The sequence below is a fragment of the Oncorhynchus keta genome, chromosome 26 (assembly GCF_023373465.1).
Source record: "Oncorhynchus keta strain PuntledgeMale-10-30-2019 chromosome 26, Oket_V2, whole genome shotgun sequence".
Lineage (NCBI taxonomy): Eukaryota > Metazoa > Chordata > Actinopteri > Salmoniformes > Salmonidae > Oncorhynchus > Oncorhynchus keta.
In genome coordinates, this window is record NC_068446.1 from 4796169 (window position 1) to 4936899 (window position 140731).

Consider the following 140731-nt stretch of genomic DNA (forward strand, 5'->3'; position numbering starts at 1 on the left):
ATTGTAACATTATTAAAGTGGCATTATTTAGAGTGGCATTGTATGAAGTGACTAGTGATGAATTTATTAGTGGCCAGTGATTGGGTCTCAATGTAGGCAGCAGCCTCTCTGAGTTTGTGATTGCTGGTTAGCAGTCTGATGGTCTTGAGATATAAGCTGTTTTTCAGTCTCTCAGTCCCAGCTTTGATGCACCTGTACTGACCTCACGTTTTGGATGGTAGCGGTGTGAACAGGCAGTGGCTCGGGTGGTTTATGTCCTTGATCTTTTTGGCCTTCCTGTGACATCGGGTGGTGTAGGTGTCATGGAGGGCAGGTAGTTTGCCCCTGGTGATGCGTTGTGCAGACAGCACCACCCTCTGGAGAGCCTTGCAGTTGATGGCGGTGCAGTTGCCGTACCAGGCTGTGATACAGCCCGACAGGATGCTATCGATTGTGCATCTTTTTCACCACACTGTCTGTGTGGGTGGACCATTTCAGTTTGTCTGTGATGTGTATGTAACAGTATAATTTTTAAACCGTCCCCTCGCCCATACCCGGGCGCAAACCAGGGACCTTCTGCACACATCAACAACAGTCACCCACGAAGCATCGTTACCCATCGCTCCACAAAAGCCGCAGCCCTTGCAGAGCAAGGGGAACTACTACTTCAAGGTCTCAGAGCAAGTGACGTAACCGATTGAAACGCTACTTAGCGCACACCGCTAACTAAGCTAGCCGTTTCACATCTGTTACATGTACGCCGAGGAACTTTCACATTGTCCACTGCTGTCCCTTCGATGTAGATAGGGGGCTGCTCCCTCTGCTGTTTCCTGTAGTCCACGATCATTTCCTTTGTATTGTTGACGTTGAGTGAGAGGTTATTTTCCTGACACCACACTCCGAGGGCCCTCACCTCCTCCCTGTAGGCCGTCTCGTCGTTGTTGGTAATCAAGCCTACCACTGTAGTGTCGTCTGCAAACTTGATGATTGAGTTGGAGGCGTGCATGGCCACTATGGTGTTGAATGCTGAGCTGGAGTCAATGAGCAGCATTCTTACATAGGTATTCCTTTTGTCCAGATGGGATTGTGCACTGTGATGGCGATTGCGTTGTCTGTGGACCTGTTGGGGTGGTATGCAAACTGAAGTGAGTCTAGGGTGGCCAGTAAGTTGGTGACAAAAGTGAGTGGTAGTCATTTAGTTCAGTTACCGTTGCCTTCTTGGGAACAGAAACAATGGTAGCCATCTTGAAGCATGTGGGGACAACAGACCGGGATACGGAGCGATTGAATATGTACATAAACGCACCCGCCAGCTGGTCTGCTCTGAGGATGTGGCTAGGGATGCCGTCTGGGCCAGCAACCTTGCAAGGTTTAACACGGTTAAATGTTGTACTCACATCAGCCACGGAGATGGAGAGAGAGGGGGGTGCGGTCCTTGTTAGAGGGCCAAGACGGTGGCACTGTATTATCCTCAAAGTGGTTAAAGGTGTTTAGTTTGTCTGGAAGCGGGTTTTCTTTCTGTAGTCTGGGATTTCCTGTAGACCCTGCCACATTCGTCTCGTGTCTGAGCCGTTGAATTGCGACTCCAGTTTGGCCCTCTAGCTTGGCCCTGTACTGGCATTTCGCTTGTTTGATTGCCTTGCGGAGGGAATAACTACACTGTTTATATTCAGTCATATTCCCAGACCATGGTTAAATGCAGTGGATCGCGCTTTCTGGAATTTGCTGGAATGAATGTGCCAAAATTTGCAACTGGAAAAAAAAGCAGCGACAGCAAAGCCATGGCAACATAACCAAAGATGAGGGAAATTGCATTGTCGTTAAAAACAATCGCATAATTATTTATTTTTTTGCACACCATTTACAATTATTTTTTTCCCCTCGCATTTCTGAGTAATTTCCTTACAATATTTTGTTTAGCTTTCAATACTTTTGGGTTTATGTTTTGTTTTCAATATCATTATTTTTGTTTACAATACTAATAATTTGGTTCTCGACTTTTCTCGACTCGGAAGTTTTGCTTGATTTCAATGGCAGAAAAATAACTCACTCACTAGAGCATTATGGGTATTCAGCTCTTACACTACAATGTCTGGAGTCTGCTGGTTTTCTGTTCTACCTGATAATACACTGCACAGACCTGGTGTCCCAGGTCTAAATCAGTCACTGATTAGAACAACAACAACAAAAAATGTATTGGAACTTCGAGGTCCAGAGTTTGAAGTAGTTTGGCACAAGAGGATTGCACCAGATTAAACACTATTACTCCAGAGTTTGAAGTAGTTTGAAGGCACAAGAGGATTGCACCAGATTAAACACTATTACTCTAGAGTTTGAAGTAGTTTGAAGGCACAAGAGGATTGCACCAGATTAAACACTATTACTCCAGAGTTTGAAGTAGTTTGGCACAAGAGGATTGCACCAGATTAAACACTATTACTCTAGAGTTTGAAGTAGTTTGAAGGCACAAGAGGATTGCACCAGATTAAACACTATTACTCCAGAGTTTGAAGTAGTTTGAAGGCACAAGAGGATTGCACCAGATTAAACACTATTACTCCAGAGTTTGAAGTAGTTTGGCACAAGAGGATTGCACCAGATTAAACACTATTACTCCAGGGTTTGAAGTAGTTTGAAGGCACAAGAGGATTGCACCAGATTAAACACTATTACTCCAGAGTTTGAAGTAGTTTGAAGGCACAAGAGGATTGCACCAGATTAAACACTATTACTCCAGAGTTTGAAGTAGTTTGGCACAAGAGGATTGTACCAGATTAAACACTATTACTCCAGAGTTTGAAGTAGTTTGGCACAAGAGGATTGCACCAGATTAAACACTATTACTCCAGAGTTTGAAGTAGTTTGAAGGCACAAGAGGATTGCACCAGATTACACACTATTACTCCAGAGTTTGAAGTAGTTTGAAGGCACAAGAGGATTGCACCAGATTAAACACTATTACTCCAGAGTTTGAAGTAGTTTGGCACAAGAGGATTGCACCAGATTAAACACTATTACTCCAGAGTTTGAAGTAGTTTGAAGGCACAAGAGGATTGCACCAGATTAAACACTATTACTCCAGAGTTTGAAGTAGTTTGGCACAAGAGGATTGCACCAGATTAAACACTATTACTCCAGAGTTTGAAGTAGTTTGAAGGCACAAGAGGATTGCACCAGATTAAACACTATTACTCCAGAGTTTGAAGTAGTTTGAAGGCACAAGAGGATTGCACCAGATTAAACACTATTACTCCAGAGTTTGAAGTAGTTTGAAGGCACAAGAGGATTGCACCAGATTAAACACTATTACTCCAGAGTTTGAAGTAGTTTGAAGGCACAAGAGGATTGCACCAGATTAAACACTATTACTCCAGAGTTTGAAGTAGTTTGAAGGCACAAGAGGATTGCACCAGATTAAACACTATTACTCCAGTACACTATTACTCCTGTACACTATTACTCCTGTACACTATTACTCCAGTACACTATTACTCCTGTACACTATTACTCCAGTACACTATTACTCCAGTACACTATTACTCCTGTACACTATTACTCCAGTACACTGTTACTCCTGTACACTATTACTCCAGTACACTATTACTCCAGTGCACTATTACACCAGTACACTATTACTCCAGTACACTATTACTCCTGTACACTATTACTCCAGTACACTATTACTCCAGTACACTATTACTCCAGTACACTATTAGGCCAGTACACTATTACTCCAGTACACTATTACTCCTGTACACTATTACTCCTGTACACTATTACTCCAGTACACTATTACTCCTGTACACTATTACTCCAGTACACTATTACTCCAGTACACTATTACTCCTGTACACTATTACTCCAGTACACTATTACTCCAGTGCACTATTACTCCAGTACACTATTACTCCAGTACACTATTACTCCAGTACACTATTACTCCAGTACACTATTACTCCAGTACACTATTACTCCCTGCCACAGTTTCATTTTTTTTTTAAAACCAAAGATATAAAATAAACAGTGCTACTGCAACCTGTTAACACCATCTTTTCACAAGTGAGGAGAATAATATTATTTCAACCACACATGTGAATCTGCAATTCCACATGTAAAAGTGATATTTTCAAGTAATTTTGTTTTACATTTACATTTACATTTAAGTCATTTAGCAGACGCTCTTATCCAGAGCGACTTACAAATTGTGCATACACCTTATGACAACCAGTGGAACAGCCACTTGCATCTAAATCTTGTTGGGGGAGAAGGGGGGTGAGAAGGATTACTTACCCTTACTTACCCTATCCTAGGTATTCCTTGAAGAGGTGGGGTTTCAGGTGTCTCCGGAAGGTGGTGATTGACTCCGCTGTCCTGGCGTCGTGAGGGAGTTTGTTCCACCATTGGGGGCCAGAGCAGCGAACAGTTTTGACTGGGCTGAGCGGGAACTGTACTTCCTCAGTGGTAGGGAGGCGAAGGCCAGAATGACAGTGCCCTTGTTTGGGTGTAGGGCCTGATCAGAGCCTGGAGGTACTGAGGTGCCGTTCCCCTCACAGCTCCGTAGCACCATGGTCTTGTAGCGGATGCGAGCTTCAACTGGAAGCCAGTGGAGAGAGCGGAGGAGCGGGGTGACGTGAGAGAACTTGGGAAGGTTGAACACCAGACGGGCTGCGGCGTTCTGGATGAGTTGTAGGGGTTTAATGGCACAGGCAGGAGCCCAGCCAACAGCGAGTTGCAGTAATCAAGACGGGAGATGACAAGTGCCTGGATTAGGACCTGCGCCGCTTCCTGTGTGAAGGGTCGTACTCTGCGGATGTTGTAGAGCATGAACCTACAGGAACGGGACACCGCCTTGATGTTAGTTGAGAACGTCAGGGTGTTGTCCAGGATCACGCCAAGGTTCTTAGCGCTCTGGGAGGAGGACACAATGGAGTTGTCAACCGTGATGGCGAGATCACCTCACTGCAAGTGAGCTCAACGTGTGAAAAAAATCACCTTAAATTCAATTTCTTTGAAATGTCATGAATCCATATATATTTTGAATTTGGATTTAGTGAATAATGAACATGAATCGAGGATGAGCTAAATAATCATATTTTTTATTTTAGGTATGGTGGGATTCGAAATGGTCGGTAATCTGTTTGTTGACTTGGCTTTCGAAGACCTTAGAAAGGCAGGGTAGGATAGATATAGGTCTGTAGCAGTTTGGGTCAAGAGTGTCCCCCCCCCTTTGAAGAGGGGGATGACCGCAGCTACTTTCCAATCTTTGGGAATCTCAGACGACACGACAGAGAAATTGAACAGGCTAGTAATAGGGGTGGCAACAATTTCGGCAGATAATTTTAGAAAGAAAGGGTCCAGATGGTCTAGCCCGGCTGATTTGTAGGGGTCCAGATTTTGCAGCTCTTTCTTTTTTTTCTCATATTGATCTCGTTGTTTTATGGTTGGACATATTGTTTGGTCTGAGCAAGGTGCTGTCACATTTCACACGCACACACACACACACACACACACACACACACACACACACACACACACACACACTCTGCTCACATGACCGCTGACAGCCCTGTGAGAAGATAGAGACAGAGACAGCCGGACCACTGTGACGCAGCCGGACAGAGGGCCTCTGTGTGTGTGTGTGTGTGTGTGATTGTCCTCAGGCCCAGTTAAGACACTACACACGTCTGCTTGGAACAGCGTATGACAGCCATGGAATGAGAGAAGCAGAGAGAAGGAAGGAGAGATGGAAGATGGACAGAAAGAGAGGAAGACTTGGTAGAGGGAGGAAGGGGGATGGGTATCAAGTGTGTAACATCTCCTAAGATGAACAGGAAAGAGATGTCAGTGTTCTGTGTGCGTGCGTGTGACTGAGTGTCACAAGGGCATGTTGTAGTGATTACTCCTCATGACTCTGTTCCCATGATCACTAACCCATTTAAGACTTGTGTACTGTGAGCTTTCACTGGATTGGAGCAGAAGAGAACAGGGAAGGTTGTACTAGCCCGTGCACACACACATACACGCACACAGTCTTGTACAGCTAACCTTATGGGGACACACAATTGAGTCCCATTCAAAATCCTATTTTCCCTAACCCTAAACCTAACCCGTAATCTTACCCTAACCCTAACCTTAACCCAAAAACCTAACCTTAACCCTAGCTCCTAACCTTAAAACGAACCCTAGCTCCTAACCCTTAACGTAATTCTAACCTTTTCGGACTTTTAGAATTTTCTGACTTTTAGAATTTTCGGACTTAACCCTAAACCCCCTAGAAATAGCTTTTGACCTCGTGGGGACTAACAAAATGTCCCAAGTTGGTCAAATTTTTGTTTGTTTACTATTCTTCTATACACACACACACACACGCACACGCACACGCACACACAAACACAGAGAGAGAATGGGAGAAATAGCACTAGTACACTGTAGCAGTGTGTGGTAGCCTGGTCTGAATGCAGATATTAATCTTAGTTCCATCACTAGAAATACCCTGTAGTCTGTACTACAGGCTTTATTGATTAATATAAATAGATGAGTCAAGTGAAGTGAATTCATATTATACTTCACTACACTCCCAAAGAAAATAATGTACTTTTTACTCCATACATTTTCCCTGACACTCAAAAGTACTTGTTGCATTTCGAATGCTTAGCAGGACAGGAAAATTGTCAAATTCAAGCTCTTATCAAGATAACATCCCTGGTCATCCCTACTGCCTCTGATCTGGCGGACTCACAAAACATAAATGCTTCATTTGTAAATTATGTCTGAGTGTTGGAGTATGCCCCTGGCTATCCGTAAAAATAAGAAAAACAAGAAAATTGTGCCATCTGGTTTGCTTAAAATAAGGACTCTTACTTTTAATACGTAAGTATATTTAAGACCAAATACTTTTAGCCTTTTACTCAAATAGTATTTTACTGGGTGACTTTTACTTGAGTCATTTTCTATTTAGGTATCTTTACTTTTACTCAAGTATGACAATTGGGTACTTTTTCCACCAGTGGACAGGACAGACATGCATCTTAATTCATTATATACAACACAACTTACCCCTCATTAGGCCAGCCGATTAGCCCTTGATGCTATGTCCTGGCATTGTGCACATGGGAATTCCCTCTAGCATCCGCTAGCATTGTTGCAGAGTCACGCACTTAAAGCATTAAAGGCTAAACGGTTTCTGAATGTGATGGCAAGATGTTAACGGAAGGGCTGGGAGACCCTTTCAAATCCCCTCGGTCTGTTGAGATGGTAGAAAGGACTCACCTCAGGCAATTACAGCAGGGCTCTGTGTGTGTGTGTGTGTGTGTGTGTGTGTGTGTGTGTGTGTGTGTGTGTGTGTGTGTGTGTGTGTGTGTGTGTGTGTGTGTGTGTGTGTGTGTGTGTGTGTGTGTGTGTGTGTGTGTGTGTGTGTGTGCGTGTGCGTGTGTGTGCGTGTGCGTGCGTGCGTGCGTGTGTGTGTGTGTGCGGTCATGTATCTAAATGTACAGTCTGTGTGTCTATACATAGGGCAGAAATCATATTATCCTTGCCAATCTCTCTGCTTTCCTTGTTAAACTGGCACACACTGGGAAGGAAGGTGAGAACTCTAACATTTGTTTTTTTTTTCACCTTTATTTAATTAGGCAAATCATATCGGGATTTCCAGGCCCTGTTGGACATGAAAACTGCCAAAGGCAGCATCCGTGCAAGCTCTGTCATACGCCCGCCCTGCAAGAAGTGACAGTCTCCTTCATCGGACACCACCGTTGAAGGACAGTCTTTCAGCATGGAGGCCGTGGACGGTGCTAGGGACGTGCTGGAGTCTATCGAAAAAGCTGGCGAAACTGGAGATGCTTGAGACAATCCAACAGAGTATCGCAGACAGCCAGCTTGGAGTTCAGCAAAAAGGAAATAGACAAACAGAACTAGAACAAATCTTTGAAAGGTGTCAGTAAACGGTGTCAGTAAATGGAGTCAGTAAACGGTGTCAGTAAACGGTGTCAGTAAACGGTGTCAGTAAACGGTGTCAGTAAACGGAGTCAGTAAACGGAGTCAGTAAACGGTGTCAGTAAACGGTGTCAGTAAATGGAGTCAGTAAATGGAGTCAGTAAATGGAGTCAGTAAACGGTGTCAGTAAACGGTGTCAGTAAACGGAGTCAGTAAACGGAGTCAGTAAACGGAGTCAGTAAACGGTGTCAGTAAACGGTGTCAGTAAACGGAGTCAGTAAACATAGACAAAAAAGTGTAATTACATTTTTTCCAGCGGCACAGTTACAGTAACCAACGATCTGGATAATATGAGAACAGCATAACCAGCCCTGCTAGGGTGAGTATAATGATCAGAGTTTGGGTGTGGGCGAAAGCTTAAGAGCTTTCTGAATGGGTATAGACAAAGAAGAGCTCTCCAGTAGCTACCAAAACATTCAAAGGCAATTTTCACAAAAAGTGACGTTACAAGTTTATCAACGTTCAAAGCAGAATTACTTTCCCATTGTTCCTCAAATGCAGTGTCTGATATACTATTTTGTAGCTCTGTGTCTCTTTTATCCAATGTAAAAAAAACACCCTTTCAAATGTTCCTGCATGAGACAGAATCAAGGCGGTCGGTCACATATAGGGAGTCAGGCAGTCAGTCTATTGAGGGAAGTGGAAGGAAATAATTAACAGCATATGATAAATGGGCTGCTTCCGTTTGGCCTCTCTATCTACTGAGGCAATACTCTAAAAGCAATCCCAAATCAGTCTGGAATACTGTTAAAGGCCTCCTGGGCACATCCAGTGCAGAAAATATAGAAAATAAGGTGAACAGTTTTAGGCAGGATATGAGTCATCCTGTCAATGAAAGGGACATTCTTTATTCTACTGATCGTGTCATCAAAATCCTGCAGTTTCACATTACCACAGATATCAACTGATGAAGTGATCAAATCACAAATGTGCTTACCTGAGGACAAGTCACCTGGGCTCGATCTAATTGACAACAAACAACTTTGACTAGCTGCACCCTACCCCATTCATAGATGTTGACTTCTTTAGTGCCTAATGACAATAGTATCTTCTGACCGCGGGAGTTTTGTTTAGAGCCCCGGCGCTTGCTGTACTGTTTTGGAAAAATAAGGACGCATCTTTCATATCAGCAAGATATGAAGATATATTATTTTCAAAAAACAAAAGGTACATTACTCCACACCGTTATAGGTTAGGGTTAGTCTTCCCACACGGCAATATCTCCATGTTAGAGAGCTTGTTTATGGAAGACAGAAGCAACCACTTGTGCTAATTAGCAATATGGCATGCTCTGAACACCTGTGGTGTGTGTGTATGCTAACTGGTGAGGAAGTGTAGTTTGTCAACTGGAAGCACACGCAGTCTGTGCAAACCTGCTTCAGTAAGTGTATATTTTTTAATTGAAAGATTATTTCTTGCTGACATGAAAGAAAAGGGGCATATCACATATGTTATGAAAACCATTTAGAAAGTTATGATTATTGACATTTCTAAGCATTAAAACACAGTGTTGGAATTGTAGTTTACACTTAGCCAAATGTGGGCAAATGTAATGGCTAAAAACCCCTACATACGGAGAAGAAGGGGTTTCGAGAGCTAGCAGCACCCTATATTGTAGTTACAATTCATTTTTTGTTACCTGTCATTACTCCAAGGAAAGTTTCCTAATGAATGGAAGCATGTCAAATTGTGTCCAATTCCAAAAGACAGAACATGACCTTTTATGGTATCAAACAGTCGACCAATTAGCCTACTGTCATCATTGAGTACAATTTTGAATCAATCAACCATATATGGGAGTATATAGAGCAAAATACAATTATCACAGCCTCCCAGAATGCATACAGTAAGGATCAGTCAACTGCAACAGCTCTGGTTGATTTAACAGATCAATGGCTCAGGTCACATGACCAAGGTTAACTTGTGGGTGTGCTGCTTCTTGATTTTAGTGCTGCTTTTGCCATTGTTGATCATGATATACTGTTGATGATATTGTGTCACTATGGATTTGATCACACCTCATTTTTGATGGTTACAGTCCTATCTTGTCAGCATGAAGCAGTTTGCGTTCATAAAGGGTTTCTATTCTGAACTTCATTCTGTAGACTGTGGTGTACCACAAGGCAGCTTCATAAGACCTCGTATGAACTTGCTGTAGACAACTGATCTCCCTCTGGTGCTCTCCAATTCTATGGCAACTATGTTTGCTGACGATACCACTGTCTATGTAACAGGCAACTCTGTAAGGCAGCTGAAAGAGGTTATTGTAGCTGACATGATATATATTTCAAATTGGATAACCCAAAACAAATTAGTAATAAATACAAACAAACCCAAAGTGATGCTAAGATATATCAAAAGGAGAAGGAAGAAACTACACTCCTTACAGCTGACAGTTGGCGGGACACCCTTGGGGCTTCAGAGGCTGGTGGTCTCTCTCAACAGTCTCTCTTGGTTATCACACATTACACAACTCACATAACACAACTCACATGACACAAAATCACCGGCAGCTCCTCTATGCTCAGAAGGATTGGGATTTATACGGTGCATTCGGAAAGTATTCAGACCCCTTGTATTTTTCCAGATTATGTTACGTTACAGCCTTATTCTAAAATGGATTCAGTTGTTTTTTCCCCCTCATCATTCTACACACAATAGCCCATAATGACAAACCAAAAACAAGTTTTTAGAAAGTTTTGCAAATTTATAAAAAATACAAAACTGAAATATGACATTTACATAAGTATTCAGACCCTTTACTCAGTACTTTGTTGAAGCACATTTGGCAGGGATTACAGCCTCAAGTCTTCTTGGGTATGACACTACAAGCATGGAATACCTGTATTTGGGGAGTTTCTCCCATTCTTCTCTGTAGATCCTCTCAAGCTCTGTCAGGATGGCTGGGGAGCATCACTGCACATATATTTTCAGGTCTCTCCAGAGATGTTCAATCGGGTTCAACCCCGGGCTCTAGCTGGGCCACTCAAGGACATTCAGAGACTTGTCACGAAGCCACTCATGCATTGTCTTGGCTGTGTGCTTAGGGTTGTTGTCCTGTTGGAAGGTGATCCGTCGTCCCAGTCTGAGGTCCTGAGCGCTCTGGAGCAGGTTTTCATCAAGGATCTCTCTGTACTTTGCTCCGTTCATCTTTCCCTCGATCTTGACTAGTCTCCCAGTCTTTGCCACTGAAAAATGTCCCCCCAACATGATGCTGCCACCACCATGCTTCACCGTTGGGATGGTGCCAAGTTTCCTCCAGACATGACATTTGGCATTTAGCCCAAAGAGTTCAATATTGTTTTCATCAGACCAGAGAATCTTGTTACTCATGGTCTGGGAGTCTTTAGGTGCCTTTTGGCAAACTACAAGCGGGCTGTCATGTGCCTTTTACAAAGGAGTGGCTTCTGTCTAGTCACTCTACCATAAAGGCCTTATTGGTGGAGTGTTGCAGAGATGGTTGTCCTTCTGGAAGGTTCTCCCATCTCCACAGTGACCATCTCTTGGTCACCTCTGTCCTTCTCCTCCGATTGCTCAGTTTGACCAAGAGTCTTGGGTTCTTGGTCCTTCAATGCTGCAGAATGCTGCAGCAATGTTTTGGTAACCTTCCCCAGATCTGTGCCTCGACACAATCCTGTTTCGGAGCTCTATAGACCATTCCTTAGACCTCATTGCTTGATTTTTGCTCTGACATGCACTGTCAACTGTGGGACCTTATAATGACAGGTGTGGGTCTTTCCAAATCATGTCCAATCTATTGAAACTGCCACCGGTGGAATCCAATGAAGTTGTAGAAACATCTCAAGGATGATTAATGGAAACAGGATGCACCTGAGCTCAATTTCGAGTCTCATAGCAAAGGGTCTGAATACTTATGTAAAAAGGTATTTCGTATTTCTGTAAGAATCTTTTTAATACATTTGCAAACATCTCTACAAACCTGTTTTCGCTATGGCGTTTTGTGTGTAGATTGATGACATTTAAAAAAAAAAAAATCATTTTTAGAACAAGGCTGAAACATAACAAAATGTGGAAAAGGGAAGGGGTCTGAATACTTTCTGAATGCACTGTCTGCCTGAGTAAATTCTAAAACAAATCTCACAAGCTCTCATTCATAGCTGACTACTGCTCTGTTGTCTGGAGTAATACAAGTGTTGGTGACCTAAAGAGACTACAGATAGCAAAAAATAAGGCAGCCAGAATGGTTGTACAATATGGCTACGAGTGGTCCTCCATAGAATTACATAATGCATTCGAATGTAGAAGGAAATGTAGAAAATAATCATCCCTTTTCATAAAAATCACCACTCTGAAAGACCAACCGCCATATATCGTATGAATCATTGGATATGATCAAAGACTCTCGTAACACACGGAGCAGAATCAAGGCCACATACTGTATAGATCACCAAAACCCAAATGAGAGCTGGGAAGAAAAACAGCTCCAGGGCAGTGAAGTCCTGGAACTCCTTTACAGAAAGTTTTTTTAAAAAACTTCCCAAATAGTTATTTTGAGAAATGAATTCATAGAATCTATTGAACGACTAAGAATTTACTGTAATATGTTATTTTGTATTTCAAATCACATGGGGTATGTGGGTGGTGGTGGGGTATGTGGGTGGTGGTGGGGTATGTGGGTGGTGGTGGGGTATGTGGGTGGTGGTGGAGGGGTATGTGGGTGGTGGAGGGTATGTGGGTGGTGGTGGTGGGGTATGTGGGTGGTGGTGGGGTATGTGGGTGGTGGAGGGGTATGTGGGTGGTGGTGGTGGGGTATGTGGGTGGTGGTGGGGTATGTGGGTGGTGGAGGGGTATGTGGGTGGTGGTGGTGGGGTATGTGGGTGGTGGTGGAGGGGTATGTGGGTGGTGGTGGTGGTGGGGTATGTGGGTGGTGGTGGAGGGGTATGTGGGTGGTGGAGGGTATGTGGGTGGTGGTGGGGTATGTGGGTGGTGGTGGGGTATGTGGGTGGTGGTGGGGTATGTGGGTGGTGGTGGGGTATGTGGGTGGTGGAGGGGTATGTGGGTGGTGGTGGTGGTGGTGGTGGTGGGGTATGTGGGTGGTGGTGGGGTATGTGGGTGGTGGTGGGGTATGTGGGTGGTGGAGGGGTATGTGGGTGGTGGTGGGGTATGTGGGTGGTGGTGGGGTATGTGGGTGGTGGTGGGGTATGTGGGTGGTGGTGGGGTATGTGGGTGGTGGTGGGGTATGTGGGTGGTGGTGGGGTATGTGGGTGGCGGTGGGGTATGTGGGTGGCGGTGGGGGTGGGTGGCGGTGGGGTATGTGGGTGGCGGTGGGGTATGTGGGTGGCGGAGGGTATGTGGGTGGTGGTGGAGGGTATGTGGGTGGCGGTGGTGTATGTGGGTGGCGGAGGGGTATGTGGGTGGCGGTGGGGTATGTGGGTGGCGGTGGGGTATGTGGGTGGCGGTGGGGTATGTGGGTGGGGGGGTATGTGGGTGGCGGTGGGGTATGTGGGTGGCGGTGGGGTATGTGGGTGGCGGTGGGGGTATGTGGGTGGCGGTGGGGTATGTGGGTGGCGGAGGGGTATGTGGGTGGTGGTGGAGGGTATGTGGGTGGCGGTGGTGTATGTGGGTGGCGGAGGGTATGTGGGTGGCGGTGGGGTATGTGGGTGGCGGTGGGGTATGTGGGTGGCGGTGGGGTATGTGGGTGGCGGTGGGGGTATGTGGGTGGCGGTGGGGTATGTGGGTGGCGGAGGGGTATGTGGGTGGTGGTGGAGGGGTATGTGGGTGGTGGAGGGGTATGTGGGTGGTGGTGGAGGGGTATGTGGGTGGTGGTGGGGTATGTGCGTGGTGGTGGGGTAATGTGGATCTTTGTTTGTGTTATTGTGCTTTTACTTTGCTTTTGTTCTATTTTAACCCCCTGGAGTCGATGTCAAACCAGTAGCCTAACTATATACAGGAAGGGTGGAAAAATAAATGGAAATTGTGTTTAAAATCAAAGCAGAGCTTTTGTTTGGTTTAAGACCGGATAATTAAACCAAAATATGGATGCCAGCATGTGTTTATTCTCCAGTATTCACTTGCATTTGTAGAGCGCTTTTCCTTTACAGAAATAAAACACAGAGCTCGAATATTATCTAATGTGTGTTTATTAGGGCAAGGGATTGCGGAAGGTAGGGCCCTGCACTGTGCACTGTGTAATGTTGCCAATGTTTACTCTTTCTTTTTGATTGTCTATTTCACTTGCTTTGGCAATGTAAACATATGTTTCCAATAAACCCCTTTGAATTGAATTGAGAGAAATGGAGATGGGGGCGAGAGAGCAAGAACCATGTACTGTAGGTAGAGGACTTGGTCAGAAGTGGGAGTGAGAGAGCGTGAAAGCGAAGGTGTTATATCACACTGGCTAACTGTCAGGTTAAATGCACGGCATCCCTTAGGTCATAAGTAAATGCCATGAGGCAATAGAGCTCTAATCAGCAGGCTGCAGCCATTGGGCTTGTCTCTGCCAATGTCTGGCTCTCTCAGTATGGCAGTCTGACTCTGAGACGCTCTGCTTTCCTTAAGCTAATACGTCTCAATACATACTCACACTCTTGTCGGTAACACACACTTGTAGGCACAGGGATTCAAATACACGGTCAGCCTGCATATGGTTCTTAGCACACAAACCACTTAAATGCATACTTTCACAGGCACAAACACACACACCGTCAGATCTGATATTACTCATCTTTGTGTTAAGCGAGGCGTGCTGAGAGGCTACACGATCCAGCCGCTATCATTCCAGGGAGAACGTTCGAGATAGATGTCGGAATTGGACGTCTATCCATGTCCTGAGGGGCTATGTGTTCAAACACCATGGCAACATTGAGCATTGTGGTCCTTCTGTGGCTCAGTTGGTAGAGCATGGCGCTTGTAACGCCAGGGTAGTGGGTTCGATTCCCGGGACCACCCATACGTGGAATGTATGCACACATGACTGTAAGTCGCTTTGGATAAAAGCGTCAGCTAAATGGCATATATATTATTATTATATATTATTGAGCGCTATTACCATCAAGTAGGCGTGGGTTTACTAGGGCATTGTGGACGGGGTCTTGGATGGGCATAATCCCATGACAAGGTTATGTGTTCGACCCCAGTCATGGACATTGGTTTCTTTTTAAAAATGTGTATGATATCCCAAACCTTAAACCTTTACCGTAACCATTTGGAATGACTACCTAAACTTAACCCTACACTTAGAAAGTTGACGTTTGGAGCAACTTAGAAATTTGACGTTTGGAGATTGTGGATGAACGTCTAATTCTGCATGTTGATCATTCGCTGTAACAACCAGCCCAAGCAGCATGACCTCCAGACATGACTCATCAAGCTCACATTGTTCCCACGAGAGCTCTCTCTCTCTCATATTTATACAAAGGGTGGGTCTAATCCTGGATGCTGATTGGTTAAAACCGCATACCAACTGGTGTCAATCCACCGGTTATAGCTATGATGTTGAAATGCTTATTTACTCTGCTCCATCTCACTGCGCAATCCACTGTCCCACCAACCCAGCCAGATCTCCACTATAAAAAGCATCTAGACATTATCTCCCATTTCTTTTAGAGTAGCATTTGGTTTTCAACAACAGAGATTTGTGTAAACCTTGCTGTCTGTCTCTCCGTCATTTTCAACATTGTTTCAATATTTAAAATTCTATCTCCAGCTTTCCCTTGGTATTGAACGTGTGGGAACGAGATAGACAGGCAGACAGCTTTTCTCAGCCAGTCAAAATCATGAATCAGTTGGCATCATTTTATGGATGTATAAAGAAATATCAATAGGAAACAGGTCAAAATATCAGGACTCAGACCTAAACCCAGATGCAGATACAGGAGGCAGGTAGTACGAGTCTCAGAGTTTATTATAGTACAAAGGGCACAAGGTAAGTTGAGGCAGGCAAAGAGTCATAATCCAAACCAGAGAAAAACCAAAACTAGAGCACAGGAAACGCGGGAACACACGGGACAAGGCGACAGACAAACAGAAAACACAGGTATAAAGGGGAGAATGGTGGGAGATGGGAGACACCTGGGGAGGGAGGTGGAGACAAGCACAAGACAGGTGAATCAGATCAGGGTGTGACAAAAACGAAACAAAATGCAACTAGTTTGCAGTCTTTCCAGCTTCAGTTTGAAGTGATTGTGTTAGCTGTGTTGTTGGCTGGCTCCTCTGAACAACAGTGTCCTGACGAGGGAGGTACATGTTCTATGCCAGGGCGAAATCCATCAATGTTATTGATGTATCCAAATAGATGTCAGTAGAAAACAGCTTAAACAAATGCAAACGCGGCTACGCTGCCGTTATTCTGTCTGCACTGTTTCATGAAAATATGTACATCATCATTTGAATACGCTGGTAACCTGTTTAAAATGACAATGCCCTTGACGCTGGTGTTCGGAGGATCTATTGACGCTGGTGTTCGGGGGATCTATTGACACTGGTGTTCGGAGGATCTATTGACGCTGGTGTTCGGGGGATCTATTGACGCTGGTGTTCGGAGGATCTATTGACGCTGGTGTTCGGGGATCTATTGACGCTGGTGTTCGGAGGATCTATTGACGCTGGTGTTCGGAGGATCTATTGACGCTGGTGTTCGGAGGATCTATTGACGCTGGTGTTCGGGGGATCTATTGACGCTGGTGTTCGGAGGATCTATTGACGCTGGTGTTCGGAGGATCTATTGACGCTGGTGTTCGGAGGATCTATTGACGCTGGTGTTCGGAGGATCTATTGACGCTGGTGTTCGGAGGATCTATTGACGCTGGTGTTCGGAGGATCTATTGACGCTGGTGTTCGGAGGATCTATTGACGCTGGTGTTCGGGGGATCTATTGACGCTGGTGTTCGGAGGATCTATTGACGCTGGTGTTCGGAGGATCTATTGACGCTGGAGTTCGGAGGATCTATTGGCACTGGTGTTCGGAGGATCTATTGGCACTGGTGTTCGGAGGATCTATTGGCACTGTTTGCGGGCCCTCAACTTCATCTCAGGCCTAACAAACACACATGCCAATATATCCTCCAAACACCGGCTTCTCGGGCATTATCACTTACATGATACAGGAAATGACACAATACACAAACACTTCAGCTCTCTATGGGAGATTTCCCCTCAGCTTTTCAGGAATCTGGATGTTTGGACTAGCATTCTGGTCCCCATTGCATCAATATTACGATAGCATGCAGCGCAGTGTCGTGCACTAACACAACAGGTGTTCCTCGTTCCCATTCTGGCAATTTTACTCTTGCTGAGCATTTGGAAGGATTCCTCTGCATCTCCGTCTCCATGTCTAAATAAAGGGATGTAAATCAAGCGTCATACGTATCGGCTGCCAAAGCACCAGAGCAGATCCACCATCACAAACACGAGGAATGCATTTATTTGAACACAAACACATTTATATGACAAGGACTCAGATGAGCTTTCCTTCAAGTCTCTCCACTGAATCCCTAGTCTTATTCACCAAAAAAACACTAAAGCTCCTGCATTCTACAAAGGTACATACCTTGCAGGCACGATTAAATCCGCCAAATGAAATGCAAAATATGTAGCTTACATGAAGATGTCTGAAACAAACACACCTGCTGCTACTGGCTTTTCCATCCCATTTCAATCTGTATGACTATCCCTCTGAGCAGTAGGGACTGACCCTAGGTCAGAGTTTAGTCTGTGAGACAACCAAAACCTTACATGAACTAACCCTACAGGCTCTATTCAATCAGATCCGCTTTAGCTCGACATTCGCATAGAGGTTGGTTGGGCAGTGTTTGCGTTAGAGCTATCAAATTCACAAGCACCTCCTGGCATTATATCTAAAGCAGAAATTGACATTGGCTGCACTGAGTCGCATTAGGAGAAATCCCATACAGCCTTTTTATACAAGGTCGAACACTGGAATGTGAGATGTAATTTATACCTCAATTAGGCTGGTAGAAATCCTCATTTTGTTTGAATGATTTTTCCATTTGAGTGTAATTACTTCTATACACTTTCTTGTTCTGGACTTCTAACTCGAGTGGGGCAGGTGTTGATTTGTTACAATGATCGCAAGAGCAGCTGCTCACCGAGTTGACGGCTCCAATGCAATTCCACCTCCAACACCGCCAGAACAGCCGTTATGCTGCTGTCTGCTATCTGTGAGGACAGACACTGGGAGACGAGAAGCAAGTACAGGGAGTGAATACTGAATAAATAACGGACATGAAAGAAAACAAGGACAGGGTCTGGACAAGGGGAATTAAACAAGGACAGGGTCTGGACAAGGGGAATTAAACAAGGACAGGGTCTGGACAAGGGGAATTAAACAAGGACAGGGTCTGGACAAGGGGAATTAAACAAGGACAGGGTCTGGACAAGGGGAATTAAACAAGGACAGGGTCTGGACAAGGGGAATTAAACAAGGACAGGGTCTGGACAAGGGGAATTAAACAAGGACAGGGTCTGGACAAGGGGAATTAAACAAGGACAGGGTCTGGACAAGGGGAATTAAACAAGGACAGGGTCTGGACAAGGGGAATTAAACAAGGACAGGGTCTGGACAAGGGGAATTAAACAAGGACAGGGTCTGGACAAGGGGAATTAAACAAGTGACAGATATAGGGGAGGCAATCAAAGACGTGATGGAGTCCCGGTGAGTCCCATGGAGCGCTGACTCGTGTAACGATGGTGACAGGCGTGCGTAATGATGGGCCGCCCGATTCACTAACCCTACAGGCCAGAGAGCGCCAGAGAGGGGGAGCGGGAGTACCTCCCCCCTCTAAGGGGCGCTACCCGGCGTCCCGCCTTGGCGAACCTGACGGGACGGCCGAGGCGTGGGAGCCAGACGAGCCTGCCGAAGCGGGGAAGCCCGACAAGCCTGCAGAGACGCGGGAGCCAGATGCGCCGGCTGAGGCATGACCTGAGATTGGAGTCTGATGAGCCTGCAGAGGGGTGGGAGCCCGAAGAGCCGGCTGGGGCATGACGTGGGTTGGGAGCCTGCCGAGGCAAGAAAACCTCTCGAGCCAGCTGAGGCACCACCAGTTCCTTTGGCAGCGGCACCCGGACACGGCATCATCAACCCTCAAACAAAAAAAACCTCCCTGATGCTTCCAATATTGGTGTCTGCAGTCTGAGGACAGACGCTGGGAGACGAGAAGCAAGTACAGGGAGTGAATATTTAATAAATAACGGACGTGAAACAAAACAAGGACAGGGTCTGGACAAGGGGAATTAAACAACATAAATTCAGACACGGGGAAGAAAATGAGGAAGTGACAGATATAGGGGAGGCAATCAAAGATGTGATGGGAGTCCAGGTGTATCGCATGAAGCTCTGATGCATGTAACGATGGTGAAAGGTGTGCGATATGATGGGCCATCTGGCGCCCTTGTGCGCCAGGGAGGGGTAGCGGGAGCAGGCATGACACTATCTCAGGTTAGTGCTTGATCTGATTGAATCTAGAACTAAGAGTCAACTGATCCCGGGTCTATCTATACAGGGCGGCTGAGAGGCTGCTTTGAGGCCTGGGTCCCTGGGTCTGTCTGAGTGACAGAGAGAGTCAACTGATCCCGGGTCTATCTATACAGGGCGGCTGAGAGGCTGCTTTGAGGCCTGGGTCCCTGGGTCTGTCTGAGTGACAGAGAGAGTGCTGGAGACACGGGGTGCATATCAATCCACTACTTTAAAATTCTGCCAGAGAAAGTCAAGAACTAGGAAGAGGATAGGACAGAAGTCTCACACTGGAATGTTGACACTTTACCTCGCCCATCACATTCCTGAGCATTTACACACACACACACACACATAAACATATCAACCAGATTGGAGTGTATGAGGGGTGTGTGTGTGTGTGTGTATGTGAGTGGAGTGGAGGGGACGGGGGCGAGGGGGTCTTCACTCATCAGCAGGCAATCTTGACACATCTCCATGGTGATGGGGGCATTCCCTCTGTGTGATGAGGTAGTTAGTCATGGTCACTCTGACCCGCTAGAGCAGGAACACAGCCCTACTCATTTACTTACACACAGACAGCCTGTGTGTGTGTGTGTGTGTGTGTGTGTGTGTGTGTGTGTGTGTGTGTGTGTGTGTGTGTGTGTGTGTGTGTGTGTGTGCACTCGGTGGACCGTGACAACAGGACAGGGACTAAGAGTCTAGGGTCACTGAGCCACAGGTAATCACAAAAGTCGTTCTAATGCATTTCTGACCTCTCTTCATCACTTCCGGTTGTTCTACTTCATTCTATCACTCCCTTACTCTCTCCCTCTCTCTCTTTCCCATCACCCACACCCCCCTCCCAACATCCCACACACACACACACACACACACACACACAGCATCACCTCCCCTCTATTTTTCTCTCTATGCCCATTCCCTCCTTTTCTCACTCGCCTTCTTCTGTCTCTTTATCAATCAATCAATCAATAATCAATCAATCAATCAAATGCATTCATGAAGCCTTTTGTACATCAGCAGTTATCACAAAGTGTTTATACTGAAACCGAGCCTAAAACCCCAGAGAGGAAGCAATGCTGATGTAGAAGAACGGTGGCCAGGAAAAATCCTTAGAAAAGGCAGGAACCTAGGAAGAAACCTAAAGAAGAACCATGCTCTTTCTCCATCCTTCTCTCTCTCTCCCCCCCCTCTTTCCCCTCTTACCTCTATGCCTGTCCTATCTCCATCGCTCCTCTCCCTCCTCTCCCCATCTCCTTTTCCCTCTCAGCCCTATAGCCAGGTAATCGCCATCTCTGTGGGTGTCATTACTGAGCCGTTTAGCTGTCCCTGCCTGTTCATTCACTCTCACCCACTGCTGTTCAATATATATTAAATGCATCCAGCTCGACAGGGGCAGTTTTAATGAATGAACAGGTGATCCGCTTTAATGAAGCTAACTGTTAGCCAAGCACGACCTGTCTTTAATGAAGCTAACCGTTAGCCAAGCACGACCTGTCTTTAATGAAGCTAACTGTTAGCCAAGCACGACCTGTCTTTAATGAAGCTAACCGTTAGCCAAGCACGACCTGTCTTTAATGAAGCTAACTGTTAGCCAAGCACGACCTGTCTTTAATGAAGCTAACCGTTAGCCAAGCACGACCTGTCTTTAATGAAGCTAACCGTTAGCCAAGCACGACCTGTCTTTAATGAAGCTAACTGTTAGCCAAGCACGACCTGTCTTTAATGAAGCTAACCGTTAGCCAAGCACGACCTGTCTTTAATGAAGCTAACCGTTAGCCAAGCACGACCTGTCTTTAATGAAGCTAACCGTTAGCCAAGCACGACCTGTCTTGCATTCGATTATCCCTCATGTATGTGAAGTACATACACACAGACATACACATAAGCATGTATGCGCAAACACCAACGCGTGCGTGCGTGTGTGCGCGCGCGCGCACACACACACACACACACACACGGAACCTCACATATGGAGGTTCAAGAGCAGTCTACTGTACATTGTAAACCACAACGGCTGTCATTACTCAAAACTTTTGAGGAAACCCGTTGCTCTTAATATATCTGAGTACAGTTACTTAAAGTGATTTTGAGGTCTTTACTCAAACTGATAAGAGTCACTGTGACCCTGTACGGGGTCCAGATTTGAGTGTCAGCTTGAATATGTTGAGTAACGCCCCCACTAAGCCATGCCTCCAATGTAAATTGGTCTTATTGAGTGAATTGTAGAGTTATTAGCACCCATGATTGTATTTGTTAGTGACAGGGACATGTTGAATTTGTATATGTTTTGTCCTTTGGCCTTCCCCAAGTGAGTTCCTAGGTTAATATTATCATTATAATTAAACTCTTTATGACAATACATTACATCATAAGGCCTTATTTCGAGGCCTAGCTTGATCCTAATACAGTGGCCTGAAACTCATGGTGTACAGGCCACATCAGGCCTGCAAGTAGGGCTACAAAATTCCAGCAACTGTCCCCCCCAAAAAAATATCCTGGTTCGAGGTTATTCAGGAATCTTCCAACCGAGATTTCTGGAAAACCTTGGAAATTTACCAGAATTTTGTAACCCTACCTTCAAGTCACATTATACTGGCTTGCAAAGTGATGTGTAATTCCTATTGGAATCCAGACAGCGAAAGGATATCCAACAGTTGGAATTGTTATTCACCCGCAACCTGCCTTCATAATGACTGCCAGGGTTAGTTAGGAACAGGGTGAGGAGATTACATAAGCCATTTAAATTGGAACAATCATTTCAGTAACAGATGCAAAAAAATACAAATTAATCATTGGATTTGTTTAGAAAAATGTATGTTATTTATATTTGTGTAGCAGAAGATTAATCAACCAATCACGCAATGCACATAAACCCACAGTCCAAAAAATGGACCTGCGGTAGAGAATGCTGGCTAAAATGTTCATTTGTTGTTATAAATGTAAAATATTTAGTTGATGTGTCTTCTCGTTTAGTTCAGCCAGTACCACCTAAACATTTGAACTAAAAATGACTTTTCATTGACTGAGTTCAACTTGCTGGAAGTATTTGAGTTAAAAAAATGCCTTGGTGTTCACAATGCAAACTTAGTTCTAAAGCTAAATCAATGTGGCCCAAAAACGAGTTTATTCACACTGTTTCTGCAAGTTCCCAGAATCAGATACGTCACGAAATCTGTTTTAAAACTCAAACAGCAAAGATGTTTAATACTTTGATAGGAGTTGGATGAAGAAGATTAAGTCGCCATCTTTTCCAGAGAGGTGAAGTTAGCACAACACACAAATGCCGCATACACACAAACATACACACACAAACATACAAACTAAGAGGTAGGGGGGTCCAATCGAAAATACATATTTTGACCAATAGGTAAAAAATAATATGTTAACTGTATAGATAACCCTCTACAAAAACCAATGGTCCAAACCTCATCCCAAAAACTGGTTGAATCAACATTGTTTCCAAATAATTTCAACAAATTAATTCATTGTGATCACATTGAATAAACGTGGAAAATTGATTCGATTTGCAAAAAGTCATCAATGTAAATGTCGACTTTTTTTTGTATCCAACTTTGAACCTAAATCCAATGACATGGTGAAATGTTTTGGTGATTTCACATTCAATTCACGTTAGTGGACAACTCAACCAAATGGAAATAAAAAAATACACGTCGAACTGATGTCTGTGCCCAGTGTCTCTATCACAATCCGTCCCAAACACTTCTCCCACAGTCCTCCCCTTCTCAGGGGTCTACCACAGCCTCCTGGTTTCCACCAATCAGAGTGCCTGCATGCACATTTGGCCTTTGACCCCTCCCACTCAGAGTGGCTATCATTGTTGGCTGATGAAGACACATGTTTGGCTGCCAACCAAGTTATCAGTGTGTTTAATCGGAAGATTGTGTGTGCATCCAAAAAGTGAGTTGAGGGTTTACTGTTGTGGGTTTTTTTTTTTGTTAGCAATGCTCAGTCACTTATATTTACTTTCTAACATTTGGAACTGCGTGTACAGTACTGTTTGTAACATGCAGCTAATGTTTGTGTATATTTCAGATACAACATCTGCATGTTGTTTATATTGTCTGTGCCAGCATTGCCTAAATTGCACGAGTATTTATGCATAATATGTTAGTTTAGAGATGGTTATTGTATAGCCTGTAATTCTTGCACATGCTACCACTGCATATTCATAGTTCACACTTGTGCTATGCCATGGCTAGTTTCTGGAACCTAATAGAAAGTTCACAGATGGTTCTTGGAGCTTGTGCATGCGCAGAGTAGTTTATGACCCTGGGCAGAACAGATAAGATCTCTGACAGTCACATAATAATAATATAATAATATATGCCATTCAGCAGACGCTTTTATCCAAAGCGACTTACAGTCATGTGTGCATACATTCTACGTATGGGTGGTCCCGGGAATCGAACCCACTACCCTGGCGTTACAAGCGCCATGCTCTACCAACTGAGCCACAGAAGGACCACATGTTTTGTTGATGTGTACAGTGCATAACGGAAAGTATTCAGACCCCTTGACTTTTTCAGTCACATGTTTTGTTGATGTGTACAGTGCATACGGAAAGTATTCAGACCCCTTGACTTTTTCCACATTTTGTTACGTCACAGCCATATTCAGCAACGAAAAAATCCTCATCAACCTATACACAAAACCCCAAAATGACAAAGCAAGAACAGGTTTTTATACATTTTAGAAAACGTATTAAAAACAAAAAACTGAAATATCACATTTACATAATTATTCAGACCCTTTACTCAGTACTTTGTTGAAGCACCTTTTGCAGTGATTACAGCCTTGAGTCTTCTTGGGTATGACGTTACAAGCTTGGCACACCTGTATTTGGGGAGTTTCCCCCATTCTTCTCTGCAAATCCTCTCAAGCTCTGTCAGGTTGGACGGGGAGCGTCGATGCACAGCTCTTTTCAGGTCTCTCTAGAGATGTTCGATAGGGTTCAAGTCCGGGCTCTGGTTGGGCCACTCAAGGACATTCAAAGACTTGTCCCGAAGCCACTCCTGCACTCCTGGCTGTGTGCTTAGGGTCGTTGTCCTGTTGGAAGGCGAATCTTCGCCCCAGTCTGAGGACCTGAGTGCTCTAGAGCAGGTTTTCATCAAGGATTTCTCTGTACTTTGCTCCATTGATCTTTCCCTCAATCCTGACCAGTCTCCCAGTTCCTGTCGCTGAAAAACATCCCCACAGCATGATTCTGCCACCACTATGCTTCACTGTAGGGTTGGTACCAGGATTCTTCCAAACGCTTGGCATTCAGGCCAAAGAGTTCAATCTTGGTTTCATCAGACCAGAGAATATTGTTTCTTATGGTCTAAAAGTCTTTTAGGTGCCTTTTGGCAAACACCAAGCAGGCTGCTATGTGCCTTTTACTGAGGAGTTGCTTCCATCTGGCCCCTCTACCATATAGGCCTGATTGGTGGAGTGCTGCAGAGATGGTTGTCCTTCTGGAAGGTTCTCCCATCTCCACAGAGAAACTCTGGAGCACTGGCAGAGTGACAATCGGGTTCTTGGTCAACTCCCTGACCAAGGCCCTTCACTATTGCTCAGTTTGGCTGGGTGCCCAGCACTATGAAGAGTCTTGGTGGTTCCAAACTTCTTCCATTTAAGAATGATGGAGGCCACTATGTTCTTGGGGACCTTCAATGCTGCAGAAATGTTTCGGTACCATTCCCCAGATCTGTGCCTCAACACAATCCTGTCTCTGAGCTCTATGGACAATTCCTTCGACCTCATGGCTTGGTTTTTGCTCTGACATGCACTGTCCACTGGGGGACCTTATATAGACAGGTGTGTGCCTTTCCTAATCATGTCCAATCAATTGAATTTACCACAGGTGGACTCCAATCAAGTTGTAGAAACATCTCAAGGATGATCAATGGAAACACGATGCACCTGAGCTCAATTTCAAGTCTCATAGCAAAGGGTCTGAATACTTATATAAATAATGTATCTGTTTTTTATTTGTAAAACATTTGCAAAAATATCTAAAAACCTGTTTTCACTTTGTCATTATGTGTGTAGATTGATGATGATTTTATATAATTAATCCATTTTAGAAGAAGGAATAAACGTGGAAAAGGTGAAGGGATCTGAATACTTTCTGAATGCACTCTATGCCATTTAGCAGACACTTTTATCCAAAGTAACTCAGTCATGTGTGCATACCTTTTTACGTATGGGTGGTCCCAATGGGAATCAAACTCACAGCCTGTGGTGTTGCAAGCGACCATGCTCTACCGACTGAGCGACACAGAGAAGGGAGATGTCCTTTCTAGCATTTCTAAAACTACTTCCCCAGCTCAGCCTACCTTACTTACTTCACCCAGAGAGACTACCCCTGTCTTCCCTACTTCCCCACTCTCCTCATCATCAGGAAGATCCTAAAGCACTTTACAACATTTAACCTGTGAAGCGGCTCCATTGGATTTTTAGGGGAGTTGCGGGACAGAGTTTCTGTAAGCTACATAGGCCAAACTGACTTCACCGTTTCTCTTCCCTCTCAGCGATGATCTGTTCTTGTTCTGTGTGAAAGAGATTTAATGTCATCCATCCATGGTCGCTGTGTTACTAAGAGAGAAAGAGAGGAAGAGATAGGACTCTAATCGCAAACTACTATCCATCACCTTGTTAAAATATAGAAAAATAAGACAAGTTATAGATTAAAACGATTTATTGAGAGATGTTATGTTCTCATCTATGTTGATTGTTGATCACTGCATGAATGGCTTATAACATGATAGTTGTGTGGTCGCTTGATTCCTTAGTTCTTTTTTGCGCCAAACCATTTGCTTGCAGCTCCACTAGATATATTGTAGGGTTGTGTTCCCCTGCTCAGACGTTGCATGCCTCAACCAATGGTTCCGTGCCACATCATTGACTGTGCCATCGGGCCATGCATGACCCCAATGCATTTACAAACTACACTATGTCCAGGCCAGTATATATTTTTACCTGACCAGGTCATGAGATCAGGAAAAACTCCAGGCCCCAGAAAAGACACACATTTTGCCACACCAATTTTGAACATGTGATGCCACCTCCACGAAGACCTGTTAACATTCAGACAGAGCGTCAGGGATCTTATTCTCTTCCGCATGCATGGTAAGACGAGGGATAAGCCGAGGGGTGGTGTTCTGTGTCTATTTGTCAATAACAGCTGGTGCGCGAAATCTAATATTAAAGAAGTCTCAAGGTTTTGCTCGCCTGAGGTAGAGTACCTCATGATAAGCTGTAGACCACCCTATTTACCAAGAGAGTTTTTCATCCTTATTTTTTGTAGCTGACTCTTTACCACCACAAACCGATTCTGGCACTAAGACATACTCAATTAGCTGAATTCCGCCATAAGCGAACAAGAAAATGCTCATCCAGAGGTGGCATTCCTAGTGGCCTGTGAATTCAATGCAGGAAAACTTAAATCCGTTTTACATAATATTTACCAGAATGTAACGTGCAACCAGAGGAAAAAAAATCTAGACCACCTTTACTTCACACAGAGATGCGTATAAAGCGCTCCCTCACCCTCCATTTGGCAAATCTGACCATAATACTATCTTCCTGACTCCTGCTTACAAGCAAAAACTAAAGCAGGAAGCACCAATGACTTGCTCGATACGGAAGTGGTCAGATGACGCAGATGCTAAGCTACAGGACTGTTTTGCTAGCACAGACTGGAATATGTTCAGGGATTCATCCAATGTCATTGAGGAGTGTACCACACCAGTCACCGGCTTATCAATAACTTCGTCCCTACAGTGACCATACGTACATACTCCAACCAGAAGCCATGGATTACAGGCAACATCCGCACTGAGCTAAAGGGTAGAGCTGCTGCTTTCAAGGAGCGAGACTCTAACCCGGACGCTTATAAGAAATCCCGCTATGCCCTCAGACGAACTATCAAACAGGCAATATAGGATTAAGATTGAATCCTACTACACTGGCTCTAACGCTCGTCAGATATGGTAGGGGGAAAGGGAAACCCAGCCGCGAGCTGCCCAGTGACACGGGCCTACCAGATGAGCTAAATTACTTCTATGCGTGCTTCAATGTAAGCAAAACTGAAGCATGCATGAGAGAACTAGCTGTTGCGGACGACTGTGTGATCATGCTCTCTGTAACCGATTGTGAGTAAGACCTTTAAACAGATAAATATTCACAAGGCCGCAGGGCCAGACGGATTACCAGGACGTGTACTCAGAGCATGCACTCTGGCAAGTGTTTTCACTGACATTTTCAACCTATCCCTATCCCTGTAATACCAACATGTTTCAAGCAGACCACCATAGTCTCTCTGTCCAAGAATGGCAAGGTAACCTGCCTAAATGACTACCGACCCGTAGTACTCAAGTCTGTAGCCATGAAGTGCTTTGAATGGCTGGTCATGGCTCACATCAACACCATCATCCCAGAAGCACTAGACCCACTCCAATTCGCATACCGCCCCAACAGATTCACAGATGACGCAATCTCTATTGTACTCCACACTGCGCTTTCCCACCTGGACAAAAAGAGACACCTACGTGAGAATGCTGTTCACTGACTACAGCTCAGCGTTTAACACCATAGTGAGTGCCTTCAAAGCTCATCAGTAAGCATTTCAAGGTTGTATTCAGTGTATGTTACAAATACAATTTGATTTGAGATAGCTTTGTGAATGGACAGTAAGGAGCTAGCTCCTCTACACGAATGGGCAAATTATTCCCCATGCTATTCTGCCTCTATCTCACAGTCAATAAAGAAGGCTCACGGTTCCATCACAAGCTCACCGTCCGTTTTATTCATTTTTCTATTCAGGGCCGCAACTTTCTCTGTGGACATGTACCCCCACATTCAGAAATTGCTTTTTGCCCCCCCCCCCCCCGTTTTATCATTAGAATGTGATACAAACAAGGCAAATGGATAAAATAAAATTAAAAAACAACAACATTGTCTCCCCCACTTCTAAAACCAAAGTTCTATTTATCCTTTATCTAAGGTAGTGGTTCCCAAACTTTTTATAGTCCCGTACCCCTTCAAACATTCAACCTCCAGCTGCGTACCCCCTCTAACACCAGGGTCAGTGCACTCTCAAATGTTGTTTTTTTGCCATACATAAGAATGAGTGTGAGTTGGCGTCACAACCCGACTCGTGGGAAGTGACAAAGAGCTCTTTTAGGACCAGGGGACAAATAATAATATAATAATAATCAATAATTTTGCTCTTTATTTAGTTCATCAAAACTTGTGAATAGGTCACCACAGGTTAATGAGAAGAGTGTGCTTGAAAGGGTGCACATAACTCTGTAATGTTGGGTTGTATTGGAGAGAGTCTCAGTCTTAAATCATTTTTCACACACAGTCTGTGCCTGTATTTCATTTTCATGCTAATGAGGACCGAGAATCCACTCTCACGTAGGTACAGTGGTTGCAAAAGGCATCAGTGTCACATGACCCAGATGGACCAGTCGTGTGAGAAACTCGTCATCATGCAAGTGGTCAGACAAGTGAATATTATGGTCCATAAAGAAAACTTTAAACTTAAGTCTCTCAATTTAAAAAAATAAATGTGTCAATACTTTGCCCCTTGATAACCAGCGTATGTTGTAAAAGCGTTACATGGTCGCTGCCCGTATCATTGCATAATGCAGAAAATACACGAGAGTTGCTTGGGCCTTGCTTTAACAGAGTTAACCATTTTCACTGTAGTGTCCAAAACATCTTTCAAGCTGTCAGGCATTCCCTTGGCAGCAAGAGCCTCTCGGTGGTTGCTGCAGTGTAGGTGGTTGCTGCAGTGTACCCAAGTGGCGTTGGGAGCAACTGCTTGCACGCGCGTTACCACTCCACTATGTCTCCCTGTCATGGCTTTTGCACCAACAGTACAGATACCAACACATCTTGACCACCAAAGTCCATTTGATGGCACAAAGCTGTCCAGTACTTTATCAAGATCCTCTCCTGTTGTCCTGGTTTCCAGTGGTTTGCAGAAGAGGACGTCTTCCTTAATTGACTCCCCCATAAAGGTAATGGACATATGCCAGGAGCTATGCCAGGCCCGCCAAGTCTGTTGACTCATCCAGCTGTAAGGCATATAATTCACTGGCTTGTATGCGAAGCAGTAATTATTTAAAAACATCTCCTGCCATGTCACTGATGCGTCGTAAAACTGTTGTTTGATGAAGACATTGTCTGTATATTTTTGGGGGGGCCTTTTCCCCCAGCCATATCCGCAGCAGCAGGAAGTATTAAGTCCTCCACAATAGTATGGGACTTGCCTGTTCTAGCCACTCGGTAGCTCACCATATAAGACGCATCTAACCCCTTCTTATTAATGGTATCCGTTTCTTTTATACACGTCTTACTATTCGAAAGTCGTCCTTATTCTCGCTCCAAAATCTCCCGTGGCTTATTTTTCAAATTGTCATGTTTCGTTTCTAAATGTCTGCATGTGAATCACATTTTAATTTGGCGCACCCCCGATGGCATTGCGCGTACCTTGGGAATACCTGATCCAAGGCAAGTGTTATTGAGATAGTAATCTGAAATGTCTCCATCATCCCTCAAACAGAGGCCGAGCTAGTAGAACCCAATAACAATATGGGTGACATTCCACAGGTGACTAAGTCAATATTACAACCAAATATAATGGCTCCTGGATCTGCTAGGACTGTCCGTCTGCAACCCTAACCTGTTTTTTTTTTACCTCCTCTGCTCTCTGAGTGACCGATAGCCTTGGTAACGGTGGAAGAGAAAATGCTTTTGTATTTTATATTTCTCAGCGCGGACAACCTTCAACTTGTTCACCCGTTCTCAAGAAGTCGAAAGTCGCGGCCCATACATATTTACCTTTGACCACGAAAAATAGACGAGGCACCGCGACACACATTAAATATCATTCTGCCTTCTACAGCAAGGGATAGTCTTCATTGTATTCAAAATGTACATTCTTCCATCAAATGTATACCTAGCAATAGCTTTTTCAATAGCAAATGGCACGCGATGAAAATAGATGGCACATTTTTTTTTTTACATTTCGTAAAACACAGTTTCAAATACAGTGCAAACAACGAAGAAAAGCGACATTCATTGTTTGAGGTTTCGGTCAGAGTGCCGATCTGAACCGGCAATTCTCCACAACGGTTACGGGAAATGTTCCAAAAGCATCCAAATTCACACGGCATCAATGATGCTCATCACCAGTCAAACTATCCAGTGCTGCTTTGAGACAGGATCCTATCACGTGCTCTGTGTTGCGCTCAGAGCAGCCATTCCCTTTCTCTCGTTTTGTAATGACGTTCCCTTCATCACAGCATATAATAGTTCCTGAAAGTGTGCAGCACTGGATAAAGGAGTCTCCTCTCCTCAGCTCTGATACATGATATAGAGCTGGCCTTGTGTGGACTGAAGGTGCAGAGTAGCAGTGTGCCACTGTAGACGGGGAGGGAGCTTATGAAATGGCAGCCTATTCCTTATGATGTGGGCTTAGCACCTAGTAAGCCTAGCCCCCTCGGACACCTTGTCCCTGTCTTCTAAATTTCTGATACAAGTGCACTACTTTTGCCACAGGGCCCATAGGGATCTAAGTGCACTACTTTTGCCCAGGGCCCATAGGGATCTAAGTGCACTATACGATATAGGGACTAGGGTGTCATCTAAGACACAGCCAAGGTTCAGTGGCTGAACACCGGCCACGCAATATTGTCTATGTCTCTCCTGAGTGCTGTCCCTCCGGAGGGACTAAACAGCAGCATTAGAGTAAAACAACACATTAGGCACTACCAGGTCTTACAGCTTGGGGGTGCTGCCCTGTGCTTTGAGTGGCCTGGAGGGAGCAGTTCTGAACTGGGGAAGGTAGAGGGGAACAGAAATCATCCCTATCCCTATCACCGCCGCCTTGTCACTGGACTCACTAAACATAGAGTCCCGACACCCAAGTAGAGGGTTGGACTCAATGGATGAGCACTCTCTCCGCAGAACCACCGCCTCTTTGAGCAGCATAGCCTCTGTGTTTTCCTCCCCCTTCTCCTCCTCCTCCTCCTCTTCCTCACTCTCCTCCTGGTAGCCCATTCCCAGGTAATACAGGTCCTTCTCCTCTATCCCCCCATCCCTCTCTCCTCCCAGGGCCTCATCCTCCTGTTCCGACATCTCAGAAAACTCCTCCACATAATTGTAAGAGCATGAACACTGTGGGTCCAGGTCCGACTCTCCGGCTCGGGAATGGGAATTCTCCAGCTCCCACAGGCCTCCGGGGAAGGAGCCGGAAATGTCAGAGTTGTTGGCGGAGAAGTTGCCCTCGTCGCTGGAGCGGCTGAGGCTGCCGCTCTGCTTGTAGCGCCGGCAGGGGTCATCTGAGAGCAGGACCATAGCATAGGTCACTGTCGACTGGGATGAGCTCTCCACACTCCTGGGGAGATCTGGGGGCTGGGGGGTCTCCTCCTCCTCCTCTGGGACCTCAGGCACCTCTAAGTCCAAGAGGGATGGGGTGGAGGCTGGGATCAGGATGCTGTCCCTGTCTGGGGCTGGGTGACAAGTCTTCTCTACGATGGTGGCCTGGGAGATAGTCTCTGAGATGAGGAGTGGTGGCCAGGCTGGCAGGCCCTCTGGTTGGCTGAACAACTGCTCCATAGTCTCAGCCTGGACAGGACCACAGAACACTAGTTAGGAACACAGCAAGGTAAACTGGCCTGCCAACTGCCATAAGTAAGCTATAGAGTTCATGTAGTTTATAGAATAGTTGATCTAAATAGCAGCCCTACAGGGGGCCTAGTGGTTAGAGTGTTGGGCCAGTAACCAAAAGGTTGCTGGATCAAAAACCCTGAGTTAACAAGGCAAAGATCTGTTGTTCTGAGCAAGGCAGTCAACCCACTGTTCCCCGGGCCACGAAGAAGTGGATGTTGATTATAGCAGCCCACAGAAACTCTCTGATTCAGAGGGGTTAGGTTACATTTTCGGAAGACACATTTCAGTTGAACGCATTCAGTTGTACAACTGAATAGGTATCCCCCTTTTCCCTTTCCTTTCCCTTTCCCTACAGGTGATCTTAATTGGATCACCCTGTTGCAAGAGAACTTTTAAAAGGCTTCTGAAGTTCGTCATTTCCACTTTGACATTTCAAAATGTATCAACCCCTACAAAAATCTCCATGAATTATAATTCACATTTCCTGTTGCTGCAGTATTATTTTCCTGTTGTATCCAACAAGCTCAAATTAAGATCCTACATTTGTATATAGAGTGTGTTGTGGTAAATGTGCTGTGTTTTTCATGGTCACTGCTATTTAGAGATAGTATGATTATATTCAAGAGTAAATGGGTTTGTTGTCCGTCTCACCTTCCTGAAGTCCACCCCCTGGGCCCAGGAACAGTTGCTTGGGTTGGGAACATCCTTCCACATGAACTTCTTCATGCTGAGATTCAGACAGAATAGGAGTTAACAACAAGGCAGGGAGCCTCTCAGTCTCCAATCCAGAACCTCTCTCTTCTCTTTCATCGACCTATCTCTCCCTTTCCCCTTTCTCTCTCTGCCCCCTCTCACACCCCCTTTCTCCATGTCTCCCTCTTCGTCAGAACACATTCAGCCAATCACGACAGTAATTGAACCCTCAGGACATTCTTTCTGTTGTTGACGTAGACTCTAATTACATTCCTAATCAGTGTGTCTGACAACATTCCTCAGATCAATAATCACCACCTCGAATGACCACTTTAGTCTTCACCACCTACCCAGAGGCCAGAACCATAGGTCCTCTCTTTCTTAGTGACAGACCACTAAACATAGTATCTGTTACGTACTTATTGAGTAATGTCCTTATGTAACAGAATACACCACTGCTATTGAGCAGTAAACAAAGTGTTTGATTAATTATATGAGATATAATCTTACTGGTTTCGGGATATGACCAGGGTGACGAAGAGGACAATGGCAAGGAAAGCGGCGATCATCATCAGCATGTAGGCAGCAGGCCCAGCGTTGGCCCCCCTAAAGGCTGGAGGACAGGACAACACCATGGTAAGGCTATCAATCAATCCATATTGGATCACATTCAGAGGACAGTCAATAAATACATATCCCTAAGGGAGACGCTGCAATGTACATATAATGTACTTATGTCCTACTGCCCAATATACATAGACTTGCATAGACTTGCTGGCCACTTTAATAATGGAACACTGGTCAATTTAAAACATTTTTTTAACTAGGCAAGTCAGTTAAGAACACATTCTTATTTACAATGACAGCCTACCAGGGAACAGTGGGTTAACTGCCTTGTTCAGGGGCAGAACGACAGATTTTTACCTTGTCAGTTCAGGGATTTCATCCAGCAACCTTTCGTTTTCTGGCCCAACAAGCTAACCACTAGGCATATATTACTTGTTAGAGAATACTGCACTGTTGGAGCTAGAAGCACAAGCATTTTGCTACGCCCACTGTAACATCTGCTAAACACGTGTACGTTACAAATAAAATACAATTTGTAGCCTTCAGAAATATTGGTGCAAGGGTAGATTGTATTGGTTGTAATTCATCCCTGAAGGTAGAGCTTACCTTTAGTATACACTGGCTCTCCTTCTCCATCTGTAAACACTGGATACAAGATGAACACATACTCCTCAGAGCCATAGAAATCACCTGGAAAATAAAGGCAGAGATGCTCAGATTAGTCAGACTGAAGCATGAATATGTACTGTCACTAGAGGGCGCCAGATATTCACAGCCAACAATCTCTCAAACTGGAACTCAAAGTGGACTGAAATATTCACCTCAATTTGACAATATCAATTGTCCTGCAGTGGTTGTGTGGGTTTATTTAGGCCATTCTAGATCCATTTGGAATGAAAATGTTAAATGGAACTGGGTGTTGCGAAAGAAAAGGAGACCCAGAGAGAGAATACAATGGCACCGTTAACAATACAATGGGGATGGCTGCCGTTTTACGGCTCCTAACCAACTGTGCTATTTTGTTCATTTTTTCGCATTGTTTATAACTAATTTTGTACATAAATGTTGCTTCGACCGTCTATTATGACCGAAAAGAGCTTACTAAAGACAAAATGAGAAAACAAAATCCAGAAAATCACATTGTAGGATTTTTAATGAATTTATTAGCAAATTATGTTTTTTTTCTCATTTTGTCTGTCATAGTTGAAGTGTACCTATGATGACAATTACAGGCCTCTCTCATCTTTTTAAGTGGGAGAACTTGCACAATTGGTGGCTGACTAAATACTTTTTTGCCCCACTGTATATATATGAGTGCATCAATGACGTCATCCCCACAATGACCGTACGTACATTTCCCAAACAGAAGCCACGGATTACAGGCAACATCCGCACCGAGCTAAAGGCCAGAGTTTCCATTTTCAAGGAGCAGGACACTAAACAGCAAACAGGCAAAGCGTCAATACAGGACTAAGATAGAATACCTACTTTTTTATTTTACCAGGCAAGTCAGTTAAGAACAATTCTTATTTTGCGATGAAGGCCTACCCCAGCCAAACCCTCCCCTAACGACACTGGGCCAATTATGCGCCACCCTATGGGACCCGGGATCAAACCAGGGTCTGTAGTGATGCCTCTAACACTGAGATGCAGTGGCTTAGACTGCTGCGCCACCCAGGAGCCTCAGCTATACACTGACTCTGACGCTCGTCGGATGTGGCATGGCTTGAAAAATATTATGGACTACAAAGGGAAGCTAAGCCGCGAGATGCCCAGTGACGTGAGCCTACCAGATTAAATAAATGCCTTTTATGCTTGCTTCAAGGCAAGCAACACTGAATCATGCAACAACACATCTGCCACGCTGATCCTCAACACTGGGGCCCCTCAGGGGTGCGTGCTTAGGCCCCTCCTGTACTCCCTGTTCACCCGCGACTGCGTGGCCAAGCACGACTCCAACACAGTCATTAAGTTTTCTGACGACAGAGCAGTGGTAGGCCTGATCACCGACAACAATGAGACAGCCTATAGGGAGGAGGTCAGAGACCTGGCAGTGTGGTGCCAAGACAACAACCTCTCCCTCAATGTGAGCCTAATCACCGACAACAATGAGACAGCCTATAGGGAGGAGGTCAGAGACCTGGCAGTGTGGTGCCAGGACAACAACCTCTCCCTCAATGTGAGCAAGACAAAGGAGCTGATCGTGGACTACAGGAAAAGGAGGGCCGAACAGGCCCCCATTAACATCGACAGGGCTGTAGTGGAGCGGGTCGATAGTTTTAAGTTCCTTGGTGTCCACATCACCAACGGTCCAAACATGGTCCAAACACACCAAGACAGCTGTGAAGAGGGCACGACAACACCTTTCCCCCCTCAGGAGACTGAAAAGATTTGACATGGGTCCCCAGATCCTCAAAAACTTCTACAGCTGCACCATCAAGAGCATCCTGACCGGTTGCATCACGTTCTAGAATGGCAATTGCTCAGCATCTGAACATAAAGCGCTACAGATGGTAGTGCGTACTGCCCAATACATCACTGGGTGCAAGCTTCCTGACATCCAGGACCTATATGCTAGGCGGTGTCAGCGGAAGGCCCTAAAAATTTTCTAAAAACTCCAGTCACCCAAGTTGGGCGAGAGACTATACTCTCTGCTACCGCATTGCAATCGGTATCGGAGCCAAGTCTAGGTCCAAAAAGCTCCTTTACAGTTTCTACCCCTAAGTCATAAGATTGCTGAACAATTAATCAAATGGCCACCTGGACTATTTACATTTACCTGCCCCCCTTTTTGTTTATATGTTTTTATACTGCTGTTTACTGTCTATGCATAGTTACTTTACAAATTACCTCGACTAACCTGTACCCCTACACATCGACTCGGTACTGGTTCCCCCTGTATATAGCCTCATTATTGTTATGGAATGAGAAAGAGCGACATGAGAACGTACCATGTAGGTAGAAGACTTGGTCAGTAGGGGGGACCCTGGTCCACCTCTCCCTGCCCACTGTGGTCTGACCCTGTCTGTTCTGGTGGTTCTCACCCGACCACTCTACGACCAGGGAACACGGTACACTGCTGTTGTGCTGCAGCGACCACGACAGGACCACACAACTACTGTTCACATGGGACACACAGAACGAACGCACACACTGGCCTGGAGAGAGGGAGGAAGAGAGGGAGGAAGAGGGGAGGGAGAGAGGGAGGAAGAGGGAAGGGAGAGAGGGAGGAAGAGGGAAGGGAGATAGGGAGGAAGAGGGAAGGGAGATAGGGAGGAAGAGGGAAGGGAGAGAGGGAGGAAGAGGGAAGGGAGAGAGGGAGGAAGAGGGGAGGGAGAGAGGGAGGAAGAGGGAAGGGAGAGAGGGAGGAAGAGGGAAGGGAGAGTGGGAGGAAGAGGGAAGGGAGAGAGGGAGGGAGAGAGGGAGGAAGAGGGAAGGGAGAGAGGGAGGAAGAGGGAAGGGAGAGAGGGAGGAAGAGGGAAGGGAGAGAGGGAGGAAGAGGGAAGGGAGAGAGGCAAAAGGAGGAAGAGTGATAGAGGGATAAATAAAGATAATAACATGGTTATATTTTCTGTCCGTGTCTAACATTTTCTGTTACTCTTCTTCTACTACTGTGTGTTTTCTGCTACTTCTGACATGCGAGGGAATTAGCACAATGACGAGTTGTCCCCCTCCTGTCCTTGACTATAAAATAAACTGATCAGCAGCTTTTTATTTTGGGCCCATTCATAGTCAGTTTTTTTTTTCTTCAATAGGAAACCTAATAGGACCAGCACTACTTGTGTCACAGTTAATGGTTTCCTCTCAACTAATTAGCTATTCATGAAAATATGGATAACAGGAGAACACACACACACACACAAAAAACACAAACATCCCGGTGCGTCACAGAGACCTGTGCTGAGAAGAGCTCCATTTTACAATCAATTCCATAACAGCTATTAGACCTCGGAAGACGACATCCCAAGCCAGAGATAATAGCTTTTAGTCCACTCTCGGGCTTTTAACTGACATTAACATGCCTGCTATGTCTCCCCGATGACTGTAATGGCAGCACACCGAGCGTTTCAACTGACGTCCATGACATGAACCAAAAACACCAACTAATGAAAATAAACGTGAAAACAAACAACCAGTTCTTAAAGATTTTCAAAGAAAATGCTATTTTCAGATACAGTGGGGAGAACAAGTATTTGACACACTGCCGATTTTGCAGGTTTTTCCTACTTACAAAGCATGTAGAGGTGTATTAATTAAAGTGTATCAAATACTTGTTCTCCCCACTGTATGTGTTTCCAACTATTAAACTCTTAATTGACTGACTAGTAATCTGTGTGTTGGGTATAACAATTCTTCAGCCCTATACGTTCCCTTACGTTTTGGGTGTCTCTCCAGGGTCATGTTGATGTTCCTAGTGGAGTATCCCTGGCTGTTCTGAGCCTTGACCGTCACAAAGTGGACCTCCTCTCGCCACTCAAAGCGGTAGGAGGACACCAGGCCTATCCGCTCCTCAGTCACAATGCCCCCAGAGGCCTGGTGCTGTACTACAAGGCCCTCCACACAGTAGGTTGGCTCCACTATGGGGAAATGCTATGGGGAAGAGTTTAGAGACTATCAAAGACTCTAATGAGGAATCATTATCCACTGTGCTACTTCCTTATACTATTTTGATCAGACAAAACAAGACAAGTGTTGGGGAAGCCAACTGAAATAGGTTTTTCGGATTAAACTAAGAACAATAATGTAGTAGAAAGGAGAGGAGGCAACTTCACACCTGTTCAATTAAAATGTAACTATTTGATGTTGACGTTTAAAGCACATATTGTGCAGTCTTTAATGTGTTCTCTGTAGGCTATGGACTGTACCTTGAAGAGAAGAGTGACGTTAGTCTGGTTCCTTGCTGGATCCTCCTGAAACACTCGCCAGAAATCAGGACCCTGGTCAGGAGCTGAGAGAACAGAACATAGATATTACAGCTCTGTGCGTGTGCATGTGCATGTGCATGCACGCTTGTGTGTGTGTTTATGTACCTATGTCCTGAGGATTTCATTTTCTATCAGATCTAAACATCAGAGAAGCTCATATTAAAGTGTTGGCTGTAGCACTCAATAGCAGCGATTAGACAGACAACCACGCAAGGTCACTGTTAGGTCAGGGTCGGAAAGAGCTCATACCACACAACAAACCAGGGATAATGACGGGTTTGAAATGACCCATCCATTGTGATTGTGAGAGTTAAGGTGCTCTACATACACAGTAGGTCAGACGTGATAGTTGTGCTGTGCCGGCGCAATTATAAGATAACTTTCAAGACAGCAGCTCAATTCCCCTCAAAAGTGTATTGCTGATGCGTTTTGTCAAAGCAACGTTGTCTAAACTGTTATGTACAATACATGCTATCTTGCTGAATATATTTTTTTTCTTCAATGAGACTAAATTGTATAAATGCAGTTTCAATGACACAGATGAGACGGAGACATACTGTACATACCTCTGCTGTTGTGAGGGGTGGTGTATAGAGTGTGGCTCCAGTCACTCCAGGTCCCAGACCTGTTGATATGCACACAGCGGACCTGCACGTTGTACACCGTACATACATCTGGTTCAGGGACCTCAGCCCACGACTCTGCCTGAGAAGCCAGGACCTGCAGTACACATCCCAATTAAAAAGCACATGTTAAATCACATATCCCATGATAATGTGAAACATTTTCCCCTCAGGGACGTTAAAGTCTACTCTATCCTATCCGAAAATATATTTTCCAGTGATTGAACTTTGATATCCGGCATAAATATCCGGCACCCCCCTATCCACATCGATGGAACAGTAGTGGAGAGGGTAGTAAGTTTTAAGTTCCTCGGCGTACACATCACAGACAAACTGAATTGGTCCACTCACACAGACAGCATCGTGAAGAAGGCGCAGCAGCGCCTCTTCAACCTCAGGAGGCTGAAGAAATTCGGCTTGTCACCAAAAGCACTCGCAAACTTCTACAGATGCACAATCGAGAGCATCCTGGCGGGCTGTATCACCGCCTGGTACGGCAACTGCTCCGCCCACAACCGTAAGGCTCTCCAGAGGGTAGTGAGGTCTGCATAACGCATCACCAGGGACAAACTACCTGCCCTCCAGGACACCTACACCACCCGATGTCACAGGAAGGCCAAAAAGATCAAGGACAACAACCACCCGAGCCACTGCCTGTTCACCCCGCTATCATCCAGAAGGCGAGGTCAGTACAGGTGCATCAAAGCTGGGACCGAGAGACTGAAAAACAGCTTATATCTCAAGGCCATCAGACTGTTAAACAGCAACCACTAACATTGAGTGGCTGCTGCCAACACACTGACTCAACTCCAGCCACTTTAATAATGGGAATTGATGGGAAATGTAAAATATATCACTAGCCACTTTAAACAATGCTACCTAATATAATGTTACATACCCTACATTATTCATCTCATATGCATACGTATATACTGTACTCTATATCATCTACTGCATCCTTATGTAATACATGTATCACTAGCCACTTTAACTATGCCACTTTGTTTACATACTCATCTATTCCCTACATGAGGGCATGAGGGTCCATACACTGCAAAACGTGAAATGTAAGCAAGCCTAAATATCTTATATTGAGTGATATTTCACTTTTAAAAAATGATCTTACCAAGCTAAATTATCTAATGTCATTGGCAGATAATTTATTATTTTAACCTAAAAAAAAATGCATAATGCAAAAATGTGTATTTGTCAAGATATTTGACCTTAAAATGTCCAATGCAACTTAGCTCAATATCAAATAAATGTGTTTTTATTTCAATATCAAATAATTTCTGGGTAACAATGAAGTACCTTACTGTGATTTGTTCTCAATTAAAACACTTAGCTAGGTCTGAGAGTGGTCCGAGTGGGGGGGGCAACTGAAAACGAGCTGTTATTGTCAAGCCCTGACCTTAGTTATCTTTGTGTTCTTTATCATTTGGTTTGGTCAGGGTGTGACAAGGGCGGTGTGTTTGGTTTTTTGTGTTGTCTAGGTTTCTTTGTATATCTAGGGTTTTTAGTATTGTCTAGGAGTTTTTGTATATCTAGGGTTTTTTGTATTGTCTAGGGTTTTTTGTATATCTAGGGTTTTTAGTATTGTCTAGGGGTTTTTGTATGTCTAGGTTTTTTGTATGGCTATGGGGATTTTGTATGTCATGGGGGTTTTCTAGTCTAGTGGTTTATATGTCTATGGTTGCCTGGATTGGTTCTCAATCAGAGGCAGCTGTTTATCGTTGTCTCTAATTGGGAACCATATTTAGGTAGCCATATTCCTTGGTTTATCTGTGAGTTATTGTCTGTAGCACTTGTTTAAATAGCGTCACTTTTGTTTGTTTAGTGTTTCTCCGTTAATAAAAGAAGGATGTATTCAAATCTCCTTGTTATAACGAACGTGACAGTTATTGGCATATATATAGGCTTGTTTAGATTTCACTTTTTGCAGTGTAGGGCTCTGGTAAAAAAAAGTGTGTGAAGGGAATAGGGTGCTATTTCAGACACAGCTTCAGTCTCTGTGTGGTTGCCCCTTATTTACCTGACAGTCTGCCACCACATGTCAGAGTGTACCACTACCAGTTAGGGCAATAATGCCACCGTCAGATCAGAGAGATAGTAGATAACAAATAGACTCAATTAGTCCGACCAACTGATGCTCATGATGCCAGGCGATTGCACCCATTGCTCCCTCCCTGCCACTCTGGATAAGCTCAAGGCTGCATCTGAAATGGCACACTCCCTATTCCCTACATAGCGCACTACTTTTGACCAGAGCCCTATGGCCAGAGTCTTACGTACCTGCCAGAATGGATGGGCCTTGCCAGTGGAGAGGGCATAGCGAACCTGGTACTGCATATCGTAGAGGGGCAGTTCTGGGGGCACCCACGCGAGCCTCAGGACCCCACTTGGCATGCTCACTGCCTCAAGGCCCGAGGGAGGGTGGGGCTTCACTGGAGGGGGAGATGAGATGGAGAGGACAGTCATTATTTTGCATGGTCAAGCAGACTGACCACTATACATGTATTTTCTTTAAAGGGCTTATTATTATTATTGACACTGCTGCTGTAGGTTCCTAAAAGCCACAACAGGTAAGAACATAATGTAAGAAAGACCAGAACATCTAAAGATGGCGCCCTACTGTATGGTTGCGTCTTGTGAACTCCGACCCAACTTTTCTATTTTGTGATTCTTTTGGCTTTTAAATCGTAACTTTTTTTGCACTAAATGTATCCGCTAGAATTTCTTAGGATCGACCAGAACTAACCTCAATTCCTGATTCAATTTAGACTTTGGCTTTATGTGTACCGACCAAATATTCAGGCTACCCAAGACGAAACCCTGGCAAATAAGAGGCCGGAGAGAGGGCGTCCTGGTGAGACGAAGGATTAGGAAAAGCGGCCACCACTTCCCTCCATTCTATTGGCCAACAGTCACTTAATAAGATGGATGACCTCCAATCGCAGATTTGCTACCAACGGGACTCGCATAACTGCAAAATTCTCAGTTTTTCTGAAACATGGCTTTCAGACAAGATATCCCCCATGGCTATCCAACTCTATGGATTCTCCATTCACTGAGTGGACAGGACATTGGATTCAGGGAAATACATAGGGGAGGGGTTTCTCTTCATCAACAACAAATGGTGTGCAGACTCTACCGCAGTTGAAGTCTCGACCTATTGTTCACCCATCATGGAATACCTGATGGTCAAACACCGACCCTTCTACCTCCCGAGAGTTTTAATCTGATATCATGACTGCTGTATATATCCCACCTTAGGACAACAACAAGCTGGCACTTGACAAACTGTACAAGGTAAGGGAAGACCCCCATATAATGGACAAAAATGAATGCCAACTTATTGGCATTGAGTGAACTATATACACAATTGCCAATACCACTCAAATGGACAGCAGTTTATCAAAACTATACTGCAAGTGGAACATTGCAAGTGTCAAACCCCAAAAATCCCAAAGATGGCGAGCGTGTTCCACCGTAGATTTTCATATGGCAAATGGTCACTAAGTCAGGTCCCCAGGGTGAAATTTTGAAACCCCCCCCCCCAAAAAAAATATAAATTTTAAAACCTAAAAGAGTGATTTTGGAACGTTTTTGATTACAAAAAAAATCATATTTGTCAATTATACATATGTAGTAACCGTATGGACATATATTTGCCTTATTTTATTGAGTTTGTCCATAAGGCCTATATTTTGTTCATTTGCAATATATGATCATAGGAAGTCGGCTTCCGAACCCAAAAGTCAGTGAACCATGTCCAAATGGCATAAGAAATGTCCAAATGCCATACATACGTATTGAAAGTACCAAATCAGGATGTTATGCTTCACAAGTCCTCAATAGGGCTACAAAATTCAGAGGGTGACTGATTACGTCATTTCCGGTCACAACTTGCAGGCTTGTTTTCGAGTTGCTGTGCGTTTTGTTGCCAACCTATTTTGCTACCTGACAACTTTACGGTTTTCACTTTTTAATTGCCATTCATATATTTATTTATTTTTTCCTCAACTTTGCCACTCCGGATGCTTTATCTGGACACGATTCGTCAGGACCTCCAACAGCCGAAGCTAAGTAGTAACATTAACATGATGGCTTCTGATTGCAGTCGCTGTACTCGCCTTACGGCGAGGATAGCTGTGCTACAAGCCCAACTTCAAACGCAATAGTTAGGCAAGGGTAATTTCAGTGTAGGAAAGGATGAAACAGGGTCTGTGCCACCAGTAAGATAGTAGTATAAATCCCCTGGCACAGTCCCCGCAGCTGGACAACTTTCTCACGGTTTCTGGAAGGAAATGCTGTAGGAATGCTCAAACGATGTTGCTCATTCAGCCGACAGAAACTTTCAACCGGTTTTCCCCATTAAGCAGCGGGTCGGAGTCAGAGGCAGAGTCTTCTCTGGTCTCTACTCCTCCCGTTACGGGGTCTGAGACGCCAAAGCTTCCCACCATTAGCTCTGACAAATTGAAAACTCTAGTCATTGGCGACTCCATTACCCGCAGTATTAGACTTAAAACGAATCATCCAGCGATCATACACTGTTTACCAGGGGGCAGGGCTACCGACGTTAAGGCTAATCTGAAGATGGTGCTGGCTAAAGCTAAAACTGGCGAGTGTATCGAGTATAGAGATATTGTTATCCACGTCGGCACCAACGATGTTAGGATGAAACAGTCAGAGATCACCAAGCGCAACATCGCTTCTGCGTGCATATCAGCTAGAAAGATGTGTCGGCATCGAGTAATTGTCTCTGGCCCCCTCCCAGTTAGGGGGAGTGATGAGCTCTACAGCAGAGTCTCACAACTCAATCGCTGGTTGAAAACTGTTTTCTGCCCCTCCCAAAAGATAGAATTTGTAGATAATTGGCCCTCTTTCTGGGACTCACCCACAAACATGACCAAGCCTGACCTGCTGAGGAGTGACGGACTCCATCCTAGCTGGATGGGTGCTCTCATCTTATCTACCAACATAGACAGGGCTCTAACTCCTCTAGCTCCACAATGAAATAGGGTGCAGGCCTATTAGGCCTGTTAGCCAGCCTGCCAGCATAGTGGAGTCTGCCACTAGCACAGTCAGTGTAGTCAGCTCAGCTATCAGCATTGAGACCGTGTCTGTGCCTCGACCTAGGTTGGGCAAAACTAAACATGGCGGTGTTCGCCTTAGAAATCTCACTAGGATAAAGACCACCTCCATTCCTGTCATTACTGAAAGAGATCATGATACCTCACATCTCAAAATAGGGATACTTAATGTTAGATCCCTTACTTCAAAGGCAATTATAGTCAATGAACTAATCACTGATCATAATCTTGATGTGATTGGCCTGAAAGAAACATGGCTTAAGCCTGATGAATTTACTGTTTTAAATGAGGCCTCACCTCCTGGCAACACTAGAGACCATATCCCCCGTGCATCCCGCAAAGGCGGAGGTGTTGCTAACATTTACGATAGCAAATGTCAATTTACAAACAACAAAAAAAAATGACGCTTTCGTCTTTTGAGCTTCTAGTCATGAAATCTATGCAGCCTACTCAATCACTTTTTATAGCTACTGTTTACAGGCCTCCTGGGCCATATACAGCGTTTCTCACTGAGTTCCCTGAATTCCTATCGGACCTTGTAGTCATAGCAGATAATATTCTAATCTTTGGTGACTTTAATATTCACATGGAAAAGTCCACAGACCCACTCCAAAAGGCTTTCGGAGCCATCATCGACTCAGTGGGTTTTGTCCAACATGTCTCTGGACCCACTCACTGTCACAGTCATACGCTGGACCTAGTTTTGTCCCATGGAATAAATGTTGTGTATCTTAATGTTTTTCCTCATAATCCTGGACTATCGGACCACCATTTTATTACGTTTGCAATTGCAACAAATAATCTGCTCAGACCCCAACCAAGGAACATCAAAAGTCGTGCTATAAATTCACAGACAACACAAAGATTCCTTGATGTCCTTCCAGATTCCCTCTGTCTACCCAAGGACGCCAGAGGACAAAAATCAGTTTACCAACTAACTGAGGATCTCAATTTAACCTTGCACAATACCCTAGATGCAGTTGCACCCCTAAAAACTAAAAACATTTCTCATAAGAAACTAGCTCCCTGGTACACAGAAAATGCCCGAGCTCTGAAGCAAGCTTCCAGAAAATTGGAACGGAAATGGCGCCACACCAAACTGGAAGTCTTCCGACTAGCTTGGAAAGACGGTACCGTGCAGTACCGAAGAGCCCTTACTGCTGCTCGATCATCCTATTTTTCTAACTTAATTGAGGAAAATAAGAACAATCCGAAATTCCTTTTTGATCCTGTCGCAAAGCTAACTAAAAAGCAGCATTCCCCAAGAGAGGATGACTTTCACTTTAGCAGTGATAAATTCATGAACTTCTTTGAGGAAAATATTATTATTATTAGAAAGCAAATTACGGACTCCTCTTTAAATCTGCGTATTCCTCCAAACCTCAGTTGTCCTGAGTCTGCACAACTCTGCCCGGACCTAGGATCAAGAGAGACGCTCAAGTGTTTTAGTACTATATCTCTTGACACAATGATGAAAATAATCATGGCCTCTAAACCTTCAAGCTGCATACTGGACCCTATTCCAACTAAACTACTGAAAGAGCTGCTTCCTGTGCTTGGCCCTCCTATGTTGAACATAATAAACAGCTCTCTATCCACCGGATGTGTACCAAACTCACTAAAAGTGGCAGTAATAAAGCCTCTCTTGAAAAAGCCAAACCTTGACCCAGAAAATATAAAAAACTATCGGCCTATATCGAATCTTCCATTCCTCTCAACATTTTTAGAAAAGGCTGTTGCGCAGCAACTCACTGCCTTCCTGAAGACAAACAATGTATACGAAATGCTTCAGTCTGGTTTTAGACCCCATCATAGCACTGAGACGGCACTTGTGAAGGTGGTAAATTACATTTTAATGGCATCGGACCGAGGCTCTGCATCTGTCCTCGTGCTCCTAGACCTTAGTGCTGCTTTTGATACCATCGATCACCACATTCTTTTGGAGAGATTGGAAACCCAAATTGGTCTACACGGACATGTTCTGGCCTGGTTTAGATCTTATCTGTCGGAAAGATATCAGTTTGTCTCTGTGAATGGTTTGTCCTCTGACAAATCAACTGTAAATTTCGGTGTTCCTCAAGGTTCCGTTTTAGGACCACTATTGTTTTCACTATATATTTTACCTTTTGGGGATGTTATTCAAAAACATAATGTTAACTTTCACTGCTATGCGGATGACACACAGCTGTACATTTCAATGAAACATGGTGAAGCCCCAAAATTGCCCTCGCTAGAAGCATGTGTTTCAGACATAAGGAAGTGGATGGCTGCTAACTTTCTACTATTAAACTCGGACAAAACAGAGATGCTTGTTCTAGGTCCCATCTTCTGTTGAATCTGACAATTAATCTTAATGGTTGTACAGTCGTCTCAAATAAAACTGTGAAGGACCTCGGCGTTACTCTGGACCCTGATCTCTCTTTTGAAGAACATATCAAGACCATTTCGAGGACAGCTTTTTTCCATCTACGTAACATTGCAAAAATCAGAAACTTTCTGTCCAAAAATGATGTAGAAAAATGAATCCATGCTTTTGTCACTTCTAGGTTAGACTACTGCAATGCTCTACTTTCCGGCTACCCGGATAATCCACTAAATAAACTTCAGTTAGTGCTAAATACGGCTGCTAGAATCCTGACTAGAACCAAAAAATTTGATCATATTACTCCAGTGCTAGCCTCTCTACACTGGCTTCCTGTCAAAGCAAGGGCTGCTTTCGAGGTTTTACTGCTAACCTACAAAGCATTACATGGGTTTGCTCCTACCCATCTCTCTGATTTGGTCCTGCCGTACATACCTACACGTACGCTACGGTCACAAGACGCAGGCCTCCTAATTGTCCCGAGAATTTCTAAGCAAACAGCTGGAGGCAGGGCTTTCTCCTATAGAGCTCCATTTTTATGGAACGGTCTGCCTACCCATGTCAGAGACGCAAACTCGGTCTCAACCTTTAAGTCTTTACTGAAGACTCATCTCTTCAGTGGGTCATATGATTGAGTGTAGTCTGGCCCAGGAGTGGGAAGGTGAACGGAAAGGCTCTGGAGCAACGAACCGCCCTTGCTGTCTCTGCCTGGCCGGTTCCCCTCTTTCCACTGGGATTCTCTGCCTCTAACCCTATTACAGGGGCTGAGTCACTGGCTTACTGGGGCTCTCTCATGCCGTCCCTGGAAGGGGTGCGTCACCTGAGTGGGTTGATTCACTGTTGTGGTCATCCTGTCTGGGTTGGCGCCCCCCTTGGGTTGTGCCGTGGCGGAGATTTTTGTGGGCTATACTCAGCCTTGTCTCAGGATGGTAAGTTGGTGGTTGAAGATATCCCTCTAGTGGTGTGGGGGCTGTGCTTTGGCAAAGTGGGTGGGGTTATATCCTTCCTGTTTGGCCCTGTACGGGGGTGTCCTCGGATGGGGCCACAGTGTCTCCTGACCCCTCCTGTCTCAGCCTCCAGTATATAGGGTCAGTTTGTTATATCTGGAGTACTTCTCCTGTCCTATTCGGTGTCCTGTGTGAATCTAAGTGTGCGTTCTCTAATTCTCTCCTTCTCTCTTTCTTTCTCTCTCTCGGAGGACCTGAGCCCTAGGACCATGCCCCAGGACTACCTGACATGATGACTCCTTGCTGTCCCCAGTCCACCTGGCCATGCTGCTGCTCCAGTTTCAACTGACCTGAGCCCTAGGACCATGCCCCAGGACTGCCTGACATGATGACTCCTTGCTGTCCCCAGTCCACCTGGCCATGCTGCTGCTCCAGTTTCAACTGTTCTGCCTTATTATTATTCGACCATGCTGGTCATTTATGAACATTTTAACATCTTGGCCATGTTCAGTTATAATCTCCACCCAGCACAGCCAGAACAGGACTGGCCACCCCACATAGCCTGGTTCCTCTCTAGGTTTCTTCCTAGGTTTTGGCCTTTCTAGGGAGTTTTTCCTAGCCACTGTGCTTCTACACCTGCATTGCTTGCTGTTTGGGGTTTTAGGCTGGGTTTCTGTACAGCACTTTGAGATATCAGCTGATGTACGAAGGGCTATATAAATACATTTGATTTGATTTGATATGGGAAATGCCACTCGCGTCCCTTACGTAGGCTATAAACAAGTATGAACTAAGACACGTGATGTCCAACTTCTATCAACACGTCTCCTTCGCCATTAGGGGCGATAAAGTCCTAGACCACTGTTACTCAATCCACAAGCATGCATACAAGGTCCTCCCTCGTCCCCCCGTTCAGCAAATCAGATAATGACTCTATACTTCTTCTTCCCCGCAGGCCCCAGAGGACTGGATGATCTTGCTCTCCGATGCGAGTAAGGCTTTTAATCTGGTCAACGCTCAGGCCGGGCGGTATTCAAGCTTGGCACCATGGGATTGAACATCTCCTTCTGCAACTGGATCCTGACGGGCCGACCCAAGGTGGTGAGAGTAAGCAACAACACATCCGCCACACTGACCCTCAACACGGGGAGCCCCCAGTGGTGTGTGCTTTGCTCCGTCCTGTACTCCTGTTTACCCACAACTGTACGGCCACGCACGACTCCAACTCCATCATCAACTTTGCTGACAACACGACGGTGGTAGGCCTGATCACCAACTGTGATGAAACAGCCTACAGGGGGAGGTCAGAGACCTGGCAGTGTGGTTGTAGGGCAAAAACCTTTTAAAACCTCAATGTCAGCAAGACCAAGGATCTGACCGTGGACCACAGGAAACAGGGGGGTGCACACTCATCCACATCAATGGGGCAGCAGTGGAGAGGGTCAAGTTCCTCTGTGTCCACATTACTGCTGACTTGATTGATTTTATTTGCAAGCTAAAAAAAACATACTGACAGTACATACTTTTTAAAAACAACACATGGATATCACAAAAAAGTCAGACTTATTTCCATTGTGGTCCCTACTTAACATGGTACTCTCACAGCAGCACAATCATGAAGAAGGCACGGCAAGGCCTCCTCTTCCTCAGGAGGCTGAAACGATTTGGCATGGCCCCTCAGATCCTCAGGAACTTTTACAGCTGCACCATCGAGAGCAGGTTTCTTCAAACTTTATCATACTTCTTGTGTGTTATTTTATTATATTTATATTTTATATTTTATATTATTATCTATATTATTACCGTCACTGCATTGTTGGGAAAGAGCTCAAGGTAAAAATGTCACTGTACTGTTTTACACCTGTTACATCCTGTGCACGTGGCGAATAAACTTGAAACTTGGAATTCCTATACTGCACATGTCCTAACTCACCGTGGTCCATAGGTGTGATGTAGACAGGATGTGACCTCGTGCCATTGTCTGTCTTGGCCTCCATCCATAGCTTGTAGCATGAAGTCACTCTGATTGGCTGCAGAGTGCAGCTCTTCACTTCTCTAGATCTGCTGGATACACACACCGCCTGCCTGACCACACCCACTGCCCCGCCCACCTCCTCCTCTGCCTCCGCCTCCTCCATGACATCGCAGGATAGGTCGGCCACCCTGGAGAATATAAACACACACACGCACAAACACACACAAACACACACGGTCATTTTACAATCCTTGTGGGGACCAAACAATTGATTCCCATTCAAAATCCTATTTTCCTAACTCCTAACCATAACCCTTACCTAACCTTAAGCTAACCCTAACCCGAAACAGAGGATTTGAGCAGAGTAGAGTGAGGACCAGATAACATTTTTTGGGGAGTGCCGGCCTTCTCTCCCCCTCCAACTTCGCTCTGGTACCACTCAGCTCTGGGCATGCTCTGGACAGCATTTTTTCTTCCTTTCATCGTTGTTCTTTTAATTAGGCCTATTCTGTTTTATTTAGTTAGCCCACCCCACCACTAATGTGCAGAGATGTTGATATGAGTCGATCAAGAAATAGGTCACACAGCCTGTGTCATTGATGGCAAGAACACCAATTAGCCCATGCAGCAGCACCGGAGACGTTTTGATTTCTAAATAGGCTACCGTAAGAAAAAGGAGTCTAAGTTTGTAACAGTGCTTAAGTTGACTAACAACTGTGAGCGCAACAGAGCACCTTACAACTGAAGTATCTGATCATCAATAGATTAGAGAAAAAGCCATTTGTTTTGTAACACAGCGGCCGCATATCATCATGTAGGTCTTGTTAAATAGCCTACTTCAAAATCAAATGGTACAGAGTCACATTAAACCTAACCCTAATCCTAAACCTAACCCTAACCCTAACCCCTAACCCTAAACCTAACCCCTAATCCTAAACCTAACCCCTAACCCTAATCCTAACCGCTAACCCTAACCCTAAACCTAAACCTAACCCCTAACCCTAAACCTAACCCCTAAACCTAAGCCCTAACCCTAATCCTAACCCCTAACCCTAATCCCTAACCCTAATCATAACCCCTAACACTAATCCTAATCCCTAACCCTAATCATAACCCCTAACACTAATTCTAACCCTAATCCTAAACCTAACCCCTAACACTAATTCTAACCCTAATCCTAAAATAGCCTTTTTCCTTGCGGGGACCAGCAAAATGTCCCCAACTCTCCGGATGTTCATTGTTTTACTATCTTTGTGAGGACTTCTGGTCCCCACTAGGGTAGTAACACACACACACACACACACAAAGTATTTCAGGGTGAAAACGCCTTATCTCCTTATGGGTATGTTTTCCCTATGATGCCATAGCTCTTTGTTATGCAGGTCTAAACTTCCGTTCACTGCCTTAAGTTTTGAAATCGTGGCAATTTACCAATAATTACATGCAGTCATTTGAGTTGCTTGAGGGGTCTAAATCCATTCTGTATTGTTCTACGATCTTGAACCAGTTCCTGTCCCCTTTTTCTTAGCAATACAACACAGAGACACCGAAAAGGTGTCAATGTTGCACAGGAATCAAAAGTAATGTTGTGCTGTATTCCATGCTGGGCTTGTATTGCAAAGACTCTTTGATTGATTGGACTCATAAGATAACCAAAGGTTACTGTAACAATACAGCTTGTATACTTATACATACACTAGTAAAACCTACACATATATTTGTACATACACTAGTAAAACCTACACATATATTTGTACATACACTAGTAAAACCTACACATATATTTGTACATACACTAGTAAAACCTACACATATATTTGTACATACACTAGTAAAACCTACACATATATTTGTACATACACTAGTAAAACCTACACATATATTTGTACATACACTAGTAAAACCTACACATATACTTTTACATACAGTAGTAAAACCTACACATATATTTGTACATACACTAGTAAAACCTACACATATACTTGTACATACACTAGTAAAACCTACACATATACATGTACATACACTTGTAAGTATATGTGTAGGTTTTACTGGTGTATGTACATGTATATGTGTAGGTTTTACTAGTGTATGTACAAGTATATATGTAGGTTTTACTAGTGTATGTACAAGTATATGTGTAGGTTTTACTAGTGTATGTACAAGTATATGTGTAGGTTTTACTAGTGTATGTACAAGTATATGTGTAGGTTTTACTAGTGTATGTACAAGTATATGTGTAGGTTTTACTAGTGTATGTACAAGTATATGTGTAGGTTTTACTAGTGTATGTACATGCATACAAGTGTATGTGTAGGTTTTACTGGTGTATGTACATGTATACAAGTGTATGTGTAGGTTTTACTAGTGTATGTACATGTATACAAGTGTATGTGTAGGTTTTACTAGTGTATGTACATGTATACAAGTGTATGTGTAGGTTGTACTGGTGTATGTGTAGGTTTTACTGGTGTATGTACATGTATACAAGTATATGTGTAGGTGTTACTAGTGTATGTACAAGTATGTGTAGGTTTTACTAGTGTATGTAAAAGTATATGTGTAGGTTTTACTAGTGTATGTACAAGTATATGTGTAGGTTATACTGGTGTATGTACATGTATACAAGTATTTGTGTAGGTGTTACAAGTGTATGTACAAGTATATGTGTAGGTTTTACTAGTGTATGTACAAGTATATGTGTAGGTGTTACTAGTGTATGTACAAGTATATGTGTAGGTTTTACTGGTGTATGTACATGTATACAAGTATATGTGTAGGTGTTACTAGTGTATGTACAAGTATATGTGTACGTTTTACTGGTGTATATACAAGTATATGTGTACAAGTGTATGTGTAGGTTTTACTAGTGTATGTACATGTATTAAGCTATATGTGTAGGTTTTACTAGTGTATGTACATGTATTAAGCTATATGTGTAGGTTGTACTGGTGTATGTACATGTATTAAGCTATATGTGTAGGTTTTACAGGTGTATGTTTGTGTAGGTGGTCCACTGCTGTAAGTAAAAGTAGTATTGACCTGGACAGGAAGTTGATTTTAGTTTGGATGTTGTTCCACCTACAGGTCATGCTGTCCAGATCCCCATTGGTTACACAGCTGATATCTATGACCGGATCTGAAACACAGACACCAATAGAAGAGTGAAACCCTTTACCCTGACATCAATATGAACCTTGAGCTTGAAACATGACCACAGCCCATTGTTATGACCCCTGTCTGTCTGTCAAACACATGAATGTGGGCGTGGTCTTTTACCAAATAGGGCCATCTTCTGTATACCACCCCTACCTTGTCACAACACAACTGATTGGCTCAAACGCATTAAGACATTCCACAAATGAACGTTTAACAAGGAACACCTGCATTCCAGGTGACTACCTCATGAAGCTGGTTGAGAGAATGCCAAGAGTGTGTAAAGCTGTCATCAAGGCAACGGGTGGCTACTTTGAAGAATCTAAAATATTACATATATTTTGATTTGTTAAACACTTTTTTTGGTTATTACATGAGTCCATATGTGTTATTTCACAGTGTTGATTTCTTCACTCTTATTCTACAATGTTGAAATAGTAAAAATAAAGAAAAACCCTTGAATGAGTAGGTGTGTCCAAACTTTTGACTGGCGCACACACACACACACACACACACACACACACACACACACACACACACACACACACACACACACACACACACACACACACACACACACACACACACACACACACACACACACACACACACATACATATATACTGTATGTTACTGTATATCTACCCATCCATCCATCCATCCATACCAGCTCACCTTTAATGTATATTGTTGCGTAGCGGTAGTTACAGCTATACTTCTCCCCTGAAGGTTGGCAGCAACGCAGGATGTCGTACAGTTTCTGCTCAGACGGTTGCACCGTTATCTTACTGACACGGTCGTTGACAGCAGTGTACTGGCTCTGTGGAAGGCGGTCAAGGTTCAGAAACCAGACTGCCGTGCTGGCGTTCACCCTGCGGTCGTTGAACACGCAGTGCACAGTCACACTGTCTCCAAGGCTGGCCGCCGCTCTCTCAGGGAGATATGTCACATCTAAAGCCAAGCAAAGAGAATTCAGTCAGAAAAGCAAGATCAACTGACTGGCAGTTGACAGTTGAAGTATTTTTCTGCGAGAGCATCGTGATTGACTTGATACCCTGACTGAGTTGTCTAAATTTGTTGTTGCATGCAGCAACCTAATTAGTTACCATGGCAACAGGCGGCACATTTTTTTTCTTTCTTTCTGCGAGTTAAAGGACCACGGTAATCTCTGTCAAATATGTATTTTTTAAAGTAACCCGAGGAAGTCAATTTCATGTAGCAGTACTCAGCCTCCAGACATAGTCTGAAAGAGCAGAAGCATGTAGCAGTACCCAGCCTCCAGACATAGTCTGAAGGAACAGGAGCATGTAGCAGTACCCAGCCTCCAGACTTAGTCTGAAAGAACAGAAGAATGTAGCAGTACCCAGCCTCCAGACATAGTCTGAAAGAACAGAAGCATGCAGCAGTACTCAGCCTCCAGACATAGTCTGAAAGAACAGAAGCATGTAGCAGTACCCAGCCTCCAGACATAGTCTGAAAGAACAGAAGCATGTAGCAGTACCCAGCCTCCAGACATAGTCTGAAAGAACAGAAGCATGTAGCAGTACCCAGCCTCCAGACATAGTCTGAAAGAACAGAAGCATGTAGCAGTACCCAGCCTCCAGACATAGTCTGAAAGAACAGAAGCATGCAGCAGTACCCAGCCTCCAGACATAGTCTGAAAGAACAGAAGCATGTAGCAGTACCCAGCCTCCAGACATAGTCTGAAAGAACAGAAGCATGTAGCAGTACTCAGCCTCCAGACATAGTCTGAAAGAACAGAAGCATGTAGCAGTACTCAGCCTCCAGACTTAGTCTGAAAGAACAGAAGCATGTAGCAGTACCCAGCCTCCAGACTTAGTCTGAAAGGACAGAAGCATGTAGCAGTACCCAGCCTCCAGACATAGTCTGAAAGAACAGAAGCATGTAGCAGTACCCAGCCTCCAGACATAGTCTGAAAGGACAGAAGCATGTAGCAGTACCCAGCCTCCAGACATAGTCTGAAAGAACAGAAGCAAAACTGCTTCTGGAATATGATCACAAACTTCCTTCCAGTTTAAATGATTTGCTATTCATCCATGAGCAGACATAATATATTGACTGACAGGTAAGGGGCCATAGCCTGGGTGACTAGCTGAATGTAATAGTCTTACTCAGGGAAAATGGTACCTCAGTAATAAGAGTGGATGAGAAATAGAAGTACACTTCATTTGTCACATGATTCATAAACAACAGGTGAAATGCTTCCTTTACAGGTCCTTTCTCAACAACGCAGAATTAAATATTTAAAACGTGTCATGGTGACAAAGGGAATACATACACAGTGGATAACAATGAGTAAAAATAACTTCAACACTGACTATACCAAACAATGAGTTGTACATTTCTGCAGCATTGATGGTCCCCAAGAACATAGTGCCTCCATCATTCTTAAATGGAAGAAGTTTGGAACCATCAAGACTCTTCCTAGAGCTGGCCGCCTGGACAAATTGAGCAATCGGGGGAGAAGGTGACCAAAGAACCCGATGGTCACCCTGACAGAGCTCCAGAGCTCCTCTGTGGAGATAGGAGAACCTTCCAGAAGGACAACCATCTCTGCAGCACTCTACCAATCAGGCCTTTATGGCAGAGTGGCCAGATGGAATCATCTCCTTATTAAAAGCACATGACAGCCCGCTTGGAGTTTGCCAAAAGGCACCTAACGGACTCTGAGCATGGGAAACAAGTTTATCTGGTCTGATGAAACCAAGATTGAACTCTTTGGCCTGAATGTCAAGCGTCGCGTCTGGAGGAAACCTGGCACCAAACCTGCTGTGGGGATGTTTTTCAGAGGCATGAACTAGTCAGGATCGAGTGAAAAATGAACAGAGCAAAGTACAGAGAGATCCTTGATGAAAACCTGCTCCAGAGGGTTCAGGACCTCAGACTGGGGCGAAGGTTCACTTTCTAACAGGACAACAACCCTAAGCACACAGCCAAGACAACGTAGGAATGGCTTGGGGACAAGTCTCTGAATGTTCTTGAGTGGCCCAGCCAGAGCCCGGACTTAAACCCAATCAAACATCTCTGGAGAGACCTGAAAATAGCTGTGCATCGACGTTCCCCATCCAACCTGACAGAGCTTGAGAGGATCTGCAGAGAAAAATCGGAGAAACTCCCCAAATACAGGTGTGCCAAGCTTGTAGCGTCATACCCAAGAAGACTTGAGGCTGTAATCGCTGCCAAAGGTGCTTCGATAAAGTACTGCGTAAAGAGTCTGAATACATACGAAATTTGAAAAAATGTCTAAAAACCTGTTTTTGCTTTGTCATTATGGGGTATTGTATGTAAATTGATGAGGGGAAAACAATTGAATACATTTTAGATTAAGGCTGTAACGTAACAAAATGTGGAAAAAGTCAAGGGGTGTGAATACTTTCCGAATGCACTGTACATACACAATCCATGTCTCACTTGTCTCAAGGCTTAAAAATCCTTCTTTAACCTGTCTCTCCCCTTCATCTACACTGATTGAAGTGGATTTTAAGATGTGACATCAATAGCTTTCACCTGGATTCACCAGGTCAGTCTATGTCATGGAAAGAGCTCTTAATGTTTTGTAAACTCAGTGTACAGGGAGTACCAGTACCGCGTATATGTGCAAGGGTACAAGGTAATTGAGGTAGCTATGTACATATAAGTAGGTAGGGCTAAAGTGACTAAGCAACATGATAGGTAATAGACAGTGGCAGCAGCGGGTAGCCATTTGATTAGCTATTTAGTATTGTTTAGCAGTGGAGGTTTGAAGGTAGAGCGAGAGAGAGAGGAGAGAAAGGGAGATGAATTACACTACACTAAAATACAAATCAGTCCTTTGACGAAGAACTAAATAATGTCCCCTTCATATTCATTAACTAATATTATCTTAATATTGTTGGGTTCTTATTTTTCAGAGTAAATAACTCACGGACACTAGAGAAGCTTTAACCATAATTATTCTTCCCAAAGGTTCTGTACAGATAAAAACAGACAGCAAAAAATGTCAGACATCACAGTTTATATACATCCTACTAAAGACACACCTCTTCCTTACAGTTTATGGCTCCACAGGAAAGAAGGTAACCAGATAGCAACCCTGATCACTCCCTTAGGGGAACTGACCTCACCTCCTGACTCACAGATATCCATCTGTCTCCCCTATATCAACACATCGCTCTCCTCTCCTCCGTCAAACACATTCCAAAGCCCTTCTGGCTTTTTACAAACTCTTTCTATTCAAGGCTTTGTCTCTATCATTTTTTAAAGATCTCAATGTTCAAAGTTCAGCCGATTCCAACAATATAATCCATCTGGCTGCCCCATCTCCACCCTGCTCCATTCTGATCCTCATCTCCACCCTGCTCCATTCTGCTCCTCATCTCCACCCTGCTCCATTCTGCTCCTCATCTCCACCCTGCTCCTCATCTCCACCCTGCTCCATTCTGATCCTCATCTCCACCCTGCTCCTCATCTCCACCCTGCTCCATTCTGCTCCTCATCTCCACCCTGCTCCATTCTGATCCTCATCTCCACCCTGCTCCATTCTGATCCTCATCTCCACCCTGCTCCTCATCTCCACCCTGATCCTCATCTCCACCCTGCTCCATTCTGCTCCTCATCTCCACCCTGCTCCATTCTGATCCTCATCTCCACCCTGCTCCTCATCTCCACCCTGCTGATCCTCATCTCCACCCTGCTCCTCATCTCCACCCTGATCCTCATCTCCACCCTGCTCCATTCTGATCCTCATCTCCACCCTGCTCCATGCTCCATTCTGATCCTCATCTCCACCCTGCTGCTCCATCATCTCCACCCTGCTCCTCATCTCCACCCTGCTCCATCCTCATCTCCACCCTGCTCCATTCTGATCCTCATCTCCACCCTGCTCCTCATCTCCACCCTGATCCTCATCTCCACCCTGCTCCATTCTGATCCTCATCTCCACCCTGCTCCATTCTGATCCTCATCTCCACCCTGCTCCACCCTGCTCCTCATCTCCACCCTGCTCCTCATCTCCACCCTGCTCCATTCTGATCCTCATTTCCACCCTGATCCTCATCTCCACCCTGCTCCATTCTGATCCTCATCTCCACCCTGCTCCACCATGCTCCTCATCTCCACCCTGCTCCTCATCTCCACCCTGCTCCATTCTGATCCCCATCTCCACCCTGCTCCATTCTGATCCTCATCTCCACCCTGCTCCTCATCTCCACCCTGCTCCATTCTGATCCTCATCTCCACCCTGCTCCATTCTGATCCTCATCTCCACCCTGCTCCTCATCTCCACCCTGCTCCATTCTGATCCTCATCTCCACCCTGCTCCTCATCTCCACCCTGCTCCATTCTGATCCTCATCTCCACCCTGCTCCATTCTGATCCTCATCTCCACCCTGCTCCATTCTGATCCTCATCTCCACCTGCTCTCCACCCTGCTGCTCCTCATCCTGCATCCCATCCCTGCTCCTCCACCCTGCTCCTCATCTCCACCCTGCTCCATTCTGATCCTCATCTCCACCCTGCTCCATTCTGATCCTCATCTCCACCCTGCTCCATTCTGATCCTCATCTCCACCCTGCTCCATTCTGATCTCCTCATCTCCACCCTGCTCCATTCTGATCCTCATCTCCACCCTGCTCCATTCTGATCCTCATCTCCACCCTGCTCCATTCTGATCCTCATCTCCACCCTGCTCCACCCTGCTCCTCATCTCCACCCTGCTCCTCATCTCCACCCTGCTCCATTCTCATCTCCACCCTGCTCCATTCTGATCCTCATCTCCACCCTGCTCCATTCATCCTCATCTCCACCCTGCTCCTCATCCTCATCTCCACCCTGCTCCTCATCTCCACCCTTCTGATCCTCATCTCCACCCTGCTGCTCCATTCCATTCTGATCCTCATCTCCACCCTGCTCCATCCTGATCCTCATCTCCACCCTGCTCCATTCTGATCCTCTCACCCTCATTCTGCTCCTCATCTCCACCCTGCTCCTCATCTCCACCCTGCTCCATTCTGATCCTCATCTCCACCCTGCTCCTCATCTCCACCCTGCTCCATTCTGATCCTCATCTCCACCCTGCTCCACCCATCTCCACCCTGCTCCTCATCTCCACCCTGCTCCATTCTGATCCTCATCTCCACCCTGCTCCATTCTGATCCTCATCTCCACCCTGCTCCTCATCTCCACCCTGCTCCATTCTGATCCTCATCTCCACCCTGCTCCATCCTCATCTCCACCTGCTCCATTCTGCTCCTCATCTCCACCCTGCTCCATTCTGATCCTCATCTCCACCCTGCTCCATTCTGATCCTCATCTCCACCCTGCTCCATTCTGATCCTCATCTCCACCCTGCTCCATTCTGATCCTCATCTCCACCCTGCTCCATTCTCTCCACCCTGCTCCTCATCTCCACCCTGCTCCTCATCTCCACCCTGCTCCTCATCTCCACCCTGCTCCATTCTGATCCTCATCTCCACCCTGCTCCATTCTGATCCTCATCTCCACCCTGCTCCATTCTCATCTCCACCCTGATCCTCATCTCCACCCTGCTCCTCATCTCCACCCTGCTCCATTCTGATCCTCATCTCCACCCTGCTCCATTCTGATCCTCATCTCCACCCTGCTCCATTCTGATCCTCATCTCCACCCTGCTCCATTCTGATCCTCATCTCCACCCTGCTCCATTCTGATCCTCATCTCCACCCTGCTCCATTCTGATCCTCATCTCCACCCTGCTCCTCATCTCCCTGCTCATTCTCTCCTCACTCCACCTGCTCCATTCTGATCCTCATCTCCACCCTGCTCCATTCTGATCCTCATCTCCACCCTGCTCCTCATCTCCACCCTGCTCCTCATCTCCACCCTGATCCTCATCTCCACCCTGCTCCATTCTGATCCTCATCTCCACCCTGCTCCATCATCCTCATCACCCTGCTCCATTCTGATCCTCATCTCCACCCTGCTCATCTCCACCCTGCTCCATTCTGATCCTCATCCTCATCTCCACCCTGCTCCTCATCTCATCTCCACCCTGCTCCATCCTGCTCCATCCCTCATCTCCACCCTGCTCCATCATCCTCATCTCCACCCTGCTCCTCATCTCCACCCTGATCTCTCATCTCCACCCTGCTCCATTCTGATCCTCATCTCCACCCTGCTCCATTCTGATCCTCATCTCCACCCTGCTCCTCATCTCCCTGCTCCATTCTGATCCTCATCTCCACCCTGCTCCATCCTCATCTCCACCCTGCTCCATTCTGATCCTCATCTCCACCCTGCTCCATTCTGATCCTCATCTCCACCCTGCTCCATTCTGATCCCTCATCTCCACCCTGCTCCATTCTGCTCCATCCTCATCTCCACCCTGCTCCTTCTGATCTCATCTCACCCTGATCCTGCATCTCCACCCTGCTCCATTCTGATCCTCATCTCCACCCTGCTCCATTCTGCTCCTCATCTCCACCCTGCTCCTCATCTCCTCCACCCTGCTCCTCATCTCCTCCACCCTGCTCCATTCTGATCCTCATCTCCACCCTGCTCCATTCTGGTCCTCATCTCCATCCCTGATCCTCATCTCCACCCTGATCCTCATCTCCCTCACCCACCCTGCTCCATTCTGATCCTCATCTCCACCCTGCTCCATCCTGCATCTCCACCCTGCTCCATTCTGATCCTCATCCTCATCTCCTCACCCACCCTGCTCCATTCTGATCCTCATCTCCACCCTGCTCCATTCTGATCTCATCTCCACCCTGCTCCATTCTGATCCTCATCTCCACCCTGCTCCTCATCTCTCCACCCTCATCTCCACCCCCTGCTCCATTCTGATCCTCATCTCCACCCTGCTCCATTCTGATCCTCATCTCCACCCTCCATTCTGATCCTCCTCCACCTGCTCCTCATTCCCTGATCCCTCATCTCCACCCACCCTGCTCCATTCTGATCCTCATCTCCTCACCCACCCTGCTCCATTCTGATCCTCATCTCCACCCTGCTCCATTCTGATCCTCATCTCCACCCTGATCCTCATCTCCACCCTGCTCCATTCCACCCTGATCCTCATCTCCACCCTGCTCTCCTCATCTCCCACCCTGCTCCTCATCTCCACCCCTGCTCCATTCTGATCCTCATCTCCACCCTGCTCATCTCCACCCTGCTCCATTCTGATCCTCATCTCCACCCTGCTCCATTCTGATCCTCATCTCCACCCTCATCTCCACCCTGCTCCATTCTGATCCTCATCTCCACCCTGCTCCATTCTGCTCCTCATCTCCACCCTGCTCCATTCTGATCCTCATCTCCACCCTGCTCCATTCTGATCCTCATCTCCACCCTGCTCCATTCTGCTCCTCATCTCCACCCTGCTCCATTCTGATCCTCATCTCCACCCTGCTCCATTCTGATCCTCATCTCCACCCTGCTCCATTCTGATCCTCATCTCCACCCTGCTCCATTCTGCTCCTCATCTCCACCCTGCTCCATTCTGATCCTCATCTCCACCCTGCTCCATTCTGATCCTCATCTCACCCTCTCCACCTGCTTCCCTCATCTCCACCCTGCTCCTCATCTCCACCCTGCTCCTCATCTCCACCCTGCTGATCCTCATCTCCACCCTGCTCCATTCTGCCCTCATCTCCACCCTGCTCCTCATTCTGCTCCTCATCTCCACCCTGCTCCATTCTGATCCTCATCCTCATCTCCTCACCCCCTGCTCCATTCTGATCCTCATCTCCACCCTGCTCCATCTCCACCCTGCTGATCCTCATCTCCACCCTGCTCCATTCTGCTCCTCATCTCCCACCCTGCTCCTCATCTCCACCCTGATCCTCATCTCCACCCTGATCCTCATCTCCACCCTGCTCCTCATCTCCTCCACCCTGATCCTCATCTCCACCCTGCTGATCCTCATTTCCACCCTGCTCCATTCTGATCCTCATCTCCACCCTGCTCCTCATCTCCACCCTGCTCCATTCTGATCCTCATCTCCACCCTGCTCCATTCTGATCCTCATCTCCACCCTGCTCCATTCTGATCCTCATCTCCACCCTGCTCCATTCTGATCCTCATCTCCACCCTGCTCCATTCTGATCCTCATCTCCACCCTGCTCCATTCTGATCCTCATCTCCACCCTGCTCCATTCTGATCCTCATCTCCACCCTGCTCCATTCTGATCCTCATCTCCACCCTGCTCCTCATCTCCACCCTGCTCCTCATCTCCACCCTGCTCCATTCTGATCCTCATCTCCACCCTGCTCCTCCTCATCTCCACCCTGCTCCATTCTGATCCTCATCTCCACCCTGCTCCATTCTCCTCATCTCCCTGCTCCATTCTGATCCTCATCTCCACCCTGCTCCATTCTGATCCTCATCTCCACCCTGCTCCATCATCTCCACCCTGATCCTCATCTCCACCCTGCTCCATCTCTGATCCTCATCTCCACCCTGCTCCATTCTGATCCTCATCTCCACCCTGCTCCATTCTGGTCCCTCATCTCCACCCTGCTCCATTCTGGTCCTCATCTCCACCCTGCTCCATCATCTCCACCCTGCTCCATGATCTCATCTCCACCCTGCTGATCCTCCATTCTGCTCCTCATCTCCACCCTTCATCTCCACCCTGATCTCCTCATCTCCACCCTGCTCCATTCTGATCCTCATCTCCACCCTGCTCCATTCTGATCCTCATCTCCACCCTGCTCCTCATCTCATCTCACCCTGATCTGATCCTCATCTCCACCCTGCTCCATTCATGCTCCATCCTCATCTCCACCCTGCTCCTTCATCTCCACCCCTGCTCCATTCTGATCCTCATCTCCACCCTGCTCCTCATTCTGATCCATCTCCACCCTCATTCTCCTCACTCCTGCTCCATTCTGATCCTCATCTCCACCCTGCTCCATTCTGATCCTCATCTCCACCCTGCTCCATTCTGATCCTCATCTCCACCCTGCTCCATTCTGATCCTCATCTCCCCTGCCCTGCTCCATTCTGATTCTGATCCTCATCTCCACCCTGCTCCATTCTCATCTCCACCCCTGCCTCATCCATTCTCCTCATCTCCACCCTGATCCTCATCTCCACCCTGCTCCATTCTGATCCTCATCTCCACCCTGCTCCTCATCTCCACCCTGCTCCATTCCCTCATCTCCTCATCTCCTGCTCCATTCTGATCCTCATCTCCACCCTGCTCCATTCTGATCCTCATCTCCACCCTGCATTCTCCTCATCTCCACCCTGCTCCTCATCTCATCTCCACCCTGCTCCATTCTGATCCTCATCTCCATTCTGCTCCTCATCTCCACCCTGCTCCATCCTCATCTCCACCCTGCTCCATTCTGATCCTCATCTCCACCCTGCTCCATTCTCCTCATCTCCACCCTGCTCCATTCCCTCATCTCCACCCTGCTCCATTCTGATCCTCATCTCCACCCTGCTCCATTCTGATCCTCATCTCCACCCTGCTCCTCATCTCTGCTCCATCATCTCCACCCTGCCTCATCTCCACCCTGCTCCATGCTCCTCATCTCCACCCTGCTCCATTCTGCTCCTCATCTCCACCCTGCTCCATTCTGATCCTCATCTCCACCCTGCTCCATTCATCTCCACCCTGCTCCATTCCCTCATCTCCATCTCCCCTCATCTCCACCCCATTCTCCTCATCTCCCATGCTCCATTCTGATCCTCATCTCCACCCTGCTCCATTCTGATCCTCATCTCCCCCTGCTCCATTCTGATCCTCATCTCCACCCTCCTCCTCATCCCACCCCTGCTCCATCCTCATCTCCACCCTGCTCCTCATCTCCACCCTGCTCCTCATCTCCACCCTGCTCCTCATCTCCACCCTGCTCCTCATCTCCACCCTGCTCCATTCTGCTCCTCATCTCCACCCTGCTCCATTCTGCTCCTCATCTCCACCCTGCTCCATTCTGATCCTCATCTCCACCCTGCTCCATTCTGATCCTCATCTCCACCCTGCTCCATTCTGATCCTCATCTCCACCCTGCTCCATTCTGATCCTCATCTCCACCCTGCTCCTCATCTCATCTCCACCCTGCTCCACCCTGATCCTCATCTCCACCCTGATTCTGATCCTCATCTCCACCCTGCTCCTCATCTCCACCCCTGCTCCATCCCTCATCTCCACCCTGCTCCATTCTGATCCTCATCTCCACCCTGCTCCATTCTGCTCCTCATCTCCACCCTGCTCCATTCTGCTCCTCATCTCCACCCTGCTCCATTCTGATCCTCATCTCCACCCTGCTCCATTCTGCTCCTCATCTCCACCCTGCTCTATTCTGATCCTGTCCTCATATTTGACATTTCATGCGGTAACTTCACAGTTCAAACATCCAGCGTTTCCAAATCTGTTTGCTTAGTAACCCAGTGTATATTTAATTTAACCTTTATTTAACTAGGTAGGTCGGTTACGAACAAATTCTTATTTACAATGACGGCCTACTCCGGCCAAACCCTCCCCTACTCCGGGGACGCTGGGCCAATTGTGCGCCGCCCTATAGGACTCCCGATCATGGCCGGGATCGAACTCAGGTCTGTAGTGACTCCTCTAGCACTGCGATACAGTGCCTTAGACCAGTCCCCCTATATTGAGTGCATGGAAATGCAATGCCTATCTATAAATCATTCATCGTCACTAACAGTAGAGTACGCAGCAGGTACAGACCTATCCCAGTCTTAATACTATAATAGCTAGGTGTGTTTGTGCCCACACAATCTGTCAACCACAGATGATTTATGACTTCATTAAAAAGTCTACTCTTAAAGTGTGCTAGGGAAAAAGCATATTATTTTGTTTCAATCATGGGTGAACAGCCACTGACCCTGGAGATAACCTCTGACCTCTAAACTCTGTTTCCTACATAACATAAGCAGATGAGCAAGTTCAATTGGTTTGCTTTGGTGTTCAGGTTTTTGCACCCTATCTCCCCTTGGAGATAATAGAGGTCAGTAGTTGAATCACACACACACACACACACACACACACACACACACACACACACACACACACACACACACACACACACACACACACACACACACACACACACACACACACACACACACACACACACACACACACACACACACACACACACACACGACAATTGATGAGACATTTGTCCTCCACTACTCTCTCTAAAACCAATGCCATTGTATCACTAGAATAACAAAACTTGACGGACAAAGAGGCTCATTCTATTGTTTTAGTTCCCACAGGACATCAATTGAACGTCTATTCCACATCGATTCAACCCAATTTTTTTGACGTGACGTGGAAACAACGTTGATGCCCAGTGGGTTTACTGGAACAAATAGCACCCTATTGATCAAAAGTAATGCACTATGTACAGAATAGGTCCCCTTTTGGGAAGCACTCTTTTAGTTTACTGGAATAACAAGCAACTTGCTACCATCTAGAGAGGTGACACAAGTGTTGATGCCTTTGTGCCAGAGTAGCTCGCCTGCAGACTCTCTCACTCCTACTGCGTCAATTTCAGAAACATTCAATCAGGCTTCTGTAGATGAGTGGGAGCAGTAGAGGGAGGAAAATGGACTTGAGTGCAGGTAGTAGATGTCCACTGAAAACGACCTCTTTCATACACCTAAGTGTCACGCTCAATACTAAACCCATGACAAAAGACAGTGGGAAAGCCAACCCTAGATGTACACTGCCTTCAGCCTAGTTAGATGATCTGGAACTTAGAAAAACTTGTTTCTGCTTGCCATTAACCACTTTCTAAGTTACTGTAGATGTCTTGTTAACCTTTTCACATTTGAGTTCCAAATATCTCTACCGGTCGCCCCCAGGGTGAGTTGTTTTATGCACGTGATGTCAGAATGCACTCACTGTTCCAAAATGGGATTATTACGCAATAGTACAGTTAACATGCGCTGATTGCCAAATATCTATAAGCTATGTTCCAACTTGTCAATTTCAAACCATTTTTTACATGTTTTATTTTCTAACAGTTTGAATTGAGGTGTGATCCGCCTCCTCATTAATTCAGATAGAAGTAGCCCATTTCAGTGTTGCGCACATTTATGTTTGAGGCTTTACTGAGCTGGACAAACTCTCTTCAAGGAGAGCCCAAGCACTTCATCAATGTTTCCGCAGATGAAATATGCAGGTATTTCCGCAGGCTTTTGCACGAATTGGACCATTTCCTGTCTGGCGCTCACATGGCCTTCCTTCTTGTTTTCCTTACAAATAGTAACTTATTTTCTGTATTGTGTTGTCGTTTCTACTGTACCATACTGTATGTATGTATATTTTGTATGTATAGAGCATAATGTATTTACAGTTCTATTCACATGTTTTCAAGTACTGGTGACAAGTAATGCATTCCGATTATTGCATAGATTGTAATGGACACCTATGATGTGTGTAAAATATTTTTGGGAAGGTTCTACTGGTTATAATGAGCTAATGCTAAGCTATTTGCCAGCTATGTGTGGTGCCATGTTTGTTGACATTATACAATGCATTCTGGATGTCACGTAAACGTCTGTCAGACCAAAGAGGTGATGAGGTGAAAGGTAACCTTCCGGAGGTGAATGAAGGGAAGTGAATGATCGTAGACGACACACCCCCTTCAACATGCATACTGCAAACAGACCAAACTCATCTTGTCTGCTCTTATTATCTTTGGGTGATGCAAAAAAAAAAAACATGGCGGCGCGCACAAACTTCGGATTACTCTCGATTTCAAGAAAGTGTTTTACTCAATTATTTCAATCAATGGTGAGCTCACCTGTGATGAATTATAAATAGTAATTGCTATTAGCTTATTCATATTGTGGTTTCTGACAGCCGAGAGTTATCTAAATATGACCGCTTGTGTCATGCCAATCTTTCCTCAGTTAGCACTAGGACTAATGTAGCCTACATTTTCCGGTTTGGATGATTGTGTTATGCTGTAGCTACTTCTGTGAATGTCTGAACATAGCATCCCCCCAAAAAACTGGTCACATTCAGGACAGAACTTTGTAAGGACTGTGTTTGTGCAAAAGTGGCTAGTTTAAAAGCTGACTGTTGCGTCCAAACTGGACGTTCTAAATTAGCTTTCTAATCACACTGGTTTGAGCTGCAAGGACCACTGTAGAATAATCACACCCCTTTGTTGATACATGTGAAAAGGTTCAGGCAAACAGTAAAGCTAAGCATATGTGTACATTGCTGTACAGCCAGAGGTCTTACGGTGTAGTATACTGTATGTGAAGGGAATATATCTGAATATCTGTATGTTTATTGTATGTAAGTAGAGCATGGCAGAGGTGTTACTCTGCAGGTAGATGTAAGTGGAGTATGAGTGGAGTATGGCGGCAGGTAGCCTAGCTGTTAAGAGCATTAGGCCAATAACTGAAAGGTTGCTGGTTTGAATCCCGAGCCGAATAAGTGAAACATCTGTCGATGTGCCCTTGAACTAGGCACTTAACCCGAATTTCTCCTGTAAGAAGCTATGGATGAGAGCGTCTGATAAATGACTCAAATGTACAAATATAAGTTAACTCTATGTTAAGGGTGTCTGTGCAGGCAGGGGTCTCACCTTCCAAGTAGATGTGGTGTGGCTGGCTCCAGTCACTCCACAGGTGGGGCAGAGCAGGGTGGTGAGAGTGGATCTGTACAATGTAGTGCAGACCTGCCCTCAATCCAGTCAGAGACACCCACTGGTCTCCAGTCACCTCCACATGCTGAGCAAGAGGAATAGTGGAGAGAAACAAGATGTTACTCGACCTGCAAATGCAGAATTTGACACAAATACACAATGCCATTGGGATGACTAAGAATATGACTAATAAAATATGAGTGGTCTTAAGAATCTCACTTAACGTGTTTGCTCTTGTTCTCTGATAAATTATGTTTGTCTGTATTTGTTGTAGGACCTGTACTTAGATATTGTGTTTGCTCTGAGGCCAGTGTGTTCTTACCTTCCAGTTGGGGTTAGAGGTGTTGTGGGAGGTAATGTATCGGACCTCATAGCTCAGTGGGACAAGGCTGGCATGGGGCTGTGGGTTGCTCCATCTCAGAACTAGCTCTCCCTCTGCGTTCTGGGTGTGTGTTAGGTTCACTGGTGGGCTTGGTTTACCTGTATAAAACACACACCACAAGCAATACATACTAGATAAATCATCCTTGGTAATTGTTAGCCAGAGCATCATCACCATCCTCCAAACTATGTAACATCATCGTCGTAATGCCATCCAATACGCTGACACATTGTTCCCTCTAACTGTTTTCATCACTGAGCAAATGTCTTGTCTGCGGAGCGCAAACTTGTGCGACTTCCGGTGCGTGTTTACTGTGAACACTGAGGCGGTGCCAGCTTTAAGTTAGTTTTAACAGTGGTCATGTAGTGCTCCCCTCTGCCTATTAGCTACTTAGCTTGTTCAAAGCCTCTCTCAAAATACAACACTGCCCGTTTAAGACAAAAAATATATATATTTCCAAAGATGTCTAGAAAATGTACACGTTTTGTGCTCTTGTAGGAAACAATCACTCCCCCATTGCAGACTACAAATTATATATAACTGGGCTGATTACCCACTGACTAGAAAAGGATATGAACAAATGTACAAATGTGCACACGTTGCTACATGTATCTTCCATTGTGATCTCAAAACAAGCGCTACTAATGGTCTATTTGCATATAGGCCTACTGCAGTTCTTATTGGTTATGGCGCATAGGTCTGTGTGGAGTCCTGCATGTCAATGCAATAGAATCCTACTCCGATGCGTTCTGCCGACAACATCATAATGAGTCTTGCATACCTAATTGTTTTCGGTATGTTGCATTGGAAGTGGCTAATATTGTATTGATTCAATCACAATTCCCACAGCAAAGGGAAATGTTAATAGTGTTAACTAAATGGGACAACTCCAGAAAGTTTAGTGAAGTTCAATCTTTCTTCTGCGTGGCAGTCCCAGGGAGCTGCAGGCCCGCACACACGAGCAGCTTCGAGGGAACATTGCTCCTACAATGATCAAATATCTCTATAATGCAGCGTCAACAATGGCCTCAGGCACATACAGTAATGTAACAGCCATTGGAGACACATTGATTGTCCCTGATAACTGCATTGGTTATAGAGTCCCAGAGGCTTCATACAGGGCAGCCAGATAATGAAATCAGCAGAAACATACAGTGCCAGTTGTCATAACCCCATGACTTTTTCCACATTTTGTTACATTACAGCCGCCTTATTCTGGGTAGTGAGCATCCCCCACCCGGGTTCTGCCTAAGGGGGGCACCACTGGTCATTTTGGAACGTTTTGAGAAAATGTTCCTGAAAAACGACAGAGTCCGCTCTTCTCTGTACACTGTTTGGCGCCTGGTGATCGAACGGGTCACCAGGCGTAGATTTTCAAAATGCTTTTTAATCCATTTAACTAAAATGGATGAAAAAAAAACTTCAGTAATCTACACACAATACCCTATAATGACAAAGTGAAAATACATAAGTATTCAGACCCTTTGCTATGAGACTCGAAATTGAGCTCAGGTGCATCCTGTTTCCATTGATCATCCTTGAGATGTTTCTACAACTTGATTGGAGTCCACCTGTGGTAAATTCAATTGATTGTAAATGATTTAAATAAAGGTTAAATTAAAAATGTAAAAAGTCATGAGGTCAAAGGAATTGTCCGTAGAGCTCCGATACAGGATTGTGTCGAGGCACAGATCTGGGGAAGGGTAACCAAAAACATCTGCAGCATTGAAGGCCAGAGGAAGCCAAAATACACAAGACAGCCAAGCGTCACATCCAGAGGAAACCAGCCCTACGGTAAAGCATGTTGGTGGCAGCCTCATGGTGGGGGATGTTTTTCAGTGGCAGGGACTGGGAGACTACTTACGATCGAGGCAAAGATGAACAGAGTAAAGTACAGAGATATCCTTGATGAAAACCTGCTCCAGAGTGCTCAGCGCCACAGACTGGGGTGAAGGTTCACCTTCCAACAGGACAACAATCCTAAGCACACAGCCAAGACAACACAGGAGTGGCCCAGCCAGAGACATCATCCCAATGAAACATCTCTGCAGAGACCTGAAAATATCTGTGCAGCAACGCTCCCCATTCAACCTGACAGAGCTTGAGAAGATCTGCAGAGAAGAATGGGAGAAACTCCCCAAATACAGGTGTGCCAAGCTTGTAGCGTCATACCCATGAAGACTTGAGGCTGTAATTGCTGCCAAAGGTGCTTTGATATAGTACTGAGTAAAGGGTCTGAATACTTATGTACATTTGTATAAATTAGCACAAATGTCGAAAAACCTGTTTTTGCTTTGTCATTATGGCGTATAATGTGTAGATTGATGATGGGAAAAAATGTATTTAATCCATTTTATGGTCTCTGGATGTATACGGATTACAGATCAATAAGGCCATGCTCATGTCAGGAAAATTAATACCTCAAAATTGATTTAGTCACTGAAATCGCAATCCATTAACAGGGCAGAGTAGAGTTATAGTTTATAGAAGAGAGCCTCTCACAATTTCTTCCTGGTATTTGAACAAATATGAAAGTATTTGACAATAAGATGTAAACTCAGCAAAACTCAGCCCTTTTTCAGGACCCTGTCTTTCAAAGATAATTTGTAAAAATCCAAATCACTTCACAAATCTTCATTGTTAAGGGTTTGAACACTTTCCCATGCTTGTTCAATGAACCATAAACAATTAATGAACATGCACCTGTGGAACGGTCGTTAAGACACTAACAGCTTACAGACGGTAGGCAATTAAGGTCACAGTTATGAAAACTTAGGACACTAAAGAGGCCTTTCTACTGACTCTGAAAAACACCAAAAGAAAGAATCCCGGGGTCCCTGATCAGCTGTGTGAATGTGCCTTAGGCACGCTGCAAAAAGGCATGAGGACTGCAGATGTGGCCAGGGCAATACATTGCAATGTCCGTACTGTGAGACGCCTAAGACAGCGCTACAGGGAGACAGGACGGACAGCTGATCGTCCTCACAGTGGCAGACCACGTGTAACAACACCTGCACAGGATCGGTACATCCGAACATCACACCTGCGGGACAGGTACATGATGGCAACAACAACCGAGTTACACCAGAAACGCACAATCCCTCCATCAGTGCTCAGACTGTCCGCAATAGGCTGAGAGAGGCTGGACTGAGGGCTTGTAGGCCTGTTGTAAGGAAGGTCCTCACCAAAAATCACCGGCAACAACGTCGCCTATGGGCACAAACCCACCGTCGCTGGACCAGACAGGAGAGCAAAAAGTGCTCTTCACTAATGAGTCGCAGTTGTGTCTCACCAGGGGTGATGGTCGGATTTGCGTTTATCGTCAAAGGAATGAGCGTTACACCGAGGCATGTACTCTGGAGCGGGATTGATTTGGAGGTGGAGGGTCCGTCATGGTCTGGGGCGGTGTGCCACAGCATCATCGGACTGAGCTTGTTGTCATTGCAGGCAATCTCAACGCTGCGCATTACAGGCATGACATCCTCCTCCCTCATGTGGTACCCTTCCTGTCGGCTCATCCTGACATGACCCTCCAGCATGACAATGCTGTGCGTTACAGGGAAGACATCCTCCTCCCTCATGTGGTACCCTTCCTGCAGGCTCACCCTGACATGACCCTCCAGCATGACAATGCCACCAGCCATACTGCTCGTTTTCCTGCAAGACAGGAATGTCAGTGTTCTGCCATGGCCAGCGAAGAGCCCAGATTTCAATCCCATTGAGCACATCTGGGACCTGTTGGATCAGACGGTAAGGGCTATGGCCCTTCCCCCCAGAAATGTCCGGGAGCTTGCAGGTGCCTTGGTAGAAAAATGGGGTAACATCTCACAGCAAGAACTGGCAAATGTGGTCCAGTCCATGAGGAGGAGATGCACTGCAGTACTTAATGCAGCTGGTGGCCACACCTGATACTGACTTACTTTTGACCCCCCCCTTTGTTCAGGGACACATTATTCCATTTCTGTTAGTCACATGTCTGTGGAACCGGTTCAGTTTATGTCTCAGTTGTTGAATCTTGCTATGTTCATACAAATATTTACACATGTTTAGTTTGCTGAAAATAAACGCAATTGACAGTGAGAGGACGTTTATTTTTTTGCTGAGTTCATCTTCCTGTGGTGTTGTAGTCCTCGAGACAAAGTCCCGGTCTACATATTGAGTGAGTGTCTCAGGCTCGTCTCGGTGGATACATTGTTACTTGGTCGCGACTCGGTCTTGGACAGTGAGCGCCCATCCAGCGGAGTAAAAAACTCCTAAATTCAGGTTCCATTCAGTCAGCGCATAAAAGGCTTCACCAGAGACATGCGCTGCATTCTTGAAAAATGAACATCTTAACAATTTGAAACCTGGGATTACTACTTTACTGGTGACATTACTGTCCTTTACTTTCATTGAAAAATATCCTCAAACTTTGTCCGAATTTCCTTGACTAGCTGGCAGCGAAGAGTGGGGGAAGTAAGGAGAGACAGGGGGAAGTTGTAACAGTCTTTATATCTATTTTAGACATGTTTGTGCAGTGGTGAACCTATTGGACCTAGGCTTTTAGTGTGACAGGCTCGTGATGCTAAAAGGATAGTAACATAAATACATTAAAGTGATGGCTTTAGGGTTCCCGAGTGGAGCAGCGGTCTAAGGCACTGCATCTCAGTGCTAGAGGTGTCACTACAGACCCTGGTTCGATTCCAGGCTGTATCACATCCGGCCGTGATTGGGAGTCCCATAGGGCCGCGCACAATTGGCCCAGCGTCGTCCGGGTTAGGGTTTGGCCGGGGTAGGCCATCATTATAAATAATAATTTGTTCTTTAACTGACTTGCCTAGTTAAATCAAATAAATTAAATGTAGGAGTGTGCACTTTTTGTAAAACACTAAAGGGCCAGTGGTGTAGTGGAGGCTATACGCAGGTGTAAGCTGGCAATGCCTATACTCACTTAATAATCCTTTCTGTTGCATATCAAAGGAGTGTAGCGAAGGTATACAACATATTAATAATGTAGTACAATAGAGAAATCATGCACAAAGTAGCCTACACAATCACAAAGCACGTGAAATACATTCACATGCACACAGCACACATAGCCTAGTTTCAGCAGAATATCATCTTCAGGCAGCAAGAGTGCTCAGCTCTCAACTGGTTGTTGCATGGAGCAGATAGGTAGGAAAGACGTTTCAACTGATGATATTTACCAGTAAATGCTAACTAAGCCAACAATGGGTATGCAAACCAGGTATTGAAAAGGTTTCGTCTTTAGTATTGGTTAGTAGGCTATTTGCATTCATCATGCTCTGTTTGCATGGACATTTCTAAAGGCTGTCCCAAAAAACCTTCCCAATTATATGTTGATTGCAATGTAGACCTACCTGACAGAATGATATCATGCTGATTTGTATCAGTTTGGAGGGCATTTGTTTTGCTCAATTGAATTAAAGTGTAACCAAAAAAAAGTGTAACCCTCCAAAGAAAAATGGAGAGAAACAAGGATGTTTCACACACGCCTTTCCTTCACACAAGACCCACTACACCACTTTCCTTCACACAAGACCCACTACACCACTTTCCTTCACACAAGACCCACTACACCACTTTCCTTCACACAAGACCCACTACACCACTTTCCTTCACACAAGACCCACTACACCACTTTCCTTCACACAAGACCCACTACACCACTTTCCTTCACACAAGACCCACTACACCACTTTCCTTCACACAAGACCCACTACACCACTTTCCTTCACACAAGACCCACTACACCACTTTCCTTCACACAAGACCCACTACACCATTTTCCTTCACACAAGACCCACTACACCACTTTCCTTCACACAAGACCCACTACACCACTTTCCTTCACACAAGACCCACTACACCACTTTCCTTCACACAAGACCCACTACACCACTTTCCTTCACACAAGACCCACTACACCACTTTCCTTCACACAAGACCCACTACACCACTTTCCTTCACACAAGACCCACTACACCACTTTCCTTCACACAAGACCCACTACACCACTTTCCTTCACACAAGACCCACTACACCACTTTCCTTCACACAAGACCCACTACACCACTTTCCTTCACACAAGACCCACTACACCACTTTCCTTCACACAAGACCCACTACACCACTTTCCTTCACACAAGACCCACTACACCACTTTCCTTCACACAAGACCCACTACACCACTTTCCTTCACACAAGACCCACTACACCACTTTCCTTCACACAAGACCCACTACACCACTTTCCTTCACACAAGACCCACTACACCACTTTCCTTCACACAAGACCCACTACACCACTTTCCTTCACACAAGACCCACTACACCACTTTCCTTCACACAAGACCCACTACACCACTTTCCTTCACACAAGACCCACTACACCACTTTCCTTCACACAAGACCCACTACACCACTTTCCTTCACACAAGACCCACTACACCACTTTCCTTCACACAAGACCCACTACACCACTTTCCTTCACACAAGACCCACTACACCACTTTCCATCACACAAGACCCACTACACCACTTTCCTTCACACAAGACCCACTACACCACTTTCCTTCACACAAGACCCACTACACCACTTTCCTTCACACAAGACCCACTACACCACTTTCCTTCACACAAGACCCACTACACCACTTTCCTTCACACAAGACCCACTACACCACTTTCCTTCACACAAGACCCACTACACCACTTTCCTTCACACAAGACCCACTACACCACTTTCCTTCACACAAGACCCACTACACCACTTTCCTTCACACAAGACCCACTACACCACTTTCCTTCACACAAGACCCACTACACCACTTTCCTTCACACAAGACCCACTACACCACTGCATAGGGCCGGTGGAAAGACAGCAGCCTGTTCACTCGGACATAATAAGCCAGTAGGTCCCAATTGTAAGAATACAAAAATAAAACAATTAGGCTTTCTCAACTGAAATGTACAACTATTACTTCCGATAGCAAAACACGTTTAGCACACAAAGGAACCGGTGATCTAAAATATAAACGCAACAATGTTTTACACACAATATATATGTATGTGGACACCCCTTCAAATGAGTAGATTTGACTATTTCAGCCACAGCCGTTGCTGACAGGTGTGTCAAATCGAGCACCCAGCCATGCAATCTCCAGAGACAAACATTGGCAGTAGAATGGCCTTAATGAAGAGCTCAGTGACTTTCAACGTGGCACTGTCACAGGATGCCACATTTCCAACCAGTCACATTTCCAAATTTCCACATTTCTGCCCTGCTAGAGCTGCCCCGGTCAACTGTAAGCTCTGTTATTGTGAAGTGGAAACGTTGAGGAGAAAACCATGGCTCAGCCACTAAGTGGTAGGTCACACAAGCTCACAGAACGAGACCGATGAGTGCTGAAGCGCGTAAAAATCGTCTGTTCTCGGTTGCAACACTCACTACAGAGCTCTAAATTGCCTCTGGGAGCAACGCCAGTACAAGAACTGGTTGTCGGGAGCTTCATGAAATGGGTTTTCATGGCCGAGCAGCCGCACATAAGCCTAATATAACCATACGCAATGCCAAGAGTCGGCTGGTGTGATGTAAAGCTGGCCGCCATTGGAAACTCGTTCTCCGGAGTAAACAATCACGCTTCAACATCTGGCAGTCCAATGGACGAATCTGGGTTTGGCAGATGCCAGGAGAACGCTACCTGCCCGAATGCGTAGTGCCAACTGTAATGTTTGGTGGAGGAGGAATAATGGTCTGGGGCTGTTTTTCCATAGTTCGGGCTAGGCCCCTTTGTTCCAGTGAAGGGAAATGTTAACGTTACAATATTCAATGACATTCTAGATGATTCTGTGCTTCAAACTTTGTGGAAGGCCCTTTCCTGTTTCAGCATGACAATGCCCCTGTGCATAAAGTGAGGTACATACAAAAATGGTTTGTCCCTGCACTGAGCCCTGACCTCAACACCATCAAACACCTTTGGGATGAATTGGAATGCCGACTACAACTGTGAGCCAGGTCCAACAACAGTGCCCAACCTAACTAATGCTCTGGTGGCTGAATGGAAGCAAGTCCCCGCAGCAATGTTCCAACATCTAGTGGAAAGTCTTCCCAGAAGAGTGGAGACTGTTAGCAGCAAAGGGGGGACCAACTCCATATTAATGCCCATGATTTTGGAATGAGATGTTCGACGAGCAGGTGTCCACATACTTTTGGTCATGTAGTATACGTTATTTTGATGGGACATGGCTAATAAGAGGATGAGAGCTGCAATAAAAAGCACAGTTCCACTCACCAGATGATGATCATTTAAACTTGCTGAAAAGGGAGACGCTAACCAATTAGAAACAACATCCTCTTCGATAACACCTGATGCAGCCCCTGCAAAGTAGCCTAAAACAAAATCTAGCCAGCTAGACCGTGGGAAAACTAATGCTCGCTATTGCACAGTGACCTGTCGGCCTTCGAGAAGGCAGAAGTTTCCATACGTTTTTGTAAAAACGGTCCCACCCATTACAAGCCAATGTGATTGGTTAATTCCACTGTTACTCCAAGATGTTGCACTAATGCAGTTGAATGACACTTGCCTTCTATCAAGCTTCTGAAGGCCTAGCCAATGGCTGACTTAGCTAGCTAGATTTATCTCCCCAGAGAAAACCAAAGAAAATATCCTAATTGGATTAAATAAGATTAAATCAAAACACAATTGAAGATAAAAATAAAAACAATTATTATTTGTATTATTTTATAAATCCTTAGCCTTTCTCTAAAAGCGTAGAAGGCCCCCACTGTGTTGGGCTTAGTAAACATTTGTAGAGTGGCTCTATTTGCCCTCAGAAAGCATTTCCCCCCCCATTTAGAATGTCTAAAGAATCCATATGTTGTTCTGAAATATGAACACAGAAATACTGGGCATTTTGAACTCTTATTATGGTGACAATTTGACAAAATTACAGTAACGGTTTTGAATTGGACTCGCATTTTTCTGGTATTGGTCGAGACTCAGTCTCGTAACTCTCGTCCCCCTCCCGGTCTCAGTCTTGACTCAGTCTCACCCACCCTCCGGTCTTGGTCTCGAACACAACACTGTCTTCCTGGTATTGAAACAGCATTTAAATGGACAATTAAACATATTTCTCTGCCTGGTATTTAAACAGCTTTGTTCATTTGAGTTGCTTGTGTTTCCTCCCAGTGATTGACTTGACACAGGCGTTGTTGGTCGCCCATCGAATGAAATGGAAACGAGACATGTCATCGTTATGAGACGCGTTGATGATGATTGGCAGGGGGGATAATTGAGTATTATAATGTCACCGCCTAGCCGACAGAAAGAGAGAATGGATTAATTAGCATTATCTTCTGTTTTTGTCTGTGTTTCATTATAAAATAAATTAGCACTCTCATACATTCATGTCTCAATAAACAGGCTGTGAATGTGAAATAACTTTTTACTGTAGATTACGGAATGAATGTCAATTACCTTCATGTTGGTTGGACACTAAAGGGGACTATTCAGAATTGAGATACAGAGCTTTCGGAAAGTATTCAGGCCCCTTGACTTTTTCCACATTTTATTATGTTACAGCCTTATTCTAAAATTGATTAAATTGTTTTCCTCATCAATTGTTTTCCTGATATTTCACACAATACCCCATAATGACAAAGCAAAAAAGATTTATAGAAATGTTTTCCAATTTATTACAAATAAAAAACTGAAATAACATATTTACATCTTCAGACCCTTTACTCAGTACAATGTTGAAGCAGCCTTTGCAGCAATTACAGCCTCAAGTCTTCTAGGGTATGACACTACAAGCATGGAATATCTGTATTTGGGGAGTTTCTCACATTCTTCTCTGCAGATCCTCTCAAGCTCTGTCAGGTTGGATGGGGAGCGTCGCTGCACAGCTATTTTCAGGTGTCTTCAGAGATGTTCATTCGGGTTCAAGTCTGGTCTCTGGCTGGGCCAATCAGGGACATTCAGAGACTTGTCCCAAAGCCATTCCTGGACTGTCTTGGCTGTGTGCTTAGGTTTTTTTTCTGGTTGGAAGGTGAACCTTTGCCCTAGTCTGAGGTCCTGTGTGTTATGGCACATGTTTTAAATCAGGGATCTCTCTGTACTTTGCTCCATTCATCTTTCCCTCGATCCTGACTAGTCTCCCAGTTCATGCCTCTGAAAAACATCCCCACAGCATGCTGCTGCCACCACCATGCTTCACCGTAAGAATGGTGCCAGGTTTCCTCCAGACGTGAAGCTTGGCTTTCAGGCCAAAGGGTTCAATCTTGGTTTCATCAGACCAGAGAAACTTGATTCCCATAGTTTGAGAGTCCTTTAGGTGTCCTTTAGGTGACATAACTCTCTAGTTTTATTATGGTCCAAATGGCTCCCTAGATACCGCTGGCCTACATAATAAACAGTGCCAGCCTGCCAGGCAGCACGCTGGGACTTTGCAAAATGAACGCACCGATTCCACGTGTTTCTCTGTTGCTCATTAAGAAAGATTTAATTTCATTCTTGGGGTTGTGGTTTGATTTGCCAGTTACTGATGTTTGTCCCGCATGAGACACCAAAGGAACAAAGCCAGTATTACTTCCTCAAAATAGTAAGAATTAATCTAAGATAACGCAAGAAATCTGTCATTCATTTGAGGTTAACATATAGCAAAGGTGTAGGGTGTAGTATTTCTCAAGTAAAAAAATGTGCAACGTGTTGTCTTATGCAAACAAAGTCAGATCCACTTGCGCTCTTGGGCAGGTCTGTCTCACTGTCTGTGTGTTCTGCGGTAGGACTGGGTAGAACGCAATAACCACAGCTTCAGATTCCGTGTTAGTGGGCAACTGAGAATTGTCCAATTCAAAACCCAATACAATCAACCCAATCAAGTATGTCATGACGAATTCACTAACAAAAATCAGTTTTGGACAGCCCTTACAGTGAAATGCTTATTCACAAGCCCTTAAGCTCGAGACCCTGGGTCTCGACCCCGCCCTGTGCAACTGAATCCTGGACTTTAACGGGCCGCCCCTCAGATGGTGAGGGTAGGAAACAACATCTCCACTCCGCTGATCCTCAACACTGGGGCCCCACAAGGGTGTGTTCTCAGCCCTCTCCCTCTGTGTTCACCCATGACTGAGTGGCCATGCAAGCCTCCAACTCAATCATCAAGTTTGAAGATAACACTACAGTGGTAGGCTTGATTACCAACAACGACGAGACGGCCTACAGGGAGGAGGTGAGGGCCCTCGGAGTGTGGTGTCAGGAAAATAACCTCACACTTAACGTCAACAAAACAAAGGAGATGATCGTGGACTACAGGAAACAGCAGAGGGAGCCCCCTATCCACATCGACGGGACAGTAGTGGAAAAGGTGGAAAGTTTTAAGTTCCTCGGGGGACACAACACGGACAAACTGAAATGGTCCACCCACACATACAGCTAAATGACTTAAATGTAAATGTGGTGAAGAAGGCGCAACAGTGCCTCTTCAACCTCAGGAGGCTAAAGAAATTAGGCTTGTCACCAAAAACTTTTGCAGATGCACAATCGAGAGCATCCTGTCGGCCTGTATCACCGCCTGGTATGGCAACTGCTCCGCCCACAACCGTAAGGCTCTCCAGAGGGTAGTGAGGTCTGCATAACGCATCACCAGGGACAAACTACCTGCCCTCCAGGACACCTACACCACCCGATGTCACAGGAAGGCCAAAAAGATCAAGGACAACAACCACCCGAGCCACTGCCTGTTCACCCCGCTATCATCCAGAAGGTGAGGTCAGTACAGGTGCATCAAAGCAGGGACCGAGAGACTGAAAAACAGCTTCTATCTCAAGTCGCTCATGGGCACTGTCTGTCTCACTGTCTGTGTGTTCTGCGGTAGGACTGGGTAGAACGCAATAACCGGAATAACCGCAGCATCATCATCATCGAATAACAGCCTACTTCAACTTCGCCAAACAGGTGATGATTTAACAATAGCGCATTCGCGAAAAAAAGCACATTCATTGCATAAATGTAACCAACCATAAACATCAATGCCTTTCTTAAAATCAATACACAGAAGTATATTTTTTTTAACTTGCATATTTAGTTAAAATAAATGCATGTTAGCAGGCAATATTAACTAGGGAAATTGTGTCACTTCTCTTGCGTTCAGTGCAAGCAGAGTCAGGGTATATGCAACAGTTTGGGCCGCCTGGCTCGTTGCGAACTGTGTTTCTTCCTAACAAAGACCGTAATTAATTTGCCAGATATTACATAATTAGGACATACCACTGAAGGTTGTGCAATGTAACAGCAATATTTAGACTTAGGGTTGCCACCTGTTCAACACAATACGGAATGGTTCTGTATTTCACTGAAAGAATAAACAGTTTGTTTTATAAATAACAGTTTCTGGATTTGACCATATTAATGACCAAAGGCTCGTACTTCTGTGTCTTTATTATAATTAAGTATATGATTTGATATTTGATAGAGCCGTCTGACTGAGCGGTGGTAGGCAGCAGCAGGCTCGTAAGCATTCATTCAAACAGCACTTTACTGCGTTTGCGAGCAGCTCTTAGCAACGCTTGAAGCACAGCGCTGCTTATGACTTCAAGCCTATCAACTCCCGAGATTAGGCTGGCAATACTAAAGTGCCTATGAGCACATCCAATAGTCAAAGGTATATGAAATACAAATGGTAGAGAGAGAAATAGTCAACGCGTCATAATTCCTAAAATAACTTCAACCTAAAACTTCTTAACTGGGAATACTGGAGAACTGGGAATATTGAACCACCAGCTTTCATATGTTCTCATGTTCTGAGCAAGGAACTTAAACGTTAGCTTTTAAACATGGCACATATTCCACTTTTACTTTCTTCTCCAACACTGTGTTTTTGCATTATTTAAACCAAATTGAACATGTTTCATTATTTATTTTAGACTAAATAGATTTTATTCATGTATTATATTAAGTTAAAATAAAAGGCTTCATTGTTCATTCAGTATTGTTGCAATTGTCATTATTACAAATATATATATAAAAATTAATTAATTAATCGTACCGATTAATCGTATCTGCGTTTTTTGGTCCTCCAATAAATCAGTATCGTGTTGAGAAATTGTTATCGGTAGACCTCTACTTGAAACATGTTGGTATTAGACTCAGACAGGGAGAGGTTGAAAATATCAGTGAAGACACCTGCCAGTTGGTCAGCGCATGCTCGGAGTACACGTCCTGGTAATCTGTCTGGCCCTGCGGCCTTGTGAATGTTGACCTGTTTAAAGGTCTTACTCACATTGATTGCGGAATGCGTGATCACACAATCGTCTGGAACAGCTGATGCTCTCATGCATGTTTCAGTGTTATTTGCCTCGAAGCGAGCATTGAAGTAATTTAGCTCGCCTGGTAGGCTCGTGTCACTGGGCAGCTCTCCGCTGTGCTTCCCTTCGTAGTCTGTAATAGTTTGCAAGCCCTACCACATCCGACGAGCATCGGAGCCGGTGTAGTACGATTTGAACTTAGTCCTGTATTGATGCTTTGCCGGTTTGACTGATGTGGTGTACTCCTCAATGCTATCGGAAGAATCCCGAAACATATTCCAGTCTGTGCTAGCAAAACAGTCCTGTAGCTTAGCATCATCTTTATCTGACCACTTTTTTATTGACCAAGTCACTAGTGCTTCCTGCTTAAATTTTTGCTTGTAAGCAGGAATCAGGATTATGGTCAAATTTGCCAAATGGAGGGCGAGGGAGAACTTTTCATGAATCTCTGTGTGTGGAATAAAAGTGGTCTAGAGTTTTTTTCCCTCTGGTTGCACATTTAACATGCTGGTAGAAAGGAGGTAAAATGGATTTAGGCTTCCCTGCATTAAAGTCCCCGGCCACTAGGAGCGCCATCTCTGGAGGCTAGCATTGGTTTGTTGTGGTAAATAGACAGCTACAAGGAATGTAGATGAAAACTCTCTCAGGTAGACAGTGTGCTCTAAAACTTATCATGAGATTCTCTACCTCAGGTGAGCAAAACCTCGAGACTTCCTTAGATATCGTGCACCAGTTGTTGTTTACAAATATACATAGACCGACACCTCTTGTCTTACCAGAGGTTGCTGTTCTATCCTGCAAATACAGTGTATAACCTACCAGCTGTATGTTATTCATGTCGTCGTTTAGCCATTACTCGTTGAAACATAAGATAATACAGTTAATGTCCCGTTAGTAGGATATAAGTGTTTTTAGTTCGTCCACTATTATCCAGTGTTTGCACGTTGGCCAATAGTATCGATGGCAAAAATATTGACCTAACACAAGCAGTCATATTTAGCTAACATTCAGTTGACAGAAACCATAATATGAATTAGCTAATAGAAATTACTATTTATAATTCATCACATCACAGGTGAGCTCACCATTGATCGAAATAATTGAGTCAAACACTTTCTAAAAATGTAAATTATTCCAACGATGGGTAGTTTGTATGCGCCGCCATGTTTGTTTTGTCAGGGTCAACCAAAGACAAGAGGAGACAAGATGAGTTTGGCCTTTTTTCAGTATGCATGTTGAAGGGGGGTGTGTCGTCTACCATCATTCACTTCTCTAAATTCACTTCCGGAAGTTTACTCCGAAAGATGAGTGAACCATCCCTCACCTCATTTGTTATAACATCTTTGGTCTGACAGACGTTTACGTGACACCCAGAATGCATTGTATAATGTCAACACACCCAGCTGGCAAATAGCTTAGCATTAGCTCATCATAATCAGCACAACCTTCATAAAAGTATTTTACACACATCATACGTGTCCATTACAATAAAAAAAAAAATCAGAATAAATGTGAATAAAACAGTAAATACATTATGCTCTATACATACATACAGTATGCTAAAGTAGAAACGACAACACGATATACAGAAAATAAGGAACTTACTTTGACTGGAACGCACACACGTCCTAAGTTATTACTTGTAAACAACAATGAAGGCAATGCGAACATCAGCCAGGAGATGTGCCAGGTGGGAAAAGTTTGTGCCAGACTGCGCAAATGTCTACATACATGATCTGGGGAAACACTGGGGTGGTTTGTTGGGCTCTCATCGAAGAGAGAAGTTGTCAGTAAAGCCTCACACATAAATTGTCTGCAACAGTGAAATGGGCTACTTCTATGTGAAATTATGAGAAGGTGGAACACAACTCAATTAAATCCTCTAAGAAAATCATTTCAAATTGACAAGTTGAAATATAGTCTATAGATAATTGGCAGGCAGCGTGTGTCTTAGTTTGAGTTCTGTCCTGTTGCGTAACAATCACATTTTGGAACAGCGAGTGCATTCTGACATCACGAAGAAAAACTCACGCCTTTCGACACATTTGGAACTCATATATGAAAAGGTTAAAGGAATAATCAATTCAAAAACGATCAAAAACAAAAGCAAATTGTCACTTGCCACATCATGATGATCATGACAATTTGCTTTTTGTAAGTTCTATATCTTGATAACTTGATTGCTGACATGCAAAACATTTTGGGATTGTATCAACAGTGGACTAATGAAAAAAAGGTTTAAGCAATATCCTTCAGCCTCTGAATTTGAGGTCCAGATAGATAAGCCACCTGGCCATTAAAGCAATTAACATCCTCTATCATCTTCGGACAAGAGGGTGAAGGAGGGATCAGATGTATTTTACCACTCCTTACCGAGACGCGGAGGGACGATGAGAACTATCAGGGGACCTGCTGTGGTGTTTGACACGTTGGCTGTTACAACGACGATACTGCTGACCGCGAGGGTGACGATAGAACAGGTGACGGAATCCTTTCCCACACAGTCCGTGCTGTCAGTCCCATGCGTGGTGTTTACCTCACTGTCAGGCTGTGATCTGAAATAGACAGGGAACAGGTCTTACTTAAACCAGGTCTGTGTCCCAAATGGCATGGTATTCCCTACAGTTGAAGTCGGAAGTTTACATACACCTTAGCCAAACACATTTAAACTCTGTTTTTCACAATTCCTGACATTTAATCCTAGTAAAACTTCCCTCTTTTAGCTCAGTTAGGATCACCGCTTTATTTTAAGAATGTGAAATGTCACGATAATAGTAGAGATAATTATTTATTTCAGCTTTTATTTCTTTCATCACATTCCCAGTGGGTCCGAAATTTACATACACTCAATTAGTAATTGATAGCATTGCCTTTAAAATTGTTAAACTTGGGTGAAACTTTTCCGGTAGCCTTCCGCAAGCTTCCCACAATACTGAAGTGAATTGTTGCCCACTCCTCCTGACAGAGCTGGTGTAACTGAGTCAGGTCTGTAGGCCTCCTTGCTTGCACAAACTTTTACAGTTCTGCCCACAAATTGTCTATAGGATTGAGGTCAGGGCTTTGTGATGACCACTCCAGTACCTAGACTTTGTTGTCTTTAAGCAATTTTGCCACAACTTTGGAAGTATGCTTGGGGTCATTGTCCATTTGGAAGACCCATTTGAGACCGAGCTTTAACTTCCTGACTGATGTCTTGAGATGTTGCTTCAATATAGCCACATCATTTTCTTTCCTAATCATGCCATCTATTTTGTGAAGTGCCCCAGTCCCTCCTACAGCAAAGCACCCCCACAACATGATGCTGCCACCCCCGTGCTTCAGGGTTGGGATGGTGTTCCTCGCATTGCAAGCCTCCTCCTGTCACGAGTCCGACCGAGGGTGGCTCCCCTTCCCGTTCGGGTGGCGCTCGGCGGTCGTCGTCACCGGCCTATTAGCTGCCACTGATTTTCTTTCCTCTCCCTCCTTGTATGTTTATTGTTAGCACCTGTTAGTTAGTAATTATTTGGGCTTTATTAGACAGCCGGCCCGCCTGTTTCTTTAATTAATGATTAATTATTGTAACCTTCGTGTATGAAGTAGACTAACGTGTTTGTTCCTGGTATTTCTACTGTTTTCGTCCCCCGTGTTTGGGGCATTTGTTTTTGAGCACCCAGTGTTACGTGAGTGCATTAAATAGCACAGTATTGAACTCTCTGTTTCCTGCGTCTAACTCCACACCAACGACACCCGGAGCGTTACAGAATCCCGCACCTGAAAATGGAGTCAGCAGGAGCAGCGGCCAACCCTCTCCCATCGATGGAGGAATGGGTTCTCCACCACACCACCGTCCTCCATCGGATCGGATCGGCTATGGATCAAATTATGGAGAGAATGGACCGATGGGAGAGGAGTGGTCTCCTCTCTCTACCTTCGGCACCCCCAGCTCCGGACTCCCCATCTCCCGACTCCAGCACTCTCCATCTGACGCTCCCGAGGGCTTATGATGGAGCGGCGGCGGGGTGCCAGGGTTTTTTACTCCAACTGGAGCTATACCTGGCCACCGTCAGACCCACTCCCTCGGGAGCGTAGAGGGTGAGTGTCCTCGTCTCCTGTCTCACGGGTCGTGCTCTGCGAACGCAGTCTGGAATGGTCCAGACTCAGCGAAAGAGCACTACCCAGAGTTTTCCCGCCACTTCCGTGCCGTGTTTGATCACCCTCCAGAGGGCCGAGCGGCGGGAGAACGACTATTTCATCTCAGGCAGGAGAAGAGGAGCGCCCAGGATTAAGCGCTGGCGTTCCGGACCTTGGCAGCAGGATCTGGGTGGAACGACAGGGCCCTTATCGACCACTACAGGTGTAGTCTCCGGGAGGACGTCCGCAGGGAGCTAGCATGTCGGGACACTGCTCTTTCCCTGGATGGGCTAATCGAGATTGGACAATCCGATTGGACAATCTACTGGCTGCCCGCGGGCGTTCGGAGAGGGTCCTGTGTGTTCCACCACCCAGCCCCTCCGCTCCCATTCCGATGGAGTTGGGAGGGGCCGTGACGAGGGGTACCGGAGGAGGAGGCCCCCCCTGCACCAGCTATGGTCGGAGAGGACACACGGACGATCGGTGCTGGGGGGGTCCATCTGGGAGTAGAGATGGCAGGCGGAACGCTTCTCGATCACCCCAGGTGAGTCAGCATCAAACTCACCCAGAACCCCCTGTTGGCCACATGTTTGTCTTAACTTTTTTCCCTCTTCCCAGCATAGGGCGCTAGTCGATTCAGGCGCAGCTGGGAACTTTATGGATTGCGGACTCGCCCTTAAGTTAAGGGTTGGTGCTGGTGCCGATAGATTCTCCCTTTCCCGTGCACTCCCTAGTTAGCCGGCCATTAGGGTCAGGGATGGTCAGGGAGACCACGGTTCCACTGGACATGGTAACGCAGTGTAGGGCTCACGTCCTACCCTCCTCGGGTCAGCCTGGGGTGGCGAGGACAGTGGGGAGCCTTCGGGGGAGGTATTGGTGGCCCACCTTGGCTAGGGACGTTAAGGTTTATGTCTCCTCCTGTTCGGTGTGCGCCCAGAGTAAGGCTCCTAGGCACCTTTCCTAAAGGGAAGTTACAACCCCTCCCCGTTCCACAAAGGCCATGGTCTCACTTATCAGTGGATTTCCTGACCGATCTTCCCCCGTCTCAGGGGAACACTATGGTTTTGGTGGTTGTGGATCAGTCCTGCCGTCTCCTCCCGTTGCCCGGTCTCCCTACAGCCCTACAGACTGCGGAGGCATTATTCACCCACGTCTTTCGGCACTACGGGGTGCCGGAGGACATCGTTTCTGATCGGGGCCCCCAATTCACGTCCCGAGTATGGAGGGCGTTCATGGAGCGTTTGGGGGTCTCGGTCAGCCTGACCTCCGGTTATCACCACGAGAGTAATGGGCAGGTGGAGAGAGTGAACCAGGAGGTGGGTAGGTTTCTGCGGTCGTATTGCCAGGATCGGCCAGGGGAGTGGGCGAGATACATCCCCTGGGCTGAAATGGCCCAGAACTCACTACGCCACTCCTCTACTAACGTGTCCCCTTTTCAGTGTGTGTTGGGGTACCAGCCGGTCCTGGCACCATGGCATCCGAGGCAGACCGAGGCTTTAAAGTCCTGAGGAAAATAAACGAGGTGTGTTATCGATTACAACTCCCTTCCTATTATCGTATTAACCCCTCATTTCATGTATCTCTCCTCAGGCCGGTGGTAGCTGGTCCCCTGCAGGACAGTGAGGTGCCGGAGGTCCCTCCCCCCCCTCTGGACATCGAGGGGTCCCCGGCATATACGATACGGGCCATTCTGGACTCAAGACGCCGGGTGAGGGGCCTGCAGTACCTCGTGGACTGGGAGGGGTACGGTCCAGAGGAGAGGTGCTGGGTACCGGTGGGGGACATCTTGGATCCAACAATGTTGAGGGATTTCCATCGCCTCCATCCGGATCGCCATGCACCTCGTCCTCCGGGTCGACCTCGAGGCCGGTGTCGGTGTGCTACTGGAGCCGCGAGTCGAGGGGGGGGGGGTACTGACTCGACACCCGGAGCGTTACACCCCCTTTTTCCTCCAAACATAACGATGGTCATTATGGCCAAAAATGTATATTTTTGTTTCATCAGACCAGAGGACATTTCTCCAAAAAGTACGATCTTTGTCCCCATGTGCAGTTGCAAACCATAGTCTGGCTTTTTTATGGCAGATTTGGAGCAGTGGCTTCTCCTTGATGAGCGGCCTTTCCGGTTATGTCGATATAGGACTCTTTTTACTGCGGATATAGATACTTTTGTACCCGTTTCCTCCAGCATCTTCACAAGGTCCTTTGCTGTTGTTCTGGTATTGATTTGCACTTTTCGCACCAAAGTACGTTCATCTCTAGGAGACAGAACGCATCTCCTTCCTGAGCGATAAGACGGCTGCATGGTCCCATGGTGTTTATACTTGCGTACCATTGTTTGTACAGATGAATATGGTACCTTCAAGCGTTTGGAAATTGCTCCCAAGGATGAACCAGACCTGTGGAGGTCTACAATTATTGGCTGATTTCTTTAGATTTTCCCATGATGTCAAGCAAAGAGGCACTGCGTTTAAAGGTAGACCTTGAAATACATCCACAGGTACACCTCCAATTGACTCTAATTATGTCAACTATTCTATCAGAAGCTTCTAATGTCATTTTCCAAGCTTCTTTAAAGGCACAGTCAACTTAGTGTATGTAAGCTTCTGACCCACTGGAATTGTGATAGAGTGAATTATAAGTGAAATAATCTGTCTGGAAAACAATTGTTGGAAAAATGACTTGTGTCATGCACAAAGTAGATGTCCTAACCGACTTGCCAAAACTCGTTAACAAGAAATTTGTGGAGTGGTTGAAAAACTAGTTTTAATGACTCCAACCTAAGTGTATGTAAACTTCCGACTTCAGCTGTAGTAGTGCACTACATAGGGAATAGGGTGCCATTTGGGACGCAAACATGTTCTCATCACAAATGTCAGCCTAAAGAAATATACATTCATACAGTAAAGATAATAGGCTAGTGTAGTGTGGAAATCATAGACAAATCACAGGTCAGGGTGCAACCTAGCCTGGTCCCAGATCTGTTTGTGCTATCATGTGAAATTCCTTGTCATGCCATGTTTGAAATGACTGCACAAACATCTGAGACCAGGCTAGGTGCAATCCACATGAAAGCAACGAGTATGTAAAAGCACTTTGGTTGCATTTACACAGGCAACCCGATTCTGATCTTTTGCCCAATTATAAGCAAAATATTTGATCTGATTAGCCAAAAGACCAATTATTGGCAAAATATCACAATTGGGCTACCTGTGTCAGCACAGTCATTGTAACAACTGCTGATACATCTGATTGATTGACAAGTTGACATTGAACTATTCAAACGTTAAAACATCAAAACACAATTCACACGTTCACATACCGTTTGAGTATGGAACAAAATGATCCTGTTTGAATGACTGTATCATCGGCTTATTGAGTGACAACAGTAGTGTGTTCTTGTTGTCTATTTAGCACGGCGCCAGCAATCCCAGTTTTCCTGGTGCTGGTGTGTTATCAACCAGCCGATAATTGATCTGCTACCTGCACCGCAGTAGATTCACCTACACACACATGCTTAACCCTGCTGTGGGAGATGAATAGGCTCATAGCACGCACGCGCGCACACACGCACGCACACGCACATGCGCACACACACGCACAGCTCAAACATCCACCTGTGCTCTTATGGCCTCAGGTAGGTTTTTGGACCAAGGCCAACACTAGACAGGGATAAGAAAAAGTAATGGAAGAGGAGAGAGACTCTAGAGAGGAGCAGCAAGTTATAGTAACTGATCAGTGAAAATATCACATTTAAATGTTAATATTCTGTTAACTCATACCCAAGCAATATTGTTGACTCATCTTATACTTGTATTTGTGGCCAGCGCATACATTGAATTAAAAAAAAACAGTTAAAAAACCCTACCTCCATCTTGTATCTCAAATGGACCGTTTCAAAAATGCTTGCTCTTTCCTCATAGAGGATGATGTCATCCTATTTCACTCATCCTGTCATTAATGAATTATAGGTCATATTTAATAGAAATCTAGTAACACTGGACTTTAAATTGAACTTGATACTCACACCAAGCGCTGCAAGCAAATTGTCACCAACCCAGGAGTGGAGGTGTCTGAAGAAGTGGCGCGGTGCTTTAGATCACATATGACATTTTCCCAAGTCTCATCGACACGACACATGATGTCCCAACAGGTGGCTGGAGAGAGATTTAATTAGATTTAATTAGCATGTTTGCATCACGACTGTCTGTCTGGTCGCTGTAAAACCCAATATTCTCTCCATGACCAAAAGTATGTGCACACGTGCTCGTCAAACGTCTCATTCCAAAATCATGGACATTAATATGGAGTTGGTCCCCCCTTATCTGCTATAACAACCTACACTATTCTGGGATGGCTTTCCACAAGATGTTGGAACATTGCTGCGGTGACTTGTGAGGTCGAGCACTGACGTTAGGCGATTAGGCCTGGCTCGCAGTTGCCGTTCCAATTTATCCCAAAGGTGTTCGATGGGGTTGGGGTCAGGGCTCTGTGCAGGCCAGTCAAGTCCTTCCACACAGATCTCAACAAACCATTTCTGTATGGACCTCGCTTTGTGTACAGAAGCATTGTCATGCTGAAACAGGAAATGGCCTTCCCCAAACTGTTGCCACAAAGTTGGAAGCACAGAATTGTCTAGAATGTCACTGTATTCTGTAGCTAACGGGCCGAACCATGAAAAACAGCGCCAGACCATTGTTCCTCCTCCACCAAACTTAACAATTGACACTTAGCATTCGGGCAGGTAGCGTTCGCCTGGCATCCACGTTACCCAGATTCATCAGTCGAACTGTCAGATGTTGAAGCGTGATTCGTCACTCCAGAAAACGCGTTTCCACTGCACCCGAGTCCAAAGGCAGGGCAAGCTTTACGCCACTCCAGCAGACGCTTGGCACTGCGCATGGTGATCTTAAGCTTGTGTGCTGCTGCTCGGCCATGGAAACCCATTTCAAGAAGCTCCCTACGAACAGTTATTGGAGTTACTGAAACAGCCAAATAAACTCATTTGAAGGGGTGTGTCCACATACTTTTGTAAATATAGTGTATGAACTCAGCAACCCCAAGCGCGCACACACACACACACACACACACACACACACACACACACACACACACACACACACCTAGTTAAATAAATAATAAACCCACACCTAATTAGGACAGTCATAGCAAAACCGCCATGGATATATTCTGAAAAATAGTCCTTGAATCTGGCCAACGTTATCTCAGGATCCACTTTGATGAATTAATAAACACACAGTGAATGGGAAGATGTTATTCATTCATTCACCCCCTCTTATCAAAATAACTCTGTCTGACGCAGGTATTGTGTATAAACTACCGTTCAAAGGTTTGGGGTCACTTAGTATTTCTGATCAATTTGATGTTATTTTAATGGACAAAAAAATGTGCTTTTCTTTCAAAAACAAGGACATTTCTAAGTGACCCCAAACTTTTGAACGGTAGTATATACAAAGCATCTCTGAGGAGGAGTGCTGATTAAGGAGCAGGTCCCCACTCCTATTCATTAACTGATCCTGGCTCAGCACTGCTACTCTAAGATCCTTTGTGAATACGGGCCCAAGACTAGCAGAGAGAACTATCACCCAGGTAACTGTAATGTCATTAACCTCTTAAGTCGACCCTCTACTTTTTCGAGCATTCTGTTAAAAATCGCGCAACATTTCAGCGCCCTGCTACTCATGCCAGGAATATAGTATATGCGTATGATTAGTATGTGTGGATAGAAAACACTCAGACGTTTATAAAACTGGTTAAATCACGGCTGTGACTATAACAGAACGTGCGTTTCATCGAAAAGTGCAGGAAAATCTGATCACTGAAAATGGAAAAAAATATCCATGCGCCACTGCAACCGATTGATAAAGGTGAACCAGATTAAATGGGGCCGAGGTTGCAATACCTACAGCTTCCACACGATGTCAACAGTCTTGTCATTTGCCTAGGCTTTGTTTCTTGGTCAAACGAAGAAGAGACAGCCCATTTCTTCAGGTCTCGGACCGGATATTTTGGTTGAGATTTACCCGGACATTATTTCCAGACGTACAGCTATTGAATATACATCGCCTAGTGATCAATTTGATCGCTTATTAACGTTTACTAATACCTAAAGTTGCATTACAAAAGTATTTCGAAGTGTTTTGTGAAAGTTTATCGTCAACTTTTTTAATTTTAAAAAATGACGTTACGTTCTAAAACGCTATTTTTTTCCGTTGATCACACACTCTTCATATATCGATATCTAGGCTATATATGGACAGATTTAATCGGAAAAAAAGACCCAATAGTGATGTTTATGGGACATATAGGAGTGCCAACAAAGAAGATGGTCAAAGGTAATGAATGTTTTATATTTTATTTGTGCGGTTTGTGTAGCGCCGACTATGCTAATTATTTTGTTTACGTCCCCTGCGGGTCTTTTGGCGTGTTACATGCTATCAGATAATAGCTTCTCATGCTTTCGCCGAAAAGCATTTTAAAAATCTGACTTGTTGCCTGGATTCACAACGAGTGTAGCTTTAATTCAATACCCTACATGTGTATTTTAATGAACGTTTGAGTTTTAACGAGTGCTATTAGCATTTAGCGTAGCGCATTTGCATTTCCAGATGTCTAGATGGGACGCCTGCGTGTCAGGTAGGAGCAAGAGGTTAAAGCAGGGCATGACTCTGACCTCCACTGGGATTTGTCTCCTGGGGAGGTATTAGTGTGCTTGTGGAGTTCCTAAAGAGGCACTGGGGTGTGTGTGGGTGTCCCGGATCAGATGGTGCCCTCCTGGACCCCGCAGACCCCTCGTCCTCTCCCTCTCCCCCATGATGAAGCTGGGCTGGGGGTGAGGCACAGCAGAGCTCTGTCTGCCAGGGGAGGTCTAGAACATCTCCATGGGGGGATTCTTGCATAGGCTCCACAGACACAACACCTTAGGCAGAAATGGGAAGTTAACATGATTGACAGGAAATGACATCAGACACAGGGCAGAAGCTGTGGCATGATGATGCTGGTAACACCAGAGTTATGGATTTGATTCTTCACATGGTATTCCATCCCCACAATATTTATATCCAACAGTTACAATAATGATACATTAAAAAGATCAATCATTCAAGACATGTTCATGAAGTTGGTAAAAGTATTATAAAAAGGCAATACTATTGTTCAGAGAACATCGGTAGAATAAACTCTGGTAATCTTTACCAGAGGGATTCTATAGTTTAAGGATACAGTTGAAGTTCACTTAGGTTGGAGTCATTAAAACTTGTTTTGCAGCCACTCTAAAAATTTCTTGCAAACATACTATAGTTGTGGCAAGTCGGTTAGGACGTCTACTTTGTGCATGACACAAGTCATTTTTCCAACGATTGTTTACAGACAGATTATTTCACTTATAATTCACTGTATCACAATTCCAGTGGGTCAGAAGTTTACATACACTAAGTTGAATGTGCCTTTAAACAGCTTGGAAAATTCCAGAAAAGGATGTCATGGCTTTAGAAGCTTCTGATAGGCTAATTGACATCATTTGAGTCAACTGGAGGTGTACCTGTGGATATATTTCAAGGTCTACCTTCAAACTCAGTGCCTCTTTGCTTGATATCATGGGAAAATCAAAGGAAATCAGCCAAGACCTCAGAAAAAAAATTGTAGACCTCCACAAGTCTGGTTCATCCTTGGGAGCAATTCCCAAATGCCTGAAGGTACCACGTTCATCTGTACAAACAATAGTACGCAAGTATAAACACCATGGGACCATGCAGCCATCATACTGCTCAGGAAGGAGACGCATTCTGTCTCCAAGAGATGAACGTACTTTGGTGCGAAAAGTGCAAATCAATCCCAGAACAACAGCAAAGGACCCTGGGAAAATGCTGGAGGAAACAGGTACAAAAGTATCTATATCTGCAATAAAAAACGAGTCCTATATCGACATAACCGGAAAGGCCGCTCATCAAGGAGAAGCCACTGCTCCAAATCTGCCATAAAAAAGCCAGACTATGGTTTGCAACTGCACATGGGGACAAAGATCATACTTTTTGGAGAAATGTCCTCTGGTCTGATGAAACAAAAATAGAACTGTTTGGCCATAATGACCATTGTTATGTTTGGAGGAAAAAGGGGGAGGCTTGCAAGCCGAAGAACACCATATCAACCATGAAGCAAGGGGGTGGCAGCATCATGTTGTGGGGGTGCTTTGCTGCAGGACGGACTGGTGCACTTTCTTCCAAATGGACAATGACCCCAAGCATACTTCCAAAGTTGTGGCAAAATGGCTTAAGGACAACAAAGTCAAGGTATTGGAGTGGCCATCACAAAGCCCTGACCTCAATCCTATAGAAGGTTTGTGGTCAGAACTGAAAAAGTGTGTGCAAGCAAGGAGGCCTAGAAACCTGACTTGGTTCCACCAGCTCTGTCAGGAGAAATGGACCAAAATTCACCCAACGTATTGTGGGAATCTTGTGGAAGGCTACCCGAAACGTTTGACCCAAGTTAAACAATTTAAAGACAATGCTACCAAATACTAATTGAGTGTATGTAAACTTCTGACCCACTGGGAATGTGATGAAAGAAATAAAAGCTGAAATAAATCCTTCTCTCTACTATTATTCTGACATGTCACATTCCTAAAATGAAGTGGTGATCCTAACTGACCTAAGACAGAGAATTTTTACTATGATTAAATGTCAGGAATTGTGAAAAACAGAGTTTACATTTATTTGGCTAAGGTGTATGTAAACTTCCCGAATTCAACTGTAAATACTGAACACGTTCCTATTTCAACAGGTGAAACAATGTGATTGACACAATATGAAGGCACGTCATAGAGATACAATGCCTCCGGGAGACATTACAGTATTTTTGATATATCTTTTACATTTATTTAACTAGGCAAGTCAGTCAAGAACAAATTCTTATTTTCAATGACAGCCTAGGAACAGTGGGTTAACTGCCTTGTTCAGGGGAAGAACGACAGATTTTCACCTCGTTAGCTAGGGGATTCAAGCTTGCAACCTTTCAATTACTCGTCCAACGCTCTGACCACTAGGCTACCTGCCGCCCCTGACGAAGGAAGAGAATGACAACAACTATCCTCACCATCCTCCATCCTCACCAGAGACCCCCTCTGCCCAACAAATCCAAACCTCTGCAGGCTCCTCCAAGACTATGATTCATTCCACCCATTAGAAGAATTGTTTCCTTACACATTAGATGACATCCAACATTAAAAGGATGGGTAACCGCAGAGAACAGTGCACTTCTACTTCGATCACACAGTGTCACACCAATGAAATGCATCACTCAATGGCCCTTTTGATCTTTGGCAATAATGGACTGTATCGTAAGTAGCTAAGGGGAGTGATAGTGTGTAATGCAGCGTTCCCAAACTCAGTCCTCGGGATCCCTCGGGGTGCACGTTTTGTTGTTTTGCCCTAGCACTACACAGCTGATTCAAACGATCAAAGCTTGATGATTAGTTGATTATTTGAATCAGCTGTGTAGTGCCAGGGCAAAACAACTAAACGTGCACCCCGAGGGATCCCGAGGACTGAGTTTAGGAAACCCTGGCGTAGTGGATGTGAAAGTATAGGTAGAGGCTCTGTGTTTCTGTGTATACGAATACAAGTGCACCGTACTCTATTTGCTGACATGGCTAGGCCTAGTTCTGGCGAAAAAGCCGCTAGGGAACTACACGTAACATGTAACTGCATGTGGCGTTGCTTCTGAAATGTTTGCTATTCATTATTCCAGGGTAGAGTGAGTGAAATTGTGCGATTACAGGCAGAACCCCCTTTACGATCCGTGTGGGCACACGCACAAAGCACTCGAAGGCAAAGCAGATTAAGCACTGCCTTCGCCATATCCGGAACTAATGCTGCTCTGATCTAAGGCATCCCATTCAGTCTTGGCAGATTCTCTCGGTCTACGCGAAGGAATCTGCCCACGGGAGGTTGTAGGGGTGGTAATGTGGATGGACGCAAGCGAGATTGTTATGAGGGAAGGAACTCAACTCACCATGGTAGATGATGAGGATATGCACCAGGAATGTTAGCATTGCAGACAGGATCCTGCAGAGATAGAGAGAGAGAGGAGGAAGAGGGAACGGGAGCGAGCGAGGGAGGGAGGGAGAGATAAAATGTTTAAAATGTTCTGTAAGTGATTAGAGATGGTATGGGGAGGAATTTAGAGAGGGAAGGGGGATCAGGAAAGATGTACAGGTGAATAAAAAGAGAAATGGATGAATAAAAAAAGACAAGTTAGAGAACATGCGATAAAAGAGAGAGACAGAGAGATAGATGAAGAGAGGAAAGCAGAGAGAGTCCTGTCAACCCAATGCTAACTCAACCCAAAACTAGTTTCACAGGAGAACAGGAGAGTGTTTTACAGTAGGTACTAAAGTCAGCAGTGTCACTGAGCTTCATCAGGGCCTTTAGTCACAACGTTGAGTCACTGATGTGTCCTTCCTGTCCGGTTTTGCATCCCCTCGTGCGGTGGGAGAGATCTTTGTGGGCTATACTCGGCCTTGTCTCAGGGTCTGTTGATATCCCTTTGGCAAAGTGGGTGGGGTTATATACTGCCTGGTTGGCCCTGTCCGGGAGTATCTTTGGACGGGGCCACAGTTTCCCCGAGTACCTATGCTGTAATAGTCTATGTGCCAGGGGGCTGGGATCAGTCTGTCCTGTCTGGTGTAATTCTCCTGTCTTATCTGGTGTCCTGTGTGATCTTCGGTATGCTTCCTCTAATTCTCCCATCTCTCTCTCGCTCTCTCTCCCTTCCCGGAGGACCTGAGCCTCAGGACTACCTGGCCTGACGACTTCTGGCTGTTCCTGTCTCCAGTCCACCTGGTCGTGCTGCCTGTTGTCCTGCCTGTGGCTATAGAACCGTAATCTTGTCCCGGACCTGCTGTTTCGACCCTCTTCCTCTCTCTCCCTCCAACTCTCTCGCTCTACTCTACCACTGAATAGTCGGCTATGAAAAGCCAACTGACATTTACTCCTGACGTGCTGACCTGTTGCACCCTCTACAACTACTGTGATTATTATTTCACCCTGCTGGTCATCTATGAACATTTGACCGGACACCCCTCAGAGCCTCGTTCCTCTCTCTAAGTTTCTTCCTAGGTTCCTGGCTTTCAAGGGAGTTTTTCCTAGCCACATTGCTTCTACATCTGCATTGCTTGCTCTTTTGGGTTTTAGTCTGGGTTTCTGTATAAAGCACTTTGTGACATCTGCTGATGTAAAAAGAGCTTTATAAATACATTTGATTGATTGATTGATTGATTGACCACACCACGACCACAGTATTCCACAGTATTCTGCTGTAAAGGCCTGGGTGTTGCCCACAATCATACTTACATTGTCTTCATGAGTTAGTTGGCGAGCATGGCCTCCACTACAGTTGTGATGACTCTCACTGAGGAGAGAGCAAAGGTAGAGAGGACCTAAGGGACTATTTGGGAAGACACAACACATTTTACATTTGAGTAATTTAGCAGACCGACTGATCAAGAGTGACTTACAGTTTGTGCATTGATCTTAAAGGAAAAATCCACACAAAAAAAATCATATGACGCAAAACGCATCAAAACTTGACTGCTGACATGCAAAATGTTTTGGGACCGTATCAACAGTGGACCAATGAAAACATACCAAAGGATCGTTTTTGAGTGGATTTTTAGTCTGTACTTTAGTAAATAATGTTGATTTAAAAATGACATGTCACTGCGACTCAGATAATAACAACAACAATAAGAAATAATAAAGAAATAAGAAATAAAGAATAAGAAATAAGTAAATATAATATGAATATGAATATATGAATATATGAATATGAGCATAAAGTAAATGGCTCAGTAGAATAGAATAAACATTTTAGCATCAGTATAATACAGGAATCACAATTAATTGTCCAATATTTACTTGTGTTTTGGGGAAGGGAAGGGATGATTGGGGAGGAAGTGTTTGAATTGTGCAGTATTTAGCAATCATAACAAGAGTCTGGTAGCAGAAGTTGTGATGTGTGTGTAGCATGAATGTATGTGTCTGTGTGTGTGGATATGTGTTCGTCTGTGTGGGTGTGTGGGTATGTGCGTGAGTGAGTGCATGTGCGTTAAGGTAATGAGAATCAGAGCAGGTGGTCAGTCCAGTTCAAGTGTTCAGCAGTCTGATGGCTAGTACAATAGATATAAACTGTCTCTGAGCATGTTGGTATGAGACCTCATGCTCCGAAACAGTCTGCCTGACAGTAAGTGAGTGAACAGCTCGTGGCTGGGGTGTGTGGGTTCCTTTAAGATGCTGCGGGTCAGGCACCATTTCGAGTAGACGTCCTGGATGGGTGGGAGCTCGGTCCCAGTGATGTACTGGGCTGTCTACACCACACAATGGAGGGCCTTGAGGTCGTGAACATAGAAATTCCCATATCAGGCCGTGATGCAACTGGTCAGGACACTCTCGATGGTGCAGCAAAAGTATTTGGAGATGACCCAGGGTGGCACGCCTTAGGAAGTAGAGACGCTGTTGCACCCACTTTGTCCACGTCAAGTCCTCTGTGATGTGGACGGCGAGGAACTTAATATTTCTGACTCTCTACTAGAGGTCGACCGATTAATCTGCATGGGTGATTAATTAGGGCCGATTTTAAGGGTTCATAACAATCGGTAATCTGCCTTTTGGGATGCCGATTATGGCCGATTACATTGCAATCCACGAGGAAACTGTGTGGCAGGCTGACCACCTGTTACGCGAATGCAACGTCAAAAGGACCTTGTGGCTAATGGCATGTTATACGTTATAATGTTTAAAAAAACGATCAATCTTCGCATAATCACCAGTTAACTACACATGGTTATATTACTAGGCTAACTAGCTTGTCCTGCGTTGCATATAATCAATGTGGTGCCTGTTAATTTATCATCGAATCACAGTCTAATTCAACTTCACCAAACGGTGTTGATTTAACAAAAGCGCATTTGTGGAAAAAAGCTCATTCGTTGCACAAATGTACCCAACCATAAACATCAATGCCTTTCTTAAAATCAATACACAGAAGTATATTTTTTACACCTGCATATTTAGTTAAAATAAATGCATGTTAGCAGGCAATATTAACTAGGGAAATTTTGTCACTTCTCTTGCGTTCAGTGCAAGCAGAGTCAGGGTATAAGCAGCAGTTTGGGCCGCCTGGCTCGTTGCAAACTGTGTTTCTTCCTAACAAAGACCGCAATTAATTTGCCAGATATTACATAATTATGACATACCACTGAAGGTTGTGAAATGTAACAGCAATATTTAGACTTAGGGTTGCCACCTGTTCAACACAATACCGAATGGTTCCGTATTTCACTGAAAGGATTTGACCATATTAATGACCAAAGGCTCGTACTTCTGTGTGTTTATTACAATTAAGTATATGATTTGATATTTGATAGAGCAGTCTGACTGAGCGGTGGTAGGCAGCAGCAGGCTTGTAAGCATTCATTCAAACAGCACTTTACTGCATTTGCCGAGCAGCTCTTAGCAACGCTTGAAGCACAGCGCTGTTTATGACTTCAAGCCTATCAACTCCCGAGATTAGGCTGACAATACTAAAGTGCCTATGAGCACATCCAATAGTCAAAGGTATATGAAATACAAATGGTATAGCGGGAAATAGTTGACGTGTCATAATTCCTATAACTGCAACCTAAAACTTCTTACCTGGGAATACTGAAGAACTGGGAATATTGAACCACCAGCTTTCATATGTTCTCGTGTTCTGGGCAAGGAACTTAAACGTTAGCTTTTTTACATGGCACATATTGCACTTTTACTTTCCAACACTGTTTTTAAATTATTTAAACCAAATTGAACATGTTTCATTATTTATTTTAGGTAAATAGATGTTATTTGTGTATTATATTAAGTTTAAATAAAAGGGTTCATGTACATTCAGTATTGTTGTAATTGTCATTATTACAAATATATAAAAATTGGCCGATTAATCGGTATCGGCTTTTTTTGGGTCCTCAAATAATCGGTATCGGCGTTGAAAAATCATAATCGGTTGACCTCTACTCTCTACAGCAATCCTGTTGATGTGGATCAGGGCATGTTCCACCCTCTGCTTCCTGAAGTCAACAATCAACTCCTTTGTTTTGCTGACATTGAGGGCGAGGTAGTTGTCCTGGCTTCACAATGCCAGTTCACTTACCTCCTCCCTATAGACTGACTCATCGTTTTTGGTTATCAGCCCTACAACCGTGGTGTCGTCATCAAACTTGATGATGGAGTTGGTGCTGTGCAAAGCAACAAGAGTTGTGGGCGACAAGGGAGTACAGCAGACGGCTGAGGACACACCCCTGGCGGGGCCCTGGTAAGAGTCAGTGTGGAGGAGGTGTTGTTGCCAATCCTCACAGCTTATGGTCCAATATTCACAGTTTATGGTCTGCCCGTCAGGAATTCCAGGATCCAGCTGCAGAGGGTGGAGTCAAGTCCCAGGGCTCTGAGCTTGGTGTCATGCTTGGAGGGAACAATAGTGTTGAATTCTGAACCGAAGTCAATGAACAGCATTCTCACATAGGTGTTCCTCTTGTCCAGATGTGTTACCGCCGTGTGAAAAGCGATGGAAATGGCATCTTCCGTGGATCTGTTGGATAGGTAGGCAAATTGGAGTGGGTCCAATTTGCTTTGCTTCCTGCTGAGTGCCTCAACAACAGTCTGAGAGGCGCCTTCCATTTAGTTTCTAGTGTTTCCATCAACGCCTGGATTGTGTTGAGGGGTACCGTGTCTGAAAGGTAGGCACGGGAGGCAAGGCAGGCACGGGAGGCAAGTATTAAGAAAGGAAAACATCTCAATAAACACCATTATAAGAACAGTGGAAGTCGGTGCCGTTAAAGATGAGGGAGGATGATTCTTTTTTTATGACCATGGCCTTGTTTCTAATACAGCATATTGGATGACAGTCATTCATATTCCATTCACCCAGCTCGATGTAACATCGACAGATTTAGGCTACTACATGATACTAAAATGTTCCCTATACCCATGATGTTATTGCTACAACCTAGCCTATGAATAACATTTTACAACGTACTGTGGGTACAGAGGTGGAGAGAAATTTGAGTGCTCAAGGAGCCAGACATTGGAACATTCAATACCGCCTGGCACAATCTTGCCTGCATCGAGCTGATCTAGGGTGTAATCATTAGTCCAACAGTTGCAAACAAGAGTTTCTATTGGACAATTTTGTTCTGTTTGCTTCCATTTAAGAAATGCTTTTCAACAGAATCAGTGGAATGAATACACCCCGGATCACACGTTTACACAGTTCACTTTCGTAGCAGCCACGTTCAAACAGCATGATCCCTTTGATCGTTGGACAATACCTTCGCGCATCTACGCACCCTCCTCCTCTCACCGTTTCCCTTCACTTGTGGACTTAACACAACACATCAGCTGTCTGTGTCCGGTAAAAATAACTTTCCAAGTCAAAACGTCTTAAGCGCTAACCGCGACATACAGCCTACATCAATGTCACCATATTAGTCAAAACGTCATATCTTAAACGCTAACCGCTACATACAGCCTACATCAATGTCACCATATTAGTCAAAACGTCATATCTTAAACGCTAACCGCTACATACAGCCTACATCAATGTCACCATATTAGTCAAAACGTCATATCTTAAACGCTAACCGCTACATACAGCCTACATCAATGTCACCATATTAGTCAAAACGTCATATCTTAAACGCTAACCGCTACATACAGCCTACATCAATGTCACCATATTAGCTAACGTCAAGTCAACATACAGTTGAAGTCGGAAGTTTATATACACTTTAGCCAAATACATTTAAACTCAGTTTTTCACAATCCCTGACATTTAATCCTTGTAAAAATTCCCTGTTTTAGCTCAGTTTGGATCACCACTTTATTTTAAGAATATGAAATGTCAGAATAATAGTAAAGAGAATAATTTATTTCAGCTTTTATTTATTTCATCACATTCCCAGTGGGTCAGAAGTTTACATACACTCAATTAGTATTTGGTAGCATTGCCTTTAAATTGTTTAACTTGGGTCAAACCTTTCGGGTAGCCTTCCACAAGCTTCCCACAATACGTTGGGTGAATTTTGGTCCATTTCTCCTGACAGAGATGGTGTAACTGAGTCAGGTTTGTAGGCCTCAAATTGTCTGTAGGATTGAGGTCAGGGCTTTGTGATGACCATTCCAATACCTTGACTTTGTTGTCCTTAAGCCATGCATGGGGTCATTGTCCATTTGGAAGACCCATTTGCAACCAAGCTTTAACTTCTTGATTGATGTCTTGAGATGTTGCTTCAATATATCCACATAATTTTCTTTCCTCATGATGCATTCTATTTTGTGAAGTGCACCAGTCCCTGCTGCAGCAAAGCACCCCCTCAACATGATGCTGCCACCCCTCTGCTTCATGGTTGGGATGGTGTTCTTCGGGTTGCAAGCCTCCCCCTTTTTCCTCCCAACATAACGATGGTCATTTTGGCCAAGCAGTTCTATTTTTGTTTCATCAGACCAGAGGACATTTCTCCAAAAAGTACGATTTTGTCCCCATCTGCAGTTGCAAATCATAGTCTGGCTTTTTTATGGCGGTTTTGAAGCAGAGGCTTCAGAGGCTTCTTCCTTACTGAGCGGCCTTTCAGTTTATGTCGATATAGGACTCGTTTTACTGTGGATATAGATACTCTTGTACCTGTTTCTCACATCTTCACAATGCCCTTTGATGTTGTTCTGGAATTTATTTGCACTTTTCACACTAATGTACATTCAACTCTAGGAGACAGAACGCGTCTCCTTCCTGAGCGGTATGACGGCTGCATGGTCCCATGGTGTTTATACTTGCGTACTATTGTTTGTACAGATGATTGTGGTACCTTCAGGTGTTTGGAAATTGCTCCCAAATATGAACCAGACTTGTGGAGGTCTCAATTATTTTTATGAGGTATTGGCTGATGTATTTAGATTTTCCCATGATGTGAAGAGGCATTTAGTTTGAAGGTAGGCCTTGAAATACATCCACAGGTACACCTCCAATTGACTCAAATGATGTCAATTAGCCTATCAGAAAATTCTAAAGCCATGACATAATTTTATGGAATTTTCCAAGCTGTTTAAAAGCACAGTCAACTTACTGTATGTAAGTAAACTTCTGACTCACTGTGTCATAGCATTCGCAAACTGTTTGCAGTGTTTTCGGGACCAATGCGACATACAGCCTAATTAATTAGATGTTAGTGGCAACAAATGGTGTAAAAACATTCAGCAGCATGTTTTCAGTATGTAGCGTGAGATAGGCTACGCATTTTGTCCGACCTTCGTCTGTGTGAATTTGTATGTAGGGGAAATGCTTTTTACAGTCACGGCGCAGCATATGATGAGCCCGTCATCAGACTACCTCAACAAGCACATCCAAATGGTAAATGTAAATGGATTGTTGTGTGTGGTTTACTTTGTCTTTTCTGAAGCTAAGGTGATCACAGAGCTAGGCCTACTCTACCCACTTAGTAATTGAGAAGGTGTTTTCACCTGGTCTAGGAACCTGATTCCCATACCAAACATCAATAGCCTCCTTCCCTTAGCATGCAAGTTCATGAAAATGACTCCAAACATGAACACAGATTAATGACTGCATCCATTCATTCATTGGTTCTCTGGATCAAAACAATAACATCCCAGGTTACAATACAGTACGATGGACAGCTGCCCAGCTCTACCAAGTGACCACCTGCAGATGAGAGCTGAGTGGCCTAATCCTAAACCATCCATAGGAATGACTTGTGTTACTGAACGATAACAATCAGGCCTAGGTGTTATTCAGTGAGATATAACAAACTGTGTGTGTGCGTGTGTGTATGCGTGCGTGCGTGTGTTATATCAAACGACAATCAGCATAATGATGAAAAGGAAGCACTGGGCACGATCAGGCTCTACATTAAAAACAAAAGTGAATCCTTTGAATGACAACCCGTGCTGGTGCACACAAGCCTCATGCCTCATTTTCATTAGATCACATATCAAAACAAGTTGTACTCTGCAAGTGACAATAACAAGATATGACAGTAGGCCTATCACAAATAATCAAATTACCAGAAAAGTAATGAATGTTAATCTAGATTTGTGGCCCACATTGGAATAGGCACCTCATGCATATTTACGCATAGACCGCTGGCCAAATCAAATCTCTCAAATCTAATTTTGGTTGCTGATTGAATTTCATCCAGAGCCAGAATGTCAGTGTAGATTAACCTATAAAGGTGTGAAGCCTGATTTTTGTCACACAAATCTCAGCCTCTCAATTGCATGCCCCTGGGAGTATAGCTTGATAACCTACTCCGCCAAGCCAGTGAGTCACAGTGTAATCTTGGTTTCTCACAAGTAAAACTCTCTGGAATTTTGCCACTTCCCAATTAGTCAAGGCGTTGAACCAGTTCCAAACTCTGTGTTCTGGGGCTTGCATCACCGGGAGGAAATCCTGGTTGATTTCTCAACTCAAGCAGTTCCCTCCTCTCAAGGGACTTCCAAGACATTCTTTACGCATGGAGGAACTGACCACAGATTCCCTGTACCTCAGTGGCGTGTATTCATGGATGCCAAAACATTAAATAATGTCTCTTTTTCGTCTCTCTGTGTTTCATAATTTTCGAACCAGGGTCTGTAGTGACACCTCTAGCACTGAGATGCAGTGCCTTAGACCACTGAACCAGGGTCTGTAGTGACACCTCTAGCACTGAGATGCAGTGCCTTAGACCACTGAACCAGGGTCTGTAGTGACACCTCTAGCACTGAGATGCAGTGCCTTAGACCACTGAACCAGGGTCTGTAGTGACACCTCTAGCACTGAGATGCAGTGCCTTAGACCACTGAACCAGGGTCTGTAGTGACACCTCTAGCACTGAGATGCAGTGTCTAGCTACAAAGGCCTCTTTCCTAAATTAGCAATGGATGGAGATGGGATTTGAACTTTACTTGGTTTTACTTAATTCTCCGTGCTGGCCGATGATTATACTGCCAATTTTGACAGCGATTCTTGCCTGAGAGGATGGAAGTTCAATATGTGGCTAGATGTAGTAGATGAATGTTAACTACCTGGCTCATCGTTGCCCATGAAAGGAAGTTAGGCTAGCGAGCAAGCATTTTAGCCAGGTAGCCTAGGACAACTAAAAATAAAAGCGTGTACTATATGACAGTCATAGACCGTTTTGGCAACATGAAAGAGAGGAGGATGGCATTGGCTTCTCTACAAGTAGGTTGAGTCAACATGTTTTTTCTACTTGCAAGCACACACACACACACACACACACACACACACACACACACACACACACACACACACACACACACACACACACACACAGAAATCAGTACCATGGACATATTCATCATATTTAGCTTATGTTGATTGGACTCAATTATGTTTGGTATCTTTTAGTTGTCACTGTATTAGACTAAGCAGAGGGTGAGTTGATGATGTTGAAATGTTAAAGTTGAAATGGTGCTGAAATATTGGAGGCAGCTCCCGTTTTCTTTGCGACTTGCGGCAGCCTAACTCTCCATGGTTCTAAATCAATAGTTAATTAGTAGTCTGAAAAAAATGTCGGAAAGGTGAACTTGCTTGACCATGCTGTAAGTCATGTGACTGTTTGTTACATGCAATATGCTTTGTGGACTTCACCGGACAGATGTTGCTCTCCGGTTTTGTGATGAAACACAGGTTGAATTTATTCTGCCAATGTGTCTTACTTGTCTCAGCCTAAAGCCTATATATCACAAGGTATATGAACTAGCAGGTTATAGAGCAAAACAACACAACTATCACAACATGGGTTGTAATAAGTAATAAGGCAAAATGTATGGTTATTCAGACAGTTCAATGTAATATCAATAGGTTTAGGCTACGACATGATACTCTAATTTTCTCTACGTCCCTCATGAGGTTGCTACAACCTAACCTATGAATAACATTTTACAACGTAGGTGCGTGGAGAGAAATGTGAGTAATCAAGGTGACAGACAGTGACATATTCAATACCGCCTCGCACAATCCTGCCTGCATCTACTGTGGCTGATCTAGGTTGTATTCATTAGTCCAACAGTTGCAAACCAGACTTTCTGTTGGACCAATTCAGTTATGTTTATCGCCGTTTTGTTCTGTTTGCTTCCGTTTAAGGAAGGTATTTCAACCGAATCGACAGAATGAATACACCCCTGATCACACGCAGGAACAGTTCGCTTTAATATCAGGATGTGCCGGAAAGTCGGACAAAACGAGTATCGTCACAGATATGGGACATTTTCTGGAGTATTAGATCCGAGTATTTTTTGTAATTATCCGTGATCTGGGGGCGAAAAGTTATTTTTGGGTGCCAGCAAGCATCTTTCTCATGTCAGTCAGTCAGTCTGAGTTTCTGAACCACACCGTACTGTCTTTGAGTCATTCATGTACGGTCTAAATAACTAAACTGGCTAGTTTGCCTGTCTGTAAAGAGAAGGGCGGGCTGTACGTTGATCCTGCTGCTCTGATTGGATAGAGTGAAGTTGTATTTCTCTGTCCACTAAAGCATCATAAATTCACCCGATCGCTTTTCCTTGCATGTTTTCAGTCTTATCATTTACAATGCTGCTTCCTGTTACTATGATAAATCACATGGCAAGGATGTTGCTGTCAAGCTATCATCGTGCATAATATCTAACAAGTGGTGCAAGGGTACCGAAAAAAATATGAAACTAATGCGCATTCTAACTGAGTGACAGCAAACGTGTTAGCCCGCTGATTGGCACACAGACACAGACAAACACACCCACCCTTCTACACACTGCTATGTGTTTTGCGGAAAAAACACAAGCGCTTTAATGTGCTCCTAATCTGCAAAAGAAATGCACATTAGGAGCACATTAAAGCCCTTCTATTTTTTCCGATCATCCGATCCGCCTATCAACTGTCAATTTACAGATACGATTATGAATACGAGTATCGCCATGTCTGCACAACCTTACATTCATAGCAGCCACATACAAACAGCATGATCCCTGTAAGCTTGGATAATGCCTCCTCGCATCTATGCTCTCTCCTCCTCTCACCTTTTCCCTTCGCTTGTGGACTTCAGTGCACAGCAGCAGCCTGTGACCAGGCGGGGAAAAAATGTACAAGCCAAACCTTCATATTATAACCATTACACAAGCCTACATCTTTGTCACCATATTAGCTAACGTCAAGTCAACATAGCTACTAGAACTAACGCGTTAGTAAACCAATCAGCATGCAGTACAGTGTACAGTTAGCAAGCAGTTTAGCAGTTACACCACAGGCCCCGATGACAATAAGCATGTCAGTTCATGCTGCAAGAGCTCTGATAGGTTGGAGGATGTCCTCCGGAAGTTGTCATAATTACTGTATATGTCTATGGAAGGTGGTGAGAACCACAAGCCTCCTAGGTTTTGTATTGAAGTCAATGTATCCAAAGGAGGTCGGAAACTAGCTGTCCTCCGGGTGCCACCCTACAGAGTGCTGCTGAGGCTACTGTTGACCTTCATTGCAAAACAGTGTGTTTTAATAAATTATTTGGTGACGTGAATATATTTAGTATAGTTCTATCTAAAAAGGTTAACTTTTAACGTTTCACTATTACACCATTTTTTATAAAAACTAACTTTCTTCCAAAATTAAGGAAAAGCAAGAGAGAGAGAGATATATTTGGTTGTATTTGTTTTTACTTTCACTTTGACTTAGCTAGCAGATGCAGCTTTCTAGTTTAGCCTACTCAAACACCTGGCTAAAACAGAGATGGATGCTATATTAGCTAGCCTACTCAAACACCTGGCTAAAACAGAGATGGATGCTATATTAGCTAGCCTACTCAAACACCTGGCTAAAACAGAGATGGATGCTATATTAGCTAGCCTACTCAAACACCTGGCTAAAACAGAGATGGATGCTATATTAGCTAGCTGGCTATGGCTATCCAACACTGGAACTCTTCCAAGTCAAGATAAGCTTTTGGTTTTATTAATTTATTGCCACCGGGGCCCGCCAGTGCAACTGCTAAACTGATTTCTGACCGTACACTGTAATGCATGATTGTTGCATGTTAACTAACACATTAGTTCAAGTAGCTATGTTGACTATGACGTTAATATGGTGACAACGATGTAGGCTATGTGTAGCAGTTAGCGGTCATGATATGGCTTATAAAGGTTTTACAGTCTGGTCACAGACAGCTGATTTGTCGTGCACTGAAGTCCACAAGCGAAGAGAAAAAGTGAGAGGAGAGGGCGTGATCATGCTGTTTTTTTATGTGGCTGCTATGACTTTGTCCAATGGAAAGTCTCCTTTTCAACTTTTGGACTAATGATTACACCCTAAATCAGTTAGATGTGCACCTACGTTGTAAACTTTCATTCATTGGCTAGGTTGTAGCAACCTCATGATGAGTATCATGTAGTAGCCTAAACCTATCGATGTTACATTGAACTGGGTGAATGGAATATAAATGAGAGTCATCGGCAACGACTGCCACTGCCACTGACACACACACACACACACACACACACACACACACACACACACACACACACACACACACACACACACACACACACACACACACACACACACACACACACACACACACACACACACACACACACACACACACACACACACACACACACACACCACAACTGCTGCTGCCAGTCTCTTGTTATGATCGATAAATATTGCACAATTTAAACACATGCTCCCCAATCCCCCCTTCCTCTAAATATGAGAGGGTGACACAACAGTAGTTGGCTTGATTACCAACAACGATGACATAGCCTACAGGGAGGAGGTGGGGGCTCTAGGAGTGTGGTGCCAGGAAAACAACCTCTCACTCAACGTCAACAAAACTAAGGAGATGATAGTGGACTACAGGAAACAGCAGAGGGAGCCCCCACCCCCATCCATATCAACGAGACCGCAGTGGAGAAGGTGGAAAGCTTCAAGTTCCTCGGCGTACATATCACTTCCAAACTGAAATGGTCCACCCACATAGACAGTGTGGTGAAGAAGGCGCAACAGAGCTTCTTCAACCTCAGGAGGCAAAAGAAATTTGGCTTGTCACCTAAAACCCTGACAAACGTTTACAGATGCACAATTGAGAGCATCATGTCGGGCTGTATCACCGCCTGGTACCGCAAACTGCACCACCCACAACCGCAAAGCTTTCCAGTGGGTGGTGCGGTCTGCCCAACGCATTACCGGGGACAAAATTCCTGCCCTCCTGGACACCTACAGCACCCAATGCCATAGGAAAGCCAAAAAGATCATCAAGGACACCAACCACCCGAGCCACTGCCTGTTCACCCCGCTATCATCCAGAAGGTGAGGTCAGTACAGGTGCATCAAAGCTGGGACCGAGAGAATGAAAAACAGCTTCTATCTCAAGGCCATCAGACTGCTAAACAGCCACCACTAGCACATGAGAGGCTATAGGAGATGCCTATAGACATAGATTAGGAATCTCTGGCCACTTTTAGCAATAGATCACTAGCCACTTTAATCATGTTTCCATATCTAGCATTACTCATCTCATACGCATAAACTGAACTCCACAATATTCTGTTATCTTAGTCACTTTTAAATTGTGTTTACATATTGCATCACCCATCTCATATGACCAATACATTTGATTTGAAGATAAGATTAAAAATGGTGCATTCCTGTATTATACTTATGCTAAAAATGTTCATTCTACTGAGATATTTACTTTGTTTATGTTTTATTATTTATTATTATTGTCGAGAATGAACCTGCAAGTAAACAACTCGTGGACGTGTATACCATGTGTATCCCGTACATACGACTAATAAAAATTCAAACTTGAAATTGCAAATGGCTATAAGAGTTTGTTTAACTTGCAATCTTTAACCAGAAATACATATAGGCCTATGCATATATAGGCTATAGACAAACAGCCTGGATAAATGAGAAGACTCAAACAAAGGCATTTGTTTAAACACTTTATAGATAAGCAGAAACAAATCTGCAGTAGCCTTTCTTCCCAGTTGAGAGACTTCAAGAGAGATCAAGATGAGGATCCGCTTGCGTTCTCACACCTGGACCACAAATATTCATGGCATGTTGTGGTGATCTTGAGAGTTGCGGATAGTTGTCTAGGCTATATCTCACAAAAAAAAATGTCAAAGTGAAAAATAATTGATAGTTTTCCTTACTTGATATCTTGGTTCCTCTCTGAATCGCCACTGTCCCGCACAGTAACCGCTTGTTATCCGGTCCGCGAATCACTAGGGTACAAATACCGAAGTTTGAGTCTTTATAAGTAGCCAATAGTTTGCCTCGATCTATCACAAATACACATGAGAGATAATACGTTACTTTGTTATAGACTGTATAAAAAAGAACGGTTTTAACATTGTTGGAAGGCAGCTACAGTTCCTTATCATTCAAGTCCAGTGTGTCTCACCAGAGCTGTCCCCTATACCCGATATGAAGGTTACTGAAAGGCGCCACAACGAACGCTCTACTCTATTTGGAGAAGGGAGTGGCGTGAGCCAATACCGTCACCGGAACTATCCCGCACCAAATAATAACACTTGCAATACGCATTAAAAGCACTATTATAATAAAAAACATGTTCAATACCACATAACATTATTAACAAATCACAATTAAGTAGAAATTTGCCTAATACAAATACAACGTATTAATATAATTTTTCCCCATAGGCATTTACAATAACATAATCATTAAAAACGGGAACAATTATCATGAAATTGCTTATGAGTAGGATGTCACATTATTAAAATGGAAAGAGGTTAATTGTGTTTAGGCCTATATTTACCTTACATCCGTGGAGTGATCTCATCCTCAAGGTGATGTCATAGGACAATTTCATAGCTGATTCATGGAGAGTTTGTAGCCTCAGTAAACATTTCGTGTTTTGTGTAGTTAATGGGTAGCTGAAAGCTATAGTCTACACGTGTAATTCATGGTAGTTGTGTTAGTCTAACTGGCATATAGTAGACAGGAATAATAATTCATATTTGACCATATTTTTCGAAAGGGATGCCTGCTTATGGACTAATGTTTACCACCCTGAGGTGATAGTTCTTTATCACAGTATTCTATAATATTAATCATATTCCCTTGAAATTCCCTTCAAATCTTCTCCCAAAAACAACCTGGGGGATAGCTATTGTAGCTATTATTGTCGGATGAAGCATAAACCGAAGGATTTCATTGATGTTTGCGTCACCCAAAACAAAGATCAGGGAAGAAGAAGCAAGGACACCAGCCTCCAGGCTCTGTTGTACTGTTCTCTGCAAAATAACAAGAGACAACCCTTCCTGGAATTGAAAAATGAACCTCGCACTATGGAGGTGGATAGCTGATTGATTATATTTGAGTACGCATTCCTTGCTTTCACCGAAGTAGAATTTCAGTCCTGAGCAACCTGAACAACCCATTTAAAATCTGTCCATCCCAGACCCAGTAGTGTCACGGGATCCGAAAGTAAATAGACAGACAGGGTGTATATCAGGGTCTCAATGCCTGGCATGAATGGACAGTCCCAGCCGTTCTGATTTAAAGTGAGGACAGAGGGTTCTGTCCCAACTCCTCTCTCAAAGAGCCACTGCAGTTGGTCAGATAGATTTCTCATCAGTGTTGAAGTCCTGAAACTAGTTTCTCTCGCCATTGTAACTGGCCAAAAGCACAGTGTAGACTACAGATCAAAGGAGAGGGAAGAAGTTCCCACAGCCTAAAGTATGAAGCTTATCTCTTCAATCTCATATGATCTCCGTATACTAATTCTTCAGATTAGAAACATATTTATTTGATCAAACAGGTGTTTTATTATACTTTTTATTAGACAGAAACTATTCTGAACAGTGCATCTTCTCACAGTGTACGCACACACAAACACCCCACAAACACCCCCCTTGAAGTAGTGGTCCCCCCCCTTGAAGTATTGGTCCCCCCACGATGCTTCGTGGGTGACCGTTGTCTGTGTGCAGAGAGTAGGGCGAGGGGCGCGGGGACGGACTAAAGTTATACTGTTACACAAACATAATAAATATCAGATCACATGACAAATGTACATAATAGGTAATATGTATATCAGGGTAAATAGGTATCCTACCTCTACCTGGTCCTCTGTGAGGCATTAAAGGCATTAGATACTACATGTGGATAATAATAATTGGTCACTAATTCCCTGGGTGATTCAGTATGAGAGGCACACAGCCAAAGCAGAGGTAGGTGTTTATTCCCTGACAGAGATGACAGTCTGCTTTATCAGTGAAACACAGTGTGACGCTTGGAGCCTAGTCCTTGTGTAACAAAAGACTGTTTTGCATGTAAGGACACAAAACAATTTTTTCACCTTTTCACAAAATCTTCTAAATGTTTTCCTTGTCTAACAGTCAGCAGATGTGGTTGCATTGTAAAGTTTGACTTTGACAGATTTTTGTTGTCAGGTAATGTGTGTGTGTGTGTGTGTGTGTGTGTGTGTGTGTGTGTGTGTGTGTGTGTGTGTGTGTGTGTGTGTGTGTGTGTTTCAAGATTCTACGTTTATTCGCGACATGCACAGGATACAACAGGTGTAAAACAGTACAGTGAAATTCTTACTTGAGAGCTCTTGCAGTGATGATAATAATAAAACATTTTTTTAAAACTAAACACACACTGGCCTACACACAATACCTACCCCATGATGTCCAAGTAGAATGAAGTTTTTATACATTTTTTCTAATTCATTAATTATTCATGCTTACCAAGACGATATTGAATGTTCCTCAGTGGCCTAGTCATAGTTTTGACTTAAATGGGCTTAAATATCTATGGCAAGACTCGCAAATGGCTGTCTAGCAAAGATCAACAACCAACTTGACAGAGCTTAAAGAATTTTTAAAAGAATAATGTACAAATATTGTACAATCCAGGTATGCAGATCTCTGTCATTTCTGCCCCCTGGTATCACCTCCTGGTAAGGCAACTGCACTGCATGCGACCGCAGGGCTCTCCAGAAGGTGGTGCGGTCTGCCCAACGCATCACCAGGGGCACACGAACTGCCCTCAAGGACAGCTATAGCACACGATGTCACAGGAAGGCCAAAAAGATCATCAAGGTGCATCAAAGCTGGGACCGAGAGACTGAAAAACAGCTTCTATCTCAAGGCCATGTGACTGTTAAACAGCCATCACTAACATTGAGTGGCTGCTGCCAACATACAGACTCAATCTCTAGCCACTTTAATAATGAATAATTGATGTAATAAATGTATCACTAGTCACTCAAACAATGCCACTTTATATAATGTTTACATACCCTACATTACTCATCTCATATGCATATACTGTACACGATACCATCTACTGCATCTTTCCTATGCCGTTCGTCCATCGCTCATCCATATATTTATATGTACATATTCTTAATCATATTCTTAATCATTCCTTTACACTAGTGTGTATAAGGTAGTTGAGAAATTGTTAGATTACTTGTTAGATATTACTGCACGGCTGGAACTAGAAGCACAAGCATTTCACTACACTCGCATTGACATCTGCTAACTCTGTATATGTGATAAAATTGGATTTGATTTGGGTGGTGGACCATTCTTGATACACACAGGAAACTATTGTACATGATATACCCAGCAGCATTGCAAACCGGTGCACCTGTACTTACTACCATACCCCGTTCAAAGGCACATAAATATTTTGTCTTGCCCATTTACCCTCTGAACAGTACACAAACTCATAGCAACACCATCATCCCAGAAACCCTAGACCCACTCCAACTTGCATACCGCCCCAACAGATCCACGGATGATGCAATCTCCATTGCACTCCACACTGTCCTTTCCATCCTGGACAAAAGGAACACCTACATGAGAATGCTGTTCATTGACTACAGCTCAGCGTTCCCACCATAGTGCCCTCAAAGCTCATCACTAAGCTAAGGACACCTGGACTAAACACCTCCCTCTGCAAAAACGGGCCGCCCCCCAGGTGGTAAGGGTAGGCAACAACACATCTGCCACACTGATCCTCAACACGCGGGGGCATCTCAGAGTGCGATCTTAGTCCCCTCCTGTACTCTCTGTTTACCCATGACTGCGTGGCCAAGACGACTCCAACACCATCATTAAGTTTGCCGAGGACATAACGGCGGTAGCCCTAATCACCGACAACAATGAGACAGCCTATAGAGAGGAGGTCAGATACCTGGCAGTGTGGTGCAAGGACAACATCCTCTCCCTCAACGTGATCAAGACAAAGGAGATGATTGTGGACTACAGAAAAAGGAGAGCAGAGCACTCCCCCATTCTCACTGACGGGGCTGTAGTGGAGCAGGTTGAGAGCTTCAAGTTCCTAGGTGTCCACATCACCAGTCTATGGCATGGAAAGAGCAGGTGTTCTTAATGCATACGTGTTGCTTTCCACGTTCTGAAGGACCTAGTTTTGAAATCAGTGGAAATAGAGTATGATTGCTAAGGAGATGGAGAAAACACCTGTCTCCAGATTACATCTTCAAACTAAGGGCAGCCATGGCATCCGTGACAAGGAGAAGCTTCCATCCATGATGTATACACACTAGCTACATTTTCAGATATGACACGTTTCAAATTTTAGCTAGCTAGCTAACATTGAACCTGGTTGGTTAGCTACCTGTAGATTCATGCAGGGTACTAACACCATGAGCTGGGATAATGGTTAATTGTTTACCAAGCTAGCTAGCTAACATTGAACCTGGTTGGTTAGCTACCTGTAGATTCATGCAGGGTACTAACACCATGAGCTGGGATAATGGTTCATTGTTTACCAAGCTAGCTAGCTAACATTGAACCTGGTTGGTTAGCTACCTGTAGATTCATGCAGGGTACTAACACCATGAGCTGGGATAATGGTTCATTGTTTACCAAGCTAGCTAGCTAACATTGAACCTGGTTGGTTAGCTACCTGTAGATTCATGCAGGGTACTAACACCATGAGCTGGGATAATGGTTCATTGTTTACCAAGCTAGCTAGCTAACATTGAACCTGATTGGTTAGCTACCTGTAGATTCATGCAGGGTACTAACACCATGAGCTGGGATAATGGTTCACTGTTTACCTAGCTAGTTACATGGTTGCAGTCACCAACTCTCTGGATAACATAAAAACGTGTTTCACCTGTCTTGTTCTTGTCTTCACCCCCCACCAGGTGTCTCCCATTTTTTTTCCCATTATCCCCTCTGTATTTATACCTGCATTTTTTGTTTGTCTGTTGCTAGTTCATCTTGCCTTGTCAGGTCATTCCATCATGTTTCCCATTTTTTCTGTTTCTCAAGTTTTGTTTTCTAGTCTTCCCGGTTCTGACCATTATGCCTGTCCTGACCCTGAGCCTGCCTGCTGTTCTGTCCCTGATTGACTCTGACTTGGATTACTGACCTCTGCCTGCCCTTAACCTGCCATTTGCCCCCTGTTTTAAAATACTTTTCTGAGATTATAACTGTCTGCTTCCTGTGTATGGGTCTTATCCTGAGTCGTGATAGTACGAACGGACCATGACTGACCCGGCAGACTGGGACCAGCTCCTCCCAAGGAGCCACCATTGGAAGACAGGGAGCTACTTCAAAACCTTATGAAAGCACTCCAGATCTTAGCGGAAAAGCCAATACCATGCTTTCAATGCATTGCTGGAGCAATTACGCCGATTATCTACTAGGCAGCAAACCACTTTGCAAACCCCCCAGACTCTCAGTAATCCCGCTACCAGCGGTGCTTCTACCCAGCCTACTCTGGCTTCCCGGGAACCCCGCTTACCTCCTTCGGAGCGCTACGCTGAAGATTCCCAAACCTGCCAGGCATTTCTCTTCCAGTGCTCCCTCATCTTCAAGTTGCAGCCCTCTTTGTTTCACTTGGATCGCTAGAAGATAGCTTACTTGATAACGGTGATATCCGGGAGGGCATTCGCCTGGTTTACGGAGTGGAAGCAGCAAGTTTGTGGCAGTGGTTAGAAAGGTGTTCAATTCACAGTTGTCCGGGAGAGAGGCTGCTCGGAAGCTACTTCAACTGTGTCAAGACTTCCATAGTGTGGCCTCCCGGGTGGCGCAGTGGTCTAGGGCACTGCATCGCAGCGCTAGCTCTGTCGCAGCCAGCCGCGACCGGGAGGTCTGTGGGGCGACGCACAATTGGTCTAGTGTCGTAGGGATATCCTTGTCTCATCGCGCACCTGCAACTCCTGTGGTGACCAAAGTCACCAGGTGCACTGTGTTTCCTCCGACACATTGGTGCGGCTGGCTTCCGAGTTGGAGACGCGCTGTGTTAAGAAGCAGTGCAGCTTGGTTGGGTTGTGTTTCGGAGGACGCATGGCTTTCGACCTTTGTCTCTCCCGAGCCTGTACGGGAGTTGTAGTGATGAGACAAGATAGTAATTACTAACAATTGGATACCATGAATTTGGGGGTAAAATGTACAAATTTTAAAAAGACTTCCGTAGTGTGGCAAACTATGCGTTAGATTTTCGCACTTTGGCCGCAGGGAGTGCCTGGAACCTGGAATTTGGTTCAACACATTCCTTCATGGATTATCGGAGTTGTTTAAAGATGAGCTCGCAGCCAGGGAGCTTCCCATGGACCTCAACTCTCTCATAGCCTTGACCATGCTCGAAGGGCGGTAAGAGGGAGAGGAGGTCTGTTGCCGGTCATACTCCCTCGTCAACGGCTCCCAGCTTACCTCAAAGGAATCCCAGAAGTCACCCACGGCTGTCGACTCGCCTCCTCCGGAGCCCATGCAACTGTGCAGGGCTAGATTGTCTCCTGCTGAACACTTACGCAGACTGAGCACCAAGAGCTGTCTGTATTGTGGAACAACAGTACATTACATTTCTACATGTCCATTAAAAGACCAGGCTCATCAGTAGGTACTAGTAATCCAGGCCAAATCTCTCATTCCCATGAACGTCAGTGCGCTGGATGATTGTACATAGAGCCATGACTACATGGAACTCTATTCCACATCAAGTAACTAATGCAAGCAGTAAAATTAGATTTTTAAAAACAGATAAAAATACACCTTATGAAACAGCGGGGACTGTAAAGCAACACAAACATAGGCACAGACACATGCACACACACACACACACGATAACATACACACTACACACACACGTGGTAGCGTAGCCTAGTGGTTAGAGCGTTGGACCAGTAACCGGAAGATTGCGAGTTCAAACCCCTGAGCTGACAAGGTACAAATCTGTCGTTCTGCCCCTGAACAGGCAGTTAACCCACTGTTCCCTGGCCGTCATTGAAAATAAGAATGTGTTCTTAACTGACTTGCCTAGTTAAATAAAGGTTAAAAAAATAAAAATATAAAATAAATAAAAGTGGTGGAGGGCACACAGTGTGTTGTGAAATCTGTTAATGTATTGTAATGTTTTTAAAATGGTATAAACTGCCTTCCTTTTGCCTTGGCAGCAGCTAATGGGGATCCAAAATAAAAACAAATGCATTGATCCCTAATATTCTGAACCGTTTTCTCCATATATTCTAGGAAGTCTGTCGAGAAAATTTGAATGAATGAAACACCAACTTTAAAGGTATTAAAGGCTTTCGGGTTCCTGAGTGGAGCAGCGGTCTAAGTCACTGCATCTCAGTGCTAGAGGCGTCCCTGCGGACCCTGGTTCAATTCCAGGCTGTATCACAACTGGCTGTGATTGGGAGTGCCATAGGGCGGCGCACAATTGGCCCAGCGTCGTCCGGGTTTGGCCGGGGTAGGTCATCATTGTAAATAAGGATTTGTTCTTTACTGACTTGCCTAGTTAAATAAAGGTTACATTTAAAAAATAGATACAGTAAATGTACTGGAAACCCTATTGAACAAAAACTCCACGAGAAAATCTGTTGGCCAGCAAGTGAGAGGGTTTTCAGCAGTTGAATTACACGGCCTGTGAAGCCTGTTACGCACCTCGATAAGGTAAGTCTGAATACTAACTACGGAGAATTGCGTAGGGAAGTTGTACGTTTGCCTGAATTAGGTCCCACGTGCATAGTCAAATAAATAAACACTCTAAACAAATAAACACTAGAAGACAATTCAACATGGTAGGCTTGTGTAGCCTGCAGTGTATAGTTCTCTCAAGAGGCTACACACAATCACAGTGGATAAGATCATGGTTTGGATTTGATTTGACCTAGGAGGGAGACAGCTGTCAAAGAGCATGTGTGCGACAGTACTGTAGGCTACATTACCAGCCAGGTCCCCCGTGATTACAAGCTTAGATTATTGGACGTCCATCCATGTCTGAGTATGTCCTGAGATGACGTGGAAACCACCCACTGACCGCCCACTAGGGGCATCAGTGAGCGTTGGGAAACATGGATGAACATCTAATTCTGATGTGAGAATGTCAGAGCTTGTTGACATTACAGTGTGTTAGAATGGGTGTCAGGATTGTCCTTACATCCACAATAAGGGGGTGACATCATTCTCCTCTCACCAGGTATCATCCCACGGCATGTGAGAATGATATCATCCTCCCGGGAGAGTGGTCACATGGTGCACTGCATGCGGATTAATAATACATGAACAGATTCTTCCATTTGAAGTGCTGAGTAGACGGCCGTAGCCCATATTAGGGTCGAATATTGTCCTGGTATTTTACAAATGTTCCATCCTGAAAATAAATCACTTTTCTCCTGGGAAACTCGGTGTTTCCCACCAAAACCAGAAGTGTCATTCTAAAGCATTAAAAGCATATAAATATGTCAGGATTTGATTAGAGCTTTGATGGGCATGGAAATTCAAGCCTGATGCTACCTGAGCATGATGAGCCATAAGGTAAAGACATTTTATGAGGCCTACTTTATAGACATTTTATGAGCCCTACTTTATAGACATTTTATGAGCCCTACTTTATAGACATTTTATGAGCCCTACTTTATAGACATTTTATGAGTCCTACTTTATAGACATTTTATGAGCCCTACTTTATAGACATTTTATGAGCCCTACTTTATAGACATTTTATGAGCCCTACTTTATAGACATTTTATGAGCCCTACTTTATAGACATTTTATGAGCCCAAGGCCAAAAAAGCCCAAATGATTGTGCCATTATCCAATAAATAGCCTATGATAAACAGTAGGCTATATGCTACTGCACATTCCTGCACAACAGGAAAACATAACAGACCACACACTATGCTCTCTTCGTTAAATATATGAAACAAGCTCCAGTAGGCACATTTTTGTGGACTGAATTATTTGGACTGGAATTACTCACCTTGTTCAAACCATGAATCTGGCAGAGAACATGTGTTGCTGGTGCAGGACATGTGGCCTACAAAGTTCATATGCTCGCAAATTTTATAAACATTTTGAAATATAACAGGGCCTATTTTACACTTAGTAGTCTGACGCATATACTGTCATAGTATTTCCCCTAGTGTTGTGCGATGTGCATTTTAGCCGCATCTCTCTATTGTTGCTTCATCCCTTCCAGCAGTTAGATGAAGAACATTCTGCTGCCTTTACACCAAATCCTGACACTCAACAGTAACCAGGATTCACCTGACCAAGTGATGTTTTTCCACTCCTCAATTGCCCAGTGTTGGTGATCACATGCCCACTGGAGCCACTTCCTGTTTTGAGGGGAAACCAGTGTGGTCGTCTACTGCAATAGCCCATCCATGACAAGGATTGACAAGTTGTGCGAGATGTCATCCTCACACACATTTGAGTCATTTTGCAGACACTCTTATCCAGACTGACGTACAGTAGTGAGTGCAAACATGTTCATACTTCTTTCATAATGGTTCCCCATGGGAATTGAACCCACAATCCTGGCATATGCAAGCACCGTGCTCTACCAACTGAGCTACACAGGACACAAGGGACAAACTGCTGTTGTACTGCGCTGTTATTTGTCTGTTTGTGGCCCTCCTGTTAGCTTGCATCAATTCAATGCCATTCTCATTCGACCCCTCATCAACCAGCTGTTTTCCTCCCACAGGACTGCAGCTGACTGAATGTTGCGTTTGTCACACCGTTCTCGGTAAACCCTAGACACTGTCATGTGTGAAAAAGCCCAGGAGTGCGGTCGTTTCCCGAGGGACTGGATCCGGGCGTGCCTGGCACCGACGATCTTAGCACGCTCAAAGTCGCTCAGGTCACTAGTTTTGAAAATTCTAACGTTCTGTCGAACAGTAAATTAAAAATGCATGCCTCGACACTTGCCTGTCTGCTTTACATATGACTTATGTGTCTTAATTGTACCTATTAAACTGTCCGGTAAGTGTAGTTGTGTCCCAATAATGTATCCTTTCTCCTGAAGTGGCTGGAAGGAGAGATTAGGCCCAGACTGGTGTTGGAGAGGTAAACTCAGTTTAGCAGGGTCATGACTGCAAACATGGGTAGTAGACACATCAATTCTTTGACATACTATTGATTAATAACCTCTAGAAGTCTAAGCATGGGGGTGTCTACTAAGCTAACGTATGGGATTGTTTTAAAATGTTCATACCATGGATCATGAAGCTATTTGATTTAAAATTTTAGGACCCCTGTATGAATAAAAAAAAGACAGTTGAAGTCGGACGTTTACGTACACTTAGGTCGGAGTCATTAAAACTCGTTTTTCAACCACTCCACAAATTTCTTGTTAACAAACTACAGTTTTGGCAAGTCGGTTAGGACATCTAGTTTGTGCATGACACAAGCTATTTTTCCAACGATTGTTTACAGACAGATTATTTCACTTGTAATTCACTAGATCACAATTCCAGTGGGTCAGAAGTTTACATACAGTAAGTTGACTGTGAATTTAGCAGCTTGGAAAATTCCAGAAAAAGGATGTCATGGCTTTAGAAGCTTCTGATAGGCTAATTGACATAATTTGAGTTAATTGGAGGTGTACCTGTCAATGTATTTCAAGGCCTATCTAAAATTGTAGACCTCCACAAGTCTGGTTCATCCTTAGGAGCAATTTCCAAATGCCTGAAGGTACCACGTTCATCTGTACAAACAATATTACGCATGTACAAACACCATGGGACCAAGCAGCCGTCATACCGCTCAGGAAGGAGACGCGTGCAAATCAAACCCAGAACAGCAAAGGACCTTGTGAAGATGCTGGAGGAAACAGGTACAAAAGTATCTATATCCACTGTAAATCGAGTCCTATATCGACATAACCTGAAAGGCCGCTCAGCAAGGAAGAAGCCACTGCTCCAAAACCGGCATAAAAAAGCTAGACTACAGTTTGCAACTGCACATGGGTCCAAAGATCGTAATTTTTGGAGAAATGTCCTCTGGTCTGATGAAACAAAAATAGAACTGTTTGGCCATAATGACCATCGTTATGTTTGGAGGATGAAGGGGGAGTGTTGCAAGCTGAAGAAGACCATCCCAACCGTGAAGCACGGGGTTGGCAGCATCATGTTGTGGGGGTGCTTTGCTGCAGGAGGGACTGGTGCACTTCACAAAATAGATGGCATCATAAGGAAGAAAAATTAGGTGGATATCCCGGCTCCGGGATGCTGGCCTTCTAGGCAGAGTTCCTCTGTCCAGTGTCTGTATTCTTTTGCCCATCTTAATCTTTTGTTTTTATTGGCCAGTCTGAGAAATGGCACTATTTAATGAAGCTGACAGTTGGGGACTTCTAAGGTGTCTGTTTCTCAAACTAGACACTCTAATGTATTTGTCCTCTTGCTCAGTTAATAGTAGTAGGAATAGTAGTAGTAGTCAAAATCACATTTTATTTGTCACATGCTTCGTAAACAACAGGTGTAGACTGACAGTGAAATGTTTCCTTACTGGCCCTTCTCAAAAATTCAGAGAGAGAAAAAAAGTAAATAGAAGATAAAATAGTAGTTGTACTGCTAAAAGTCTTTACTTCCTGTGAATAGCTTGGAGATGAAGTGACTGGTGCGCAAGACTACTCTAGCAAGGGCTTTACAATTTTCCAATATTCCAACTAGTGCTCTGACCTGAATGAATAAGAGGTTGAAACACATAACAGTAACATTTGTTTATTACATTGGAGGGTTCAGGGAAGGAACTTTAATTATGGCATGGCTGAGATAAACACTGCTGTCTGACTCAGAGGAAGTAGCAGACAAGAAAAACAGCTCTCATACAAAAGCAATTTAACCAAAACATCTCCCGGAACTAAACAACTTAAAGAATGGAGGCTTAAAAGACCTGTATTTAATTGCAATGCATTTGTTCCCAATTACAATCCCATAGGACTTATTGGATATTGGTTTAAATTTACATTTCAAAACAACACCCTGTTTAGGCTAATCTTTCCTCTAAAGTATGAATACATAATGCGATCGAGCACACTGATAAACCCAACAGAAAAAGAAGGACACTGTTGACTAGCTAGCTACGACTCCAGTACACATGTAAGCCTATTGTTGGGGAATAATCAGAATAAGTTGGTAACATAGATGTTTTATGTTTGTCAGTTACTTCTCATCAGAATGTTTATTTTTGTATAATACTGTGGCCGGGTTGCAGTCATCTGTTCTCTGTCAGGACTAAGTTACTTGGGCCGCAGAGAGGGGAGAGGTCAAGCGTGTATCTCTTGGCTCCACAATGTCTGCGTGCCAGTCAATGTGTCTCTGTGATCTTGTCAAGATAGGGTGGATGTAATATATGCCTGTTGATATGAGGATTTGTTTTATGGTTCTGAGTTTGAGAAAAGAACATAGTTTAGGAGACAAAGCTGAACGATAAATTATGGCCAATGCTGTCTGGCTATGTGTGTCTTTGCGATAAAGGATCTCAGTTGCAATGTGTAAGGACTCTCAGAGAATTAATTTATAGACACTGAATTGATCTGAGAGTCACAGGGTTGATGGAGCTCATATAATTACAGATGGACTTTATGATAACTCTGACTTGTGTGTGGTTTGCTCTCATGATTTGGTAAATTGAGGAAATTTCCACGACACTATACATACAGTATGTCCTAAAATACTAGGCTACATTACTGAGAATTTGGGGCGTTCCTGCATGTGGGCATTCCTGCATCTGCTGGAACCCCTCTTTATACTTCTATTGGTCCATTGTTACGGTAGTACTCCGGTGCACAGGCGGGAGCACTCATGGACAGTATGTGGCGGCGATGCACCATAACGTTGGATGCCAAACACTGATAAACCCAACAGAAAAAGAAGGACACTGTTTACTAGCTAGCTACGACTCCAGTACACAGCAGGCAGGAGTGACACCGGTGGCTAGCTAGCTAGGTTTCACTAATAAATACAGTATGTTGAAATGGAACCTAATTATCCTGTTTCTATAACGACACAGGGCAAGACCCAGATGCAGACACAGGAGGCAGATGGTTTGAGTCTCTGATATTTATTAAAATACAAGGTGTAGGCAATAAGCAGGTTGAGGACAGGCAGAAGTTCATTAACCAAGTCAGTCTGAAAGGTACACGGGGCAGGCAGGCTCGAGGTCAGGGCAGGCTGAATGGTCAGGCAGGCAGGCAGAACAGGTCAGAACAGGTCAGAACCGGGAGGGCTGGAGAACAGAGACTAGGAAAAACACAGAAAAACATGCTGGTAGGCTTGACAAGACGAACTGGCAACCGACAAACAAATACAGGTATAAATACACTGGGGATAATGGGGATGATGGAGGACCCCTGGAGGGGGGTGGAGACAAGCACAAAGACAGGTGAAACAGATCAGGGTGTGATAGTATCTGTCTTTAGTCCTTTATAAATAGCATATATGGGCTATGATACAGGTCAAATGGGATATTCTGCCTATAACCAGTGTCGTGTCTTTGGCTATGCCGGATTAAGTGATACGACATGCTATTCTATAAAATAATTTCTCTGTAATTAATATTACCCGATTAAGCTAATCAGGTAATTGTAATTAACTAGAAAGTTGGGGCACCAACTGTTTTCTTCCGAATAAACTCTTAAAGACCTAGTAATCTTTTACATCAGTAGCAGTCACTATTTAATCGTCACTTTATTCAGTCTCATCTGAAAGTTGTAAATTCTTGGTTATCTTCACGAACCCTGGCTAACAAGTTGAATCAGCAATACAAAATTTGGTTTAATTATTTATTTAAATCACACAGAATTACATATACACAGAATGGATCATACATTGATTACAAATTATGTCATAAAGGAAAACGTCCCTAGCAGACGGAACAGATATGACGGCTGGTTACACAAAGAAAGGGGGTTGGGTTTTGAATGAGAGAGCGGGAAGACTGAGGAACAAAGAGATTTTGTGTCTCTATCGGGCCATAAGCTATGCTATCGTATATACAGTATCTTATGCATTCTAAATAACCGCACATTTGAAAAAGGAAAATGCAATAAATAGGGCTCCGGGCAGCCGAGCGGAAATGGAGGAAAACTCGCCTCCCTGCGGACCTGGCATCCTTTCACTCCCTCCTCTCTACATTTTCCTCCTCTGTCTCTGCTGCTAAAGCCACTTTCTACCATTCTAAATTCCAAGCATCTGCCTCTAACCCTAGGAAGCTCTTTGCCACCTTCTCCTCCCTCCTGAATCCTCCCCCCCCTCCCTCCTCCCTCTCTGCAGATGACTTCGTCAACCATTTTGAAAAGAAGGTCGATGACATCCGATCCTCGTTTGCTAAGTCAAACGACACTGCTGGTTCTGCCCACACTGCCCTACCCTATGCTCTGACCTCTTTCTCCCTCTCTCCAGATGAAATCTCGCGTCTTGTGACGGCCGGCCGCCCAACAACCTGCCCGCTTGACCCTATCCCCTCCTCTCTTCTCCAGACCATTTCCGGAGACCTTCTCCCTTACCTCACCTCGCTCATCAACTCATCCCTGACCGCTGGCTACGTCCCTCCCGTCTTCAAGAGAGCGAGAGTTGCACCCCTTCTGAAAAAAACCTACACTCGATCCTCCGATGTCAACAACTACAGACCAGTATCCCTTCTCTCTTTTCTCTCCAAAACTCTTGAGCGTGCCGTCCTTGGCCAGCTCTACCGCTATCTCTCTCAGAATGACCTTCTTGATCCAAATCAGTCAGGTTTCAAGACTAGTCATTCAACTGAGACTGCTCTTCTCTGTATCACGGAGGCGCTCCGCACTGCTAAAGCTAACTCTCTCTCCTCTGCTCTCATCCTTCTAGACCTATCGGCTGCCTTCGATACTGTGAACCATCAGATCCTCCTCTCCACCCTCTCCGAGTTGGGCATCTCCGGCGCGGCCCACGCTTGGATTGCGTCCTACCTGACAGGTCGCTCCTACCAGGTGGCGTGGCGAGAATCTGTCTCCTCACCACGCGCTCTCACCACTGGTGTCCCCAGGGCTCTGTTCTAGGCCCTCTCTATTCTCGCTATACACCAAGTCACTTGGCTCTGTCATAACCTCACATGGTCTCTCCTATCATTGCTATGCAGACGACACACAATTAATCTTCTCCTTTCCCCTTCTGATGACCAGGTGGCGAATCGCATCTCTGCATGTCTGGCAGACATATCAGTGTGGATGACGGATCACCACCTCAAGCTGAACCTCAGCAAGACGGAGCTCCTCTTCCTCCCGGGAAGGACTGCCCGTTCCATGATCTCGCCATCACGGTTGACAACTCCATTGTGTCCTCCTCCCAGAGCGCTAAGAACCTTGGCGTGATCCTGGACAACACCCTGACGTTCTCAACTAACATCAAGGCGGTGTCCCGTTCCTGTAGGTTCATGCTCTACAACATCCGCAGAGTACGACCCTGCCTCACACAGGAAGCGGCGCAGGTCCTAATCCAGGCACTTGTCATCTCCCGTCTTGATTACTGCAACTCGCTGTTGGCTGGGCTCCCTGCCTGTGCCATTAAACCCCTACAACTCATCCAGAACGCCGCAGCCCGTCTGGTGTTCAACCTTCCCAAGTTCTCTCACGTCACCCCGCTCCTCCGCTCTCTCCACTGGCTTCCAGTTGAAGCTCGCATCCGCTACAAGACCATGGTGCTCGCCACGGAGCTGTGAGGGGAACGGCACCTCAGTACCTCCAGGCTCTGATCAGGCCCTACACCCAAACAAGGGCACTGCGTTCATCCACCTCTGGCCTGCTCGCCTCCCTACCACTGAGGAAGTACAGTTCCCGCTCAGCCCAGTCAAAACTGTTCGCTGCTCTGGCCCCCCAATGGTGGAACAAACTCCCTCACGACGCCAGGACAGCGGAGTCAATCACCACCTTCCGGAGACACCTGAAACCCCACCTCTTCAAGGAATACCTAGGATAGGGTAAGTAAGGGTAAGTAATCCTTCTCACCCCCCCCCTCCCCCCCAACAAGATTTAGATGCAAGTGGCTGTTCCACTGGTTGTCATAAGGTGTATGCACCACTTTGTAATGTCGTTCAACCAGAGCTCACGCTGAGGTTGGCTTAGTTCTGTAGGTGACCTTGTCCTTTTAACGCAAGGACCGCAAGTCCTCACGTCCTTGGAACAGGAAGTTGTATTTTCATCAACAGAGTTTATATTGTGGTGAAAGAAGGGCGTGTTTCATAGTTTACAACCAAAGTCTGTTCACTTGGGCGGGGCCTCTGAGTGAGTAGAGTTTCTCTTTGACAAACCGTTCTCGCATTTCATAAGCTAAAATTACCTTTCATCTTTTCACAAATAGTTTCATATTTAATCATTTTAATTGTGGGGCGTCAGGGTAGCCTAGTAGTAACCGAAAGGTTGCAAGTTCAAATCCCCGAGCTGACAAGGTACAAAATCTGTCGTTCTGCCCTTGAACAGGCAGTTAACCCACTGTTCCTAGGCCGTCATTGAAAATAAGAATTTGTTCTTAACTGACTTGCCTAGTAAAATAAAGGTAAAATAAAAAAATTGCACAACAACTCCATGGGAATCTGAACTAGAATGTGTCGACATTCCAAGATACAGTTTATGTCGTCCTATCATCAGTAATCATGTCTCAGATGCCAACTGATCTGACATCATATTCGCTAAGTACCAATACATAGGGCGCTAGAGAGCGTGCTATGAAGTAGATTTGCTTTGCTAGAGCTCCGCTCTATTTTGAAACAAATTAGTATTTATCTTAACCTCTCACGACCTATAACTTCAAACAAATATGACAAAGGGAAAAGGCACCAGAAAAGGGGGCGCTAAACAAGATAATTTGAATGAGATAGACAACAAACCAATTTCAACGTCGCCGACCCACGAGGAGTTAGCTTCCAAGAGTTCCCCACAGAGCCTACTCAAAGTGACATACTGGCTGCCATAAACTCACTAAGCAAGAAGTTGGACACAAGGTTGGCTGATATCTCAAAGAGTATTGGGACTTTGGCCGAAACTGTGAAGGCAACTCAGGGAAGGGTGCATGAGGTTGAGCAGACGACAGTCGATCACGAGGCCAGGCCAAGGGCGGGCCACCAAGGCCATTCATTGTACGGCTGCACTATCCCCAGACCAGCGATCTCATCCTCAAGCTGGCTAGTCAAAAGTTCCCCCTTGGGGGATCACGTGACCCTTGAACGAGATGGCCGCATGAACTAAGAGCTCCGCACAAGTAGGCGACACTACAGGTGACATTTTTACCCGGACTCGAGTATTAGCGACGGAAAAAGCCTCCAAGAAGAAGCTAGCTTCAGAAAAAACTAGCGCCATGGAGCAAGAGAACCCGCTCCCCCCCGAGGCACAACGAATGCCAACCTCGCACTCTGTCGAAGACATCCATTCGGAGTTGAGATCCCAAAGTACAGAACTAAACACTAAATTAGATGCCATTAATTCTCAGCTCAGTGCGATAGGGGGCAAGGTGACAATCCTGGAAAACGCTTTGCCTGACATCAACAACAAGAACCATAAACGCGGGGCGCCTGGACGAGGCAGAGGGGCGAATCCTATCCATGGAAAACTTATTGACAGATGCCATGGAAACAATAGCATATGCTAAAAAGAAAATTGAGCATCTGGAAGAAAACACAGAGGACCTGGAAACAGGGGGCGAAGGAATAATTGTGTTCTATTCAATCTGGGCGAAAAAGAAGAGGGAAACATGCCACGGATCCGCTACCTGCAAGACAAACTTCCCGAGTGGCTACCCATGTCCACCGACAGGCCCATAGAACTCGAGAGAGCTCACCGAGCACTGAGGCCCCCACCAGCAGCCAGACAACCACCGCGCCCAATCACCATACGTTTCCTGAGATTCACCGACAAGGAACGAGTCCTACAGGCGGCGAAAATCAACACCATAACAGTGGGAAACGCCAAACTCGCTTTACACCAGGACCTGTCAGCTGGAATACGCCGAAAGTGCTGAGAATTTGACGAAGTGAAGAAATACTCCATTGACCGAGGCATCTTCAGGGGATTCAAATACCCAAACGAGCTCAGGATTCTTCACCGAGGAGCCTTGCGACACTTCAAAACTCCCGAAGAGGCAAAACGTTTTTTGAAAGACAATCCTGGCCAATGAGAAACAGACCAATGACTAAATGTGATTAATGCCATTACTAAAGGAGGTAAGACGACTTATATCCGATATCCAGAGACCCACCCCCTAAATGTCATTATAGCCATCCAATTTATATTTATTTTCCTTTAACTGAGAGGGATGGGCTGTATAGCCTAACCTAGGCCTACTAATGTTTCAGCCTACTTTTATTTCCCTGTTTTTTTGTTGTTGCTATTATTACCTGGGGTTCCCTATGTCCCTTGGGGGAGTTATATGTAGGCTGGGCTATTGATTTTATTTTTCTCCCCTCTTTTACTGTGGTCTGGACGAGGGCAACTGTGTCATTTACTCAATGTGGGGTGGAGAGGATGAGGCATTTCTTTGGTGGGGAGAGGGAGACGTTGTGCTTTTGTTTTATTCGGAACACCGAATTGAGACTGATCGGGGGGGTAATAGATCCAACGGGATGTGTCGAGTTGTTTGGGAACTCGGCTGGGGTGTTCAGAGATTATTATTTTATGTACACCATTTATTTTCCTTTTATGTGAACGCAGCTGTAATTACTATCCACTTTTACCCAGCGATGACTTGCACTAAAGTTCGATTACTGCTCGATGACAATGACTAGTACCTTAAATCTATTGACATGGAACTGCCATGGTCTAGGGCATGCAATAAAACAAAAAAAATATACTATGTGCTCTAAAAAAGGAAAAAGCAGACATCGCGCTATTACAAGAGACACACCTCTGTGATGCTGAACATGTCAAACTCCGCAGAGCTTGGGTGGGACAGGTGTATTTCTCATCTTTCAAATCAAACAGTAGAGGCACAGCCATACTTATCCATAAAAATGTTCCATTCATAATTGAATCCGGAGGGGATATTTATTTTGATAACTGGGTCACAATATGGTCAACCAATTACTATATTAAACATATACGCCCCTAACACAGATACTCCTGCCTTCATGTCAAAAATTATAACCCTGTTCAATGAGCATTTGTGTCTCCTTTGGCGTGGTGGCCGGAGATTTTAATTGTACCCTTAACCCAACCCTAGACAAATCATCTCAAGTCCCCACCACAAATCCTAGATCTGCAAAGATGTTGAACTCTCTTACTAAAGAGATGGGACTGATAGATATCTGGAGAGAGACTAATAGCTCATCTATGGACTATACATACTACTCTATTGTCCATAACACCTACTCCCGTATAGATTACATTTTTATCCCAAAGAGTTTCATAAATACAGCCACTTGTACAATCGGACCCATAGCACTTTCAGATCACTCGTTTGTCCACATCCGCTTTGACCTCTGCAAAAACATCCCGAGGTCAAAGAGCTGGAAATTCAACACCTCCATGCTATCAAATGACGAGTTCCATACATTGGTAACTACATGGATAGACAACTACACACAAGACAATAAAGACTCTCCTGTTTCTCCGGCCACAATGTGGGACGCTAAAGCCACACTAAGAGGTCATCTAAATAGACCACACTAAGAGGACACCTAATTGCATATGCTTCTTCTAAGAAAAAGCAATGGAAGCACACAGGCTAGATCTTGAGAGGGAGCTGGAATGCTGTGAAAAAATACATAAACAATCCCTAGACAGCACCTCCTGGAGTCATCTTAAAGCAGCCAAAGCCCAACTGAATTTGGACTACACTCGGGAGATAAAAAAAGTAAGTTTTCTTTACTAAACAGAAATACCATGAGTATAGCAATAGGCCCAGTTGATTGCTTGCTTACCAATTAAAAAAGGAGCAGTCAGAGCGTACAATCATGGCTATCCGAACAGCAGAGGACGAGGTCACATATGACCCAAAAAAGATCAATTTAACTTTTCATGATTTTTACTGCAAACTATATACCTCTGAGAGAAAACACACGGAGGCAGAACTCCACTCTTTCCTAGAGGGAATCTCGCTACCTAAACTATCAGAGACCGACCAAGAAGATCTCAACTCCCCCTTCACTCCCGAGGAGATCCTGGAGGCAATTACCTCCATGCCACCTAATAAGTCCCCAGGCCCAGATGGATTCCCCAGAGAGTTCTACAAAGCTTTTTGGCCCCAGCTCAGCCCTATCTTCATGCCAATGCTGGAGGATTTTTGCAAAAACGGAGTTCTCCCAGACTCAATGCACACAGCTCGCATTACAGTGTTGCTAAAAAAGGACAAGGACCCCCTATCCTGCTCGTTCTTCCGGCCCATAAGCTTGTTGGATTTCGACTATAAAATAATTACCAAATTGCTCGCCAAGAGACTAAACACTCTTCTTCCCAAAATAATAAAAGCGGACAAAACTGGATTTAATAGAAACAGATACTCTTCTGATAACATTCGCCGTCTTTTTTATATTATTGATCAAGTAAACGCACAGAAGACCCCTGTCCTGCTGGCTTCACTGGATGCTGAGAAGGCGTTTGACAGGATGGAGTGGAGGTTTCTGTTTTCAGTCTTAGATAAGTTCAATATGGGCCCAAATTTTATTAAATGGATCAAATCACTATACTCTCATCCAAATGCCATGGTGACTACTAATGGACTGAACTCTGACAGATTCCCTCTGGAACGGGGCACAAGACAAGGGTGCTCGCTGTCCCCACTGCTCTACTTGTTGGGGGCGGAGCCTCTGGCAGAGCTGATAAGGAGCAATCCAAGTATTATGGGTGTTTCTGCAGGCGGCCTGCAGCACAAGATTTCGCTTTACGCGGATGATGTCTTGCTCTACATATCCAACCCTGAGAAATCCCTCCCTCTCATTTTAGACACAATTGCTCAGTCTGGCAAGTTTTCAGGTTATAAGATCAATTTGAACAAATCCACTGTCTGCCCTCTCAATATTACACTCACCAGCTCTATGAAGACACTTTGTCCTTTCCAATGGAAAACACAGGGGTTTCAATACCTCGGGATCTTCATAACACCAGATCTGAATAGACTTTTTAAGGAAAATTATCTTCCACTCCTGGATCGAATCAAGAACGATCTCCAAACCTGGATCTCCCTCCCAATTAGCTTAGTAGGAAGAATTAATGTAATCCGTATGAACGTCCTCCCTAGACTGAACTACTTATTTCAGATGCTCCCATGCTATCTCCCAGTTTCCTTCTTCAAAACAACTAACCAAAGCATCACCAAATTTATATGGGGCAATAAAAAACCTAGGATCAAGTTTTCCACTCTATCGAAACCTGAATCTAAGGGTGGTCTTGCCCTTCCCTCCCTTCAATTGTACTACTGGTCTGCCCAAATCCGCAACATGCTAACATGGATCACAAACAGACAAGAGTCAACGTGGATTCAGATAGAAGCCCAATCCTGTGGTTCATTGCCCTTAAGCTCAATTATATTCATTAATAACTTTAGTGAAGTGGGCAACATAGCCAAAACCTTTGTGATTTACAGCACCCTACTAGCATGGAGGGACTGTAAGAAATACCTGGGCATTTCCTCCCAAATATCTCACTCGCCTATAGTAGGCAACACAGACTTGCCAAAAGCCCTGAGGGATGCCAACTCAGGCCCAAACCATGATTCTGCCACCACCATGTTTGACAGTGGGGATGGTGTGTTCAGGGTGATGAGCTGTGTTGCTTTTACACCAAACATAACGTTTTGCATTGTTGCCAAAAAGTTCAATTTTGGTTTCATCTGACCAGAGTACCTTCTTCCACATGTTTGGTGTGTCTCCCAGGTGGCTTGTGGCAAACTTTAAACAACACTTTTTATGGATATCTTTAAGAAATGGCTTTCTTCTTGCCACTCTTCCATAAAAGCCAGATTTGTGCAATATACGACTGATTGTTGTCCTATGGACAGAGTCTCCCACCTCAGCTGTAGATCTCTGCAATTCATCCAGAGTGATCATGGGCCTCTTGGCTGCATCTCTGATCAGTCTTCTCCTTGTATGAGCTGAAAGTTTAGAGGGACGGCCAGGTCTTGGTAGATTTGCAGTGGTCTGATACTCCTTCCATTTCAATATTATCGCTTGCACAGTGCTCCTTGGGATGTTTAAAGCTTGGGAAATCTTTTTGTATCCAAATCCGGCTTTAAACTTCTTCACAACAGTATCCCGGACCTGCCTGGTGTGTTCCTTGTTCTTCATGATGCTCTCTGCGCTTTTAACGGACCTCAGACTATCACAGTGCAGGTGCATTTATACGGAGACTTGATTACACACAGGTGGATTGTATTTATCATCATTAGTCATTTAGGTCAACATTGGATCATTCAGAGATCCTCACTGAACTTCCGGAGAGAGTTTGCTGCACTGAAAGTAAAGGGGCTGAATAATTTTGCACGCCCAATTTTTCAGTTTTTGAATTGTTAAAAAAGTTTGAAATATCCAATAAATGTCGTTCCACAATTTGGGACTTATATGATAGGTGAGATGTTGTGGCTAATATAGCATTGTTTAGCATATCATGTTTTAGCGCCATTCACCCCCTAACGTGAGAGTTAAGTGTTAAGTGTTATTTAATATTAGCGTATATGCGGAGCATCTATAGACGACGAGTTAGTTCAAGCTGTATGTCTAGACACCCTAAGGTTTGTGTGTTAGCCAAGGAGTGCTTCGTTTGGGGAAGTCACTCAGTAAAGGGACGGGAGGGGGGATGGGGTATGTGTTTTATGTTCACGTTTATTATTAGTACAGGTGGCATGACAAGCTCCGGCACGGCGGGACATTTTTCTTCTGAGTTTTGTATGACAGCAACAATTTGCTCTAAAATAAGAAATGCCACATAGTGACAGAGCAGAGTAGACCAGGTGGAATAAAGATAGTCAGTTGGAACTGTAATGTCTTAGGGCATGTGGTGAAACGAGCTCAGGTTCTCTCATCTTAAATCACTGGGTGCTGACATAGTGTTTCTTCAAGAAACTCATATTAAACGCTCCGCTCAGGCCAAGCTACGAGTCGGCTGGATCGGTCAGATATACCCGTCTAACTTTGATGCAAAAGCGAGAGGGGTAGCAATCCTGATAAGGAAAAAATGTAATGGTTTTCTTCTGGGGAAAGAGAGGCGGACCAAAACGCAGCGTGGTTACTTTAATAAAGATAAACAATGAACAATCTACAAAACAAGAAATGTGAAAAAAAAAAACAGCCCTATCTGGTGCCACAAACACAAAGACAGGAACATAATCACCCACAAAAGCCAACACCAAACAGGCTACCTAAATATGGTACCCAATCAGAGACCATGACTAACACCTGCCTCTGATTGAGAACCATATCAGGCCAAACATAGAAATAGACAAACCAGACACACAACATAGAATGCCCACCCAGCTCACGTCCTGACCAACACTAAAACAAGGAAAACACACACGAACGATGGTCAGAACGTGACAAAAACATTCCTTTTGTTTACTCATCCTCGATTTCAGATCCTAATGGTCGGTATATTATTGTGGCTGGTACACTGAATTCGAAACCAGTAACCTTGGTCAATTTATATGGACCCAACTTCGATGATCCATTATTTTTTCAAAGGGTATTTAAGGACATGCCAAATATCTCGGATACAAGTGTTATTGTTGGAGGGGACTTTAACTGTACGTTAGATCCTCTTTTAGATAAACAGCTATCAAGGTCACTTCAACAATCAAATGCCAGTGTCTGTCTAAATACATTGATGACAAACCTTAACATTGTCGATATTTGGAGACGGACGCACCCAACAGACAGGGATTACTCTTTCTTTTCATCAGTTCATAAATCATATTCCAGAATTGACTATTTTTTGTTGGACTCCAAACTAATTTCAGCAGCTGAGTCGGTTACCTATCACCCTATTCTAATTACGGACCACTCTCCTGTGTCCATGGTGCTGAAACTCGACATTAAGTCGACAGGTCGGCGACCGTGGCGCTTAGGCGCATACCTGCTGAAATATGAGGCTTTTTGTCAGTATTTGAAGGAGCAGATTGCCTTTTTCCTCAGAACTAACGACACGGGGGATGTTGACGACTCCACCCTTTGGGAATCTCTAAAGGCTGTGATTAGAGGTTACATTATTTCTTATACATCAGAGAGGAAGAAACACAGCAATACTAGGCTGAGAGAAATTGAAAGAGAGTTAGGGGAACAGGAGAACCATTTTAGGACAAATTCCTCGTGTACAGTCCTTGAGAAGATCACAAAGTTAAAATATGAATACAATATGAATACAATACATCCTTTCGAAACGGGTGGGCTCTTTACTTGCTAGAACGCAACAAAGTTATTTTGAACTGGGTGACAAACCACATAAATTATTAGCAAGACAGCTAAGGCATGTACAGGCATCAAATAAAAATAAAATACAAGAAGGGTAAAATAGTAACAGATCCGAAGGGTATTATTAATAAATGCTTTGCGCAGTTTTACTCAGAGCTATACCAATCAAAATGCGATGCTACTGATCCACAAACTATGGAACGCTTTCTCGCTGAATGTGATCTTCCTAAACTAGACAGGGGGGCAGCTTCTGCACTCGATGCAAGGATAACGTTTAGAGGAAATTAACACAGCGATAGCACAATTTCCAAACAGCAAGGCCCCTGGGCCCGATGGATATGTAATAGAATTCTATAAGAAGTACTGCGCCAGTCGAGCTCCACTTATGTTGCGAATGTTTAAACAATCCAAAGAAAATGCCAAACTCCCGCAAACACTTTCTAAAACAAAATGTCCCTATATGCAGACGATGTTCTTTTGTTTTTGTCCAAGCCTAAAACTTCTATTCCACCCTTACTTAACTTGATAAACACATTTGGCGCCTTCTCTGGCTACAAGATAAACTGGCAAAAAAGTGAGTTGAGTTGATGCCAATATTTAGGGACATTCACAAGAAAACAAGAGACCTTGATCAGCTATTGAAAGCAGGGACATGAAAATAAACAAAAAAATATAGATTTTTGGAAAACTCCTTGGTTGGTCGTATAAACGCTATTAAAATGGTTGTCCTACCCAGGTTTCTTTACCTCTTCCAATGTCTACCCAATTTCATACCACAAAGATATTTTAAGAAACTGGATTCAATAGTAACTCCATTTTTATGCGATAACAAGGCAGCCAGAATTTCAAAGAAGCATTTATGCAAGTACAAAATAGAGGGGGGCTTTGGCCTTCCTCACTTTAAACTGTATTATTGGGCTGCTAATCTGAACATTGTGTCTTTCTGGAGGGAAAGTTTACCTGCGATGAGACAGAAGGATATGCCTGCATTGCTTTTGATTGACCAGGCCTCCTGTCAACGTTCCTCACTCCCTGCACCTGTTAATAGCCCATCATATGTGAAGAAATCCACTTATGACTCTAACCCAGTCATTTGTCATACGCTTAGGATCTGGAAACAGATTAGGCATTTTCTTAACATACCCACTGTATACATTGACAGCCCTATTTGCCTGAATCATGCTTTCCACCCCGCATTGGATGATGTGGTGTTTTCACAGTGGAGGGAGAAGGGGCTCACAACAATTGGTCATCTATACATAGATGGTCAGTTAGCTTCATTTCAACAATTACAGGGAAAGTTCAACATGCCAAGAACACATTATTTCAGATACCTCCAAATCAGGAATTTCGTAAGGACACATATCCCACAGTATGGCATGACGCCAAATAGTCCTACATTAGATAGCTTGATCCTTGTCAAACCCCATTCAAAAGGGTCGGTCTCTAGACTGTATGATGTGCTACAGGCCCACATAGAGGTATCCACAGACACCATTAAATGGGCTTGGGAACAAGAACTTGGGTCAGAAATCTCAGATGAGGACTGGGTAGAAGCTCTCAGGAATATAAACCACAGTTCAGTGAATGCCAGACACAACCTTGTACAGTTTAAGGTGATACACAGGTTACATTACTCAAAAGTAAAACTGCATAAAATATTCCCGGACACCTCACCACTGTGTGAGAGGTGCAAGCAGGATGAGGGGACGTTGACCCACTTATTCTGGACATGTCCTAAGTTACATGTTTACTGGACTCTCATTTTTGATTATTTATCTAGAGCCTTTGTTAGCCCCAGACCCATTGACCGCTCTGTTTGGTACAGTTGATGGGAATAACCACGAAGGGAAAGCTGTCTCTCTTTGTACTCTATTAGCCAAAAGGCTCATATTGCAATTTTGGAAATTGGAGACTGTACCTACTTTGAAATGTGGTTACGGGATTTAGGGAATGTAATACATATGGGAAAGATTCGATACAATAGCTCCAATAGAAGTCCAATGTTTTACCAAATATGGCAGCCGATACTGGATAAATGGTCTAGTCCCGCTTCATAACTGGGTTGACGATCTGCTGCTACTCTGTGCTGTACTCCACTCAATATTTATTTTTGGCTTAACTACACTGCTTGTAATGACTATAGGCTGTCTTCTTATACATGTACCACATAATAGAATTTTGTTTTATTTTGTGTATGAGTGAGTTGTTTTGTTTTGTCCTCTAAATTGGCCATCCCATTCAACAGTACAATGAATGTCGTTAGTATTGCTGTCTTTTTTATTTGATTTTTTATTGTCAAATAATAAACATATTATAAAAAATAAAAAAAATAAAAAAATAAAAAAAGATTGGCAAATTCGCCACTGGCGCCCTGTGCTCTTCACAGATGAAAACAGGTTCACACTGAACACATGTGACAGACGGGACAGTCTGGAGACGCCGTGGAGAACGTTCTGCTGCCTGCAACATCCTCCAGCATGACCGGTTTGGTGGTGGGTCAGTCATGGTGTGGGGTGGCATTTCTTTGGGGGGCCGCACAGCCCTCCATGTGCTCGCCAGAGGTAGCCTGACTGCCATTGGGTACCGAGATGAGATCCTCAGACCCCTTGTGAGACCATATGCTCGTGTGGTTGGCCCTGGGTTCCTCCTAATGCAAGACAATGCTAGACCTCATGTGCCTAGAGTGTGTCAGCAGTTCCTGCAAGAGAAAGGCATTGATGCTATGGACTGGCCCGCCCGTTCCCCAGACCTGAATCCAATTGAGCACATCTGGGACATCATGTCTTGCTCCATCCACCAACGCCACGTTGCACCACAGACTGTCCAGGAGTTGGCGGATGCTTTAGTCCAGGTCTGGTAGGAGATCCCTCAGGAGACCATCTGCCACCTCATCAGGATCATGCCCAGGCGTTGTAGGGGGGTCATACAGGCACATGGAGGCCACACACACCACTGAGCCTCATTTTGACTTGTTTTAAGGATATTACATCAAAGTTGGATCAGCCTGTAGTGTGGTTTTCCACTTTAATTTTGAGTGTGACTCCAAATCCAGACCTCCATGGGTTGATACATTTGATTTCCATTGATAATTTTTGTGTGATATTGTTGTCAGCACATTCAACTATGTAAAGAAAAAAGTATTTAATAAGAATATTTCATTAATTCAGATCTAAGATGTGTTATTTTAGTGTTACATTTATTTTATTGAGCAGTGTAGTTATTCCATTCAAAATGTATACCTTCACCAATTTGGCCACTTGGGTACATTTGGGCTACTTGTGTGGGACACCTGGGTGACTTCATGATAAATGTCATGTAGCACACTCATTTTGGAAGTTATCATTCTGAAACTTTGCACAAGTACTGTTGCCCTCTTGTGTTTTTCACTGAAATTGTCCCCATCATCCTATCTGAATGTTTGTTTTGTCTTGTTCATTTTAAAGATGATGATACAACAATAAAAATGAAAAAACATGTTTTTTTCATTGTATTATCTAAACCAGATCTATTGTGTTATATTCTCCTACATTCAATTCACATCTACACAAACTTCAGAGTGTTTTCTTTAAAAGTAAACCATGAATATGCATATCCTTGGTCCTGGGCCTGAGCTACACGCAGTTAGCTTTGGGTAGTTCTTCAGGCGGAAATTGAAAAAAGTAGGGGGGTAGCTGTAAGAGGTTTTAAACAAAGCCTGTGTGTCCATGTATGCTGATGATTCAACCATATACGCATCAGCAACCACAGCTATTGAAGTCCATGAAACCCTTAACAGAGTTGCAGTCTGTTTTGGGATGGGTGGCCAGTAATAAACTGGTCCTGAACATCTCTAAAACTAAAGCATTTGGTACAAGTCATTCCCTAAATTCTAGATCTCAGCTGAATATTGTAATGAATGGTGTGGCTGTTGAACAAGTTGAGGAGACTAAATTACTTGGCGTTACCATAGATTCTAAACTGTCATGGTCAAAACATATTGATTCAATGTTTGTAAAGCTGGGGAGAGGTCTGTCCATAATAAAGACACCACACTCCAAAAAGCAAGTCCTGCAGGCTCTAGTTTTGTCTTATCTTGATTATTGTCTAGTCGTGGAGTCGAGGGCTGCAAGGAAATACCTAGTTAAGCTGCAGTTGTCTCAGAACAGGGCGGCACATTTTACTCTTCATTGTAATCAGAGGGCTGATATAAATACTATGCATACCAGTCTCCCTTGGTTAAGAGTTGAGGAGAGACTGACTGCATCACTTATTTTAATAAGAAACGTGTTGAAAATCCCAAATTGTTTGCATTTTCAACTTCCATACAGCTCTGACATTTGTGTTTATGTTAATTAATGGTAAATTACCATGAGTCCGGCAGTCTTTTGCATTCTATTGACAAAATGTCATGACCACCACAGTCCTATCAGTGATAAGGTCAGGATGTGAGGAATCTGAACAGAGAGCCAGGGAGGAGGTGAGAGGGCAGTAGACTGTCATCTCAAGACCCTAATCAGAGGCCAAACACTCTCACCCTTTCATTTCTCTCTTACTCTCTCTCTCGCCATTCGCATTCTGTTCCTACCTCTTCTATTCTTTCTTTCTCTAGCTCTCCTCTCTCACCCTCTTGCCCTCTCTCTGCTATTCTCTTTCAGGACTACTTGGACTGGGTTGGCCTGTGAAAACATCTGAGTGCTGTTGTCAATCTTCCTGAAGCTACATGCTGTCAGGCAGAGTAAGAGTACAGCTTAGTGAGGGGCTTTACATTCCCCACTAAATCCATTCAACCAACCGCCTTACATCAGCGCCAGGCAACACAAATGAAGAGGTTTTTACCCCTATTTACACACTAAAAGGATAGAAGAATCAAAGCACTCTGAAGGACGGAGAGAGAGAAGGGGAGAGAAAAAGAGAGGAAAAGAGAAGAGGATTTTCTCATTTCATTTGTGGACATGTGTTTTTTGTCTGTGTGAACTTGCCATGATCTGACTTTTGACTCTGATATAATGTCCTGAAAGCAAAGCCCACAACTACATGCCAGGAGGCATCTAAAGGGAACTTTGAATTAATGATGAAAAACCAAGACTGACAGGTGGCACAGTGAGGTCAAATTAAGCGCAGCTGTTAAGTTATAACAGCTGCTGCTTTCTCCAACTTGATGAAAGTGTATTGATCACCCCAAAACCCTTCACAGTAACAATCAGAAAAGGGATGGAGGATTTCTTCCTTGAATCGGCAGTGAAAGGTTAGGGCACATTTTATTTGGATATCAAACTATCACCTGCAAATCTACTGACAAATGTTATGCGGGTGAACTTCTGTTGCACTTTTCTGGTCTATTCAGACTCTGCAGAACTGGACAAGTTGTTGCTTAACCTTTGATCTGCTATCAATAGTTAAGCAGTGGCTGCCCTACTCCTCGTCTTACTCCTCCTCGTCCTCGTCCTCCTCCTTCTCTTTCTCCTCCACCATGCTGTTGAGGTCAGGGACAGTGCTTTGCTCCATGTGATCACTTCCAGATGATGATGGAAGGCATTCGCCTTGTAGATAAATCACAGATACCCTAAATGTTTATTTTTATGATTATTGCGATACCTAAGAGCTATTTCCTGGGAGGTGCATGGGACAGACGCCTTATGTGGAATGTTTGTGCAGGCTGCGGAGAGAATCCGTGGGGGCCATTTTCCAGATGGATAGAGCCATGCAGTAAAGGTAAATTCTACCACATAATAGAATTTTGTTTTATTTTGTGTATGTGTTAAGGGATTTTTTATCAATAATGACTAATTACTGTATGTACGCATTTCAATCAGGACTGACTAATCAGAATACTATTATGTTACTGTATATGTATGCATTTTCTTTTAATCCTAGTACTGAATATAATGTGTGTAAATATAATCAAGAATTAGAACAATGAGTGTCTGTTCCTTGGTAGAAATGAATGAACTTATCGCTAGACTGGCTAGAATGCTTATCTACACAGGCAGACCTTGGCTCGGATCATAAATGATCTAAATTAGGAGAGACGATGTGGGAAGGCTTGTGAACTATACAGCCTTTGTACCAAGGTGAAGAAGAGACGGGACAGTTCGAAAACTAATGACGTCATTTTCAGTTTATAACCTGTGGTAAAATGTATCGTGCTCAGTACTCTCGAGAATAAACGCTGCTGACTGATTTTGAGACTGGTCTCCGTCCATTTTATGCAAATAAGAGTCTTACAAATTCTTAGGAATTGACAGAGTGTTTCATTTTAATTGGGTATTAAAACATAGAGGAATTTAATTCCTGTAACAGTATGTGTGAGTTAAGTTTTGTTTTGTCCTCTAAATTGGCCATCCCATTCAACAGTACAATGAATGTCATTGTTCGTATTGCTGTCTTTTTAATTAGATTTTTTATTGGAAAATAATAAATATATTATTAAAAAATAATAACAATAGCCAATCAGCGTTGAGCTAAAATGAGTAAGCTCAACTGTTAATGGTCCAGGCGCACCAAAATAAATCACATCACATCACACTAATCACATCACGCAAAACATGTCAAACCAATATTAGGAGTGATGTCAGATATACTGTACTGTTTGCTGTGATATTAGAGGTCCATCCTTGCTAACTCCTGCCAAGAGATGTCTTTGACCTGTCTTTCAGCATGAGGTACATCATTAATATAAGTGCCCCATCAGAGTAAGAATGACAATATAAAGAACCCCTGGCAGAAGTGTAAGGTTGTGCATCCTGATTAAATTCTGTGCAAATAATTTACATTATAGTTCAATAATGTTTTTTTTAACTTGTACTGGCCAACCACTTGTTTTCTTTCTTGTTCTACACAAATACATTTTAGTAATTACAGTAATTAGTGCATACATTTTCACACCGATACCATCAGTACGGTAAAGCATGTTGGTGGCAGCATCATGCTGTGGGGATGTTTTTCAGCGGCAGGGACTGGGAGACTAGTCAGGATCGAGGGAAAGATGAACGGAGAAAAGTACAGAGAGATCCTTGATGAAAACCTGCTCCAGAGCGCTAAAGACCTCAGACTGGGGCGAAGGTTCACCTTCCAACAGGACAATGACCTTAAGCACACAGCCAAGACAATGTAGGAGTGGCTTTGGGACAAGTCTCTGAATGTCCTTGAGTGGCCCAGCCAGAGCCCAGACTTGAACCCGATCAAACCTATTTGAGACCTGAAAATAGCTGGGTGGAG

General features: G+C 44.4%; 1 protein-coding gene and 1 long non-coding RNA gene across 4 annotated transcripts; both read right to left on the reverse strand.

Moving 5' to 3' along the window:
- Window positions 1–20673: 20673 nt before the first annotated feature.
- Window positions 20674–21208, reverse strand: LOC127912223 (uncharacterized). Of its 2 annotated transcripts, XR_008081584.1 has the most exons (4): window positions 21119–21208; window positions 21008–21081; window positions 20934–20970; window positions 20674–20896 (listed from the first exon to the last, which is right to left on the reverse strand). It is a non-coding gene; the product is annotated as an uncharacterized LOC127912223 (long non-coding RNA). The 2 variants fall into 2 exon arrangements; XR_008081585.1 differs by lacking the exon at window positions 20934–20970.
- Window positions 21209–28620: 7412 nt separating this feature from the next.
- LOC118358620 (leptin receptor-like) lies at window positions 28621–109362 on the reverse strand. 2 transcript variants are annotated; one of them, XM_052480090.1, is made up of 20 exons: window positions 109097–109362; window positions 96221–96278; window positions 94881–94933; window positions 91546–91791; window positions 88879–89008; window positions 83116–83297; window positions 67378–67535; window positions 66996–67140; window positions 53109–53384; window positions 52320–52416; window positions 49236–49465; window positions 41193–41344; window positions 38844–38997; window positions 38218–38300; window positions 37729–37942; window positions 36304–36510; window positions 33959–34042; window positions 33296–33398; window positions 32744–32819; window positions 28621–32047 (listed from the first exon to the last, which is right to left on the reverse strand). In XM_052480090.1, exons 2-20 carry the CDS (start codon window positions 96229–96231, stop codon window positions 31199–31201), a joined length of 3450 nt encoding a protein of 1149 aa, XP_052336050.1. In that variant the 5' UTR covers window positions 96232–96278; window positions 109097–109362; the 3' UTR covers window positions 28621–31198. The 2 variants fall into 2 exon arrangements, with proteins under 2 accessions (XP_052336050.1, XP_052336051.1); XM_052480091.1 differs by having other exon boundaries at window positions 96221–96314.
- Between the last annotated feature and the right edge of the window lie 31369 nt (window positions 109363–140731).

What these genes read in the sequence shown, in the direction of transcription:
- LOC118358620 (XM_052480090.1), bottom strand. An exon ending in TATCCTCATCATCTACCATG is followed by an intron (nt 91,792 to 94,880) that starts GTGAGTTGAGTT and finishes TTTCTGCCTAAG; the next exon opens with GTGTTGTGTCTGTGGAGCCT. An exon ending in ACGTCACTCTTCTCTTCAAG is followed by an intron (nt 37,943 to 38,217) that starts GTACAGTCCATA and finishes TCTTCCCCATAG; the next exon opens with CATTTCCCCATAGTGGAGCC.